General features: G+C 44.9%; 1 protein-coding gene across 1 annotated transcript; it reads left to right on the top strand.

Annotated features, from left to right (window-relative positions):
* The first annotated feature begins 98,376 nt into the window (after positions 1 to 98,376).
* On the top strand, positions 98,377 to 143,108 carry LOC146811375 (uncharacterized). The gene is made up of 4 exons (XM_085614507.1): positions 98,377 to 98,461; positions 123,685 to 123,763; positions 130,900 to 130,998; positions 142,919 to 143,108. Exons 1-4 carry the CDS (start codon positions 98,396 to 98,398, stop codon positions 143,026 to 143,028), a joined length of 354 nt encoding a protein of 117 aa, XP_085470633.1. The 5' UTR covers positions 98,377 to 98,395; the 3' UTR covers positions 143,029 to 143,108.
* Positions 143,109 to 144,179: the final 1,071 nt, after the last annotated feature.

The raw sequence follows: 144,179 nt of genomic DNA, 5'->3' as shown, positions 1-144,179 counted from the left end.
CTCTTTGTTCCTAGCTCCATGGCACAACTAACAGTCACGGATCGTATCGTCTGCATAATGTTGTACCTTTTATGTGTACCATTGCTTACTGTTTATCATTGTTTCTTACTTTATTTTACTTATTTTTATATTTTTTTCTTTTTTTTCTTTCCACAATTGCTGTGTATATTTCATTTTGTCCTCTCTACCAACTTATTGTAAAGCGCTCTGATATCCTGCGGGATCCTGTTCGCGCTATATAAAACTTTATAAAATAAAAATAAAAGTATCTGTTAAAGTTTTTGCAACAAACATCCAGTTGCAAAATATTGAAATTTTACCGACGCCTCAAATGATGTTAGACCCTTTCTCTGTGAATGTTAAAACAAAGTTTGTTGGTGAGTCCACAGGATCACTGCCAACTCTCAAGTAATTAACAAACAAAAAACTTTTCTTTTCAAGTGAAGCTTCCTTTTCTGTAGGAAAAACAGGCTGCATTTTAAAAAAAAGTCCACTTTATTTAAAATTTGATCACATACATGATGGTCTGAAAACTTCAGTAGGCTACCATCCCTGTGATGACATCCAATCATAGTGAGTCACAAATTACGACCTCATGAATATTGATGAGATAGGTCGGAGTTCAATCCACTAGGATTCGGAATTTCATAAACTGACCTATAAGAACAACTTTTGGTGCACTTCAACTTCATCCTCAGAACAGTGAGCCACAATCTGTGGCACCCCAAGTGACTGCACCATTTTACACCATCAAACACTTCCTTCCACTCTGCCTAGTTGCCCCCAATTTTGAAGCAACGGTTCAAGTAATGCATTGCTCTATTCTTGATGGTGCTTGATCAAAATTACCCCCAGTTTGTGTCCACATTTCACTTTTGCGGTACCCTAAAGCAGAGTTTCCCACATGCGACTCGCTAGTGGGTTGTGAGTCAAATTTTGGTGGGTCAGAAAAGTCTGAGCAATGAATAAAGATGGCCAAACTAAAAGGACAGGGAGAAGCGTAGATCCCTTCGCCTTCCCAACCATTGACCGAGATTTCAACAAATAAAATCATGACTTGTGAGAGGGAATCTCAAGCCAATTATAAAATAATCACTTCACTTTGACACATACACAGTCACAAGATTACCCCCAAACAAAACCCAGCTCCGCTGTAATCAGGTGTCGTAGCACACCCTGGAAGCATTCCCAACCAGGGTGGGAACCCAATGATGCAGAATGTCACCTACTAGGTAGGTGAGTGAGGGTTCTTTTAAAACACCTTGTGGGATCCTAGTCACTGAAACGTTTGACAACATGAAAAAAGTGTTTTTTTAGGAACATAGGTATAATAGGTAGGAGACTTCTTCTGTTTTTGTTGAATGCAATAAATACAGATGCCTTCAAAGGATCTGATTTTATTGCCACATTTTCCTGGGCTTCAAAGACAGAGGTCAAATGTCGGACTTTGCCTTCTGACATGTTGCTGCTTATTCTTTTTTCCTGGGCATCAGTGTTTACTTTTCGTTCTCTGACTCCAAAGTAAGAGGATTTATGAGACAATCATGCTGGAGTGTAGAGTGAGTGAAAGGAAAGACTATAGGATGTTGTTTTTTTTTAACACACAACAAAATGTAAATTAACTGCATGCATTCAGCAGTTAGGAAAGCAAAAATGAAGCAATTGTTTTGTATTTCTAATGTGTGCTGGAATCCGAGATGCTAATCGGATCAAAACAAATCAAGACACTTTGGGGCCGATTCCGATCCTGGAAAAAATTTCCCCGTACGAATCGTATCCGGATTTTTTTCCGTACGAATCGTACAAGTACCGTACAAACTGGCAAGTACGATTCGTATGGTAAAAAGTCCATACGAATCGTATTGGGAAAATTCCCCCACACATCCTCGGGTCGGAAAACGTTTCCGACACATTCCCCGGACGATTTTACGTACAAATGTGAAAACTCAAGTCCGAGCGCGCAAGTACGATCCGTACCGGGCGTCCGATGTTACAACTGCATGGAAAAAACACCGTACGGACCGAACTCCCATAGCAACCATGAAGGCATGTGCCCGCATACGTGCCGAACGCCCCCCAGCCCCCGTATGTACGCGCTGGACACCCCCCCAGCCCCCGTATGTACGCGCCGAACACCCCCCCAGCCCCCCATGTAAGTACGGACCATACCCCCACCCGTGTATGTACGGACCGTACCCCCACCCGTGTATGTACGGACTGTACCCCCACACGTGTATGTACGGACCGTACCCCCAGCCCCCCGTGTATGTACGGACCGTACCCCCACCCGTGTATGTACGGAGCGGACCCCCAGTGCTACGACTAGTGGATAGGTGGGAACCTCTAGAATGCCTCAGGAAGGCATTCAAGAGCGCTACACTAGCTGCCAGAATACAATTCTACATCTGGACCTGATATCATTTTAGCAAAATGCAATCTATGGAAGTCTTTGACTTCCACTTTTTCCAATTTGATTTTTTTCCCCAATTATTTTCTGGACGTAGGATCCAGCTAAAGTCTACCAATGATTAATGGTTGATCATTTGCATGAACATTTTTACCAATTCAATTGCCATGAGTGATGGATGAGTGTAATGCGTGACATCTGGTCAATGGCTATAAGGAGCATGTATGTGATTTTTTTTATAACACATTTTATTAGGTTTTTTGTTTTTCTTTAGCAATTGACATCCATTACCAATAAACAAATATCTATTAGGTACAGCAGATTTAGCAGTACAGTCTGGATTGGCAAGGCTGCTAAGGTTGCCATGGTAGCCCTGTGTGTATACAGCAGCATTACATTTCCTTTTGTGTCCGTGCTCGATATACTGTATTGTTTGGATGTAGCGCTAAGTAGTCCATTTCTTGCTGTACTGCAGCACTGCTGCAATGTAGTGAAAAGATTCATGTAATGATTTAATGAAACTAACCTGTCCCTCCCTCCCTTCCCCAACTTCATCTGGCCCATCCCCACATCAACTTTGTGTCAGAGTGCTCCGCTAGCTGCGCCCGCTCTTTCTGCAAACGGAGCATGTATGCGATAATTTTATTTGTATTCACCAAAGTCTGACCAAGAAAGGACTGGTGAGGTTTTTGTTCCCATATCATTTTGTGACTACAGAGGGTGTCTCTTCCTTTACGGCCACGACGACTTGATCTTCCTTTATTAAGGCAAGTGAATGAAAACATTTTCCTTAATTGGGCAATTGTATGCTTGGGTAGGTGTAGGACTTCCATAGAGATCTATCCTAGCCCTGATGAAGACCTCTGACCTGTATGGGCAACATTATAGGCTGCAACGTGTCGGCACATATATAACTGGACGAGTAATAGTACTCATTAGACGTCCTCCTCTTTCTTTTAACATTACTTGGGATACTGTTAATTTAAAGGCGTTTCTTTGGATTTACCTTGGGGTAATTATATAAAATCTGGATCCCTTCTGCTATCCAGCATCTCTTTTTTAAGAAGACCTTCATAGAGGAAGTAGAGTCCATCCTGGCAGTCTTGTCTTACCAGTGCGGGTGAGGTTACTCATGATGAAGCATGCATAACAGAGTGGGTGAGGTTGCCTTATCTAGGAATTTCTGGCCCTATTACTGCTCCAAGATTTGGTTATTACTATAAGTTGTTGCACTCACTCCTGCCACACTGTGACGTCCAATTATACAAGGTGTGACAAAGTCAAACTTGAGATGTAAGAGAGAAAGAAGAGACCTGTAACAGTAAAGTAATATGTACCTGGCAGAAACAGGGCTGGGGGGAGTGGAGAGGGAAGGGTAGAACATCAACCAAGGAAAAGAGTGCTTTCTACTGGAGAGACAGGCAGGAAAACTGAGAGTGTGAGGGTGTAGAAATGGTAAAGCAAAAGGCACATATGAGGGAGATGGTGGGGCTCTCCTTGTATGCTGGTGCATGTAGGAGAGTGGAATCTGACTAATGGTTGCCCCCAACTTTTTGCCTGGTATTTAAGTGGTTTTTGACTAGTCTGGCTGGGATCCTGCTATCCAGGACCCCAGCCTATCTGCTTTCTCCCTAAAACTGTTGTGAGTACTCTAGGTACAAACATAATTGGATGCTGGGCATGCCCTTCCAGTCCCTTGTAGATGGTACCCTAGGTACCCAGGGCATGGGTCCCCCAGTAGGCCTACCAGGGCTGCAGCACTTATTGTGCCACCCTGGGACAGCCACCCAAACTGACACCACCAGGCCACTACTGTAGCCTGGGTAAGGTGGTGCTAGCACCCCTTACAGGGATGTAGGTACCCTATGTCCCATACCATTACAACACATATACTCTCATAGGTTACCCCTATGGCAGGCCCTGGTAATCCTACAGGGCTGGGTGCTGAGGTATGTGTGAGGGGGGACCCCTACGTGAGTAGGACGTCCCTGCAACCTTCGTAAAACTGTTACTGGGTTGTTTGTAGTGTAGCCATACCATATACTCTTACCGCATTATAAGTTATTGCGTCATCGCTGTAACTTGGGACTGGCTACACAGAACCATATCGTGTTTGGTGTCATACATGAAGGAATCATACCCCCAGTCCAGCCATGGGCATGGGGGCACGATTCCCCCTTGCTAGGAGGGTGATATGGGAAAAGCGGTAGATTTTAGACACCAATTTAAAAGTGCACATGTACCACAAAATGGCTACTGTCCGCCACCTACACGACTCTGGCTGGCTGTTGCTGGGGAAAATCCCAGCCTCGCCAGCTGGACAATAGGGCTCCTGTGGCAGGGAGGTGCCAGCACCTCCCCAGACAGGATAATGTGGATTGGAACAGGGTGGGTGCACCAAATGTCCATTCAGAGTTGCACGTAGGCAGCTGCAGAGCCCCAACTCTGCATACACCGCCTGGAACCGGTTCAGGGGCATCCTGCCCCTCGCCCAGGTGGGAAACACACAAAGGGGAGTGGGTGTAGCCACCCTTTCCCGCCTCTACTCTGATTGGTAGGCTCGCTTTGGGACCATCCCCTAATCTTGGGGATATATGGGAATAACTTTGCCCTAGAGCCTTAGATTCGTCCAGAACTTCACAGAACTGACCTTCGACGAGCTGCTGCCCAGCTGACTGAAGAAATCTCCCTTGGGATAAAGGAGTTATCCCCCTGCTTGGCAGGCACCTTAAAGACTACAAGATACCCGGTTGGAACTTCGTTGCTCTCACGACCTTCGACGCCTTCCAGCAACCTCGAGGTGGGTCTCCAGTGCATCCCAGCGTCCTGTGAGTGTGCCCAGCAAGTCTGAGCACCCTGGACCACGTGGGTGTCGAGATCCCCACATACCCCGAGACACCGGCCACCTCTTGTCCAGCACACGACCCCGACCAGTGGGGAAGTTGTGCTTTGGCCCATTTCTGAGCCAACCATCCAGCAGCAATTGTGCCAACTCTCAGCTCCCTGGCCCGCTCCGGTGGCCCGTGGGAGCCCTTTTACGCACTCCATTTTGCTGCCTTCCGCGGTCCCTTGTCTCTCGACTTGTGGGCCCTGACGGAGGACAATCTTCTTTTCCAAGAGTTCCCCTGGTTGCTCCAGGCCTGCTCTACGCTCCCTGCAAAGGAGAGCACCCTCAGACCCCGTGGGTCTGCACCAGCAGCTGCTTTGTTCATCTTGCGTGGGTTGCGGTTGCCAATGCTTAGTGGATCCAATCGGGACACTAACACCGCAGCGACCCTCAGCAAACGTGGGACAGTCGCCCTCCAGAAGCTGGCCTTCCTTGAAGCCTCCCGGAGCCCGTGACTGCAGAGCCCAGCTGTACCTCCTACACCTGAAGCACCCGACTTCCACGAGCTCCTTGCTGTGAGCTCCCTGGTCACTTGCTGTGACCCAGACTCTGTCCCCTCTGCTTTCAGGTTCATCTTTATCTTCTCTTCAACTTCAGTCTTCACGACTTCCACGACACTCGCAGCTAGCAGCAGTTTGGACTACTTTTCCATAGGAAATTAGCCCGCGACCCGACACCAGAATCGACCTATGCACCCGGCTTCCCTGGGGCAGGTAACCGTGGTACTTCGGTACTCCCGTGGTGGTGGGCTCCCCAAAGCCTTAAGTCTCAAGCCTTAACTTTGTACTGTTGCTAGAAGTGTCCTTTAACTTTAAATATTCAACCGCGACATTCTCCATAGGCTATCATTGCGATCCCGATAGCAGCTCTTTGCACTGCACGCGTCTCCCGTGGGTCCCCTTCCTCTTAACTGTGGGTGGATTCTGAAGGGGCAAGCGATCCTGAATGCCCTAGGCATTGCCTGTAGAATTGTCGTGGTTCTTATACCACTATTTTAGTATATGGTTTGGTCCCCCCCTGGGGCCCATTGATTTCTGTGCTATTTATTGTGTTTAGAAATGCTTGTTTGAATTGTAACTTTGCCACTAGCCACATAAAGTGACTGTGGGATTCTGTCTAGAATAAATACATATATTTTATATATATACCTGTGTGGGCTACTCTTTCATTTGGTTATTCAAGAGGTTATTATGGTAAAACAATAAGCTTAACACTCCTTCAAGACTTAGCCTGAAGGCTGCTCTCCACAGCTACCACTAGGATAGCTTTCTTTAAAGGTTGTCTTAAACCTATCATCAATAGGAGTCGAATTGGACTGGTGCAAGGTGTCCCTATAACTAGGAACAGCATATGCCAGGCCAACTTCTCACATTGGTGTGCAGCGGTTGGATTCAAGCTTGCCATTGTTTTACCAGATAACAAATTGAATTTCTAAAGTGAAAGCCACTTGGTACCAAAGGTACATATAAATTCAAGCTAGAATACAATAAGTTCTACTGAACTTAGAGTTGTGTGTAGAGGGTTTAGCACACCTTGACTACAACTCAAGAGAGGGTTCAGTAGGCCACACTTAGTGTAGGTAGATACATCACTACACTAAACATGTCTTCAAGTGGCACTAAGGCTATGGAAGGACCCCAGAGGATCCCAATAGACAAGTATGATAATTTCACCTTTGCAGAGCTCAGGGAAATGTGCACCCTTAGAAGACTGAAGACAGAAAGAGGTGCCAACACAAAACGTCTCAAAGAGATCCTGCTCATAGCAGACTTTATGGAGTCCATAGGATCCAGAGGGACGGACAGAGTGGGTGGGCACCCCTCAGAAGAGGACACTCCCAGAGGGGAATCTGAAGAGGAACAGGAAGAGGATGAAAATCCTGACCTGGAAGAAACAAACCACTCGCAGCATGGAGGTGATGGCCCAAGAGGCACTCCCTCCACCCTTAAAAGGGGAGTGGTGGGTCCAAGAAGGAACAGATCCCCCTCAGTGGGATCCAACCATTCTAAGGGATCCAAAGGGTCCTCTGCCTCTTCTCAGAGAAGAGAAACCTCTCATGAGAGGAAATGCAGACTGATCAAATTTGAGCAGGCTAAGCTTGAGCTTAAAAGAGAACAGTTAGCATTAGACAGGGAAACCCTGGAGCTTCAGAAAGCTTCAAGAAAGTGGGGTCTAGAGATCCCTGGTGGCAGTAATGAAACCCCTAGAGTTAGAGAGAGAGTCCCTGACAATAGGAACCTCCACAAGATTGTGCCCCCCTATCAGAATGGGGATGATATCCACAAATGGATATCTGCTCTTGAAAGGGCCTGTAGAGTACAGAGGGTCCCTGTAGAGCAGTGGGCAGCAATCCTGTGGCTCTCCTTTTCAGATAAAGGAAGAGACAAGCTCCTCTCTGTAAGAGAAGAGGATGCTGATGATTATTATATCCTGAAAGATGCTTTAATAGATGGGTTTGGCTTAACCACTGATCAGTACAGACTTAAGTTCAGAGACACCCAGAAAGCACAAAATCAGGATTGGGTAGACTTTGTGGATTGTGCAACCAAGGCACTGGAAGGTTGGTTAAATGGCAGTAAAGTTAATGATTATCAAGGATTGTATAATCTCATTATGAGAGAGCAGATTCTTAATAATTGTCAGAACCAACTTTTACACCAGCACCTGGTGGACTCTGATCTGACCTCTCCCCAAGAATTGGGAAAGAAGGCAGACAAATGGGTCAGAACCAGGATCAGGCCTAAGAACCAAGTTGGTGACCAGAAGAAGGATTCCACTAAGCCCAAAGAGAAAGGTGGGGATGATAAACAAGAAAAGTCCTCTGAAGGGCCCCAACAAACCAGTGCTGGGGGTGGGTCCCAAAATACTTCCTCTAACACCAAGAAACCCTATTGCCATGTGTGTAAGAAACCTGGCCACTGGAAAACTGACTCCAGCTGTCCAAAGAATGGCAATAAAGAGAATGTTCCTCCAAAACCTGCTCCAACACCTCCTGTTACTACTAGTAGTAATCCCCCAGGTGGTGGGAGTGCACCCAAAAACTTAGTTGGGTTCTCTTGGGGGACACCAGTGGACTCTGGCCTAGCCAGGTCCCCTGCATTAGCAACTATGGTCTGTGATGGTGGCGTGGGGTTTGCCAACTTTACCATGAGCCCCAGTATTCTGGGCAGGTACAGACAAGAACCAATAATCAATGGTCAGAAGGCTGTGGCCTATAAGGACACAGGGGCCAGTGTCACCATGGTGACCAAGAGGCTAGTGCCCCTAGATCAGCTTTTACCTGGGTTTAGCTATCAGGTGACCAACATTGATGGAATCAGGACAGATCATCCCATGGCAGTGATAAATCTCAGCTGGGGAGGAGTCACTGGCCCCAAGAGAGTGGCAGTGTCCCCAAACTTGCATGTAGATTGTCTACTGGGGAATGATCTAGAAATCTCAGCCTGGGCTGAGGTTGACCACAAGGCCCATTTGAAAATGGTAGGAATTCCTGAGAGAGTGGATGAGACCCTGAGGGCCTCACCTCCACCCCAGGAGAAAATAGAAAGAGTGAAGCCTGAAACTATGGATCACTCTACACAAACAGAGAGCATAGGGGAGGAGGAGCAGTCTTCCCCCCACCAGACTACAGGTAAAGGTCCAGTTTCTCAGGGAACTGATCCTGCCCCTTGTGAAGTAACTGCCCCAGAAGTGGACAGGCTTGGCCTGCCCACCTCTCTGATGGCAGGGGACCCTTCCAAGGTGGTACCCAGTCTGGAGCAGGTATCCTGCCCCTCTCTACCCTGCCTCAGTCAGCCCAGGGCTGCAGAGGTCAGGGAGGTCAGTGGACCCTTACTGGGCCCCTGTCCAGAGGAACACCCTCATCAACAGATTAGGGACACCCAGCAGAGTAGTTTCAGCCAGGTGAATATTCCTCTACAAACTGAGGGATCCCCCTTACCCCTAGGTATAGGCACCCCTCAAATGGATGTTGTTGAGCACAGGGAAACCTGGGGCCTAGCTGCCCCAAACCTTCCAGTGCCCTCCACTATTCCAGCCAAAGGGATCCAACCCCCAGCTGTAGGCAGCCAGAGGTTGACCCTTAGGGCCAGATATGACACCGTCCTGGGCAGAAAGGCTTCCATAGTGGCCAGTGATCTGAGGAGGTTGAGACCAACCCAAGTAGGGTCTCACTTCCAGACTCAGACACCCCACCAGCCCACCTCTGACCCAAAAACCAATACCGGTAATTTCCCTAGACTTTGGAGAAACTCTAGAACCCCTTGGGGTAGGATTTCCCAAGTGGACCATGACACAGGGAGCAACCATGTTAGTACAGGTTCTTCCTTATATGGCCACTCAGGAAATAAAGGCTTATCTGGACAAGGTTAGCCTTATCTCCTTTCGTTTGGGGGGGGGGTTATGTAGGAGAGTGGAATCTGACTAATGGTTGCCCCCAACTTTTTGCCTGGTATTTAAGTGGTTTTTGACTAGTCTGGCTGGGATCCTGCTATCCAGGACCCCAGCCTATCTGCTTTCTCCCTAAAACTGTTGTGAGTACTCTAGGTACAAACATAATTGGATGCTGGGCATGCCCTTCCAGTCCCTTGTAGATGGTACCCTAGGTACCCAGGGCATGGGTCCCCCAGTAGGCCTACCAGGGCTGCAGCACTTATTGTGCCACCCTGGGACAGCCACCCAAACTGACACCACCAGGCCACTACTGTAGCCTGGGTAAGGTGGTGCTAGCACCCCTTACAGGGATGTAGGTACCCTATGTCCCATACCATTACAACACATATACTCTCATAGGTCACCCCTATGGCAGGCCCTGGTAATCCTACAGGGCTGGGTGCTGAGGTATGTGTGAGGGGGGACCCCTACGTGAGTAGGACCTCCCTGCAACCTTCGTAAAACTGTTACTGGGTTGTTTGTAGTGTAGCCATACCATATACTCTTACCGCATTATAAGTTATTGCGTCATCGCTGTAACTTGGGACTGGCTACACAGAACCATATCGTGTTTGGTGTCAAACATGAAGGAATCATACCCCCAGTCCAGCCATGGGCATGGGGGCACGATTCCCCCTTGCTAGGAGGGTGATATGGGAAAAGCGGTAGATTTTAGACACCAATTTAAAAGTGCACATGTACCACAAAATGGCTACTGTCCGCCACCTACACGACTCTGGCTGGCTGTTGCTGGGGAAAATCCCAGCCTCGCCAGCTGGACTATAGGGCTCCTGTGGCAGGGAGGTGCCAGCACCTCCCCAGACAGGATAATGTGGATTGGAACAGGGTGGGTGCACCAAATGTCCATTCAGAGTTGCACGTAGGCAGCTGCAGAGCCCCAACTCTGCATACACCGCCTGGAACCGGTTCAGGGGCATCCTGCCCCTCGCCCAGGCGGGAAACACACAAAGGGGAGTGGGTGTAGCCACCCTTTCCCGCCTCTACTCTGATTGGTAGGCTCGCTTTGGGACCATCCCCTAATCTTGGGGATATATGGGAATAACTTTGCCCTAGAGCCTTAGATTCGTCCAGAACTTCACAGAACTGACCTTCGACGAGCTGCTGCCCAGCTGACTGAAGAAATCTCCCTTGGGATAAAGGAGTTATCCCCCTGCTTGGCAGGCACCTTAAAGACTACAAGATACCCGGTTGGAACTTCGTTGCTCTCACGACCTTCGACGCCTTCCAGCAACCTCGAGGTGGGTCTCCAGTGCATCCCAGCGTCCTGTGAGTGTGCCCAGCAAGTCTGAGCACCCTGGACCACGTGGGTGTCGAGATCCCCGCATACCCCGAGACACCGGCCACCTCTTGTCCAGCACACGACCCCGACCAGTGGGGAAGTTGTGCTTTGGCCCATTTCTGAGCCAACCATCCAGCAGCAATTGTGCCAACTCTCAGCTCCCTGGCCCGCTCCGGTGGCCCGTGGGAGCCCTTTTACGCACTCCATTTTGCTGCCTTCCGCGGTCCCTTGTCTCTCGACTTGTGGGCCCTGACGGAGGACAATCTTCTTTTCCAAGAGTTCCCCTGGTTGCTCCAGGCCTGCTCTACGCTCCTTGCAAAGGAGAGCACCCTCAGACCCCGTGGGTCTGCACCAGCAGCTGCTTTGTTTATCTTGCGTGGGTTGCGGTTGCCAATGCTTAGTGGATCCAATCGGGACACTAACACCGCAGCGACCCTCAGCCAACGTGGGACAGTCGCCCTCCAGAAGCTGGCCTTCCTTGAAGCCTCCCGGAGCCCGTGACTGCAGAGCCCAGCTGTACCTCCTACACCTGAAGCACCCGACTTCCACGAGCTCCTTGCTGTGAGCTCCCTGGTCACTTGCTGTGACCCAGACTCTGTCCCCTCTGCTTTCAGGTTCATCTTTATCTTCTCTTCAACTTCAGTCTTCACGACTTCCACGACACTCGCAGCTAGCAGCAGTTTGGACTACTTTTCCATAGGAAATCAGCCCGCGACCCGACACCAGAATCGACCTATGCACCCGGCTTCCCTGGGGCAGGTAACCGTGGTACTTCGGTACTCCCGTGGTGGTGGGCTCCCCAAAGCCTTAAGTCTCAAGCCTTAACTTTGTACTGTTGCTAGAAGTGTCCTTTAACTTTAAATATTCAACCGCGACATTCTCCATAGGCTATCATTGCGATCCCGATAGCAGCTCTTTGCACTGCACGCGTCTCCCGTGGGTCCCCTTCCTCTTAACTGTGGGTGGATTCTGAAGGGGCAAGCGATCCTGAATGCCCTAGGCATTGCCTGTAGAATTGTCGTGGTTCTTATACCACTATTTTAGTATATGGTTTGGTCCCCCCCTGGGGCCCATTGATTTCTGTGCTATTTATTGTGTTTAGAAATGCTTGTTTGAATTGTAACTTTGCCACTAGCCACATAAAGTGACTGTGGGATTCTGTCTAGAATAAATACATATATTTTATATATATACCTGTGTGGGCTACTCTTTCATTTGGTTATTCAAGAGGTTATTATGGTAAAACAATAAGCTTAACACTCCTTCAAGACTTAGCCTGAAGGCTGCTCTCCACAGCTACCACTAGGATAGCTTTCTTTAAAGGTTGTCTTAAACCTATCATCAATAGGAGTCGAATTGGACTGGTGCAAGGTGTCCCTATAACTAGGAACAGCATATGCCAGGCCAACTTCTCACAGTGCATCATTACAATGGATGTAGCATCCATCGTAGGAGAGGCAGACACTGCTCGGGGGCCAACCAGAGGGCCACAAGCACTATTTTTTTTGTGGCAATATTCAACTTATGCCCATTCAAAACACGTGGGCGAAGCCAGAGCCCCTCTATTGTAGTAATACTGAAAGCTCTGTTTTAGGTTGATCACACCAGGCGACAGCTGCACTCTCACACCAGACCTAAAATGTATCCTGTGACTGACACATGCTCGCAGATGAGCCTGACTCAGCCCTAGAGACTTCCCTAAATAAAGATTATGTAGTGAGGTCATGGCTCACTAGAAGAAGTGCTTGTAGCCGATCATAGGGGCATATCAACAAGGGCTTTATCTCTGCAACTAGCGCCCTATCAACAACAAGGTGCTAACACGCAAATTTGCATGTTAGCACCCTTTTACTCTACGCTTCCCCTTGCATCTCTAATGAGATGCAAAGGGGGCGTTCCAGAGTAAAATAATAGGAGAAATGTCGCTAAGCGACATTTCTCATATTATCAAGAATGTCGCTAACCCTGTTAGAGACAAAAAAAGCAGCGCTAACCGCGGTTAACGGTGCTTTTTTACGTCTGCTAATTTTCAGACTTAGCCATGATATCCTATGGAAGGAGGATATCATGGCTAAATTTGCCTGTCCCTATCAACAAGGTAACGTGTGATTATCGCTGGGTTTCCAGCGATAATCTCACGTTAGCCTGTTAGCGTGTAGATTTTTATCGCTATTGAGATAAGCGTTGCTAATAGCGCGCTATCTCAGCGATAAAAATTCACGCTAGCCGGCGATAATTATCCTCACGCTAAGAGCGCTGAGCGATAATTATCGCCGGTTGTTGTTGATATGCCCCATAATCTTTCTGTGTCCCCTCTCCTTTCAATGTGCTTCTCTCCCAGGCTTCCCCTTTCAGCTGGCAGAAGTAAACATATAATAACTAGGCAGCTGGGGAAAGGGTGGGTTTTCCAGAGTTTGTAGTTTGGCCACTTGGCTTTATTAAACAAAGAAAGCTCAAATCCCTTGTCAACCAGTACGGAAGGTAGTAAATATGCAACAGAAAGTGGAACTCACCTAAGCTCTTTGCCTCTCTGCGAAGATGTGGATGAGCGGCTAAGGAATACATGTAAGGCTATGTGTAGATCAAGTGCAACATGGCTATAAACCCTGGAGCATACTTGCAGAGCCGGGTTTCGGGAGGTGTGACCTGTGCGCCCGCACTGGGCGCTGACCTGGATGGGGGCACTGACCCCGGGGGGGGGGGGGAGCGCTGTGTTTAGCAATATCTATACGATTTGATGGCACCTGCTGCTGCAGAGTTCCTTCTGCTTCCAGCTTGCATGCAAAAAGAACGATTGATGGACAGAATGCTGCACAATGTCAAACATTCACCCCAGTACAGAGATCTGGGCCTAAATCCATTGTTTTTTTGCTCCCCATGCCATTCCAGTTCAGATCCAGCCATATGCAAATCAGTCTTGACCCTGATCCCCATGGGAACAGTCCAGCCCGAACTGCCAGACCAGGTCCTCCCTAGACTGGAAATAAGCATCCTGGGACCGGTTTCGGGGCATCACCCCTCATCAGCCAGGCTAGCTTGACTCCAGTGGCATGGAGAGCACAGGACCCACGTCTGGGCATACCCGTCCTACTCGGGGTGACAAATGCAAAAAGAACAGGCAGCAATAAAAATGTCATGATAGCTCTTGTGATTAATGTTCCTACTAGAGATAGAGAGATCGCATTTTTGTGTAGTGGCAGTTTTGACTCGCCATAAAGTAGCGCATAGGGTTAACATGCCTGCTTCAAAGACAGATCAGTATTTAATGTGGAGAGCCGAGTGGAATAGTAAAGCCAGCCTTTTCTAACTTTAAAACAAATGAAATGTATTTGAGAGAGGGGCTATGGAGAGATAAGGGGCAATTTTGCCTCGGTGTTAGTAAGGGAATCCGAGGAGGAGGCAAATAGGGGGCAATGTGCAACAAAAGATTGTCGCACTGGGCGCAACCACCGCTAAAGCTGGCCCTGAATACTTGAGCCACAATAGACCACAAAGGCCTATGAACCCGGCTACCCATTGGAGAGCTGGATCGCAGCAGGCTGCAGGTCAAGGGAGCACTGGGAAAAGGAAGAAGTAACCGTAATTGGTGCAGGAATGGGAGTGCTCACGTGGAGTTAACACCATCTCAGGTCCACTTTCTAGCGGTCTGTCTCTGAAGGAGCTCGCCTTTACCTCTGAAAGGGTGTTTGATGGGCTCAGCGGTTGCTTGTAAACACCCATAATCATCAAGGTTAATTCATCAGCAGCTTCCCTCTGGTTTCATGATCAAGGTCCCTTGGGCTTCTTGGGTCTCCTTTGACTGGTTGGTGGGCTTCCATACAGGGCAAGGCTAGCAGCAGCAGGGAAGGCTAGTAGAACTTCAGTAGGGCCTCCAGGCTTAGTTGCAGCTTGGGAAGAGTGAACCACCTGCAAGCTCCACACTCTCTCAACATGCTAAGCTGCACACTTTGGACACACTAAGGAGCAACAGGCTTCATGCGGGTCCGGGTTCAAAAGATGACTAGTGAGCTACAGGGTTTCTACATGCTGTATTTCCAGAGCTGGGCAGGAGGCAGATGTCTATTGTCAATTTCAAAATGGTATACAATCATGTTGAAGAATACAAAAAAGTGATGGGTGGAATGCTTGAACTAATCTCAGCCACTGGCAATTACTCAGGCCGCATCCCAGTTCATCATTTTTTGTCCATTCTGCACTTCAGATTGGACCCAGCTATATGCAAATCAGGCGGAAGCCTGCTCAAACAGTCCACCCCAAACTGCCAAGGCAAGTCCTTTCTGTATAGTAACACAAGTAACCCAAAACCAGTTTCAGCAACATTTTCCGCCACATTCTGAGATAGCACGCTTCCCAGAATTTTTCACACAGGAACAGAAGGGAAGAAGAATACTGTCCATTGGGGGCAGCATTCATCCTATATATTGCAAACTCCTTTGTTGCTCTAAGGTAAAAGCTGCTCCCATATGTGCCACCGGGCATCCAAAATCTTTATATCATGCTGCTATTTGACAAGGCTTGACCTGCCGGAGTCAACAGGGGCTACTGCTGGGGTATAAGTGTGGGGACACCTTTTGGGAGTCTCCCATATGAGGGACCACAAAAAATGGTTACACAGAGGAATGCCAGTTTGTGAGCCCTAGGCTGTAGGAGGTACTCAAACTGTTGTAGAAAAGGCAACATACAGGGAGAACTTAAGGGATAAAATATAAATGGCAGAATGGCACAGTTGCAAAGTGCATTGCAGACTTTTGTGCTTATAGTTGGTGATTTGATAGTGGTGGTGGTATAAATACCAGCCCTGAATTATAATGAGCTAGTGAGCAGTGTGAGTGAGCCCAACATTCTCCAGGGTTGAAGTGGTAGTTGGGAAGGTTCTCGCCCCATTAAAAAAAAAAAATTTGGGGCCACATTGAACATTTTACATGATTAGTTTCATACAAATTTGCAAACACACGCTCTGAAAGACCACTCGCGAAATATTTGAATAATTTATTTCTTGGAGTGCCAAGCAATGCTGAGCCTCCCAAAGGATGTTTGGGGCAGAACCGTCCCATAGCACACTTGAGAATATTGTGGGTTTTTTCTATCACATTTTACCTAAATAATGTATCACTATAGGTGATGCATGTAGTTAAAAAATGCAATTTTCATGGCTCTTCACACCTCAATTCTACTTTCTTAAATGTATCTGTCCTGCCCCTTCCAAGCAGATTCTCCTACGTAATGATCAAGAATCTCCTTGGAAGAGGGCGGGGGGAAAAATTAAAGAAAAATGCACACATCTCACAATCTAAGGCCACAAGTAGTAGAGGTACTCATTTTACGGGCATATACATCTCTGTTGTTGCGCAGTCTATGGAGACATACAGGTTCAGACAGCAAACAGTCTGACTAACCCCATTTCCCTTCCAACAAGATTCAGGCTCTACTTCGGAGTAGCAGGATGGAAAACTGAGAGAAAGCAAAATGTAGAAGTGGAGGAAGATGGTACAAAAATGATAGGCCATGTCAAACTGCAATTTCTGAAGTGTCTTTGTCACGTACTGCTTAGTAGACATTTTTGTCAGGGACATTGTGCTGGAAATGTAAAAGGTTTTCCACTATTTTCGCATTTTTTTATTGGAGTGTTTGAACCCCCAGCAACCAATAGGTGAAGGTCTTTGAAAGACTGCATCTATGTCTGCAGGGATTGCATCGGTGTCTTGTGTCAATTTGCCTGCATCTATACAGTGCCCTCTGCGTCCCTGCAGTGCTTAGGTTTCACCTGCACAGTGTTTGCCCTGTTCTTGAGAAATCTATTGTTTTTAATATAAGCTTAAAAAAGACTTGCATCCTGCCTTCTCTCTTTCCTGGCTTTTCATTGGCTACTGTGCGTGCCAATTATCTTTCCTCCATTTCTATTGGCTTTATCATATTTTCCTGCATTTGCGAATGCTTGTTCCTTGTCTGCTTCTCTTGTCAGTTTCCCGCCTCTGAAACTGTTAACATCTGCTTTGGTGGAACTATATTTTCATAAAGTTTTGCCTTTTACTCTTGCAGCATATTTATATAACAATTTATCATCCGGAGAGATTAAATGATTTGCACGGAATCTCAGGATATTGTGCTGCGCCGCCGAGACTCGAACCGAGATCCCCCGGTCTCGAGTCAGCAGCTCTGGCCGCTGCGCCACACCCTCTCCACTTCCATGTGATTCATCAGGGAGCTCTTTCCTTCTCCCAGACGATGATTGATGAAAACAGCTCTTTATTCATTACATAGGTGAAATCGATGCATAACCAATGCTTGTTTTGTTATGTCTCTACAGTGACTGTATCTGTGGCTCTGCTATGATTGTATCTATCTCTACCTCGAATGCATCTGTACTTGTGCAGTGATTACATCCATGCTTATGCACTGATTGCGTCAATATCTTTGCAGTGAATGCATCTGCCTCTCTTCCGTGATTTATACTGCATCTCTATAGTGATTGTGTCTGTACCTCTGCAGTTATTTAGACTGTGTCGCTATAGTGACTGTTTCTACGTCCCTGCAGTGACTGCGTCTGCATCTTTACAGTGAGTGCATCTGCCTCTCTGCGGTGATTTAGTCTGTGTCCCTGCAGTGATTTAGACTGTGTCTCTATAGTGATTTAGTCTGTGTCTCTATAGTGATTTAGTCTGTGTCTCTGCAGTGACTGTAATTGACCTGTACAGTAGTTGCATCTGCATCTCTGCGGTGATTTAGTCTATGTCTGCAGTGATTGTGTCTGCATCTGTACAGTGGTTGAATCGGCATCTCTGAGGTGATTCAGTCTGTGTCTCTGCAGTGACTGTGTCTGTGTCTCTGCAGTGATTGTGTTTGCATCTGTACAGAGGTTGCATCTGCAGTTATTTAGTCTGCTTGTCTGCAGTGACTGTGACTCTGCAATGATTGTGTCTGGATCTGTACAGTGGATCCATCGGCATCTCTGCAGTGATTTAGACTGTTTCTCTAAAGGAATTGCGTCTGTGTCTCTGCAGTGTCTGTGTCTCTGCAGTAATTGCGTTTGCATCTGTACATTGGTTGCATCTGCATCTCTACAGTGATTTAGTCTGTGTGTCTGCAGTGACTGTGTCTCTGCAGGGATTGTGTCTGCATCTGTACAGTGGTTGCTCTGCATCTCTGCAATGATTTAGTCTGTGTGCCTGCGGTGACGGTGTCTGTGGTGTCTCTGCAGTGGTTGCATTTATATCTAGACAGTGGTTGCATCTGCATCTCTACAGTGATTTAGTCTGTGTGTCTGCAGTAATTGTGTCTGTGTCCCTGCAGTGATTGTGCCTGCATCTGTACAGTGGTTGCATCTTCCTCTCTGCAGTTATTTAGACCTGATGTAGATGTTGGTGGACTTCCCGACAGCACGCCATGGCGGTAGGTCCGAGTACTCCGTCAAGTCGACGGCATACTGCCTGCAGTATTGAGTAGGGGTGGGCGGAATTTGCGAAAGTGACTTTCGCAAATTATCGCGAAAATGTTAAAAATCTCCGCAAACACGCGGAAATCTCCCGAAGATGCGGAAGTTTTTTTTCCGCCCGTTCGCGGTATTTTCTGCGTGGTCGCGGCTCGCCAACTTACCCATGCGGTTGCTCGCGGGTGCGGCCATCTTGTTTTCACTCTTCTCGCGGTGCATGATCGCGAGAAGAAAGACGTGATCGCGCGACCAATGACATTACTGCGGGCGCGAACTGTCGCGAGACAGCGCAAATGGCTACCAACAATCCAACATCTCGTGGAGAACGCGACCGGATCGGGAAAACTTGTCGGCGAATGCGGGGATTCAGGTAAGGCGATCGCGCGCACGCGAGAATGTATTATTTTACAGCGTGAGCAAGAAAAAAATGATCGCTAAGCTGCGGAATGCGGAAATTTTGACATTGTCGCGCTCTCCGCGGAACGCGAAAATGTCAAATTATCGCAATTTCCGCGAGCGGAACGGAAATTTAGCCCAGGCCTAGTATTGAGATGTGTCTGCGATGCCCAGAAGACCTCCAAGCCGGCGGTCTTCTGTGCTGTCTCCATTGCCGTCATGAGGGCGGGTTCCCGCCGAGCCGATTTAGATGTTTCCATTGGGCTGGTGGTGTCCTGTTGGCAGAGTCCGGACGGGGGGCGACCGCGGTGGTGGGAAGACAGGTAAGTCGCATTTCTTTGTTCACGTAAAACATATATATGTGGTGTATGTGTACATATCTGTGTGTAGGATATGTGTAGTGATGTGAAAATGTACATACTGCTGTGCACACAATCAACATACACACACCTTGCAATGTATACCAACACACACCACGAACACCTACCTTCGATTCCGTTAACACGGGGTGCCGGTCCGTCGCGGTCAGGGTGCAGCAGGACAGGGGGGACCAGGACAACAGCAAAGGAGAGGAAACCTCAACCCATACCTCAGAAAAGGTGAGTGCTCACCTTTTTTCTTACCTCTCTGCCGACTCAAAGTAGGAGTGATTCCCGCCGGAATTCCTGTAGAAACAACCCAGATCCAAATCTGGAGGGCGGGAATCATAGCTGGAGCTCATTAGCCACCTGCTGCAGCCCATCCCGCTGTATGGGCCGGAAACTAATTCCTGGCGGAATCTATGGGACTGTGGTGGTCTTCTCTCCCATTGCCAGCCAACATCTAAATAGGGCGGGTGGACCGCGGAGGGAGGACCGCCAAAAAAAGCCACTCCGTCACGGTCCTGCCAACATCTAAATCAGGCCCTTAGTATGTGTCTCTGCATTGACTGCATCTGTGTCCCTCTACTGATGGTGTCTGTGCATCTGCAGTGATTGCATCTGCGTCTGTACAGTACATCTGCCTCTCTGCAGTGACTGTGTCTGTGTCTCTGCAGTGATCGTGTCTGTGTCTCTGCAGTGATTGTGTCTGAGTCTCTGCAGTTATCACTACAATATTTGTACCTTTATTCCCTTGTAGGAGACCCATCTCCACCTGCCCTCTCATGAGCAACAGATTTTTTTTCCTTTTACTTGCAGACTCAACCAGCATTTCGACATGGTCAGTTTTTTGCGCCAGTTGTACTACTCGGGCGTACACTCAAACATACATCGACAACTTCATCAATGGTGAAGAGCTGGGATCCCAATACCACAAAAAAGGGGCACTGCGTACTAGACAACAGGGTTCAGAAAACTGCTCCCCAAACAAGCTGCCTGACCCCCTTTGATTCTTGTAGCTTCACCAAGCATAGAGGCTACCTTTCCACCTTGCAAGTGTTACACGCCTGCCCGGCATTGGCGGAAAGTATTCAATGCTGTACAATGGCTTGAGGGGTGGTAAATTGTTTTAAAATACCCTTGTGAGTGTTAAGAGTGCAGGGACATTCTTTTGATGCCTCTTTCCCCTATATCCCGGAAGCGTTACTAATATGTTTTGAAATCTGGAGTGCAAATTGTGAATTGCTTCACACTGACATGCATTGCAACCTCTTGCTTTAAATGTGGATAGGAAGCTGCACTGCGCAGCGCTGCCTTTGGGAATGCAAAGCAAGTTGACAGGCCTGGCCGGAGAACGACCTTCACAATGCGGTCGTTACACTGCGATATGTTTACAATGCAGGCATTACAACGCAAGTCATTACAACGACTTGCACTGGATGGCGCTCTAAGCTAAGGAATAGTATGATTTACTATTCCAACACCTTCCCTACTGTAACGTAGGCTGGAGTTGTAATAGTAAATCATACTATTCCTAAGTCCAGGGCCCTCCAGCGCAAGTCATTTTAACGACTTGCGTTGTAAAGAACGCGATGTAAAATACCGCGTTGTGAATGTATGCGTTGTAACGTCATATATTCAGCATGGCCATATCTGTTTTATTGCAAACCACAGCCCCTAAGGTAAGGATGCTCTGCACTCCTTATGAGTGAGCAGCTTGTAAATACAATAAGAGAATTTGAACTTGTCCAGTTCATCTTTCAATGTACTGCAAAGTTACATGTGGATTTTTCCAACATTCAAAACCTGCCACTGTTCTGGCTAATCACTTCTTATCACCTCAACTGATGTTGGTATAAACACTTAATTTTCATAAAGTGTAATCATATGTGTGCTGTAGAATACATACTTGAATTTGTTTTTTTTGTTGTTGTGTATAACCACAATAAATTCACTCTTGTGTGCTTCTTCACATTGGGACACTCTGCACAATGGTTGTCTTGTTTGTGATTATTTATGTATATGTCATGTTTAATGATCTGTTGATAATTTCTACATGTTGAGGCTTAATTCATATTAAATCATCATTGGGTGTGGTTGTCCTGTTTGTATTGGTTGCTTGCCATTAATTCATGTTGACCTACTTTTATAATGACATAAATGAATTCCAATTAAACCATTGTTTTGATTATATGTCGTAAGTCCAGGTTCCTGCTGGTATGAGGGCAGCTCTTGTTACATGTGTCAGCTAATCACCAGCACAAGACTTAAACAAGAACCTAACAGGCTGGGTAAAAAAGACACTCACCACAATAAAACGTGCAGTTTTCTAAGAAGAGTGTCAGCTGTAGATCTGCTTCAAAATGTTATATTTGCCCAAGTTCTTCCCTCAGCAATCAGTCTTTTCCTGGATCACCATCGATCCAAGCTTCGTGTGGGGAAGCCGGCTTGGTTCTTCCCAGAGAGTGCCGTCAAACCATTCTACGACTGAGAAACCCGCGGCCATATTATCAAGGAACTGCGATAACATTATCGCCGCTTTAGCGGCAGGAAACTGCTGCTAAAGCTGCGATAATGGGCTTGATAATATGATGCAGAGAATTGCCATAGAAGCCCAGGTTCGGAACCTGGTCTTCTATGGGAATTTACAAGGGCATATTATCAAGCCCATTATCGCCGCTTTAGCGGCAGTTTCCTGCCGCTAAAGCGGCGATAATGTTATCGCAGTTCCTTGATAATATGGCCCCCGGTTCGGTTCTTCCCAGTGAGCATCGCCGACCACTCTACAACTGAGAAACACTGTTTGATTTTTCCAGAGGTCACCTTCGATTGTGTCTTGTCCTTGCCTGCCTAAAATGATGCTTCCTGTCCTGATCCTCCTGGTCCTAGGAAGTCATCAGACTCTGACTAGAATTCTACTGGTACCAGTTGGGATCTGTCAGAATCCACCAGGGAGCTGAGCATGAAACATCAAGAGCCTGGTGGGGCACCGGTCTTATGTACTTACATGTCTACTTCCTGGGTTGGTCTTCCCAGAGATCACCATTGACTACTCTATAAGTCACATCGAATAACAGCATGGGTGTTGATCTTGAGTTGTTTATCTCCTCAGTGTACTACATTGGGCTTTTTTGGTTCCGGAATCCCTTAGCATCTCTTCCATAGTGAAGCTTTTAATATTAGCTGAGAGAGCATGATGGCTCTCCTTGTTTTGAATAGATGGATTTGATGCTTGGAACACCCAGTTAGAGTGTGTTAACAATTCCACTTCACCTCCACTCTTACCCTGCAGTGAAACTAGGCTTCATTTAGACCCTGACAGGCTGCCCATCTGCCTGCCAGGTCAGCAGAGGCCCTGACCTGTGCTCACCTGGCAGAAGGTATCCTGCTGTAGCTAGAGAGCCGCACCTGTCTGGAGGTGATCACTGTGACCCAAGCTCACTGCCAAATGGGTGCTATGTTTGTTTGGTCCACTCACCAATCATTTTTTGTTTTTCTGAAGCAAACTACCACAGCAGAAGATGGTTTATAAAAAATAAAAAACACTGTTGCCCTGGCCGCAGGGTGTTTTTCCCTGTACATCAGAGCCATTGTTTATTCCTCTGCTTTGGTACATCACTCTTGTTGATCCAGGAATGGAAAATCAGTGATGGTAGCCCCGCCCTAAATAGAACAGGGCTCTTACCACTGTTTCCTGGAGACCTGTTAGCACAGGTCACTGTGTCAAGGGTTCCTGACAAAAGAGCCAACTTAGGCTCAACCGGTGTAAACTAAGCGGTTCCCCTACTCTAAGTAAAGGGAAAGAGCTTCAAGTTTGGTGGAACAGGAGCGCCATCATTTTATGACAGAGCCCCTCATCTGCCATTCTCTAAATTAGGTCCTATGACTCTCTATCTGCAGTGATTGTATTAGTATCTCTGAAATTACCATGTGTAGTACTCTTTAGTGGTTGTCTCTCAAACCCTCTCTTGGCCTGCAGCGATTGCTTGAATTCTGCCCTCCTGTACATGGAACACTCCGTGATGTCACGGCTGAGGCTGCTCTGTCCTGCAGGTATATACGAAAGATCTAAGGCTGTGTTCCATTACAGAAGAATCAGTGCCTGAGGTTGCCTCTGTGACATCACTTCCTTCAAGCTCAAGCATGTCTAAGAGGGCTAGGCCAGGCCAGCCAGAGAGCACAGGCGCCTGTCTTTACCACCAGCCGTAAGGCCCCTTGCCCTCAGTTCAATTGCTTCTTCGGTATCCACAACCTCCCTGCGGGATGAAGATAGCTACCCTGGTACTTCTCCTGCTGTGGCACCTGCAGCTTTGTGAGTAGCTCACACTTTACCTTCAGTACCTCACCTAGATACTGACCGAGCATACCCTAAATCTGTCTCTCATAGCCCAAAAATACACTATGGCAAAAAAAGGATGTATCCATCTTGCCTTTATGGACTTAACATGTGCCTTCGACGCAGTGGATCGCTCCAGATTATGGTCAATAATGTTAGAATTAGGCATAGACAGCACAGTAATCTCCTTGCTGCACAGGCTTCACACACATACCACAGCCAGAGTGCGCTATAGTACAAATGGGGACCTCACCGAAGATTTTCATCAGTAACAGGAGTTAGGCAAGGCTGTGTCCTGGCCCCATTCCTAATTTTAATCTATATAAACGCACTTGGAGACAACATAGTAAAGGTCAGAAAAGATATCCCTAAAATGAATTCATGAGAAATCCCTGTCTTACTTTATGCAGATGATGCTGTCCTTATTGCCCAAACAGCTAATGGCATTCATTCCTTGTTAGATGCTTTAAATCATTTTATGGACAACCTAGGATTAAAAACTAACCGAACGAAATCATTTATAATGAAAATCAGCCTTAAATTGTAGGAGCCCAGAAAGTTTTTACTTGGTGGTAAAGAAGTGGAAAAAATCCCCCACTTCACATACCTCGGTGTCCCGATTGATATTGATTTAACCTGGAAGTTTTTATTGAATGTAAGAGTCTGCAATGTCAAAGGGCAATTGATGCAGTTTTTAGATTAGCAAAAAGTCTGGGAAATAAACCCACAAGTGAACTGCTATGTATATTTAAAAGTAAATGCTTATGTGTTGCAACATTTGGGGCAGGCATTTGGGGACATGCAAACTCTAAAGCTCTCGAGATTGTACAGAATAAGTTTATAAGAAGTGTTAGACCTGGCACCATTGGCATGAGTCTCCCTTCCATTTTTTGCTGTGTCTCCTCTGTTTTTGCTAGTAATAGATGCTCTGGGCGCTGTGCCACTGCCATTCAGTGCCACAGCACGAATGCTCCCTGTGTAAAGATGACATGTGAATTGGTATATCCATGATTGGCTTATTTGGTTTGCCTGTTAGTTCCTAGTAGCGTGGCCTGTGTGTGCCCAGGGCGGGTAAACCAAATGCTGCTGGTCGGCCTGCAGCGCTGGTTTGCGCCACCCACAGAAGCAGCTTGTAAAGTGTGTTTCAGACCTACCACTGCAGTGTCTGTGTGCAGTCCAGAACTGCCATCTTGGCTGTGAAGTGCACCCACTTCCCAGCTCCTGAACCTTCCCTTGGCATCATGTAAGCCACCCCTATGGTAGGGTGCATTGTATGTGTAAGGTAGGACATGCTCTGATGTGTGTAGCATGTCCTGGTAGTGAATTACACCCAATTTCGTTTTTCACTACTGTAAGGCTACCTGTTCTCCATAGGTCAGAATGGGAGGTTTGGCTATTACATTCTATAGTCCTAACTGACTCAAAGAACATGGTAGAAAAACGAATGTAGTATGCCTGATCTCAGAATATTAAATTACATCTTTTAGTGAAGTTTATTTTTATATTCTGTGTTTGAAAATACCACTTTTAGAAAGTAGGTATTTTCTTGCCTAAGCCTTCCAGTGTGCTCTGCTGTTATGTGTATTGGCTGTCTGGTTTTGGAGGGACAGGGCAGGCTGAGTCAGACCTGGGTTGAATAGAGAGATCTGCATTGGAGTATGGGGAGGGGTAGCTCCTGGACCTGAATAGGGCTGTGCCTGGCAAGGTGAATGCTGGCTCCACCTCCCACTGTGCATCTGATGGCAAACCCCCTCTTTCTGAAAGGAAGGATGCAGCCTGGTAAACAAAGTGCTCCAGGGCTGGGCAGAACTGGTTCTGGCTGGGTTCAGTGACTTGTGACTCTTTAGAACAAAGACTTTTGGGGTATAAATATCTGTGCTGAAACCCCTACAATTTGTATTGCTCCTGGACAACAAGAAGAACCTCTGTCCGTGTAACTGAAGGAATCTGCAAGAGAAGGACTGTCTTGTGCCTGTGTGCTGTTTCTTGGACTGGCCTGCAGTGGTTGCTACTGGACTTGGAAGAAGAGGGAAAGGACTTTGAAGGAACTTTTATTTTTGCTACAGCAATCACCCAAGGGCTAGAAGAGAGCTAGCCTCCTGCAGGAGTCTCAGGTACATCAGACTCCACCACCAGCCTCCTGTTTCCTCCCAGCGAGGATTTCTATCTGCAGGTGAGGCTCCTGTGAGTTCCAGGGCCTCTAGTTCTACTGTGGAGAAGAGAGTGCTGAAAATCGTTGCTAACGCCCGTTAGCGAGCCGCTGCAGCTGAAGAGCATAAGGAAAATCGTGGCGCTGCTGCCCCAGAGTGCTCGCTACCGGAAATCATCGCATCACCTGTCTGCGGGCTGCCAAACGCTTGCTAACCCGAAGATTATCGCATTGCATGTGTGAGGGCCTCAAAACGCTCGCTAACCAAAGATCACCGCATCGAGTTCATCGCTTCACGACATTGCAGAGCGGACGCCGAGCGTTCGCCATTTTCATCGCATCGCATCAGGATCGTCGCTCCCTCGCGGAGCGCCATTTTCTTTCATTGCAACAAGCTCGCACACGCAACAGGCTCGGCGCATCATCCTCCCTTCGTGGCAAGGATTTTATCACATCGCCGGCTTAGCGTGCAGAAGTTTGTCGCTTTGTAATGCACACAAATCAGCGCATCATCCTCCCTTGCGGCAAGGATTCAAAGCATCTCTGGTTAGCATGAGGAAAATCATCGCTACAACTCCTTAGCGACATTTTTGCTGCTTTGCTACAGAATCCAGGTATCTTGTAAGTAAAAGGGTCGCAGAGAACACTGCCTTGAACTGAACTCCTCTTTGCACACATTGAACTATTTTTGCAGCCTTTTAAGAGTAACCCTATTTTCTAGTATTGTGGCTTTTTACTGTTATTAGTCTTGTGTTAAGTCTATATATAAAGATACTTATTTTTTATAACTACTTGTGTGGTGTCCCTTTGTAGTGTTCTTCACTGTGTTACTGTGTATGGTCATAAATGCTTCACACACTGCCTTTGAGATAAGCCTAGCTGCTCGTGCTACGTTGCCACAGGGTTGAGCAGGGGTTATCAAAGGGTGTAGTCTGCTTACTCTGACTTAGGAAGAAGGGTCCCTACTTGGACAGTGGCCAGCCATTGCCAACTGGAGACCCCCATTTCTAACATTGGTGGTCAGCGGTGAGGATCTGGACTTGCATTTATGATTGCATACTGTAATTATAGTGTACACTACTAGTGAGTGCAGACCATAACATAACCACATACGTTTTTTGAGGTTTTTGATTCTTTTTTTGATTGTTATTGCCAGTTACTGCTACAATGGGCAAGCCTAGATCCAATGCCTCTGAGCATCTCTCCTGGGAAGAAGAGAAATTAGAAACCTACAATGCCAAGCAGCTCAAATATTTTTGCAAACGCTTCACAGTCCCTATCACAGGTCTCACTAGAAGGGAAGAGTATTACAAGGTGCTGAAGGCCTGGTTAGAAGCCAGGGATGCCCCTAGGAATATGGAAGAGCCTGTGGTGGGGGGAGAGAATGCAGGAGAGCAGCAGGATGAAGTGCTAGATTTGGTAGGAGATGAAGCAGTTTCCAGCCCGGGCACTAGTGTGTCCTCAAGGGGCCTGATTCCAGAAGAGATGGAGGACAGGGAGAGAGATAGGCAGCATAATATGGAGATGGCTAAGCTTAAATTGGATGGTCAGAGGGGCCTAGAGAACAAAAAGCTAGAATTTGAGATGATGAAAGTGACACTTGAACATGAGAGAATTTTGAGGGAGTTGGAGATTAAAGCAAAGAGTATAGAGATCTCCCCCTTTGGTGGCAGCATACCAGGAGTGCATACTGAGAGTAGAGTGTATATACCCAAAGAGGTTATTAAGGATTTCCATAAAAGTGAAGATATTGGGCAATGGTTTGCCGCTTATGAATTAGCTATGGTGTCCCACCGGGTCCCTGAGAAGGATTGCGGAGCGGGGTTGTGAGGACGCTTTGTGAGTGAGGGGAGGGATACTTTGTTGGACCTGCCCCCAGAAAGTAGGATGGTTTATGCCCACATGAAGGAAGCTTTGATTACCCGCTATGGTTTGACCCCTGAAATGTACAGGCAGAGATTTAGAACCTGCAAGAAGCTAGAGCGTACCACGTGGGTTGAATATGTGTCTTTTTTTTGCAGAGCAATGGAGCGCTGGGTAAACGGTAGCAAAGTAGAAACTTTTGAGCAACTGTATGATTTGATTGCATGGGAACATTTATCTAGTAATTGTTTTCCTGAGCTACGCAAGCACCTGATAGATTGCAAGCTAACTAACCCTAGGAAGCTTGCTGAGGAGGTGGACCGCTGGGTGACCACCCGGGTCCGCAAGGGTCCAGTGGGAGACTTCACCAAAGGTGGGCAGGGTCCCCAGCAGAGAGGTGGGGGGGTACAGGGGTAAACCAAGGGAGTTCCACGAATGGTCCCAAAATAATTCCCAAGGGAACCAAGCAGTGGTGACCCAGCCTCCCCAGGATAAGAAGCCCGTGCCCCCAACAGGTAGGCCTGTTCAGAATGGGCCCCTTACTTGTTTTAAGTGTGGCCAAGTGGGCCACAGGTACTTTGATCCACAGTGTCCCCAAAGGAATGCTCCTGCACCACCCCGTGCACCACCCCGCCAGCTTGCTAGTGTAGCCCTGGGAGGGGAGGAGATGGGCGCCCAAGGTGGGTGGGATCCCGTAGAATTGACCCTTGTCTCACTAGGAGACTTTGAGATGGTCCCTAAGCCTGCACTGCCTGATAACACTAAAAAGTACAGGCATTGGGTGACCATCAATGGCCATAGAGTGGAGGCTCTAAGGGACACAGGAGCCAGTGTAACTGATGTCAGCTCCCGGTTGGTGTCCAAAGAGCAGGTTGTTCCCCATGCATTCTACCCAGTAGTGTCTGCAGACAACTCAGAGATCCAATGTGAGGTGGCTCAGGTTCCCTTTGAGTGGGGGGGGTCTCAGGAACTCTTCAGGTGGCTGTGAGGCCCGCCATGCCTGTAGACTGTTTGGCAATGATTTAGAGAACTCCCCATGGGCTACGGTGGAGAGGAGATCTCACTTGGAAATGTTGGGTCTGCCTGAGTGAGCGTGTGCTACCACTCGGTCCATGGCAGCCAAGGAGGGTGTTGAGAAAGACCTGGAGCCTGAGAGTATGGCCCAGGTCCCTGCCTTAGAGAGAAGGGGCAGGGGGCGTGGGAAGCCGGCCCCCTTGGTTCCCACGTCCCAGGGGGGAGCAGACCCTGAGGGGAATGCCCTGGAGCCTACCGGGGAGCAGAGTGCCAACCTGGGGGACCTGCCTGAGCTGACCCATTGGGAGCAGGAAGGAGGGCACACAAGGGAGGAGTTTTGTGAGCAGCAAAGAGTTTGCCCTTCTTCTGAGGGTATGCGGCAACAGGCTGCAGCCCAGGCAGCAAGTGACACGTCTGGTTCACATCTGATTTATTGGGTGAACAGTCTCCTGTATAGCGAGCATAAGGCTGCTGAGCCGGGGTCATCCAGTGTGCTGGTGGTACCCGAGTGCTTCAGAGCCTTTCTACTGGGGTTGGCTCATGACATTCCATTGGCAGGACATCTGGGGCAGACCAAGACCTTTGAGAGGCTGGTCACCCAGTTTTATTGGCCCCAGATGCGGAAGAGCTCAGATAAGTATTGCAGAACCTGTGAGACTTGCCAGGCAAGAGGGAATAGTGGGGGGAAGATCAAAGCCCCACTCCAGCCCTTTCCAGTTGTGAGTACCCCATTCGAGCGAGTGGGCATTGACATTGTGGGGTCTCTGGACCCTAAGACAGCCATGGGCAACAGGTACATTCTGGTCTTGGTGGACCATGCCACCCGGTACCCTGAAGCCATCCCGCTCAGGACACTGACGGCCCCCGTGGTGGGACGTGCACTTATGGGGATCTTCTCCCGTGTGGGGTTCCCCAGAGAGGTGGTGAGTGACAGGGGGACCAACTTCATCTCCCAGTATATGAAGTCTCTGTGGAAGGAGTGTGGGGTAACTTATAAGTTCACCACTCCTTACCACCCCCAAGGTAATGGTCTGGTTGAAAGGTTCAACCGGACCTTGAAGGGCATGATCGTGGGCCTAGAAAAGCCCCTGAGGCGTAAGTGGGACGTCCTCTTGCCATGCCTGTTGTTTGCATACCGTGAGGTGCCACAGAAGTCCTTAGGGTTCAGTCCCTTTGAACTGCTCTATGGCCATCCGGTAAGAGGGCCTCTGAGTCTGGTCAAGGAAGGCTGGGAGCAATCTCCCAGGAAACCTCCCCAAGATGTATTTAGCTACATATTGGCCTTCAGCAACCAGACTCGGCGTTTCAGAAAAATTGCTGAGGCAAATCTGGAAGCCAGCCAGGAGGAGATGAAACATTGGCACGACCAGAATGCCACTCTGGTCGAATTTCAACCTGGTCAGAAGGTTTGGGTCCTGGCCCCAGTGGAGCCTTGTGTGCTCCAAGATAAGTGGACCGGTCCATTTGAGGTGGTGGAGTGCAAAAGTCCAGTTACCAACTTTGTGGACTTTAAGTCTCCCAGGAACCCCTTACGGGTCCTGCATGTGAACCGCCTGAAGCCCCACTTTGAGAGGTCTGAAGTGGGCATGCTGCTTGCCACAGATGCTGGAATGGAGGAGGAGAGTGAGCCTCTTCCTGACCTCCTGTGTGCAGGAGAGGAGGATGGGTCAGTGGAGGGTGTGGTCCTCTCCACCACACTGACCCCTGAGCAGCAGAGAGATTGCCTCCAGCTGTTGGGGCAATTTTCTGATTTATTTTCCCTGGTGTCACTGATTGGTGCGCCCATGAGGTAGACACCGGGGACAGTCCTCCTGTCAAGCACAAGGCTTACAGAGTGACTGACAGGGTAAGGGCCTACATTAAGGAGGAGGTCTCCAAAATGTTTGCCCTAGGGGTGATTGAGTCCTCTAGCAGCCCTTGGTCCAGCCCCGTGGTCTTGGTACCAAAAGCTGCAGCGCCTGGTGACACTCCAGAACTTAGATTCTGTGTGGACTACCGAGGTCTCAATTCGGTCACGAGGAACGACGCGCACCCCATCCCCAGAGCTGATGAGCTCATAGATCGGTTAGGGGCTGCCCGGTACCTCAGCAAGTTTGATCTAACGTCTGGGTACTGGCAGATCGCCTTAACTGATGGGGCAAAGGAGAGGTCAGCATTATCCACACCAGATGGGCACTACCAGTTCCGGGTGATGCCCTTTGGGATGAAGAATGCCCCTGCCACCTTTCAGAGGTCGGTCAACCAGGTGTTGGCTGGGCTGGAGGATTTCAGTGCCGCCTACCTGGATGACATTGCAGTGTTCAGTTCCTCCTGGGAGGACCACTTGCACCACCTCTGGAAAGTGTTGATGGCGCTGCACAGAGCAAGCCTCACAATCAAGGCCAGTAAGTGCCAGATTGGGCAGGGTTCTGTGGTGTACTTGGGACACCAGGTAGGGAGTGGCCAGGTGGCACCCCTGCAGCCCAAGATTGAAACCATCCTGGCTTGGGAGCCCCCAAGGACCCAGACCCAGGTGAGGGCCTTCTTAGGACTCACGGGTTACTACAGGAGGTTTGTCAAGGGGTATGGCAGCATTGTTGCACCCTTGACTGAGCTGACTTCCAAGAAGCAGCCAAAGATTGTGAACTGGACTGATACCTGCCAAAAAGCTTTTGATGCCCTCAAAACTGCCATGTGTACAGCACCCGTACTCCAGGCGCCCAACTTTGCTAAGGAATTTATTGTCCAGACAGACGCTTCAGAACATGGGGTGGGGGCTGTTCTGTCACAGATGAATGAGGAGGGACTAGACCAACCTGTAGCCTTCATCAGTAGGAGTTTACTTCCACGGGAACAGAGGTGGAGTGCAATTGAGCGTGAGGCATTTGCTGTGGTCTGGGCACTGAAGAAGCTGAGACCATACCTGTTTGGGACTCACTTCCAGGTTCAGACAGACCACAGGCCCCTCAGATGGTTGATGCAGATGAGGGGTGAGAATCCCAAGTTGTTAAGGTGGTCCATTTCCCTACAGGGTATGGACTTCATGGTGGAACATCGCCCTGGTACAGAACACGCCAATGCTGATGGTCTGTCCAGATTTTTCCACCTTAGTGATAAGAACTTCCAAGGGGATGGGTAGTTCTCCCCACATTTCAGCTGTAGGGGACGCGTGTTAGACCTGGCACCATTGGCGTGAGTCTCCCTTCCATTTTTCGCTGTGTCTCCTCTGTTTCTGCTGGTAATAGATGCTCTGGGCGCTGTGCCACTGCCATCAGTGCCACAGCGCGAATGCTCCCTGTGTAAAGATGACATGTGAATTGGTATATCCATGATTGGCTTATTTGGTTTGCCTGTTAGTCCCTAGTAGTGTGGCCTGTGTGTGCCCAGGGTTGGTAAACCAAATGCTGCTGGTGGGCCTGCAACGCTGGTTTGCGCCACCCACAGAAGCAGCTTGTAAAGTGTGTCTCAGACCTGCCACTGCAGTGTCTGTGTGCAGTCCAGAACTGCCATCTTGGCTGTGAAGTGCACCCACTTCCCAGCCCCTGACCCTTCCCTTGGCATCATGTAAGCCACCCCTATGGTAGGGTGCATTGTATGTGTAAGGTAGGACATGCTCTGATGTGTGTAGCATGTCCTGGTAGTGAATTACACCCAATTTCGTTTTTCACTACTGTAAGGCTACCTGTTGTCCATGGGCCAGAATGGGAGGTTTGGCTATTACATTCTATAGTCCTAACTGACTCAAAGAACATGGTAGAAAAACTAATTTAGTATGCCTGAGCTCAGAATATTAAAATACATCTTTTAGTGAAGTTTATTTTTATATTCTGTGTTTGAAAATACCACTTTTAGAAAGTAGGTATTTTCTTGCCTAAGCCTTCCAGTGTGCTCTGCTGTTATGTTTATTGGCTGTCTGGTTTTGGAGGGACAGGGCAGGCTGAGTCAGACCTGGGTTGAATAGAGAGATCTGCATTGGAGTATGGGGAGGGGTAGCTCCTGGACCTGAATAGGGCTGTGCCTGGCAAGGTGAATGCTGGCTCCACCTCCCACTGTGCGTCTGATGGCAGACCCCCTCTTTCTGAAAGGAAGGATGCAGCCTGGTAAACAAAGTGCTACAGGGTTGGGCAGAACTGGTTCTGGCTGGGTTCAGTGACTTGTGACTGTTTAGAACAAAGACGTTTGGGGTATAAATATATGTGCTGAAACCCCTACAATTTGTATTGCTCCTGGACAACAACAAGAACCTCTGTCCGTGTATCTGGAGGAATCTGCAGGAGAAGGACTGTCCTTGTGCTTGTGGGCTGGTTCTTGGACTGGCCTGCAGGTTGCTACCGGACTTGGAAGAAGAGGGAAAGGACTTTGAAGGAACTTTTATTTTTGCTACAGCAATCACCCAAGGGCTAGAAGAGAGCTAGACTCCTGCAGGAGTCTCAGACACATCAGACTCCACCACCAGCCTGCTTTTTCCTCCCAGCGAGGATTTCTATCTGTAGGTAAGGCTCCTGTGAGTTCCAGGGCCTCTAGTTCTACTGTGGAGAAGAGAGTGCTGAAAATCGTCGCTAACGCTGAAGAGCGTAAGGAAAATCGTTGCACTGCTGTCGCCGAGTGCTTGCTACCGGAGATCATCGCATCACCTGTCTGCGGGCTGTCAAACGCTTGCTAACCCGAAGCTTATCGCATTGCATGTGTGAGGGCCTCATAACGCTCGCTAACCAAAGATCATCGCATCGAGTTCATCGCTTCACGACATCGCAGAGCGGACGCCGAGCGTTCGCCATTTTCATCGCATCGCATCAGGATTGTCGCTCCCTCGCGGAGCGCCATTTTCTTTCATCGCAACAAGATCGCACACGCAACAGGCTCGGCGGATCATCCTCCCTTCGTGGCAAGGATTTTATCGCATCGCCGGCTTAGCGTGCAGAAGTTTGTCACTTTGTCCTGCACACAAATCAGCGCATCATCCTCCCTTGCGGCAAGGATTCAACGCATCGCTGGTTAGCGTGAGGAAAATCATCGCTACAACTCCTTAATGATATTTTTGTTGCTTTGCTACAGAATCCAGGTATCTTGTGAGTAAAAGGGTCGCAGAGACCACTGCCTTGAACTGAACTCCTCTTTGCACACTTTGAACTATTTTTGCAGCCTTTTAAGAGTAACCCTATTTTCTAGTACTGTGGCTTTTTACTGTTATTGGTCTTGTGTTAAGTCTATATATAAAGATACTTATTTTTTTTAACTACTTGTGTGGTGTCCCTTTGTAGTGTTCTTCACTGTGTTACTGTATATGGTCATAAATACTTCGCACACTGCCTCTGAGATAAGCCTAGCTGCTCGTGCTACGTTACCACAGGGTTGAGCAGGGGTTATCAAAGGGTGTAGTCTGCTTGCTCTGACTTAGGAAGAAGGGTCCCTACTTGGACAGTGGCCAGCCATTGCCAACTGGAGACCCCCATTTCTAACAAGAAGACTTCTGGTTGCACCACACTCCACCATAATTTTGCCACAATGAGGTAGGGCTAAACTATCTTGAGGATCACATTAAATTACAACCCCTCTTGTTGTGGCAGCGAATTTGGAAAAACCCAGAAGCTCAACTGTGTAGATTGCATGAACCTGGATAATTACCTAGGTATCCCCTAACTCAAATTTGTCAAAAAGAGCTTTGAAAGTCTGGGCACTCCAGTTTTTGTAATCACAATCCAGCTGTTCTATTCAACACCCCCAACGCATATACTAGATATTTTTTATCAACAAGTGCAAAAAGCACGGCATGGGGATAGCTAGGAAGAGAGGGGAGTCATTTCCGGGGTTCCACTATCACGCCCAACACTTTACTTACAGCTTATAGCAGATGAAAGACAGAAGTTCTTACTCATAAGGGTCAGACTTCAAACTGTATACGTTTTGGTAGCCTTTCCTACCAAAGGCACCTGGTTTCCATCACTGCCCCCTTGTCATTGTGAAAACCCAGCCGAAAAAAGCACTCTGCACTTTACTTTATTCTGCAAATTTTACTTAGCCCAAAGAAGGCAGTCTCTACACCCCATGGTGCATGCTCTGGATTTTAAATCCCACACAGCTACGTTTTCTTATCTGCAGTGCCTGGGGAAATAAACTGTTATTGTTGCTCTCTTGAACTACATCATAAACTCTTTGAGATTAAAATCAAAATACTGAAATTATTCATTATGTTTTGCAACTATTACACTATTTGATGGATTTTTGTGATTTTATTGAAGGTTTTATAACCTACTTTTATAATGTATTTTTCTTGCCTTTTAATCCTGTAACAATCATTATGTATTACTTTTATGATGCGACTTTTAAGGCTCGGTAGAGCCGAATAAAGAATTTTGACTGACTGCTACATACCCTTCCAATCTATGGGATTTGAGGCCCTGTGAAGTGCATTGGTGGTAGTAGCAATGGATGCTTGGACATATACAGGAACACATAGACATTGTGGTAGACAATCATGTACATATGACAGATGCCCCACCAAGATCTTGATGTTATATGCTGAGATCCGTGGTACCAATAGAATTCTAGTTCCAATCTGATGACTTCATAGACCCATGAGGAGCAGACCAGAAGGCGTCATTTTAGGCCGGCAAAGGCAAGACACAATACATATAAACATTACCCTCCAGCTCCACATCTAGATGTACTATTAAAACTGGTCGCTCCCCACCCTCTCTATATTTGGAAATGGGGGATTGGTGGAAGGTGCGAGTTATCTGCGATAGAACCTTCTCTTTTGTGGCATTTCTTCTCTCTGTGACTATGGTAATCCATTGTCCTAGGGTGTCAGAGCCATTGCAGAGAACCGCTACAGGAATGGTCTCGCTCTCTCTCTCTCGCTCTCCCTCTCTCTGTGTTGCAGATAGCTTTGATTTCCTCTGGCTGTCCAGATCGAAGCAGAAATATCTAGTGGAAAGTTCTTTAGAGATCACTAGTTGATCTTTGCTCTTCAGTTGCCATTGGATTACTTGGAGCATTTCCTTTTGGAAGGCCTCACCTCTCTGCCTGAAGGTCTCTGCCATCATAGCAACATCCCTCCTGCCTAGGTAGGCCTATTATCCGCTAATATGTGACCTGTTACCCAGCTGCTATGAGGGAAATGACGTGGTGTGCCCATGACGCAGAATTAAAGCTAACAAATGTAAGTGAATATGGACTCTTAATTCACAACAAAGAGCAGTCTGCAGCACAGTGTAATGCACATCATGGTGTGGTTGGAAGAACAGGAGCTGGCCATGCGGAATGTTACGTTAAATACAATAGGGCAGCCGGATGCAGAGCATCAGTCCAGTGATTGCCCTTTTCCACTGACTCCCTCCAGATCCCAGAGGCCCTGGAATTCCAATCCTCCCACATTCTCATATGCATAGTCCCATCCATACCTCTGTCATGCACCCAACAAGGGCATGCTCTGCTGTCAGTATTTATTTATTTTCTGTATGGTGCAGATCAGTATTAGATAGTTCTGGGTCCATTCAATCAGCATATCAAGGCCAGAGGCTTCACAGCCTCTGCCGCCTTTGATATGTGAGCCTGGCTACCCCCAGACCGTTAGGATGCTACCCCTGCCCTTAGGCCCATTTAGCACCAAGACAGGCGGGAAATTAGCTATGCAGGAGGTGTGTTGTACGTCCAGGCTGGACACACCTCTAGGGTGGCCAGCTTGAAGTGAACACAAAAGGGAGAACTCCACCATCTTGTGTATGGTGAAATTAGGAACCTTGGAACAGAGTGATGCCCACTCACCACAGGAAGGGGTCATCTAGGGGGTGTGGTGACCCCAGGGGTAGGTAGCCCATTGGCTGCTACCCTTCACTCCCCTTAACACCCCTGAATTGAGTATTTAGGGGGCCCCCTGACACCAGGCAATCAAATTCAACTGCTGGGAACTGAGGAAGAAATAATAAGGACCAAAGAGAGCGAGAACTGAAGACCTGCACCAAAGATTGATGCAAAACCGTGCCAGGTTGTTTGCACTTCGACCATCGCTGGGAGCGACTTCATCAAGAGCTGGACATATTCCCCACAACCCTTGGAGGATTGCCCAGCACCTCAACAACCAGGAAATATCTCACTTGGAGTAGAGGAGTTGCTCTCCTGCATCTGCAGGCAGCACGAAGCATCTGCCAGTCCACCGTGTTGCTAGATATCGGGCTCACCAAAGGAGCAGCACAACAGGAGAAGGTCTTTATGCTCCATGAGGTCAGATACATCTCCTTGCAAAGTTTGGAGATACCCGGACCCCTAGGAGCCGCCCAGCATCAATACACTGTGTACCAGTGCAGTTGCCGCAACCAAGGCTTGTTGGTGTTCCAAACCGTACTAGAACAGCGCAAAGGTAGACCTCCCGCCGAGGGACATCAGAATCCACCAGGTCGGCACAGAGAGTGGCCCTACTGCCCTGTTACCCCTCTGCAACAGGTCATCAAGACACAGAGTGAGTCTCAGACCGCTGCAACCCAATGGTGCCAACGGGGTCTGGAGACCCCCAAGACCTGAGCCCACCTATTGAGTTGGGCCAGATGGGTCCCCCAGTCGCTGCCTGCAGTCTCTTTCTGCAGGGACCAAGAACTGCAAGAGTCTTCAACAGCGTGACCCCTGCCTGACAAAGCACCACTGCACACAAGCCCCGCCGGCCCGAGTTTGAGCGGACCCTTCTGTTGCTCTCTGGGCGCTCGCTGCACACTACCACAGCTCTCAGTGGCTTTTAGGTGGTCTCCACCCCCCAATCCTCCTAGCCATTCTTTCCTTCCGCAATGCCCCTCTCAATCACCATGGCGGCTGCTGCAATCGTTTCTGCCAATGCTGGATGCTTTTACAATACGATGGAATTGGCAAATCCAGTAGCGATGACGGCCCTTACTAAAAGTATAGAAAATGTTGTCAATACTTTCAGTATGGCTGCCTTGTCCTTGATGTACGTCAATAGATTTGTATCATCATTTTTTAAACTGTATTTGCTCTGTAATTCTCATGTGTCTTTTTATTGAAACAAAAGCATATTATTTTTGTTTGAATTCATGAAGCCTATTACTGACTTTTTGAATGTTTTTTAAAAAAATGACCCTAACATAAGATGTAGCGATGGGAGTGATGTCTGTTGGAACGTATATATGTTTTGCAGTTTCCAAAGAGCAAACTGAGCTGGCTAGCAACAGTGCCCTTTACAGGGGGCAAGTCACAGTGGGGGGGGGGGGGGGGAGGTGGAGCTAGTATAAGGGGTGAGAAGTCAGGCTGTCAGAGGCAGTGTTCCTTGAAGATATGAGTTTTCAGTTTCTTCCTGTATTGTAGGAGGGTTAGTGCTGTTCTGAGGTCAGGGGGATTCTGTTCCAATTCCTGGGAGTGTTGGCGGACAATGCCTCTGTTCTTGCTTTCTCCTTCCTGTGGAGTTTAGTCTCTAATCTGCTGATGCCGGAGTTACCGCTCTGGTGCTGACCTCTAGATTTTGTTAGTTTAGTAGCGAGGTAAAAGCGTTCTTGGTGTGGAAGGCCATGTAAGTGATGCCACTGATCTTGAAGATGGTCCAGTCTGGCAAGGGGAGCCAGTGTAGATCCTTTAATGCAGTGAGATGTGGTTGGTTTCTTCACCCCCTGGCTGAGCCGTGCTGCAGTTTGTGAAGGGTGGTCTGTGGGATGTCATTGAGCAGGACATTACCTCCATCTATGTGGGAGAGCACTAGGGCTTGAACTGCCATTACGAAGTCTTCTCTTGGTAGAAAAGGTTCCACTTTTTTCAGGGGAGAGAGCTGTTTTAGAGAGAGAGTGTTTTTGCTATCCAGGTTTGGATGCATTTGAGGCAGGCTTTGAGTCTCTGTATGTCATTAGTTGAGGAGATTTTGCCGATGGAGTAGGGTGTTGTCAGCCTACTGGGGGATCTTGATGTTGCTCTATGTATGAAAAGGTCCCAAAGTCTACATATAAAGGTTCAAAATGCTGGCCAATTTGCTGGAGCCCTGTGGGACTTCAAGATCTGGTAGTTTGTATCTGAATGAGTTGCTCTTGGTTGGTGAGGTAGGATATGAATCATTATAGGACTGTGCCAGTGAAACCCATGTGGATTTTCAGGGAGTGGATCAATGCTAGATGGTCAACAGTGTTGAAAGCAGCTGAGAGATTGACCGGGCCGGAAGGCAAGAGTCGTTCTGCCATTGAGAAAGACTGTGCCTTCCACTACTTGAAATGTTTGACTGTTTCAATACACAGCATGGTCTGAACCTCGATTGGGAACTATTATGGGTTGCCAGAGAGTCTGCAGGATGCAGTGTGGCAGTATTTTGGTGGCTTTGTGGTAGGACTGTTGGATGTTACTGGCTATGTAAAGGTATGTTGAGTTGAGTGTGTGTCTTGCCTACTATGTAAAGGTTTTTTGTGGGTTGCTTAAGAGTATTTTTGTAAACTCACCAATGGAGTTTGGGGGCTAAATGAGGATCTGAGCTCTGTGAAACACCCTAAAGGGATCTGTGCGAAGTAATGCTGGGAGCTATGTGTTGCCTGCTGGACTTACACGTTGATCTTTTGTGTCTTTGTGTGGGTAATCTGTGAGCAATCTGAGTGTGTTTTAGGGGTGGGTTTGGTATGTCCCACTGGAGCATTCCCAATCGTTGCTTCACTCTCTTTGAGGCGTCATCTTATAGGGGTGTTCTTGCTTGAGAATTTTAAGAGCCATGAGTCACATTCTCGTGCATACATTTGCAAGGATAATAAAATAGCGGAAGGTCTCAAACTGGCAGCCGCTGTGAAGAGGTTTCAAACTGTTATGCAACAGGTGCAGGAGAAAAAGTGTGGTATGCGATGGAAATCCATACATAGCAACATGAGTATTTGAGGCATGGTCAAATCAACTATAGGTAAACATTTGGAAGAATTTGTTGAAGCTCTCCTCAACATCTGATTTATTAGATATATATTCTTGGGACACTTGGTGACAGAGGAGGTTTGTTACAGATGACCTGCCCTATAGAAACCTTTGTACCATATATGCCAACTTCGAGGCATCCTGTCTTTGAGAGAATATTCCACTTGCTTGCAAATGTTTAATTGTTATGTCATTTCCATGTGGGACACAATTTTATTGCAAGCCATCCCATTATTTGCTGCGTGTAAAACGATATAAAAGGATTTTTGTGAATGGTTTTAGGAAATGTGAACAATCAGGTAATTTTAATAACTTTAACACAAACAAAGTGGTAACAGAGGTTAAACTCTGCTGTACTAGGGAAGCAATTTCACTAATTAATATAAATAATAATTCATTTAATTCAACTAAAAGTAAAATAGATATTACTGTAATGACAAACTAATTTTAAAAATTGAGTTGGCACCAATGTACTAAAAGTTAATTTAAGATACTTAGATACCATTTAAATTAATATGAGAACTACTTAATTAAAAAATATCAAATTAAAAAATAATGAAAACATATCATCCAGTTACAATAAATGAATAATAATTACATAGATCTATGGGTAAGATCGAGGGGGGTCATTTCATCTTGGTCAGTCCGCCTACCAGCCCTTCGAGGGCAACGGAGGCAATGACCGCCCTTTGGCTGGTGGATTTTTGCCACCCAATTTAGAGCTCCACATCTGCCTGACAGGGCTCTTTGAAATCTTCTGTGCAGCCACATGTGCTATACTTGCACTGGAGGTACAGAACTTTACTGAGCGGGCACCATGTTTATTTTGCCCACTCGACAAAGTTTTTTGTTTTTAAAAATAAACACCCAAAGTAGGACTTTTTTACAGGAAAACAAAAATCAATGTCCCTTTCAAATAGAGAGTTTGTTCCTGTTGTGGAGCACTTTTTGTCAGTCAAAATATCTTTATTCAGCTAACTTCCTACCATAAAAGAATGCATCATAAAAAACATTTAAAACATGAGCTTAAAAAGTGATACAGACAATGAATGATATGTTTCACAGCAGTGATAATTCATAATCAGAATGTCATAGTAATAATCAATAAATTTAAATTTCCACAAAATAGCAGCATAAACAACGGACAGGGTATGATGAGTTCATAACAAACCCCTGTCCCGTGGGCAATTAGATCCAAAGAAGAATCGTTGAAAACAAATAAAATCATTTCCCAACAATATCACACAAGCGAACAGCTGAAGAGATGTATCTATAAATCATTAGACACACAATTGATGGACGGAATGCAGAACAAATCAAAACATTCACCCCCAGTCAGGAGATCTGGGTTAAATCCATCATTATTTTGCTCACCATGCCACCCCAGTTTAGACCTGGCCATATGCAAATCAGTCTTGACCCTGTGCCTCATGGGAACAGTCCAGCCCGAACTGCCAAGCCAGGTCCTCCCTGGAACGGAAACAAGCATACTAGGACCGGTTTCGGGGTTTCACCCCTCTTCAGCCAGGATAGCTTGATTCCAGTGGCACAGTGAGCCCGGGACCCACGTCTGGGCATACCCGGCGCACTTAGGGCGAGAAAGCAAAAGACACACAATTGATGGACGGAATGCAGAACAAATCAAAACATTCACCCCCAGTCAAGAGCTCTAGGATGCTTGTTCCAGTCCAGGGAGGACCTGGCTTGGCAGTTCGGGCTGGACTGTTCCCATGAGGCACAGGGTCAAGACTGATTTGCATATGGCTGGGTTCAAACTGGAATGGCATGGTGAGCAAAAAACACAATGGATTTAGGCCCAGATCTCTGTACTGGGGTGAATGTATGACATTGTTCTGCATTCGGTCCAAAAACTGTTGTTTTTGCATTTGTCACCCTGAGTGGGACGGGTATGCTCAGACGTGAGTTCCGTGCTCTCCATGCCACTGGAATCAAGCTATCCTGGCTGAAGAGGGGTGAAACCCCGAAACCGGTCCTAGGATGCTTGGTTCCAGTCCAGTGATGACCTGGCTTTGCAGTTCGGGCTGGACAGTTCCCATGAGGCACAGGGTCAAGACTGATTTGCATATGGCTGGGTTCAAACTGGAATGGCATGGTGAGCAAAAAAACGATGGATTTAGGCCCAGATCTCTGTACTGGGGTGAATGTATGACATTGTTCTGCATTAGGTCCATCAACTGTTATTTTTGCATCTATAAATCATTAGACAGGTGAATTCATCATTTAAAAGCTGAAGATGATATAAAGCTGGCCAACGCTTCCTAATGTTTAAAAACTTTATGAGAGGGATGATAAAATCATGTCTTGGCTTAAGGTGAAGTTGACAAAAGAAAAAGAAATGTAGCGTGCTCTGAGTGGACTTAGAATCGCATGGGCACAGATCCAGTTTGGTGTCACAATAAGCTTTGCGGAGATAAGAGACCAAAAGATGCGAAATACCAAACCTGAATCTAATGAGATAAAACAATTTGGTATGACTTAATAAAAATAGAGATACAGCTCAACACCTGAAGAGCGTACTAAGAACGAGTGTTCTGAGACGCTCTTTTTTACCAGCTCTAAGTTATCTCTAGTTGAATTTAGACAGATTAGGAGATCCTTTTTCAGTTTTGCTTTTGGTATCTTGCCAATATTAGTTGGATTATAAAAACAGTCCACCAACCCCAGTGACTCTTAACTGTGTTTTTTATATAGCTGAGCCAAGGTGTCTTCGACATGTAGTCCATGATTAAGGGCTGGTTCTTCCTTCGCCCAGATGGAGTGCCAGAGTAAAGTCGGTGCTATTTGTATACGGAAGGACAAAGGAATCAAGCCAAGTTCGCTGTGACAAACAGTTGCAGGAAGACTATTGGGGACTGTCAGCAAGCGTCTCATGAAGGTGTTCTCAGCTCTTTGTAGTCCCGCCGGGTTACAGAAACCCCGTACTCCAGCCCTGTGCAAAGTGACAGAACACGAGCGAGCCTTATAGATGTTAATTATTGTATTAATCGGTCTTGAGCCTAGGTTTTTCGTAAATCTGAATACCGACTCCAGGTTTTGATTGAAACTAATAATCCTTGTTCCAACTAGGTGGTGCCAGGTGCTTTTCTGGTCAAACGGGATTCCCAAATAAGAAAAAGTCGGGACATAGGGCAGCTTTTCATTTTTAATAAAACATGATTTTAAAATGGTGGGGGATGTACCCACCACCATGGTGTAAGATTTTCCTATATTGGTCTTTAAACCCGGTCTGTTCATAAAATCATTAAACTTGGTCACAAGTTTCTGCAAACTCACACTAGTTCTAGACATTAAGACAAAATCATCTGCGTAAAGTAAAGCCAGGAAATTTCTGGTGCCTATCTTGGGGGCATCCACGTTCTCATGGTTAATGTAACTTTCTAAAGCATTGATGTATAAACAAGATAAGAAGGGGGCAAGGACGCAGCCTTGTCGAACCCCGCGATTCATTTTTATGGGAGCAGAGAGTTCCCTGACCACGCCATATCTGACCCTCCCAGTAACATCTTTTTTTTGAGTTTAGAAAGCTTTATTTAATATCATAAGCCAAGTAAAACATCATTACAGAGAGAATCAAAGGCAGTGTAACAAAACAATAGAATAAAATTGAATTCTTACAATATTAACAAGTGCCAAAAGGGAAGTAGGGAATATACTTAGGGGAAAAGCTTTTAAAGGATTTTTTAATTAATGGGCAGGGAAGGGCAGAGGAGAGAAAAGAAAAAAGGAAGGGGAAGGAAGGAAGGGAGAAAGGCAATCAATATACAAAGTAAATATCTTGTAATTAACATGAACTAATAAATGTATATATAAAAAAAAAGCTGTATATTAGTCATGAATAAAAAAGGATATAAAATCAAGATATTCAAGGGACAATTTGAGAGAGAAAGTTAGTTAACGGCAACCGTAACAAATCTTTTTTGATCAGAAGAGGTACAGTGGTGGCAAAAGACGATCCAGCCGATGGTGGTGGTATAATAGGTTCCACCATGCATTGTATGAAATCTTTGAAGTGTCTTTCCAATTGGTTGTAATTATCTGTAGAGAAATGGCTATATACAAATCTATAAATGTACGCACATTACAATGAACATTCCATATAGGTGCAGCACCACCCAGAAAGATATGAACAATCTCAAAGGGATGATCAGTAGCTAATATTTCATTTAATTTAGACCAAATACGGGACCAAAGGGATTTAACTAACGGGCAGTGAAAGAACATATGAAGAAAATCACTATTGGCATAAGAGCATGACCATCATTTTTCAATTAATTTAAAACTATATAAATCAGAAGGGGTAAAAAAAAGTCTATTGTAAAAGAAGTACAAAGTCTGTGTGGTGCTAGCGGAACGTGAAGTAGTGTGCAACTTAGACCACAAGGAATTCCAAACTTGAAGGGGAAACTCTTGGGCTAGATGCTTTTCCCAGGAAAGTTCAAGTTTAGATTTGATTCTTTCAACAGGAGGACGGGAAAGTAATTTGTAAATAGCAGCAGCTTTAAGAGGAATAGAGAAATCAGGCAATGGGAAAAGGGTTGTGTCAGTAGTAGACAGAGAAGCACTCTGAGAAATAAAGAAGGCTAACGAGTTTTTAAGCAAGGGATACTGAGAGGAGTGTGCATTGGAAAGATGAAAGGAGGCACGAATGTCAAAGAAGTCACGCAAGGTATTATTGCTAAGTAAGCAATCGTAAGTAATAATGCCTTTATCAATCATTTTTTTCCAAAAAAGTGCTCTATGATTAATCTTTAAGGATTTGTTATACCAAATTGCAATTGAGGAATGAAACTCCGACTGCGAGAGGGAAGAGCGAAAAACTGAGAGAGCAAGTGCTTTAGAATGCTTGAAGGTAGGGTTAAGAAAACGTTGCGGGGGCTGAGATAAGCGAGTAGCCGTAACAAATGAGAAGGGTGAACGTTGCGCAAGTTCTATAGAGCTCCAAGCTGTTAGGGGAGGGTCAGACAAATCAGATAGAAAAGGCCAGATTTGTTTTAAAGTAAAAGCCAAGTGAAATCGAGTGAGGTTAGGGAAGTTAACTCCACCCAAATCTTTGGGTTGTTGGAGACGGGAGAGAGAGATCCTCGCTTTGCGTTTATTCCATAAGAATGTTGTAAAAATACGGTTTATTGTTTTAAAAAAATAGAGTGGAAGGGAAATTGGGAGCATTGAAAGGTAGAAATTTACAATAGGAAGAAGCATCATTTTAATAGTTGCTAGCCTCCCCCACCAGGATAAGAAGAGGGGGGACCAGCTATCTATAAGGGAAGAGAGCTTTTTAACTATATCTTTCTGATTAAGCTTAACAGTTTCTCTAATGGTGTTAGCATAAAGAATACCTAAGCATTTAATATGACCAGAATTCCATTCAAAGCCAGATCCCTGAAACATATGAGGAAGGCAAAATTTGTTAAGTGGTAGAACCTCAGATTTATCTATGTTGAGTTTATATCCAGAAACCAAAGAATATTCTTGTAACAAGGAAAAGAGTGAAGGTACAGAGGTGGACGGGTTAGAAATATAAAGTAAAATATCATCTGCATAGGCCGTAAACTTAATATCAATGTTCTGAAATATGAAGCCAGTATATGATGATGAACGTCGGATTTTTTCTAGAAAGGGTTCTAACGCAAGAATAAAAAGAAGAGGAGAGAGATGACAACCTTGTCTGGTGCCTCTATGCAGAGAGAAATAAGGAGATTGAGAACCATTAACCCAGATAGAAGTAGAGGGAGCAGAGTATAATAATTGAACATATTGAATAATGGGAGGGCTAAAGCCATGCCACCTCAACGCACCAAACATAAAATCCCAGCACACTCTATCGAATGCTTTCTCAGCATCTAATGTAATAGCAGCGACTGGGGAATCCATCTTTGAGGCCAAGTGAATAATGTTAAGGAAAGTTCTCGAATTATCAGTAATGGACCTGCCTTTAACGAACCCAGACTGATAAATGTTGGTGAGGTCGGGAATAATTTTATTAATACGAGAGGCCAAAACTTTAGCATAAATTTTACAGTCGGTGTTAATTAAACAGATAGGTTGATAATTTTTTACAGAGAGAGGGATCTTTATCCTTTTTAGGGATTAAACATAACATTGCCTGTGTGAAAGAGCCTTTGGACTCTCCTTGTGCAATAAAGTAAGTAATCAAAGAAAATAAATGTGATAACAGGATATCCTTAAAGTGAAGATAGAAACGAACCGTAAAACCATCTGGGCCAGGAGTTTTATCTTTGGGAAGAAGAGTAATAGCATTAAGTAGTTCTTTTTCTGAGAGGGGGGCGTCCAGGGAAGAGAGATCCGTAGAACTATCCGAGGACCTGGGAAAAGACTGAAAGAAGGAATCAATTTGAGTGGGAGAGGGAACGGATTCTGGAGTATAAAGTGAAGAATAATATTGAACAAAACAATCGAGAATTTTATCGTCAGTGTACTGATGATTCCCATATGAATCAATAATGGTTATTATTTTAGACTTTTGTTTTTTAATTTTAAGGTAAGTAGAGAGAGATTTGCCAACCTTGTTGCGTCCCCCATACATTTTGGCATGAAAATTGAGAAGATTATTACACGCAGAGTCCCAAGAGTATTTGTTGTATTGCCTTTTTGCTTTAATGAGAGAAGAGAGTGTTTCTGAGGAATTATTGGTAAAGTAAAGATGCTCTAGGTCTTTGATTTGCTTAAGAAATTGGGCCAACTTAGATAAGGCTGTTTTCTTTTTCCGGGATACAAAATCAATAATAAAACCTCTAGCAGCAGCCTTGAAGGCATCCCAAATAAAATGAAAATGAGAAGTAGAATGAAGATTGTTTATAAAGAAATCCTCTGCAAAGAGTGTAAATTGCTCAGTAAAATGTAGATCTAGGAGGAGCGAGTTATTGAAGCGCCAGCGCCTAGAGGTGGGAGTAGGTGAGGGAAAATCCATGTCAATTATGACGGGGGCATGGTCAGATATAAGAATAGAGCCTATTTCTGAGTTAGTCATAAATTGAAGGGCATGTTGTGTGAGAAAAATATAGTCAATACGGGAGTGTGATGAGTGTACTGGAGAAAAAAATGAAAATTCTAAGGTGCCGGGATGAGAAAGTCTCCATGAGTCTATAAGGCCTCTAGAAGAGATGGCCTTAAAAAAGGACTTTTGCATCTTATTAGGGACATATCTGGTGAGTGATTTACGATCAAGAAAGGGGTCCATGAGTTGATTACAGTCACCGTCCACAATCAAATCATCACTTGCATGAGAGGAAAGAAGCGTCGAAAAGTCCCTCGAGAAGGATAAATCTATACCGTTAGGACCATAAACATTACAGAAGGAAAATTGTGTATTATTAACAGTAACATCTAAAAGTAACCACCTGCCACAAGTGTCATGGAGCTCACTATGTAACTGAACAGACAATGACTTATGAAACAAAATAAGAACACTGTTTTTACTGTTTACTGCCGGAGAACAAAACGCCTCCCCAACCCATTGTCTACGTAGTGAAGACAAATCTTGTGAATTAAGGTGAGTTTCTTGTAACAGTGCAACATGACATTTCAATCTTGCTAAATAAGATAAAACACGTTGTTTTTTAACAGGGTTTTGAATACCTTTAACATTCCAGGAAATAACACGAAGACCGTTCATTTCTGGAGGAAAAGTAAGGATAAGCAGAAAGAGGTATGGAATTTAAAACAGAGTAGAGAATGAGAAGAAAACTGAAAATAGATGTTGAATGAATGTGACACAGAAGGGATAGCCAGAAACGAAGAAACTGAAGCAGGTGACCACCACGGATAAGGTGACAGAAATATAGAAAGAAAACACTGAAGTACCATAAGCCGAAATAGAAAAGAATAAAATGTGGAGTGGGTTAGATAGTGTGAATGTTGCCAAAAAATTAGAGATGATAGGGATAAAAAGGAATGAGGAAAGGAGCAAAAGGTAGGGGAAGCGGGAAGAAAGGGAGAGGAAAAAGGAAAGAATAAAGAGGAGGATAAGGTGGGGCAGAGACCCCCAGAAGGCATCCAGAGGAGGATGGCAAAAAGCCAATGGGCTTTAGCCACAAGGAACAGTTGAACAAAAAACATTGATGTGAGAGGGGGGCGACGAAGAACAAGACAGCCGCACTAAGAAGAGACACCTAAGAGAACAAATTGCCACAAAGAAGAAAAATGAAAAACGAAAAACTATAAATTACAAGACTAGAACTTATGGCAATCAAATAGAACAAATGAAGGAACTTACCAAACATCTAGGGAAAGAAAACAGCAACGGAATGGGATAAACACTGTATACAGCAGGACGGAACAAAGGGTGACCTTGACAATAACACCACATGGGGGAATTCTGTAAGACAAGAGGAAAAAAAAAAGGAGTGAGCAAAAGAAGCACAAGAACTATACAACATATACTAGAATAAATTTAGAACAAGACTCAATAGTCAGACATTAAAAAAAACCACACAGTTAGGGTTTGCTCAATTCCATGAGTTCTCTTTTCTGAGTGTGAATGAACTTCCGCAGATCAGCAGAATCTTCAAAACTAAAAGTTCTGTCCTTATAGGTCACTTTGAAAAAACAAGGGTGAATTAGACCGTAGCGTGCATTCATGGATCTCAATGCAGGTCTAAGATCCAAAAATTCCTTTCGACGAGAAGCAGTAGGTTTAGAGATATCTTGAGTAAAAAAGACCTTGTGACCAGACCAAATCATTTGCTTATGTTGCTTAGCAGCCTGGAGAATCGACATAAGATCTGAGTATAGAAGGAAATATGCAATGCTTCCTCGAGGTTTAGCCGCAGAAGATGTATTCTTAGGCCCCAAACGATGAGCACGTTGTATGTTAAAGTCTGAAGATTTTGGGAGGCCAACAATTTGAAGAACTTGAGATTTCAAGAATTGGATCATATCCGACCCTTCCGAACCTTCCGGAATACCATAAATGCGCAGGTTGTTGCGCCTATTACGATTTTCCAAATCTTCCGCGACCCTCTTGAGCTGGCCAACTTCTTTAGAGAGAGTGTCAACTTTAGCAACAACATCTTGAGCATCACTGATCTTCTGCTCCACATCAGAAAGTCTTGTATCCAAACTAGACCACTTGTCATCTAACCTCTGAAGTGTGGTAACAGTGTCTGTCATAAAAGGACGGATAAGACGTAGCTCTTCCTTGATGTCCTCAAGAGTAAGAGGCAGCGGAGACTTAGTTGGGGAAGGCGGGTCTTTTTTGGTACGTTTGACAGAAGAAATATTTTTATCTTTCCTTCCTCCTGAGGAGCCTCCATGAGATTTATTTGAGTGTGCGACGTCCATATTGATGGTGTCACAGCTAATAATGACAGATGATGACAAATGGAGGAATGCAGGCAGAACAGCAATAATGTTAATGAAGCAGTAGTAAGAGGAAGTGTAGCACAAAAAGAGGAACAGGAAATGACAATTTCAAAGTACAACACAGCGATGGATAGCGGCGAAAAATGGGATGCCGGAGACACGCCTTAGGAGAAGAGCGAATTGTCAATGAGAGTGGGAAAAAAAGGAACCAGCAACACCAGCAGCACCAGATTGACCCTATAATAGGGGATTAGAACATATTGTTGAAGCAAACTGGGGACGTCACTTGAGGAATGCACACAATAGTCTCCTTTCAATAATTGTTGGAAGATTTGATGTTAGGATACCATAAAGGCATTAAAATAGTCCAACAGCGAACAAAAGCCATTATAAAAAGATGGCATAGTGTGAAACAAAAGCAGCCTCTACATTAATGGCGTTGAAATACATCAAGGAGCAGGCTAAGGGACTCAATTGCAGCAAAAATAGAAAAAAAAAACGCTGCATAAAAAACAAAATGGCGGCCGCCGTCTGAGGGGAGCAGAATTGAGCAAATAAAGTGTCAAAAAAGACCGCATTTCGGTTTAACAACTTGCCAAGTTAATCTCTGCCATCTCCCATGTCGAAATCCATCCTGGAAACGAAGCTCCGTCGCGTTAACTAGCATCCTTCACGCTCGAATCGGCTCGATCTGTCGGAGCTCTTCACCTGGCGGCCATCTTGAATCGCCGCACCGTGCGCTCTCCCCCCCAGTAACATCTTGATTAATTTTGGCTAAAAAGTGGACTATGGATGGTTCAATGCCCAAGTTCAACATCTTTTCCCATAGTCTCCCTCTCTCCACCCAGTCAAAAGCTGACGTAAGGTCCGTAAACCCAAGGTAGAGAGATCCTGGCTTGGCTGTTGTGTACTTGCTTATGACCAGGTGCAGATTGAGACATTGTTCAACATTGTTCGATGGTTCCCAGACCCCTCCTGAAACCGTATTGTACATCCCAAAATTTTCCGCTGTCGGTTTCCCAGGCATCCAACCGTTCTAATATGACCCTGCCCATCAGTTTGCAGGTGCAATCAATTAATGAGATGGGCCGATAACATTTTGGGTCCGATCTATCCCTTTTTTTAAAAATGGGGACTATTATTACGGATCCCCATGATTTAGGTGGACCCTGGGATGCTATACAACTTAAAATGTTGGTCAGCAGAGGGAGCCATAGAGCGGAGTTAGCCAACAAACAAACCGGCTGGGATGCCGTCAGGGCCAGGTGCCTTGTTCTTGACTGTTTGGTTTAATGCCCTTTCGACTTCGTCAAGCATTAGGTGAGCCAACTCTGACGCCCCGTAGTTTAAGTTGGAATAGTGCTCACCATTGGCACTGTATAAACAGGAAAAAATTTCTACTCAAACATCGGGCATGATTGTAACATCAATACTGCTATTGTGGGAGCTCTGGAAGAAATCCTAGTTAACGGGTTTCCAAAATAGTCTGGGATCTTTACTTTGACAGGCTACGTGCAGTTGTTCCCAAGCTGTTTATATCCATTTCGAAGATGTTTTATCACCAAGTTATCCTGGTTTTATTTTCAGCGCCTTAACAAGTTTGCTGTGAGATTGTGAACAATCACTATTGAACCACTTACGTTGCTTCCGGGGTCTTAATCTGCTGTCACGTTGTAGAGCAGTATTGATAGTCTCAGTTATTGCAGCTAAGGCTTTTAACATGGATGGTGGGTTTACACTATCTTCCAAACATTCTAAGACTTGGCTCAAATTGGTGCTTAAAATCTGTTGATTGGTTATAAATAGACGCTAGTTAGGTGGGAGATTTGAGAAGCCGTTTATAGACATGAGGGTACTAGCATTCATGGCAACTGGAGAATGCACAGAGGAGGTGACAAGGTTACTGACCGTGGCTTTAAAGGTAATTTGGTCTGGTTTACATTGTGGTTTAAGGTATGGGTTGTTAGATATCAGGCGGGAGGTTGGGAAAAGGGATGCGGTTTTGGTTTCTTTTGAGTCCTGAGTGAGTCAGTTTTTAAGTTTGGTATTATTGAGCACTAATTGTAATGGACTTTTTAAACTGAGTATTTGTTGGATTACGTTCTGTGCAATTCAGCATTCACTTTAGGTTGAGTTTCTGTTTGCAGACAAGGGGGATTACGATCATGATTAGTTGAGCATGTTATCATTAAAAGAGGTAGGATGGGATTTAGTAAAGGTTAATTACAGGCGGAGGCAGCAGCATGTGCACGAAGATGTAAAAGTCAATTTGTTTTGAACAGTTGGTTTAGATATCTTTCTGATGACCATTTTAGTTACCCCTGACGAAGGACTAGGAAAGTCCAAAATGCATGGGGTGGAATTGCGAGAAGCCAATCAGCATGAATTGTTCATTCTAACATGTCAATGTTGAAGCCCGGATGGGCACGCAGAAGACAGATGACAATTAAATAAAGAACTACTGCGGAACCTCGCTGTCTTAGTGGTGATTATGATACAAAGGGTTAAGTTGGAATAAACTTTGATGAAACATTTGTTAACATTTGGATTCAACCTGGAGTACTACATAGATACATGTTTACCGTGAGGATCAAATCCTACTCTTCGCAGTGCGACTGTTTGGCGCGAAAACATTCGTGCCTTTTGTATTGCTCAGCCACACATCGGGCATAATTGTAACATCAAAACTGCTATTGTGGGAGCTCTGGAAGAAATCTGAGTTAACGGTTTTCCAAAAGAGTCTGGGATCTTTACTTTGACAGGCTACGTGCAGTTGTTTCCAAGCTTATTTTCTTATATCTAGTTTGCATCTCCCTAACGCCTGTTTATATTCATTTTGAAGATGTTTCATCACCAAGTTATCCCGTTTTTTTTTTCAGCGCCTTAACACGTTTGTTGTGAGATTGTGAGCAATCACTATTGAACCACTTACGTTGCTTCCGGGGTCTTAATCTGCTGCCACGTCGTAGAGCAGCATTGATAGTCTCAGTTATTGCAGCTAAGGCTTTAACCCCTTGTGTGCCACGCCCTTTCCCCGCCCTGTGCCGGCCGTTGCATTAGCGGGCGGGGTTTATGACGAGCTGGACTCGTCATGGGCACAGCGCAACCGCGGCCCATGACGAGTCCAGCTCGTCATGGGCATAGAAGGGGTTAAACATGGATGGTGGGTTTACACTATCTTCCAAACATTTTAAGACTTGGCTCATATTGGTGCTTGAAGAATGGAGACTGAATTAATGGTAGACCACTTGCACAATAGTCCCTTGTTTTATTGTAAGTTATGGGACATAATTTAATTTTCTCAGGGGGGTCACCAGTTTGAGTCTGTAAATGGATGGACAATGGGTAATGATCACTAAAACAGACCATAAGAAAAGAAAAGGCCACAGATTGAGGTTTAAAATATTCAGAAAGGGCAATAAAATCAGTTCAAGTGCCTTGGCCTCTGCCCATAAACGAAACAAGGTCCGTACCTTCTCGTTGAATAAGATCAACTGTAAGAAAAAGAGAACATTTTGAAAGCAATGAATTAAAAATATTCCCACATGGATTGTGATAAAAGTGGCAACCACCGTCCCTAGCCCCATCGACCAAACAACATGTAGACTGCTTTGATAAGGGGCATACTTTACAATTAAAGCCACCCCCCCAGAGAACAATACAATCTGTATTTATCTCCTGTATGTGTCTGCTTAGTGAATTCTCTAGATCTTCAGCAATGGCGGTATTATTGGGAACAAAATTAGTATGATAGAAATTAACAATGACCAGGGTCACAGTCTGTCTAAAAAGGATGTTAATGATTTGAAAGTGTAGTGAGTAGAGCTGGGTCTTACCTACTCTGTCTGATAGTGTTGTCGCTACCAAGGTTAATAGGCCACCCTTGGAATGCCCGCCCAAAGCTATATTGGCTGGGGTGTGTATGGAGGCATAACCATTAATATAAGCTTTCTCTCTCATCTAAGTTTCTTGAAGGCATACAATACTATAACCTTTTGTAAAATCGAGCCATTGCTTAGATTTCAGCTTGTTTGACAAGCCAGCAATATTCCAAAAAGGCTGCCATAGACAGTTGTGCTATTGTGACTGTGCGGTGCTTCCTCATTGCTTGTAAGAGCAGTTATCTCCCAGTCACTGTGGTATTTCATGGCCAGATTGGGAGGCGACAAGAGTTGGAGCACTTTAAATAATTTCACCACCCCGGATTACAATGCGAAGGTTGTCCCACCCTAAACAGGGAGGGTCTACTGTCACGGTGAACTGAAGGCCCCTTCAGTGGCCGCCCTCAGGTTCGCGTCTTCTGAAGGCAGGGCAAACATTCTCCCACCTCTGTATGTGGCAAGGAACCACAAATTTGGATACAAGGCATCTGACACATTTTGGCAGTTGAATGACTCCCATAGGGCTAGAGTTAGCTTTAGGGACCACACAGCAATAAGATAAATACAAAAAAAAATACGAGGTGAATTTGTACTAACAAGGCAAGCCACGCCGTGCTCCTCCTACTCCCTTCCCATTGTGTGGGGTTTACTATTGCTTATTTGTTGGCACTCATGGCACAGAATTACAGAGTAGTGGAATCATTTACACCAGTTAGGTGTCCTTACATCAACAGCTGTCATAAATGGAGCTGTTTACTTTCATAACCGGCCACAAATTTGCTTGTGAATCAGGCCTCCATAATATAATCTGGCTGGCAACCTCATTTCAGATTTAAAAACCTATGTGGGACAGACCTTGTACAAGTTATTTATGACAGGCTGTACTAAAAGGGGAAAAGGTTGTGTACCCACTTGACTTGTATTTCTTCAACTTAGCAACCATGAGCTGTTGGTTCTGTTCCAATTATAGTGAGCTGTTTACATATTTAAGGCTTTACATAAGATCATATTTATTATATTCTTTACATGTCTTTTTCAAAATATCTCATATTTCATAAGAGTTCATTTATAAGCAGTATAGTTATTTTACAGTCTACAAATATATTTAAAAAATTCCTTCTATGTATTGTGACATCACTGTTCTATCAGAGATCATAAATGTTTTCTATAAAAACTGAATATCACCATTGAAAAAATGGAAAAAAAAACAACTTCCCTCATAACTCATCCTCTGATTCTACCATACACTCTGACTCAAACATTAACATACTAGACACTCATACTAACATCCCAGCATACTATAAATGCATGAAGGCAAGCCTCAACAGAGGTACACAGTAAGTTATTATCCGCTGTGGTGTTGTGGGCTGGTATTTTTTTTCCAAAGAAAGGTCGGCGTACGTTTTGGTGTGGGCATGAAATGCCACCTATCACCTTCTTCAGGACCACACAAGTTTAATAAAGTCACCTCCAGGGGTGCGTATGAAGGGAAGTATCTATTGGGAACAGATAATACAAGGAATCAGAGCCAACAAAAATACTCCAGAGACCTATTTCTGTTACCACACATTGCAAGAGGACAGGAAAGCCATCTCATGGTATGTACTGGGCACTGGTCAAAACGAGTTTCCCAGCTAGATAATGGCTTCACTTAAACCTATGGTGTTTGGTATCAAACACCTCGTGTTAATAAACACACACTGATTCTAGTGATGGATTTAATAATACATGCACCCAGGGAATACCTTAGAGGTACCCTCTGAGCCCTACCAGTCCTCTAGTGTGCTGGTTGACTGATCTTGTCCAGCCTGCCACCATGAAGAGTTTCTGACCCCCTAGGAGGTGAGAGCCCCGCTCTCAGAAGTCAGGAACAACGCTTGCTCTGGCAGGAGATGTTCACACCTCCTCCAGCAGGAAGGCTAGTTAATCAGCATATCAAGGCCAGAGGCTTCACAGCCTCTGCACCCTTTGATATGTAAGCCTGGCTTCCCCCAGACCTGGAGGATGCCACCCCCTCCCCTAAGACCCATTTAGCACCAAGACAGGTGGGAAATTAGCTATGCAGGAGGAGTGTTGGATGTCCAGGCTGGACACACGTCTAGGGTGGCCAGCTGGAAGTGAACGCAAAAGGGGAGAATTCCACCATCTTGTGTATGGTGGAATTAGGAACCCAGGACAGAGTGATGCCCACTCACCACAGGAAGTGGTCATCTAGGGGGTGTGGTGAACCCAGGGGTAGGTAGCACATTGGCTACTACCGTTAACTCCCCTTAACACCCCTGCATTGAGTATTTAGGGGGCCCCCTGACACCAGGCAATCAGATGCGACTGCTAGGAACTGAGGAAGAAAGAAGAAGGACCAAAGAGAGCGAGAACTGAAGACCTGCACCAAAGATTGTTGCAAAACCTTGCCAGGCTGTTTGCACTTCGACCATCGCTGGGACCGACTTTGCCAAGAGCTGGACATATTTCCCAAAACCCTTGGAGGATTGCCCAGCACCTCAACAACAAAGAAAGATCTCACTTGGAGTAGAGGAGCTGCTCCCCTGCATCTGCATCTGCAGGCAGCACAAAGCATCTGCCAGTCCACCGTGTTGCTAGCTATCGGGCTCACTGAAGGAGCAGCACAACAGGAGAAGGTCTTTGTGCTCCATGTGGTCAGATACATCTCCTTGCAAAGTTTGGAGATACCAGGACCCCTAGGAGCCGCCCAGCACCAATACACTGTGTACCAGTGCACTTGCTGCAACCAAGGCTTGTTGGTTTTCCAAACTATACTCCAACAGCACAAAAGTAGACCTCCCGCCGAGGGACATCAGGATCCACCAGGTCAGCACCAAGAGTGGCCCTACTGCCCTGTTACCCCTCTGCAACAGGTCACCAGGACACAGAGTGAGTCTCTGACCGCTGCAACCTAATGCCTCAAAGCACCTCTGCACCCGCGCTCCACAGCCCAAGTCCAAGGGAGCTGATGGTGCCAACGGGGTCCGAAGACCCCCAAGACCTGAGCCCACCTTTTGAGTTAGGCCAGATGGGTCCCCCATTCGCTGCCTGCAGTCTCTTTCTGCAGGGACCAAGAACTGCAAGAGTCTTCAACATCGTGACCGCGCCTGACAAAGCACTACTGCACACAAGCCCCCCAGCCCGGGGTTGAGTGGACTGATGGTGCCCCTGTGCACCCAAGACCCTCAAGATCTGAGCCCCCCTGTGGGTTTAACCTGACTGGCCCCGTCCCTGGGTGCAGCCTCTTTACAACAGGACTGCTTCCCATTGACTGTAACGGGGCAGCCAATGCGGAAAGGCCCCTCTGCACCTTGATGCCCCAGAACCGACCGAGGTTACGATGATATTGGTGTCTAAATTCACATAAAAATCGGTGTTATTTTTATAAATTGGTGTTGGATGTCTTTATTGAGTGTGTGTCTCGCTTACTGACTGTGTGCGCAATAAATGCTTAGCACTATCCTCTGAGAAGCCTAAACTGCTCGCCCACACTACCACAAAAGTGAGGATTTTCGGATTATTATTTTAACCCCTGTAAACCAGTATGGGTCACCTGGACTCTCGGCACAGTGTACCTCATTTTGGTGCACTATATAGAGAGCCAGCTTCCTACATGAGCAGGATGCCATTTTAGTTGCCACCCTTGCTAGGTCCACCAGGAAACAAAATGATGTGCTCCAATGCCCTTCTAGTTGTGTTAAGAAAACAGCCAGAAGAACAAAAAACGAGAAGGTTACTGCAAACACCAGTGACTCAACATTAGGATCTTCATTACATTCCGAAATGCTTAGGGACTTATTTATGAGCCACTTGCAACACTTTTGCGCCGCTGTTGGGGCACTTTTCGTGACACAGCGGCACCGTAAACAATGTGCCATATTTACAAAGTAATGCATCTAGGTAGCTGCGTCCCCTTGTAAACCTCTGCGCCACATGATACCAGCTTCAGGTATAATGTATGCAAGGTGGGTGTTCACCCACAAGAAAGCCTCGTAGAAGTGGCGCAGTGAAATCTATCAGATTTCACTGCGCAACTTCTAGGATGTCACTGTGTCAAAACCTTACGCCTGACTCATATCAGGCGTAAGGTTGATGCAGTGCAATGTATATAGGCCTCCCCCATGCATTGTTGGAGATGCGTCATGCTTACGACACAACTCCAGTAATGCGTGAGTTTTGCGCCAACAGATACTTCAGGATTCCTGATGCATCTGTCACTCCTTGCGACATGGAGTGCCGTACAGTAAATATGGTGCATCCATGGTGTTGGAAGGAGGGCGCAGTGAAAAGTGTGGCATCACAGTTTTATCGCAGCGATGCAACACTTCTTATAAATGAGGCACTCTTTCTTAACAGAGAGAATCAAAACTGTCTCTTCATAATTTGTCTAAGAAATCCCACTCAAAATAGGAAAATGTGTTTAAATGCATAAGGAGGAGGACTGCGGGGCAAACTCTACTTTATTTTCCCACTTTTTCGAGGAAAAACAATACTGCCGCTGGCTTGTTTTTGTTAAATATATGTTTCTTTTTAAAAAACATAGTAAAATGGAAGGAAATGTTGCCTTTGATAAAAGCTTTCTTTTATGAGTATGGAGTATCATTTCTCTCTACAAAAAAATGTGCTTGTGATCTCACAAATGCGCAGGGATATATTCAGACAGTGTGAATATTAATGAAGATCACGCGATGAAGAACAGTGTAAAGGGGGACACATATCGGGGATACAAGAATATTGCTGCTGTCGCCTCATTCTTTGTTGATTAGCCATGCCTTCTTTCTCTACCTCTGTTTCCCTGCCTTTGAATTTCTCCTATTTGCGCCTTTCTCCTCCCTACTAATGTATCTTCCTTCCTCTGCTGGCTCTTGCAGATGAGGCACTGATGTGTTATGAATGTGACGGAGATTTCTGCGTCCCCAACCACTGCTCCACCGAGGAGAACCGCTGCATGACCTTCAGAGACGTGGGAGGTAATGATGCAGATCAGGGGCGTAATAAGGGCCGGATTGGTAACGCACACTGGACCTGGCAATTGAGTCCGACCGGACGCGGGGGTGGGAGGGGTGGTTGCGGCAGTGCATGGAAAACACTGCAGCTGCTTTTGTTACAAGGTGCTGGTATTGCAGGCCCGTGGTAACAAAATTGGCCCTCCGGGGGCCAAACCCGGCCCCAACCCTGGCAGCCCCCCAGGGAAACGCCCAGTGCCTGCTACGGCCAGTCAGCCCCGGGCGTAATACAGGCCCCAGCGGTTGGGAAGCAGGTTGGGGGCATTGGGGCAAACCTTCAGGGCCCCCTAAATTTTCAGAGGGTCACCCATTTAGCTCGTCAATGAATATCTGTGAGATATGGGAGACTCATGGGCCCCTCTTCGCATTTTACGGGGGGGGGGGCATTATTTAAGGTGCCTCCACTGATGCAAATGCTGCTTCCCCTCACCTTTCAGCCTACCCTTCCTGAGCCTTTCAGGAGCCAGCAGTGCAAGGGCCAAATGTCAATCTATAAGTGATGTGCTAAAGTTAGAAGTTAAGCCCTTTCACTTATCTGCACAGCAAATACCAGTCTAATGAAGCAATACAAACCTTCATCATAAACTGGAGAGTTTCAGCCCATGCAGGGGCAGAGCCAGTGCCTGTCACTGAGACAAAATGGATGTACAGGGGCGTAGATTGGTCATTAAGATTGGGGGCGGGGGGGGTGGGGGGGGCTCTGGATTTCCCAACAATCACGCTGGGATATTTTGTAAAAAATACTTTATAGAAGAATCAGAACATGATGGGGGCTTAAGGGGCAGTGGAGAGAGAGAGGAGGGCAGCCTGGTATTTAAAACACAACAAATCAATATTTTGAAGGCCTGCAGAACAGAGACAGGAGAGATTGTGTTTGCGTGAGTTTTGTCAGTGCGGGCATGCAAAACTTGTAAGCGAAATCCAACATACACTTCACCAGATCTGACTGAAAGCACTTGTACCAAACTATTTACTACAGAATACATTTTTTTGGAGGGTGGGGCGTAACACCCCAAACACCCCCCCCTGAAGCTAAGCCCCTGTGAATATAGCATAGATATAGGGCACCCCTCACAGAGCCATTCGTTTCCAAAAACAGTTCTATTTACAGCTGTCAGGTTCACAAGAGAATACCTTGACAGGTCTGAATGGATTTACTGCACCTTAATTTCAATGCCACAACTGGAAAGAATTGGTTCGCCACCAACTCCATGCTTTGCCCATTTAGGTCCCAAATGCAACAAGCATTTGCAATGCATTAGGTCTCGCATTTACGCGAGTTTGTGCTATTGACATTGCAAATAACAATGCCTATTGGCATTGTCATTTACAATGCCAATAGATTTAACTCGTGTAACTGCGAGACCTATTGCATTGCAAATGCTTGTTTACTGAGACACAAGGGAGCTCCTGTCGCTCATAGACCAGAACTGCGCGGAAGCAAATTAGTATCCGAAAGTGCTGTGGGTCCTAAGCATGTCATAAGCACCTGCGCTTTCCATCCTTTATTAACATTATCAATTACTGGCCAAATTAATTTGGTAAAGTTTATATAACACATGCATAAGTAAACTATTCCATACAAAAGTTTTCAGCGAGTTATCGAAAGGACCGCTGCTCAAATAGAAACGGCACGACTGCTGAGAAAGTCAAAGACGACAAGGCAAAACGCCGCAAAGCGCCTTAAGGCACCAAAGATTACACATCTGAAGGGATGAAACAAATGTCTTCTGTCTAAAGTAAAACGTGTGATGATATTAAGATCTGCCAAGCGTAACTTCCAAAGACAGCTTCTGGACCGGTTGCATCCGTCAGATTTGAATAAAATATGAAAAATACGGCGCATCGCGAATAGATTACTGAAAATTAACCTTTTTTTAATAATTATTTCCCATTTTTCTTTGCCTTCACAATACATCTAATGAAAAGAATGTCACATGATGCGATATAGACTTCGTTTTCCTGCCTAATTAAGTGTGAAGCGCTCTGCTGTTGCCAGTTACTTTTGAACACTGGGGAACTATCGTCCTAGCAGTTGATAGCACATAGTCTAACGACGAGTAATAATGTGGATTATTTGATAGTGATCTCATAGCCTCATCGATCATTTTTTAATCGCTATCAATAACATGTTACTGTTTCCCAACTGAACGCACTCATCTTATTAACATCTAAAGAATGCAATGCGTAGGGTTCTTGTTAGGATTCCAATTTGTGACTTACACAGAAGCATAACAATCAGTGTGCAGCAGGTGCAGGGGCACCGGGCCCAGGGACCCGCGCGGCCGGTTGCACTTCACTATTGCTTTATTGTATTACCTAACCAGCGGTTGAGGCGGAGTGGGGGCCTCGATGCGTGCACTGGGGCCCATGCCACCCTTGCAACGCCACCGGCCAAGCATGTCTCATTCTCTCTGCCCCCCCTCCCCCCCTTCAAACCCTTAACTCGTTGAGTGCAGATGTGTCCTGCACAGAGGCGCAACTAGAGCCAAATTTCGGGGGGGGGGCTGAGCAAATATTTCAGGGGGGGGCTGAACTTTAAGCAATAGGCAGAGCGGAGCTGCAGGGGCTCTTGGAAGGGGTGAAACAATAGCGAGGCCTCATTAACATGCAAATGGTCTTTAAAAGACCTGTGAAGTGCTCGGGTGCGGCTGCTTTTTTGCCGGGGAAGCTGTCTCATCCCGGGCTGCCACACACGACGGGGGGGGGGGGTGGGGGGGGGCTGAAGCCCTGCGAGTCCAATGGGTGTTGCGCGCCTGGTCCTGCAATGTGTGTTTGTTTTGATTAAAGCATCGGCACACTCCCACTGTTGTTGGTAAGAAGCACAGCACGCCTACCACGGGTTGTTTTCATCGTGAAACACTAAAGTACAAGGGTTTTTCAGATAGTGCAGGAGAGGGTCAATCATGGAGGGAGGAAGGGAGGCGGCCGCGAATGTGAAAGTGATCGCGATCGCGATCTAACATCAAAGCGCCCGTGCGTGAAACACTAAAGTACAAGGGTTTTTCAGATAGTGCAGGAGAGGGTCAATCATGGAGGGAGGAAGGGAGGCGGCCGCGAATGTGAAAGTGATCGCGATCTAACATCAAAGCGCCCACAAGCACTTATTTGTTACAAATTGAGCACTAGGTGGGCGGCTGTAGCTACGTGTTTACAGCTACACACAACAAGTAACATGATACCTACAACAAGTTAGGACTATTGGCTTTGTCAATCGTTGTTAGTTGCATAAGATAAATTAGCAGTAACTGTGGCTTGTATATAATATTGAAAAAGCATCCACTTGAAGCCCTAGTGACACCACGACAATGTTACTGCTCCTGAGTTACAAAAAGAGGCACAAGAATCCAGAGCAGACATGGCGAGTAAGTTGGCTGAAGAGGTGGGGGTAGCAAATGGTGTTCACGGGCGCTTTGATGTCCTCAGTGGCCGCGCGGCTCACTGAAAACATCAAAGCGCCCTCGAAATGTAAGTGATCGGCTGTGTGACAGGCGAAAGTGAAAGACGAGTGCTTTCAGGCTGCCAAATGGTGCGCGCGCCCGGCACACATGCACAGTAGTTGGCGGCCTGAAAGCACTCGTTTGCACTTCCAAAAGTGCTTACTATAAGTCTCGCCAGAGCAGCGCTAAAGCGCTGTCTCAGGCGAGACCTAAAAACAGTCCCTTGATCACCTCAACCACAGGAGCGTACCCCTGCTCAGAAACTAACCAATGGAGGTCATAAGAGTATGGGACGTTCTGTGTGGGAAGATAAGGAAATGACTGTCCCCTGTAGTGAGCAAGAGAGTAAGATGATAAGGTTTTACAGGGGGATAAGTTGCTGGTGGGTGTGAGGTAGTGAGAGCCCACATTACAAGTAAACTTCAACAATAGGATTGTGGGCCATGAGCAGTGATCTGTCACGTGGGGGTAAAAGAAAAAAGGTGGGGAGGGGGCCCAAAATGCATTTACCTAATGTAATTTTCGAAGGAAAATTAGATACAGCTACAGCTAAAGCGGCTAAACAGAACTACACCAAATTTAGCAGAAAGCTAGATCTTGCTCCAGAAAGTGTGCATTTGTGGTTTGGTGTATATCCATTCAGTAGTTGTTGAGAAATTAAAGTTAAAAATGTATGCATATTTTATGCTGCGTAGGATCCTTAGAGCTAAAGATGAGATCTGATTATCTGTTTTCACGTCAACAAAGATGTGGCGGCACCCATTTTAGAACTCGGGGACTCATTACCCTGTCCTTGAAAACGTTTTTTAAAAGCATAGGAGCGCAGGGTAGAATTATCATGGCCCTATAGGCCTGGTGGGGGGATCCAGAAGGACCCCCATCCCCCTGGACCAAAAACAAAATAAAAAAATATTACATGGCTAATTTGCAGACACTCTGTGGAAATAAAAAAAGCTTTAAAAAAAACACCCTGGGGTGGGAAATGGCCTGGATCAATGGCGTGATATATTTTAGAAAGAGGAGGGGGAGTGAAGCCCCCTCCCTGGATCATTTCTAGTACCCGGGAACCCCATCACTGGGGCCGATTCATGAAAAAGGGAAGGGGGCACACAGCCCCCTCCCCGGACCATTGCCAGGCCTCAGGGACCCTATACCCTGGGCTGTGGTTATAGTTATGAGAAGGGGTCATGCATCTCCCTTGGCTGGCTCTGTGATGGTTCCATTCCCTCGGACTCCATCTTTTTCCTGCCCCTGAGAGTGTGGACTGGGAAGTCTTCTGTGCTCCCACCCGGCGGGAGCAGAAAGATATGTATATGTGGAGTTAAGCACAGTAAATGTACACTTACCTATGTATATTTGCCATGACTATATAGTAGTAATAGACATTCCACACTCAATATTATTGCTGGTCAATATTTCATCACTCAATATTATGACATACAGCTGAGTTCTCTTCCTTGTGCCCACACGCATCCAGTGCCTTTAGCTAGTGGTTCCACGTATCTGATAGAGGCGCTGCAGGAAACGAGATAGAGTAGCCCATGTAGCCAATCTAGATAAATAACATTGGTGGGGGAGGTGCTCCTACTTCTCTATACCGGTTTCAGCCAAAAGGGGCATGAGAGAGTGTTGTTTTTTTTACAAGTATTTATGTGATCCAAGATATTTGACAAGAAATATCTAGTTGGGCCTAGTTATCTGATAAGGTTCAGGTGAGACTACAGCCCACGCCCAAAAACTGTAACTACCCCTCCCAAAAACAAAATTATTGGTACACATGTTCCTGTGGGCTTTACGGAAGCATAAAGATGTGCTGCTATCTTGCTCCTGTACATCCAAAAGCACTGTCTGAGGGTTCATTGTAGGTTTGGTTAGAGGAATGTGACTGCACTTGGTTGCTGCCATTCACAGGCCCACACCTACTCTCAAGAACAAAAGCCTACGTCTCTTATAGAAACACAGGCTGCTCCACTCGCAGGCCAGTCCATTTATTAAGAGGGTCCTGCACCATGCCCTGGGGCCCTCATTCCGCTTAGGAGGCCCCGGAATTATCAGAGACTGCACTGTCATTTATGAGATTGTGTTATGCGAGAGCATGGTGTGTGTGACTGTTGTTCTTGAAGGTACAGTGTGTGAGACTGCGATGCATGACACTACATTGAGTCAATGGCTCCACAGGCAGCTGAGAAACCTCAGCTCATGCAAGTGTTAGGGCTCCAGTCGGAGTCTGTTGTGTGGTGTCAGCCTCAGACTTAGGCTTCACATGCGACAGACTCTCTTCTAGTCACCCCTAAATCACTGGTTCCTTAAAAAGTAGTGTTCTGAATGTAAAAGTTCAACTCAGTCATTTAGTTGCGTATTTTAAGGCCAGCCATCATGGAATCCTCCTTTTGTGTCTTTTACTGCAGGCAAGCCCACAGGAGGATGCACGACTGAGGCTCACTGCACGTTCATCCAAGAAAAGTATGAGCACCAGAGTCAATGCTGCCAAACGGATTTCTGCAACGAAAGAGAATGATTCACATCCCCTCTAAGGCCGCATTGAAGGCACCCTAAGCTTGGACTTTAAAGAGGCCTTCCTACAAACTTCTTACCTCTTCAGTGTTTCAAACCAGATCAAATCATTATGTACATTTAGTGAGTGCTTGTATCAACTTGAATCATTCACTTACTATACACTCAACTGCAGAGTTGTTGTTTCTGAAATCTCCTTGGTTCAGAACAGGGACAAAACAGAAACCAAAAGCATCCTCAGCAAATTTGTGCAAACCAGCTCCAGAATGCTGAAGAACATGACCAGAATGAGGCTGTGGGTCTATCATGGCTGGTAACAGTAGCCCATTCATCTCTAAAAGAAGCTCCTTAGCCCACAAGGAAAAATTGAAGAGTGGAAGAATAGCCAGTTGGAACTGGTTGAGTTTGAGTGATGAATGTTTATTATTGTGGAAAGTGATTGAGGAAATGTGCAATGTATATGTAAGTACAATCTTAAATAGAACAGCGGATGCTAGTAAACGTTATAAGCCTACAGCTTAGTTCATGTTTTTAATTCGCTATTCGGGGCATTAAAGATATATTTTAAACATTGAGAGCTTTGGAAAGTGCAAGTGACTGGAGTTCTAGTCCTATTCATATTTTCCAGTCAATTCACAATTAAGAATTTTGGGTAAACAACCCGAAACTATTTGTGGTCTGCAAATTGGACCACAATTTCACATGAACTTGGTTTAGTATACTTGCGTGGACGTTGGAGCCATTCTTATAAATCCACCAACCCCTTCTGCCACCACATTCCAATGACTGATGAAAAAGATGCTACTTCTGCTCAGAGAACCTAATCTAACTACATGCAAAATCTAATTCAAACACATAAATTGATCAGAAGGTATTCTGAAAGCTCTGTAGAGGACCTCTTTTGCATTTCAAAATTACTCCACTGTCTTGGTATTTCATGTTTAATCTTAGTCAATTCACTATTATATGTCAGAATATTGGGGTCAAAGCTATCAGCCTGCAAGAATAGATACTGAAGAATATCGACTACAACTGAATTGTCAAATGAAGTTGATGTGGAGTTTGGAATCACCATTTCCCTTAATATGCTTTACAATATAGTAGTTGTCAACATTTTGGAGGAACATTGTCGTAGGCTGTTGTGTTAGAACACCTCATGGACACAAGGGGTAGCTGAAGAATAATGGTCAATGTATGACATTGCCATTACTTCTTTCACAACAGACTTGACAAAAATCCATTAGGAAATCTCTGACCCATGACATATGTTTCCCATTGTATGTCTTTTAAATAATTCTAGTTTGTAACCCAGAGAGAATTTTGTTTTGAAATGTGTTCAACAGCACATAGAGCACTTGTATTCATGAATGTATATTATAAATTATTTTATATTCATGATTTTATATTCATGATTTTATATTCTTTTTATTGTGCTCTCCTGACTGGAAACGGCTTGCAGACAAAGGGACAGACCCATGAGTAGGTCATGTGACGGATGTATGGTTCTTGATTGGTAGCAGGGGGATTGAAGCGGGTGGTGCTGTTGTGAGAATGTCTCAATGAAAATGGTGGGGTTGGGATCATTTCAGGACTTTTGATGGTTTAGCTTAAGTTGTACTTTGAGTGGCTGGAAATAAATATTTATGAGTCAGGTTTCTACAGTTGGCAATCAACGGGTTAGACCAGATCCATGTTCTAGGACCAGAGGTTCCTCCTGGGTGTGCAGTGAAGGAAGATGTGTCCCATTGGTATTAAAGAGAGGTTTGAACACAATCCGTTTCTTTGATAGCCAGTTCACGTCTTTCAGGGAAAGCTAGACGCACTCAGTTTTCCTCAGGCCCCACAGTGTGGATTATGCTGGTAGCACTGGCCTTTGCGGCCAATGCTACAGGAAGGGCAAGTGCCCAGTGGGTTTCATTGTCAAGTTGATGCTAGTTGACTTGGAGAGAGCTTGTAGGGGTGGTTTGACAGGGTGGTGGGAAGCTCACCAACAGTTTTGGAATGCATGGTGTCCGATATGGCAGAGGTATGCTCTTCCTCGTATAGACATACCCTTTCTTCATGTGCCTTCTTTCCAGAGTCAGTGAGCAGGCAGTCATGACAAAGGGGTGAGGTAATGGAAATCTTACTCCAGAGACTAATAAATATATAAAGGGTTAGTGTGTAGTCTTTGGGGCAAACTCAAAAAAGATACTATTCCTGAAGGCGACTTTTAAGACTGACCAACAAAAGAAGATACCACAGCACTCAGAATTTAAAAGAAGTTAGTGTCCATGAAGTAAGGATTCGCATAAAGTAGTTGTAATTAAATGGTTTTATTGAGACGTGAAGAGTTCAATAATCTTCAGTGCATACGTCATCACAACAACAGTCGACACGTGTTTCGTCATGATGGTGACTTTTTCAAGGCTAATGCTGGAACGGATTAGGTTTGAACCAGATGTCAGAAGGACTCCAAAGGAAAAGAAACCGGCAGTATAGAAAAGATTTGTTATTATTGAAGAAGTATATTCAATATGTGTGGCACGCTATGTAACATTGGGCCTGATTTTGATTTCGGTGGACCAGGTGCTACATTTCATTGGCGACGGAGTACCCTGTCCCCAAACTCTCGGTCAGCCTGGTCAATTTCATGTCAGACGGATGACTAGGTTTACGTAGACAGAGCAAAATGTACTTTGTCAGCGTAAACCTTTCTCTGATGGCCCGGGGGTGTGGAGTGTAGGCCGTTGTAGTTAGGCCATCCAACCATCCGTCATTGGTCGTCAGGTAGCTTTTTTTTACAGTCCATCACTGCCAGGAATGTCCTGGTGGTGAGGGACAGTAAAAATAAAAACAATCACCCCATGGTGGTGCAATTATTTTTTACTTTTTCAAAAAACGGTTTTGGAGTTTGCTTTTGGAAAAGAAAAAACTTTAAAAGTTTGGTGTAGCATTCCCCACCAATGACAGACACACACCTAACTTTTAAATGCCTTTGTTTATACAAACCTATTGAGTTTACTGCAAGGCCAAAGCTGAACTCTAAATCGGGACCGTTATTATCTAAATATGTCAGGATTTTAACGTTCTATGGTATTAATACAAAACAAATTCAGATGCTTTAGACATAAATTTTTAAATTTGGCTTGACAGTAAAGCAGTCACCTGAAGTGATCAATAAAAATGAGCTTTCAGGGGTACTACTGAGCAATGGGCTTAGGCATCGCGAACATGATCTTCCTCTCTGCGAACATTTGATTGGATCTTTCTCTCTGCAAAAATTTGATTGGATCATACTTGTGTGATTTCGCTTAGTAGAGGTTTCCATTGATGCACCTAAAGTGTCCCCGAACTGCAATGGAGTTCAAACGTTATAAAGGTATACTGATTGCAATAAAAATTAAAACAATTACTGTTGGGGGTATAGTAAAAAGAGCATTCGTCCCATGTGACCTAGCAGCAGTGTGGGCGGCTAGCCATGGCATGGTTCATTGGAGAAGCACTGGACTAAAGGTGGTTGTCAGAAGTCATGACTTGATTAGAGTGGGCATTATCTAGAGTGATCTTTTTTGGGCTGTCCAGATAATCCTTATTCAACATGAGACGAATCTCATAATTCAAGATGGCAGTAGAGTCAACCTTCTGATGCAGTGGTCTTCTCAATCGGGAAGATTCCCCTCACAATCCGGGTATGATTTGTGGTGGTGTTGCAAGAGGCAGTGGCAGTGCATACTTTCTTCACCTGCCCTCTCTTGTCTCATACATATTTAAAGCAAGGGATGGGTTTGTGGAGCAGGTCGAGGTAAGCGGCTACAGGAGCTTTTGGGGTAAATGGGACTGATGCACCCTAGTGCTGATGTTGCTCATGGGTGCTTCTACCTCTGCCTCCTCTCATACTGGTTACTGGCTCGTTTCTTACGTCTGGTTGGACAGCACAGCTGTCAGCAAAACATTGTGGGCCTCATTTATGAAAAGTGTTGAATCGCTGCTGTGAAACAGCAATGCAACACTTTTAAGTGTGCCCTCCTTGCGACACCATAGATGCGCTGTATTTAGTGTACGCTGCTTCATGTCGCAAGGATTGACAGATATGTCAGTGTTCCTGATGTATCTGAATGCGCAAAATTGTTGCATTGCTGGAGTGTGTCTGAAAACAGATGCGACTCCAGCAATGTGTCTTTTTGCCCATGTTTAAAGCCCTGCGTCACTCCTTATGCCTGTTTGAAGCAGGATTTGAAGTAGTGACGCCCTAGTAGTAGCACAGTGAAATCTCATAGATTTCACTGCACAACTTCTACATGGCTTTCCTGCATTAGAACACCCACCCTGCATACATTACACCTAAAGCAGGTATAATGTAAGGCCGGGGTTTACAATGCGATGCATATGGCTAGATGCGTCACTTTGTAAATATGGCGCAGAGTGGGGCATTTTTTATGCCACCGCAGCATCACAAAAAGTGACGCAACGGCGGCGTAAGGGTCTCATAAATAAGGCCCTGTGTTACCAATTCTTTGACATAGATATAAAGTAGGCTTTGACTCCGGCATGAGAAATATTTCTCTCACTTTATGCTACAGGTTGTCTTATGTATCATTCTACTTCCTATAGGTTGTTGTCATTGAAATGAATGTGGGACTGGTTTACAACTCAAAAGTAAATTGAATAATCAAAAATGAATTATTTATTCCGTACATGTATTGTGTACAAATAGGAATCCTTTTGTTTTGTTTTTTCACTGTAGCAGGCTTTTTAAAAATTTTAGTCATTAATTCTCTCTTTCTCTCTCTCTCTTTGATGAGGGCACACAATCCAGCTGCTTAAAATAAAGAAATCACTGGCAAACCCAGGATAGAAACACAGATATGCACAAATGCAGTTTGCATGCATTCACAAATTAAAGCCAGCCCTATTGGCTTTGCCAATGCTTGCTATCACTTAATACTGCTGCTGTGTGTGTCTAGAATGGCGAATAGACAGGACCGTGCTGAGGAGACAGCCACCGGTCCAACTGCGACCACTCAGTAAAATGACCCCTTTCACTGCAGGCCTTGCAACAGAGCGCCAGGGAGCACTTGCATCACACTGTCCAACTAGAGCAGCGGTCGTCAAACTTTTTTATGCCGTGCGCTCCCCCCAATGATTTTCTTTTTTTTACTGGGGCTTCCTTTCAAAAAGTTTCACAATTTTCTATTAAACTGCCAATGTTTAAATATGTCTAGACCTAATTAAACATTATGGTCAAGTTCTGTTAATTAAAAAAAAGAAAATGCAATCAAAAACATGATTGCCAAACACACTGTTCTGGTCAGGCAGGCCTTACTAAAGTGTAAAAGTCTCCACAGTATTGTTGTTAGAAATGTGGTGGGGTTTGAAGAATATTTGGAGTCCCTTCCCTTTTGACACCTTCTCCCAGCAAGGATATAAAGAACAACAAATGCTAGTGATGGCCCATTACCGAGCGGTTTACTGCTGCTCATTTTTTTCTGCTGAAAACAAAGCACTGTTATAAGGATAATGTTTCTTTTGGCCAGAGCCTGGAGCCCCCATGGGATCACTTGAGGCCCCCCTAGTTGGTCCTGCCCCCCAGTTTAAAGACCCAAGAACTAGAGAAACTCGGGGCATGTGCTGTGGTGTAATGCGCACACTTTGCTTTCTCTTATGCTAGATGGAGGCTGGGGGAGGGGAAGAATTGTGGCCAGGTAAATGGTGAGAAGGTGTCTGGTGGGGGCGCGGTAGAGAGCACAATTAGGAGCTTATGCACCCTCTAGGGTCACTTTCTTTGGCAGGTTCCCAGCCATGGAGATAGGCTACCCTGCCACAGCCAGCCCCATGTAAACAAACTTTCAGGATCTGATTGAGTGCCATGTAGAAGACGAACCACTTCAAGGTATGCACATGCAGCAGGGTGTAGTTTCTTAGGCAGCCACCTGAACTCGAGCCCTCCTTGATGAAGTACAAGGTATGCAATTGTACCATTTCCTGCCATGTGCATTGTGTCTTGTATTGTGCTACAGTATTTGTATAGCACATACTACCCTTCTGTGGGGCATTGAAGCACTTGCCCACAAGGGCACCAATGTACATCTTGTGGTTATGTGGTTGGAAGAGTGTTGTCTTTGCTTTGAGCCTTTGCATGAGGGTTCTAGTGTCATGCATGATGATGACTGATCTACAGTTATCTCGTTACTGAGGTGCAGCTATCTCGGTATGGAATGCAACACTAAGCAGTGTAATGGAAGTTTGAGAGACAGATGCACATGTTTATGTGTTGTGCTGGTAGCTCTGCTGTGCATGTCACTTTATTCTGTTTGTAGTTTATCCTATGTATTCTGGATCCAATGTCTGATGGTGGCTATGGCAGGAGGTTGTCCAGTTTGTGGTCCTATGGATAGGGAAAAGGTAACAGCTGTTGATAAAGAGTGAAAGGGGGATCAGAGATATGCCCATATAGCCTCTGTTACAGTCCCACTTTATATGATTGCCATTATGAAATGTATTGTTAAGAGATTTGCCAAGATGGACTGCATTATTAGAATATTTTCGTCATTATAAGATGTCAGTGCTTACAGTATATTCCTATTTTGGAGATGCAGGGTGGAAAATGTGGTGTAGCATTTATCTCATCTGACTTTACGTGCACCGGTGGCCTATTATTGTGGTTACAAGAACAACTTATTGCATGGGTCGACACTCATTCCAAATTGGAAGAAACAAAGGGCCTGATTACGAGTTTGGCAGTCTTGCGACCGCCAGACTTGCGCAGGCAGTCCACCGTATTATGACTGTCAAAGTCGTAGGGGTGAAGGAGTGCCACAATGCAATATGCTGAATGGGGACTGGCCCAGTCCCGCTCAGCATATTATGAGTTCCTGGACAGTCAGCCTTTTTATGGTGGAGCCATGCCAAGAAAAGCCTGGCGGTGCAGGAACAAAGGAGGATACATTCTGAGGGGCACAACATGTGCCCCCGTCTGTATTCCCACCAAGTTCCAGCACGGCATGGACGTCACCGTCCATGCCATGCTGGAACTTTTTCTCCTTACCCATTGCGGTGCCTGTTTTCCAGGCACCACTATGGGAAAGGCAAAGGACCGCCGACCGTATCATTAGTTGAACTCGTGAAACGCGAGTTCACCTCATGATATGGTCGGTGGTCCTTGCATAGGAGGCAGATTAGCACAACACCTTTTTTTTATATATGGTTTATCTTTTCTCTTTTGTACAGCGTTTTATATAGCACGAACTTGACCCGAGGGTATTGGGTATCAGAGCGCTTTACACGAGCACCAGTTGCGTTACATGAGGACACATTAATTTTTTTGTTAGGCACGGGGAGATAAAGTGATTTGCCCAGAATCACAGGATGTTGCGTGTTCTTGCCGAGACTTGAACCCGGTTCCCCAGCTTCGAGGTTGACCGCTCTAGCTGTTAGGCCAACTCCTCTCCCCAGCTTTGGAAACAGCCTCTCGGAATACTGAGTACGAGATAATTCACTTGGTCTCAGCATCTCTTAGTGTGATTTGTGGCCACAAACATGCCGTCTGAAGACCTTTGAGGTTTGAACATTTCTTCTTGAGGGACTGGGGTACCCCATCTCAGTCATGTTATACCACTAACTGTATGTGGCTGGCAATAGAAGCAGAGATTCGGTTGAGAGGAGCCAATTAATGTATTTGTCCTGAAGAAGGTTGTATATTCTAATTTAGACCACCGAAACACGTGGACGGAGCACATAACACAACACACAGTGCTTGGACAGTCATAATATGTCACTGAACATACCCATCCATACCCAGTGACATGAATAGTGGGAGTGCATCTTCTTTTGAAAAAAGAATTTGTTTTCTAAAAATTCTTTCTCCTTTTTCAATTGTTATGTTGTGTATTGTTTTATTGTGTCATTTATATCATGATGTATTAAGGTACATTGATTGTACTTTTGATGACAATTTTTATTGGCTATTTTATTAAAAATAAGATTAAATTCTTTATGTGTGTTTTCGTAAAATCCTGTTTTACTACATTTGTTTGACTGTGGAGAATGAATGTGAGTAGATTGATTTTCTGAAATATTGCGTGATGGGAGCCTTTCAATATTCTTTGGTTGTTCAAACCCTGTCCTCTTGCGTTTGATGGGTTTCCCTCTTTGTTTGAGGCATAGCATTTATCCCTGCCATTTAGTTGCCAGCATGGGTTCACTGGACCTTTCATACATTATATCCGTATCCCTTTGGCAATGAGGGATCAGGTAATTAACTGGTATCTGAAATGGTAACATGGATTATATCAAATTGATGATAATGGGAGGACAGTCATAAAGACTAGAGGAACTGTCTTTCATCTCGTGGTTAGTGGTAAATGTAGAGTTGATGTAGTTTACAATGTCTTTAAGGTTGTTGTAGCGGGGAGTTACCGTTAGAATCGCATACGTCTGTCGGCAGGTTGCAGGTCTTCGGATGCAGACTGGCAGCAAATACTTCCAGTGTTGATTAGAGAGGTGTAGTTATTATAGTCAGTTTGTATTTCAGGGTCAATGTGAGTTTATGTTGAGTAGAGCTCCACAATTTGGGTTAAATACTTCTGGTGGAAATTATCCCATCCAACTGGCATGAGACTAAAGAATTGTTTAATTCAGCCAGAAATGCTTCATTTAATTCCCTTAATAAACAGAGGGAAACCCAAGGCAGAAACTTTGTTTAAGAAATTGCTTGGTGAAGAGCGTGCACAGATGTGAAACAAACTGCAGAGAAGTTGATTGGTAAACACAAGAAGATGATGGACGGAGCGCGAAACTGTTCAGCCACTCACCCCCAGTCACCGTCAATAGCCTGGCTGTTGATGGTAAACATTGCAAATGTTCCACAGAACGCCACTTATTAATGCCTCTTTATCTTTGTAATCAATAACTACTTTATTACTTGTCAGTTAGGAAGGGATCCATTTACAGAGATTTGACACATGGCTCTATGTCATTTAGGCTTCTACCAGTCACGAGAAACAAGGGTTACTGACCTCATGCCTATTTTAGCTGCTGTCACTTTCATTGAATGCCATCTCAAAAACAGTTGCCACATCACTGGTCTTTGACTCTCGAGGGGAAACGTGGGGTGCATTATATCTTGAGCAAGAACAGAAGTCTTCTCAGTAGACTTTGCCAGTGCAAAGTTAATATTCAAGGCACTCTGCTGCTGGAGCCTGAAAGAGACATTTTTCCAGGACTGCTGTTGGAGAAAAGGAGTCACATGAGTGAAATTCCAACATTTTATTGAATTTGTATTGTGTACAGTGAACCCTCCACATTCGTGTACTTGTTCAGATAGTCTCACAGGCACATCTACAGAAGAATTAATACAGCTGAATTTTTGGATATCACCTGGGAGAGGGCAGCTGGTGGAAAGGGGGTTTCTCATGTTTCCCAATGCATCTTTCAAAGTGCTTTGAACATTGAATTTCTGGCTACAGATAGCTAGTGAAGTGTTTGCAGGACTAGCGTCATATGCTCTCTTGTGCGAAGGATAAAGGGGAGTCGTGCTGCAGGGTTTTGGATTAATTGAACTTTGTGTATCATGAAGCAGGTGGCACCAAGTGTTGATGTCTACTGAACCCTACATTGGTAGAATGATTTACATATCATCTGCATAGTTGTAACATGGAAAGTTGAATGATCTGATCACGTCTGGTGAGGGGGTTAGATAGATGTTGAATAGAAGAGATGAGATGATTGACCCCTAATGGACGCTGTTAGACCTGGCACATTGGCGTGAGTCTCCCTTCCATTTTTCGCTGTGCCTCATGTATTTTTTGCTGGTGTTAGTTGCTCAGGGCACTGTGCCACTGCTGTCCAGTGCCACAGTGCAAGTGCTCCCTTTTGTAAATTAATGTATGATTTGTAATTCTATAATTGGTTGGTTTGGTTTACCTATCAGACCCTAGTACAGTACACCAGGAGTGTCCAGGGCTTGTAATCCAAATACTGCTGGTGGGCTTGCAGCACTAGTTGTGCCACCCACAGAAGCAGCCTGTAAACATGTGTCTAAGGTCTGCCATTGCAGAACCTGCGTGCAGTCTGGTACTGTCATGCTGACTCGGCAAGTGCACCCACTTGCCAGTCCCTAAACCTTCCCTTTTCTTCATATCAGACACCCCTTTGGTAGGCCCATGGGCAGGGTGCATTATAAGGATAAGGTAGGACATGCCCTGGTGTGTGTGGCATTTTCTAATAGTGAATTACAGCCATTTTCGTTTTTCACTATTGCAAGGCTACCTGTTCTCCATAGGCCAGAATGGGCAGTTTGGTTATTACATTTTATAATCCTAACTGACTCAGAGAACATGGTAGCAATTTGAATTTAGTATGCCTGAACTCAGGATGATAAAATACATCTTTTAGTAAAGTTGGTTTTAACATTCTGTGTTTGAAAATGCCACTTTTAGAAAGTAGGCATTTTCTTGCCTAACCATTCAAACCTGCCTCTGCTAGGCTGTGTGTATTCCTTTGTCTGGAGTTTGAGTGACAGGGCTGGGGAATTCCAGGAGACAGGGTGAGGTGTCCCAGTGGTGAATAGAGTGATCTGCATCCCGATGGGTGGGAGGAGTTGCACCTGGGACCTGACTAGGGCTGTGCCTGCTTTCCACAATGCTGGCTCCACCTCCTGGGGAGCGGCTGATGTCTCTGCCCTGCACAGCAAATGGAGAGAAGGAATCCTGTCAACAAAGTGCTCCAGTGCTGTACTTGCCTTCCACAATGCTGGCTCCACCTCCTGTGGGGCGTCTAATGTTTCTGCCCTGCACTGTGAAAGGAAAGGAGAGGGCTGGTAAACGGAGTGCTCAGGAACTGGTTTGGACTGGGCAAGGGCCCCTCTGCCTCCAGAGGACAAAGGATTTCTGGATATAAATATTGGGACCCTGATCCCAAGAATTTAGATCACTTTGGGAAAACAAGAAGAACCTCTGCTGAGGGAGGAACCAGAAGAAGCTGAGGAGGAAACTATCCCTGAACCTGGGGGATTGGCCTGCAGTGGTTGCCTTACTGCCAAAGAGAAGAGAACGGAACTTTGTGTGTACTTTTGCTCAACTTGTGAAGGATTTCCAAGGGCTTGGAATAGGGATGTATGTCGTTACAACGCACACTTTTACAACGCATGCACTTACAACGCATTTTTTACAACGCAACATCCACTACGACGCATTCCATTACATCGCAGGACACTACAACGTATTTTTAAAAACTACCTTTACAACGCATTCCATTACATCGCATACTACCTTTACAACTCATACCATTACAACGCATAATATTACATTGCATTTAAGGTAAGTATTGGATAGTATAGGGGTAAAAATTACTAATCTTACTCCAGGGGGTGCAACAGTAGAGTAATTGTTGGATAATATAGGGGTAAAAATTACTATTCTTACTCCAGGGGGTGCAACAGTAGGGTAAGTGTTGGATAGTATAGGGGTAAAAATTACTATTCTTACTCCAGGGGGTGCAACAGTAGGGTAAGTGTTGGATAGTATAGGGGTAAAAATTACTATTCTAACTCCAGGGGGTGCAACAGTAGGGTAGGTGTTGGATAGTATAGGGGTAAAAATTACTATTCTAACTCCAGGGGGTGCAACAGTAGGGTAAGTGTTGGATAGTATAGGGGTAAAAATTACTATTCTAACTCCAGGGGGTGCAACAGTAGGGTAAGTGTTGGATAGTGTAGGGGTTTTAATGTAATATTATGCGTTGTAATGGTATGCGTTGTAAAGGTAGTATGCGATGTAATGGAATGCGTTGTAAAGGTAGTTTTTAAAAATGCGTTGTAGTGTCCTGCGATGTAATGGAATGCGTTGTAGTGGATGTTGCGTTGTAAAAAATGCGTTGTAAGTGTAGTGCGTTGTAAAAGTTGCGTTGTAAAGGTTGTATACCTTGGAATAGAGCTTGCCTCGTGCTGAAGTCTCAAGAACAACAGACTTTACCCCCCAGCTCCCCCAAAGTTCTTTGGAAGTGCCCGCTGCTGTTGTTGGGCCTTCTGAGGGACTGCGTGTCGCAAGGAGCTGGAAGCGCGACTCAAGAAGGAGAAGCGTGCCGCCGTCGGAGCTGTTGTGGTCGCATCTCGTAAAGTGTGTCGCCGCGGCAGCATCGCATCGAGCGGAAGCGTCTCGCATCATCCAGGAAAGTGTCTCGCAACGCCGAAGAAGCGTGTCGCCATCGCAGCCATCGTAGCTAATGCATTGCACCGCATCAAGAGAAGAGTCTCGCATCGAGGAAGAAGCGTGTCGCCATCGCAGCCATCGTAGTTGTCGCATCGCACCGCATCAAGAAAAGCGCCTCGCATCCACGCAGAAGCGTGCCGTCGTCGGAGCTGCTGTCATCGCATCGTGTAAAGGGGTGTCGCCGCTGCAACATCGCATCGAGCGGAAGCGTCTCGCAAACGTCGGAGAATAGTGTCGCTGCCAAGGCCGCTGTCGTCGCATCGCGTAAAGTGTGTCGCCGCTGCAGCTGAAGCATCGAGTCGAGTCTTCTCGCAACATCGGAGAAGCGTATCGCATCTGGAAGATCTTCACGTCTTTATTTCTTTGCACCAGAACTTTGCCGCATTTCCATCGCTGTGACATTGCTTGTCGTGGAAGCACAACGCATCGTAAGGTACATTGACGCAAAGTGTCGCATTTAAGAACTTAAGAGAACTAAGCAAACTTCTACCATCTAAAGTAACAGTATTGTGTGTTTTTGTTGTTTAATGGTCTTGTGGTAAATCTATATAAAGAATACTTATTTTTCATATACAACCTGTGTGGTGTCCATTTGTAGTGTTGTCACTTGGTTACTGTATGTGTTCACAAATGCTTTACACACTGCCTCTGAGATAAGCCTGTCTGCTCGTGCCAAGCTACCAAGGGGGTGAGCAGGGGTTATTTTAGGAGTGTACCCGCTTACCCTGACTAGAGGAGAGGGTCCCTATTTGTCACAAGTGCATACCTGTGCCAACTAGGGACCCCCAAGTCTAACATTGGTAGTCAGCGGTGAGGATTCTGGACTTGCATTTGTGACTCATGTACAGTGATTGGTGAACACTACTTAGTGAGTGCAGACCATAACGCAACCAATACTTGTTGGTAGATTTCTTTTTGGGACTTTCTATTTTTGAATACTGCCACGTTTAACCACCATGGAGAAAGCAGCATCCATAGTCTCTGTTGATAATGAATGGGAATGGGAAGAAGAGAAACTGTACAGCTACCCAGTTAAACAGCTAAAGTTCTTCTGCAGGAAATTCCATGTTTGCACTACTGGATGCAAAAATAAGCCAGAGTTCTACAAGGCGCTGAGGGCCTGGGTAGAAGCAAGGAATGCAGAGGAGCAGCTGGATGGGCCAGTGGGTCCAAGAGGAAGGAGAACCCCTTCCCCTGCCGGTAGCAGTGTTTCTGGTAAAAGTCTATCTCCAGAGGAGTTGGCAGATAGAAAAGAGTGTAGGATGCATGAGATTGAGCTGACCAAGCTCAAGTTAAGTGGGCAGTTAGAATTTGAAATGCAAAGTAGAAAGTTAGCCCTAGAAGAGAAAAAGCTACAGTATGAACATGAAAAGGTTTTGAGGCAGTTGTAGTTGAAAGCCCAGAGTTTAGAAATTGCTCCCTCTGGTGGCAGCACACTGTCAATGCCTGTGGAATCTAGAGTATATATCCCTAAAGATGTAGTGAAGGAGTTTTTTTAAAATGATGATATTGGGCAGTGGTTCAAGGCCTATGAGGTAGCCATGTCTTACCACCGGATCCCTGAGAAGGATTGATGAGCGGGTGGTGGGGACGGTTCCTTAGTGAGGGGCGGGACACACTGCTAGACTTGCCTTCTGATGTCTATAATTCCTATCCCCACATGAAAGATGCATTGATGTCTAGATATGGTTTGACCCCTGAGATGTATAGACCAGGGTTCAAGGGTTGCACAAAGATAGCAAACAGTACCTATGTTGAATATGTTACTTTTTTCTGCAGAGCATTGGATGGTTGGGTGAAGGGTAGCAAAGTCAATGATTTTCAGGGATTGCTTGATTTGATTGCATGGGAGCACTTGTCACGTAACTGTTTTCCTGAGCTACGCCAGCACCTGATTGATAGTAGGCTGACTAATCCTAGGAAGCTTGCTGAGGAGGCGGACCGCTGGGTCAGTACCAGGGTCCACAAGGGTCACGTGGGAGACTCAGCCAAGAGTGGGCAGGGTCCCCAGCAGAAGAGTGGGGGGACAAGGGTAAACAGAGGGAGTTCCATAAGAGGCTCCAAAGTAATCCCCAAGGGAACCAAGGGAAAGGTTCTCAGCCTCCCCCCCAGAAACCGTCAGGGGCCCCGACAGGTCCACCTGTTCAAAGAGGGCCCCCGAGATGCTACAAATGTGGAGAACTGGGTCATTTTGCCAATAATACCAAGTGTCGCCTTTTTGGAAAACCAGCACCCACTGGTGCAGCCCCCCGGCAGATAGGTAGTGTAGCCCTGGGTGAGGAGAGGGGTGCCCAAGGTGGGTGGGGTCCCGCAGAGATGTCCCTTGTCTCATTAGGAGACTGTGAGGTGGTCCCTAGGACCCAGCTACCTGATAACACTAAAAAATACAGGCAGTGGGTGACCATCAATGGCCATAGAGTGGAGGCTCTGAGAGACAAAGGGGCCAGTGTGACAGCTGTCAAGTGTCACCTGGTGTCTCAAGAGCAGGTTGTCCCTGGAGCATTCTACCCAGTTGTTGCCGCTGACAACACAGAGAGTCACTGCAAGGTGGCTCAGGTTCCCTTTGAGTGGGGGGGTGGGTCTCCAGTACTCTTCAGGTAGCTGTGAGGCCCGCCATGCCTGTGGACTGTTTGTTAGGGAATGACTTGGAGAGCTCACCTTGGGCGAAGGTGGAGCGGAATGCACATTTAGAAATGTTGGGTATGCCTGACTGGGCGTGTGTGACCACCCGGTCAATGGCAGCGAGTAAAGGTGCTCAAGAGGACCTGGAGCCTGAGAGGGAGGCCCAGGTACCTGCCAGCAAGAGGAGAGGCAGGGGGCGCGGGAAACTGGCCCCCGAAGTTCCCACGGTCCAGGAGGGAGCAGACCCTGAGGGGGATGCCCTGGAGCCTACAGGGGAACTGGTAGCCGAACTGGGGGACCTGCCTGAGCTGACCCATTGGCAGCAAGAAGGAGGACCCTCCAGGGAGGAATTCTGCAAGGAGCAGAAAGAATGCCCTTCTCTTGTGGGTCGGCGGCAACAGGCTGCAGACCAGGCAGCAGGTGATCAGTCTGGATCACATTGGATCTACTGGGAGAATGACCTCCTGTATACAGAGCCTAAGGTTGCTGAGCCTGGGTCAGCCCATGTGCTGGTGGTACCCCAGCGCTTCAGAGCCTTCCTACTGGGGCTGGCTCATGATGTTCCATTGGCAGGACATTTGGGGCAGGACAAGACCTTTGAAAGGCTTGTCACCCATTTTTATTGGCCCCAAATGCGCAGGAGTTCAGACACTCACTGCAGGACATGTCAGACTTGCCAGGCAAGTGGTAAGAGTGGGAGGAAGCGCAAGGCTCCTCTCCAGCCCTTCCCTGTAGTCAGCACCCCCTTTGAACGGGTGGGTATTGACATTGTGGGGCCACTGGACCCCAAGATAGTCATGGGCAACAGGTTCATCCTGGTCTTGGTGGACCATGCTACCCGGTACCCGGAAGCCATACCTCTGAGGACAGTGACGGCCCCCGTGGTGGGACGAGCACTAATGGGAATTTCTCCCGAGTGGGATTCCCTCGTGAGGTAGTGTCTGACCGGGGGACCAACTTCATTTCCAAGTATATGAAGTCCCTGTGGCAAGAGTGTGGTGTAACCTACAAGTTTACCACACCTTACCATCCCCAAGGAAACGGGTTGGTTGAGAGATTCAACCGAACCCTTAAAGGCATGATAATGGGTCTTAAGGAACCTATGAGGCGTAAATGGGACGTCCTCTTACCATGCCTGCTCTTTGCTTACCGTGAGGTGCCACAGAAATCTCTAGGGTTCAGTCTCTTTGAGCTTTTCTATGGACACCCCGTAAGAGGACCTCTAAGTCTGGTCAAGGAAGGCTGGGAGCAATCTCCCAGGAAACCTCCCCAGGATGTATATAGCTACATGCTGGCCTTCAGGAACCAGACAAGGCATTTCAGACAACTCGCTGAGGCGAATCTGGAAACCAGCCAGGAGGAGATGAAGCGGTGGTACGACCAGAATGCCACTCTGGTTGAGCTTCAGCCTGGACAGAAGGTGTGGGTCATGGCCCCAGTGGAGCCCTGTGCGCTCCAGGATAAGTGGACCGGCCCCTTTGAGGTTGTGGAGCGCAAGAGTCCGGTTACCTACTTGGTGGACTTGCGGTCTCCCAGGAACTCTTTGAGGGTCCTGCATGTCAACCGCCTGAAGCCCCACTTAGAGAGGTCTCAAGTGGGCATGCTCTTGGCAACACATGCTGGGATGGAAGAGGAGACCGAGCCTCTTCTTGACCTCCTGTCAGCCAGAGAGCAAGATGGGTCAGTGGATGGTGTAAACCTCTCTTCCACCCTGATCCCTGAGCAACAGAATGACTGCCACCAGTTGCTGGGACAGTTTTCTGATCTGTTCTCCCTGGTTCCTGGTGTCACGGATTGGTGCGTCCATGAGGTGGACACTGGGGACAGTACACCTGTGCGGCCCAAGGCCTACAGAGTGACTGACAGGGTAAGGGCTTGCATCAAAGAGGAGGTCTCAAAGATGCTTGCACTAGGGGTAATTTAGTCCTCTAGCAGTCCTTGGGCCAGCTCAGTGGTCTTGGTCCCAAAGGCTGCCGCGCCGGGTGCCACACCTGAACTCCGGTTCTGTGTGGACTACCGAGGGCTCAATGCAGTCACCAGGACTGATGCACACCCCATCCCCAGAGCTGATGAGCTCATAGATCGGCTAGGGGCTGCACGGTACCTCAGCACGTTTGACTTAACGTCTGGGTACTGGCAGATCTCCTTGACCGATGGGGCAAAGGAGAGGTCAGCATTCTCCACACCAGATGGGCACTACCAATTCTGGGTTATGCCCTTTGGGATGAAGAATGCCCCTGCCACCTTTCAGAGGTTAGTCAACCAGGTGTTGGCTGGGCTGGATTCGTTCAGTGCTGCCTACCTGGATGACATTGCAGTGTTCAGCGCCAGTTGGGAAGAACACCTGCGCCACCTCTGGGAAGTGTTGATGGCGCTGCGGAGGGCAGGCCTCACGATCAAGGCGAGTAAGTGCCAGATCGGGCAGGGTTCCGTGGTGTACTTGGGACACCAGGTAGGGAGCGGCCAGGTGGCGCCCCTACAGCCCAAGATTGAAACCATTCTGGGAGCCGCCCAAAACCCAGACAGAGGTGAGAGCCTTCCTAGGACTCACGGGTTACTACAGGAGGTTTGTCAAGGGGTATGGCAACATTGTTGCACCCTTGACAGCGCTGACTTCCAGGAAGCAGCCAAGGAAAGTGATTTGGACTGACACCTGTCAGGAAGCTTTTGAGGCCTTAAAAACTGTTATGTGCACAGCGCCCGTGCTCTTGGCACCCAACTTCTCCAAGGAGTTCAAAGTACAAACAGACACTTCAGAGCATGGTGTGGGGGCTGTTCTAGTACAGATGAATGTGGAGGGCCTAGATCAACCTGTGATCTTCATCAGTAGGAGGTTACTTCCACGGGAACAGAGGTGGAGTGCTATTGAGCGTGAGGCTTTTGCTGTGGTCTGGGAATCACTTCCGGGTTCAGACAGACCACAGGCCCCTCAGATGGTTGATGCAGATGAGGGGTGAGAATCCAAAGCTGTTAAGGTGGTCCATTTCTTCACGGTGGAACATCGTCTCGGTACAGAACACGCCAATGCTGATGGTCTGTCCAGATTTTTCCGCCTTAGTGATGAGAACTCCCAGGAGGTAGGGTAGTTCTCCCCACATTTCAGCTGGAGGGTACAAGTGTTAGACCTGGCACATTGGCGTGAGTCTCCCTTCCATTTTTCGCTGTGCCTCATGTATTTTTTGCTGGTGTTAGTTGCTCAGGGCACTGTGCCACTGTTGTCCAGTGCCACAGTGCAAGTGCTCCCTTTTGTAAATTAATGTATGATTTGTGATTCCATGATTGGTTGGTTTGGTTTACCTGTCAGACACTAAAACAGGAGTGCCCAGGGCTTGTAATCCAAATACTGCTGGTGGGCTTGCAGCACTGGTTGTGCCACCCACAGAAGCAGCCTGTAAACATGTGTCTAAGGTCTGCCATTGCAGAGTATGTATGCAGTCTGGTACTGTCATGCTGACTGGGCAAGTGCACCCACTTGCCAGTCCCTAAACCTTCCCTTTTCTTCATATCAGACACCCCTATGGTAGGCCCATGGGCAGGGTGCATTGTAAGGATAAGGTAGGACATGCCCTGCTGTGTGTGGCATGTTCTAAAAGTGAATTACAGCCATTTTCGTTTTTTACTATTGCAAGGCTACCTGTTCTCCATAGGCCAGAATGGGCAGTTTGGTTATTACATTTTATAATCCTAACTGACTCAGAGAACGTGGTAGAAATTCGAATTTAGTATGCCTGAACTCAGGATGATAAAATACATCTTTTAGTAAAGTTGGTTTTAACATTCTGTGTTTGAAAATGCCACTTTTAGAAAGTAGGCATTTTCTTGCCTAACCATTCAAACCTGCCTCTGCTAGGCTGTGTGTATTCCTTTGTCTGGAGTTTGAGTGACAGGGCTGGGGAATTCCAGGAGACAGGGTGAGGTGTCCCAGTGGTGAATAGAGAGATCTGCATCCAGATGGGTGGGAGGAGTTGCACCTGGGACCTGAATAGGGCTGTGCCTGCCTTCCACAGTGCTGGCTCCACCTCCTGGGGAGCGGCTGATGTCTCTGCCCTGCACAGTAAATGGGGAGAAGGAATCCTGTCAGCAAAGTGCTCCAGTGCTGTACTTGCCTTCCACAATGCTGGCTCCACCTCCTGTGGGGCGACTAATGTTTCTGCCCTGCACTGTGAAAGGAAAGGGCTGGTAAACAGAGTGCTCAGGAACTGGTTTGGACTGGGCAAAGGCCCCTCTGCCTTCAGAGGACAAAGGATTTCTGGGTATAAATATTGGGACCCTGATCCCAAGAATTTAGATCACTTCGGGAAAACAAGAAGAACCTCTGCTGAGGGAGGAACCAGAAGAAGCTGTCCCTGAACCTGGGGGATTGGCCTGCAGTGGTTGCCTTACTGCCAAAGAGATGAGAAAGGAACTTTGTGTGTACTTTTGCTCAACTTGTGAAGGATCTCCAAGGGCTTGGAATAGAGCTTGCCTCCTGCTGAAGTCTCAGGAACAACAGACTTCACCCCCCAGCTCCCCCAAAGTTCTTTGGAAGTGCCTGCTGCTGTTGTTGGGCCTTCTGAGGGACTGCGTGTCGCAAGGAGCTGGAAGCGCGACTCAAGAAGGAGAAGCGTGCCGCCATCGGAGCTGTTGTGGTCGCATCTCGTAAAGTGTGTCGTCGCTGCAGCATCGCATCGAGCGGAAGCGTCTAGCATCATCCAGGAAAGAGTCTCGCAACGCCGAAGACGCGTGTCACCATCGCAGCCATCGTAGTTGTCGCATCGCACCGCATCAAGAAAAGCGCCTCGTATCACGGAGAAGCGTGCTGCCGTCGGAGCTGCTGTCGTCACATCGCGTAAAGGGGTGTCGCCGCTGCAACATCGCATCGAGCGGAAGCGTCTCGCAAACGTCGGAGAAGAGTGTCGCTGCCAAGGCCGCTGTCGTCGCATCGCGTAAAGTGTGTTGCCGCTGCAGCTGAAGCGTCAAGTCTTCTCGCAACATCGGAGAAGCGTATCGCATCTGGAAGATCTTCACGTCTTTATTTCTTTGCACCAGAACTTTGCCGCATTTCCATCGCTGCAACATTGCTTGTCATGGAAGCGCAACGCATCATAAGGTACATTGACGCAAAGTGTCGCATTTAAGAACTTAAGAGAACTAAGCAAACTTCTACCATCTAAAGTAACAGTATTGTGTGTTTTTGTCGTTTAATGGTCTTGTGGTAAATCTATATAAAGAATACTTATTTTTAATATAAAACCTGTGTGGTGTCCATTTGTAGTGTTGTCACTTGGTTACTGTATGTGTTCACAAATTCTTTACACACTGCCTCTGAGATAAGCCTGTCTGCTCGTGCCAAGCTACCAAGGGGGTGAGCAGGGGTTATTTTAGGAGTGTACCCCCTTACCCTGATTAGAGGAGAGGGTCCCTATTTGTCACAAGTGCATACATGTGCCAACTAGGGACCCCCAAGTCTAACAGACGCCATGATGTTGGATATGAAGTGGTCGGAAAACCAGTCTCTGTCTTTCTTTGAGGTAAGAGCTATCCATTTTAAAGCATTTTTGTGTATTCTGAGATGAGGCAGTCTGTATAAGGATGTCTGGTGGTGAACAATGTTAAATCCTGCTGAAAAGTCCAGGAAGCAGTAAGACTGTCACTCAACTGTGAGTTTTAGGTCGTCCCATATCGATACCAGGGCTGACTCTTCGCCTCTACCTGGTCAGAATACATATTGTTCTCTCATCATGTTATTTCCATCACTAAAATTGGAGAGTTGAGAAAAAGCTGTGCTTTTGAATGGTTTTCTAGGGACGGGCCCTTGGAGATTGGCCTGCAGTTTGCTGGATGGAATAAGCTAGAGTTTTCCTCTTGAGGAGTAGACTGATGTAACTTGTTTTCAGCTTAGTTTGGAAAGATCTGAGTTCCAGTAGCTAGATTCATATACTTCTAGCTCCTTCCCCTGCTCAGGTTGTATGAAGGATATCTTTGAAGATTTTTTAGGTGAGCTGGGTTGGAAGGTGATCCCGATGGTTTGCTTGTGTTGATAATATTGTAGGATTGTTTTTCCAGGGAGGGGGTTGAAGGTGGTGAGAGATGGGAGATTAATGCTGTCCATCATCATGGTGGTATTGTTATTTGTAGGAGGAGCATTAGCTCTTTTGTTTTCAATTTTTGAGAGTTGTTATTGAAAAAGGCTTGCGATCACGGTGCTAGAATCTTGTGGAGTTTCTTTGTTGGGCAGTCAGCTTCAATCAAGCATGAGTGGTGTTGTCTTTTTCTGGTTCTAATGGCTAGTTTGTAGGTGCAATTATAGTCAGGACTACTGGAATTATGCAGCAAAGAAGGACCAAATTATGTGGCAAAGTTGACTGAATTATGCGGAAAGAAAAGGCAAATTATGCGACATAATATAGTACATTTGGTGATAGTAGTACTTCAATATTTTGCATTCTCACACCTGTTAACAGTGTCTGATAAAAGAGTTTACCTTAATTAGTACCAATTTAACACCCAAATGCATCAATTAGCAACTGGAAGATGACCAGCCAACCTTGGAAAAAAGGCCTACTGGTGTGCAAAAACCCAAGTTGCCATATTGTTGATAACTTTTGATTCGTTAGAGCTAAAAACAAAATATTTTTTTGTTAAACTCTGCATATTGTGTGACAGAGGATGGATTATCTGGCAAGTGCGGGAGATCCATAATTATGCAAAAATCACCACGGCTGCAGAATCTCATAATTCCAGTGGCCTTGATTATAGAGTTGCAGTATGAGTATATCATTGTGATCCCCTGTTTTCCTCTACTTGAGTTGTTGGATGCTGATTTGCATTTTTATTATTCTGATTTTGTTATCAAGCCATGTGGTCTTCTTCTTGGGGTTAACCATGGTAGTGGTTTTTAGTAATATCTGTTTGTCCAGTGCAGAGGAGACTCTGTTGTAGAAGGTATCTCCTGAGGTTGCATTTTGATTGGTGTGCAATGCCACATGTGTGATTTCAGAGTAGGGCACTGAAGAGTGCCCCAGTGTAGCTGGAGGGGTGTGTTCCGTTTGAGCATACCATTGGGTTATGCTTTTTCGAATGTACACTGAGCAGTGTGCCTGTGTGAGCGCAGAGTAAGTTTTGCCTGTGTGGGTTCCGGATTTACCTTTGTGAGTGAATGATGTGCCGTTTGTGCAGGATCAGTGTGCCGGTGAGAGTGCAGGGTGAGTGGCCTGTCTATGTTAGTGCAGGGTGTGCCAGTCTGATTTAAGAACGAGTAGGGTGTATCTCTGACTGCAAGGTGGGAGGTGTGCCTGCTTGAATGCAGGGTAAGCAGAGTGCCCGCGTGAGTGTAGAGAGCATTGGTGGGTGGTGTCACTGTGTGAGTGCATGGTGAGTGTTGTGGTGGTGGGCCCGTGAAAGACAGACCCATTGGCATAGCCAATGCTTGTTTCAGCAGACAGCATATACATTGTTATCTACCTAAAATGTCCACACTTTTTGCAAGAAAAAGTATGTTTCCATTACCCTGACTGTGCCTGACAAAGTTTAGAATGTATCGCCGGGAGCAGAGTGTGTGGTTTTAGGATCTGCTGGAAGCCTCCCTTTTAGGAGTAAATGCTGTGCAGAACACTATGCAAGTTCAACGTTATGCACTGCACTTTAAAAACTAAAGACTCCCGACCACGAAAAACAGATCCCTCCAGGCCTGACTGACATCTTGAAAAACATGCTGATTAGAGAGCATTGAGACGCCAAGAGTTTGTTTCAAGATCAGTTAAATGATCCGAAATTTCGCTGCATACTTTGGCTATTTTGCGAACTGAGCCTTGGACTTTTCGAATAGTCGCTTGGGAGCGCCTATTATCTTGTCTGGATTCCTCCCGATGGGCCATGACCGATTGCAAAATTGCATCCAAAGTTGCTGTGGACACCGATTCCATATTGAGGGGAGATTTAGTTGTGTCCCCCACTAGCAGGCTAGAGGGGAGTAATCCCAGTTGAGATCTTGCTCTCCCATCTTAGTTCGGGCTGAGAGAGCCGCTGTTTTCTTCGACCTCCGTAGCGTTGCAGCGGAATCCCTTCCACTAGTATCATGGGGGCTTTCCCTTTCTTCTTCTACTTCTCTACCAGTTGTCGAGGATACCGATCCAACCACTGATTCTGTGTCATCTGACACTGAATAGAAATAGTCCGTTGCTTCTATATCCGTTTCTTTCCCCTGATGGATCTTTTGTGCAAAGTGTTTGGACCGCACGTGAGAAAAACCGTCAGCCATAACACCTGTTGTCTGTGCTTTTTACTTCTGCATGGAGCTTTCAGAGCTTTTCCTCTTGCAGATGGTTTGACCTAACGATGAATCAGAGTATTTACTCGGCTTAGCTTCTGCCAGAGTTGCCTGGGCTATGTTATCATTACGCTGGGCTCGCATGTCCCTTGCGTGCTGTGGATGATCTCCTCCGTCCTGCCCCCCCTCAACGATAACAGTAGCATCTACCATGCTCTTCTCCACCCGATCCTCCTAGGTCTCATCAGCCTCCATTAAACCTAGTTTTGCAGAGTTAGTTAGAGCAGGCACACTTGGGGCACCAGGTGTATCGGGTACCTCGGGTATGGTGAGCACGATCGGGGCATCTCCCCCCACCTCCTCCATTACCGGCTCAGATTCTCCGGTTGTTAAGGGTCCAGAATCATGTTTGGTAAGTCACCTTTCCCTGCCCCCGTCTCGACCTCCATCGGCACTCCTGTCGCTTCATCTTCGTCAGCGTTAGCCTGCATCTGCCTTTTCTGTTTCTCGAGGCTCTTCGATCCGGAAAACAGTTCCACAATTGTTGGACCGGCCGGACGTTGCTGGGGCAGCGTTTTCTCCGGAGGATCCTTTCGGGCCAGATTTTGGCTTCGTTGTCCTGGCAATCGCGTCGTTCCTGCTTCCAAACCAGTCACGGCCACGCTATCCGCCAGTGTTCGGGGTTTCACCGGTGATGCAGTTGCGACCCCGGAGGTGGATTATCCATGGTCGAATTCTTTCCAGCTTTTGCCCGTGTCGTCGGAGGACCTTTCAGCTTCATTATCTCTATATCCCGACAGCATTGCTCTCCCAGCAGAGCAGGCGCTGAACCTTGCTGCCCACAGCCAAAACCGCAGCTAAAGCTCAACGACTGCCAGATCCACCAGCAGGTAAGAGCCAGATCTTGTTGTAGAGCCGCTGTTTCTAAGAAATTTGCTCCGTGATTGATCTTATCTTCTACAATTTTGAGAAGCAGGTTCAGCATGGATAGGGTCATCCTCCAAAGAACATCAGGGGCAGATATTTATATTCACAGGAAGGGGCTCACAGGATCACACCATCGAGCTGCTGCAGCAGCCTAGCCTGCTGCCATTTAGCTGGTATTATTGAGTCCGAAATGGTGTCAACTCAGCTGCAGACTACATCACATGAGGCTAGACTCATATAAGTGCAGCGGAAGCTCTAAGATCAAGAGAACCGCAAACGAAGAAACAATTTGCGGTTCCTGGATATTCCTGAGGACAAAGGGGGTACGGATATCCGTCACTACATGGTCGATCTTTTAGCCAAGGCATTTTCCAAGGTTGAAGGTTGGAACTGAGCCCAGGAAATCCAACGAGCACACCGGGTCCCCTTGGTGATGAAACAGCAGGCAGGTGCTGACGCCAGACCTCGAGCAGTGCTTGTGTTTTTTGGAAACTATCTCCTTCGACAGATCATTTTTGAAAAGGCCAGACCAGATCGCAAACGCCAGCTGGATGATGTCGAGTTCTTTACAAGACCAGATTTCTGTCATGTGACTGTTGAAAGACGATGGAGGTTACGGCAGATGATATACCCTTTTCAAGCAAAGGGAGCGCAGGCCTACCTCTTGAACCCGACAAAATTAAAAGTTGTAATTGGGGAAAGTGTCCGCTATTTCACATCAGAAATTAAAGCAAAAGAATTTCTGGATGAATTAAATAGGAAAGGCTAGGGAGGCTGGTCATGCATAGGTATCAAGAAACTGAATATGAGATGGCAAAGAGACCTCTCTTTCTTTCTTTCTTTCTTTTCTTGTGTATGGTTTTTGGGCATGGTTTTTTGTGTGTAATTCAGCTGCTTTACCAACGATGAGTTCTTTTTTTTTTTTGTCACTTGAATAGTAATGGGTGGTGGTAAGCAGGACGGTGGGTGTTTTATGATATAGGGGTGTGGTTTAAGCTATATTTGATGTAAGAAGTGGGAATGTATTGATGTTTTTGATTTATTGATGAAAAAGGGGAGGAGACCATCGGTCTAGTAGCTTTCATGGGAGGGGTGAAGGGTGGGAGAGGCAGGAGGGAGATCAGGGTGGGTGGGGGGAAGGAGGAGTGGGGCAGGACGGGGAGCAAGGGGAAGAAAAGCCAGCTTAGGTGCATCAAATTGAGGTGATTCAGAAATAAAGAAAAGGAAAGAATAGATAAAAAATGGAGTGGTAGGCAAAACAGATGGTTCATTTTGGGAGTAGGGTATGGATAAAGTACAGATTTGTTCAGTCAATGTGACAGGCCTGAATGACAGAGCAAAACGAGCTAAGAGATTCGAGATCCTGCGTTTCATTAACCCCGAAATTATTTGCTTACAGGAGACCCATATCCCACAGAACAATAGGGGCGTCCTCCAGATAATTGGGTATGATCTGGCAGTTTGCTCCACACAGACCTCCATGATTAGGGGAGTAGCGATATTTATCAAATGGCAAGCAGGTATTAACAAAAGTACTCTGGCGGATAAATGGGGCCGATGGGCTATTGTTACTTTAAATACGGGGCTGACTGTTGGGGTATTTTCTGCTTCAAACCAGGACGATCCCGAGATCTGGGAAGAATTAGAGCTGGAGCTTGCTGCTTGGCCAACCCCACTAATATTATGTGGAGATTTTAATATCCACTTCGGGATTTCAAATGAGACGGGGCTGAAGTATAACGGGAGAAAATCCCAGGTCAACCGGGCCATAAATAGCCTCAAATCCAGTCATGGTTTGGTAGATGTATGGGCAGCTAAGAACAATGTAGATCCAGGCTATACATACTTCTCATGCCCCCATCAATAGACTACTTTCTGGCTTCAGCTAGTATCCTGGGGGAGGTTGAGATCACAAAGCTGCCGCAAATCTTTTCAGATCACAACCCACTTTTGCTGGAAATAACGCTTCAGGGGTTGGAAAGGGAATTCCGCTCCTGGTCTTTTGATAGGAAATTGTTAGTAGATGAGGATTTTATAAAAATATATAAAAATTGGTCTAAAGAATTTTTTTAAATTAATCGATATAGTGCCTCCCATACGATTGTGTGGGATACGTATAGAGGGTGTTTTAGGGGGGGAAATAATAAGCTATGTAGGCCAGCAGCAGAAACTACGGTGGAATCAGATTACCTCCCTCATGACCCGGCTGGCGCAGATAGAGTCAGAACACACCAAATTGCTATATCAGGGGGAATCAGCCAGATTAACTGTGGTTAAGAACCAGATAATCATTGTTAAAATAGAGCTAAATAGTTTTTTTTCAGATTCAAGTTGCTCAGGCATATCAAATACATCGCAGAGAGCTATATGAATATGGGAAATCGACGGGTAGACTCTTGGTCCTTAGGAGTAGACAAAAGGTCTCCCGCAATAATATAACGGAAATTAAGAACTCCGAGGGGCAGATGGAAACTACTTCTGCCAAGATAATGGGGGTTTTTGAACAGTTCTATAAGAGGTTGTATCAATTGGATCCCAGTGATATTCAACCAGTTACTGTAGGGGAGTATCCAGAGCTTAGCGGACTTGATCCTGCCATATGCTCGGAGCTGGAATAAAAGTTTACACTGGAAGAAACTGTGTCGGCCCTAAACTCCCTTTCTTCTGGGAAAGCAGCAGGCCCAGATAAAATTCTAGTGGAGATATACAAAGTACTCCAAGCCGATTTGGCTGTACTACTCCATGATCTTTCTTTAGATGTCCAATATCGAGGAATTCCTCCCAAGTCTTGGCAGGAAACAGACATAATAATGTTTCATAAGAAGGGGAAACCATCGACACTGCCTGGCTCATATCGCCCCATTTCATTGATAAATTCGGATGCGAAGGTGTACTCCAAAATCTTAGCGACTCGGCTTCAGAGGGTCATAGCCAGATTGGTTTTGCCATGGCAACATGGCTTTGTATCCTCCTGGGGAACCACGGACCATATACGATGGGTAATTTTTCTGTTGTATATAGCCGGGGCTAGGGGGGATGGATTAACTGTGATCCTCTTGGAAGCCGAGAAGGCTTTTGATATGGCAGTATTTGTGGGGAGCCTTAGTGGAGATGTACCACAAACCATATGCCAGGCTACAGGTGATGGGGAATACATCAGACCCAATAGTGGTGGCAAGGGGTACTAGGCAGGAATGCCCGTGCTCCCCAATTCTCTTTGCCATATATCTAGATCCGTTCATTAACCAGATAATACAGAACTCTGCGATCTAACCCTTCAAAACAAATGGTAATGAGACAAAGGTACTTGCCTACGCGGACGATATCGCTGTGGTTACGTCGAATCCAGCAACGGCAATATTAGAAATTGAGAGTATGGCGGAGAAATTTGGGAGCAGGTCAGGTTACTGTCTGAACAAAGGAAAGACGCAGCTAATCTGTACAAGATAGTGCAATCTACAAGATCAGCGACAGACGGAATCAGCAACATATTTAGGGTTAAGGATAGGACCTGATTTAGATATACTGTGGGCAAACAATCTTGATCTAGTGTTGGAGGAGGTTACTTCCGAGCTCCGACGGCTGGATAAGCTGCACCTAACGATAGTAGGTAGAGTAAATGTTATAAAAATGAGGATCTTTCCCAGAATATTATACCAATTCCGCTCTATCCCCTTAGAACTGTCTGTTAATACATTCCAGAAAATGAACTCTATCTTTTCGAATTTTATTTTGAACTATCTAAAAACAAGACGCGCTTTGAGAACATTAACCCTTTCGCGGGAGAGAGGTGGTTGGGCTGCTCCAAACGTACTTTTTTATTATTGGGCACCTTTTCTGCAACAAATGGGCGCCCTGCTGGGAGCAGATAAGTCTGCGCAGGAGGATGGTTTACCATCTATATATCATCTAGCTATTGGGGAGGAAGAAACAGGACTTTTTCTTAGACAGCTCGAGCCCAGCTATTATAAAAAGGTCCACTTCAAGTGCTTGACTGCAGCCAGAATGATATGGATAAAAGTAAGTAAGATTATTAAAATCTCTAAGTGCAATAGATATACCCCCTTATGGGGATCCTCCCTTTTCCAGCTGAGCTATCGGATGGTATGTCCAGAGAGTGGGCACAGGCTGGTATCTATCGGGTCGCGAGTTTACTTAGTGCTAAATTAGAAATACTACCCTTCCCGGAATTAGTTCTGAAATTTGGGATTAATAGCAGATCATATTTTAAATGTATTCAATTAAGGGGGTGTTTAAAAAACTTCAGCTGTTAGATTTGATAACCTTCGAGCAATACCCCTAATGGACAAGCTATACCGGGGGGATGGGCGGATCAGGGACTTTTATAATATACTGATGGTAACAATACCCGACGATTAGGTAAAACTGAGACAAGGTGGGCGTCAAAAATAGGGGGTGATGACATCGATTTGGATATGTCATAGAATTGGGGGGAAATATATTTTTGGCGGAAAACTTTAAAGCGCAACACTATAAAACCTTGTTTAACTTATATTATACTCCAGCATAACTTTTCGATTGGGGAAAACAAGAGACTGATCAATGCCCTAGATGTCAGCACAACCCTGCCGATACTATACATATGTTTTACGCATGTAAATCCTTGATTCCGTTAAAAAAGGGTATAGAGAACTTCTGGCAAGAATCAATTAATTGTGTGATTGCTATTAGCGCGCCGCTGATGCGATTTGGATATGATAGCCGAATTGGGTTAGCATCAGCACATTGGGACTTTGTGTTCGTAACAATAGCGGTAGCAAGATTATTGACAGCTACAGCATGGAAGGATTCGGAACCCCCTGTATATACTGCCTGGCTACATCGCTTATTGAGTGTACATGTTCTGGAAATGGCTCTCTATAAGAACAAGGGCCACCGAGCTGGAGTGAAAGGGGGTAAGATCTGGGTACCCATGACAAACTGGCTTAAAAGAAGCCACGGGGAGCCGGCAAGTAGGACAGGAATCAATAATCTGTGTTTGTACCCGTAAAAAAAGGGAAAATAACCTAATTTGATGTTTTCGCTTATCTGTCATTCGTGAACCTAAAGAGTATACTGTTTGAATCTAGATGTGTAAATACCTTTTCTTTGTGCTTTATGATGTACCTGACGGGATAAAATAAAAATTTAAAAAATGTTTAAAAAGAAACGCAGAGAGTTTGACAGTAATTGATTCAACGATTAAATGAGATTTCAAGGAGTCAATCGGAACACAATATACGCAAAAATGAGTGTAACATGAATCCAATACTTGGAGTATTTAACAGAAAATGTGTTTAAAAAAAATATATAACTGACATTTTTTTTTTACTTTTGTCACTTGTTTAACATACAAATATAAAACGCTAGCCTAAACCCTCTTACCAAAATGAATCATTCCTTTTAACCTAATTGAAATATATTGAAGTAGATTTGTGTTCACGTGATATACAAAGCAGGAACATATTTCTGCCCATTTTATCATAAGTTACATTGGGCTACTAGGCCACCTGGACAGATAGCCTCCCCTCTTCAAAGTCTGAATGAAGCAATTAGCAAGCAAGTGGGGAAACAGCTGCATTTCATGTCACAAGCAGTAATCTTTTAAAACTGTGTGAGAACAACTTTGTTGTGTTATGTTGTCAATAACTGCAGAAGATGATGCACGGTATGGCAATGCTATGGCAAATGATCCAAAAACCCTGATTAGGCAGATGTTGCCATAAAACGTAGTACTATTTGGAGTGCATGAATTGGGTATTTACATCATGCTGGTACCTATAGGAGTTGGTATGTTGCAGGGAGTGCTCTGGGGAGAATCTGTATACAAGAGAAAACAGTGATCCCCAGGACTTGTTGATGTGTTCACAATGAAATGAAGTTAAGAAAAAGATTTTTCCTTTGAATAACGGGCAGATTCAATTTCTCACACTCTCATTTAATCATTCATACACACAATCTTTAAGTTGGACACAAGTGAAGCACTTATAGATAATAAAATCATATAGATTTATTTTTCTGTTTGTTCAATCAAATGACCTTAAGCAATTTCACAAATACATTTATAGTACACAATTGTTGTATGAAATTTAAAAACAATGTAAAAACATACATATAAAAATAAAAAGGAGACAATATAAAGACAATACACTATGTCATTCCTGTGTTAATCAAGCGTGATTTGTAACCAGCATATAGCACGAATTTGATTTTTCCTGTCTATAATTTGCTACTGGCTCTTGCCTAATTTAACAACATTTAATTATGCGTCGACGCGTTTCGGTGGTATATTTTATTGGAACCACCTTCTTCAGGACATTGAGTTTATTCTCCTTATTTCATATAGTTAAAACCATCTGTTACATGTCAGACCGGTGCAAGCCTGCACTCGGAAATTAGGTATTGTGACTTCTCCCACTGGTCATCAAGAATATTAGGATAGTTTTCCTTAATTTTTCTTTCCAGTCTCTATGGGGAATTCTTTATCGATATAGTGTTTTTCTTAATCCATCTATATCCCCATTCAATGCGCTGTATCAATTCCGCAGTGTCTCAAATTAACCACTCTTTTCTGGTTGCAACAACGATTTTACTGGTGACTCTCAATTTTGTCTCCCAGTCAGAAACCTCGTTCGTGGCTCTTATTCCGACGACACAAGCGTTCCATTGGGGTTCATCATAGTCCATGAAATGAAGACGGGCTGAACATGGCACCTGGGCCATATGTCCTTTCAAAGAAAACAAATGTTCTGTTAGTACATATAGTTACAGATACTTTGAATAATTGCCATTCGTCTATGTGTGGGAGGAAAAAGATTTATGAACATAACTAGGTTCCATTATTTGATACAGATGGGGTGTAGATAGCACCTGTAACCTTTCTGTTTATGTGCAGTCATCGCAGTGATTCCAACATGGTGCTCAGTGGAGAATAACAAATCTAATCATGGTTTAATGCCTTTGTTCACTTGTTTCATCAAGCCCCTTCCAAGTAGATTCTCAGTTATATCTTATGGGACTCTACAATGAAGAGGCTTTGTGAACATGTGAAAGGCTAGACAAATATCAGAGTCAAAGGTCCTAGACTGCAGAGCTAAATATGTCTTACAGTGTCATCTAGCAATGTTACTGCTTACTTATTTAATATTCCATAGGACCACAGAAGACAGGTCACACAAATCTTGCAGGCTCATCCAGCATTGTTACAGCTTAATTACATATATTCCACAGGATCAGAAAAAAAACAGGTCACACAAATCTTGCAGGCTCATCCAGCATTGTTACAGCTTAATTACATATATTCCACAGGATCAGAAAAAAAACAGGTCACACAAATCTTACAGGCTCATCCAGCATTGTTACAGCTTAATTACATATATTCGACAGGATCAGACAGAAAAACAGGTCACACAAATCTTACAGGCTCATCCAGCAATGTTACCGATTAATTAATTAATATTCCACAGGATCAGACAGAAAACAGGTCACACAAATCGTATAGGCTCATCCAGCAATGTTACTGATTAATTACTTAATATTCCACAGGATCAGAAAGAAGACAGATCACACAAATCTTAAAGGCTCACCCAGCAATGTTACTGCTCAATTACTGTATATTCACATGATCAGACAGAAAACAGGTCACACAAATCTTACAGGCTCATCCAGCAATGTTACTGCTTTATTACATATATTCCACAGGATCAGAAAGAAGACAGATCACACAAATCTTACAAGCTCATCCAGCAATGTTACTGCTCAATTACTGTATATTCACATGATCAGACAGAAAACAGGTCACACAAATCTTACATGCTCATCCAGTAATGTTACTTCGCTATTACTTAATATTCCACAGGATCAGAAAAAAGACAGGTCACACAAATCTTACAGGCTCATCCAGTAATGTTACTTCCTAATTTCTTAGTATTCCACAGGATCAGACAGAAAACAGGTCACACAAATCTTACAGGCTAATCCAGCAATGTTACTGATTAATTACACATATTCCACAGGATCATACAGAAGACAGGTTGCACAAATCTTACATCCTCATTCAGAAAAGTTACTGCCCAATTACTTAATATTCCACACGATCATACAGAAGACAGGTTGCCCAAATCTTACAACCTCATTTAGCAATGTTACTGCTCAATTACTTAATATTCCACAGGATCAGACAGAAAACAGGTCACATAAATCTTATAGGCTCATCCAGAAATGTTACTGCTTAATTACATATATTCCAAAGGATCAGAAAGAAGACAGATCACACAAATCTTACAGGCTCATCCAGCAATTCTACTGCTCGATTATTGTATATTCACAGGATCAGACAGAAAACAGGTCACACAAATCTTACAGGCTCATCCAGTAATGTTACTTCCTAATTTTTTAGTATTCCACAGGATCAGACAGAAAACAGGTCACACAAATCTTACAGGCTAATCCAGCAATGTTACTGATTAATTACACATATTCCACAGGATCATACAGAAGACAGGTTGCACAAATCTTACATCCTCATTCAGAAATGTTACTGCCCAATTACTTAATATTCCACACGATCATACAGAAGACAGGTTGCCCAAATCTTACAACCTCATTTAGCAATGTTACTGCTCAATTACTGAATATTCCACAGGATCAGATAGAATACAGGCCGCACAAATCTTGCAGGCTCATTCAGCAATGTTATTGCTCAATTACCTAATATTCCACAGGATCAGACAGAGGACTGGTCGCACAAATCTTACAGGCTCATCCAGCAATGTTACTACTCAATTATTGAATATTGCACAGGATGAGAACAGAATACAGGCAGCACAAATCTCACAGGCTCATTCAGCAATGTTACAGCTTAATTGCTTAAAATTCTACGGGGTCAGACGGAAGACAGGTCACACAAAACTTACATCCTCATTTATCACTGTTACTGCTCAATTACTTAATATGCTACAGGATCAGACAGAAGACAGGTCACACAAATCTTACAGGCTCATCCAGCAATGTTACTGCTCAATTACTTAATATTCTACAGAATCAGACAGAAGACAAGTAGCACAAATCGTACAGGCTCATCCAGAAATGTTACTGCTCGATTACTTAACATTCCACAGGACCAGACAGAAGACAGGTCACGCAAATCTTACAGGCTCAGGGCTCAGACATCAGTATCACTCCACATAAAGGTGAAAGGAAGACAGGAAGTCTCCTTTCTTGTTTACACAGTCAGTAACTTAAATGACAGCGCACATCTCTTTAGGGGGAGACCAAGCAGCTCATTTTTAGCTTGGGTTGATTAATGATTAAAAATGTTAATTTGTTGTTGGTTAATTTGCTACTTTCTGGAAGTAAATAAAGTCCTGGAAGCCTTGTTTTGCTAAATAATAGGTAGTGGAGACCTACTCTAGGCTTAAGATTTCACCCACTCGTATCTGATTTATTTGCCAATTTCTTTTTCTTTGGAGTTTTATATAGCGTAAACTAGACTCAAAGGCATCAGAGGGCTTTACATGAGCACCAGTTGCGTTACAGATGGACATATTCCTTTTTTGTTAGATTAAGTGATTTGCCCAGAATCACAGGATGTTGAGTGTCCCTGCTAAGAATCGAACCTGGTTCCCCAGCTTCGAGGTTGACCGCTCTAGCCGTTAGGACACATCCTCGCCCCTAACCACCCCAGTACCCCCTATAGAACATCATCAGGGAAATAATCAAATAGAGTCAGGTCACTATTGCCCATGGGCATCTACGGTCAGTGTGCAGACGGGTGTCCTGCTTTCTCAACACCTAGTAGTATGTGCTAGATTAGTAAAAACGTCTTGTAAAAATTTAGAAAAATGAAAAAGGCAATCTAGTGTATGAACTATTGGGCTACCAGAGAAAGCAGAAATACAAAAAAAATAAAAAAATAATGTACCATATAGAATTCAAAGCTAAATCCATCTATGTCGGCAATGCGAAAGGACTCAGGCACTGGAACCCAAGGAGTAGCTTGAGCTTTTGTGGCCAGAATAGAGTAGACAGCCAGAAGCGCATTGGGGAAACGGAGAACTAGAGGAACAAACAGAACATTGGACAGGTACCTTCATGCTTCGGGGAGAGACTCAAGGCATTCTTAATGAGAGGGACGAGCTGTAGTAACCAGTGGAAGTGCAACGATTGTGGATGGCATTGTCCCATTTGGGTGCTCTCCCTGCCCTAATAGCACGCTCACTTGTTCCAATTTGCTGCACTATTGTGAAGTAGCTCCCCACAGTTGTCATAATGTCCTACAGCATTGTTTCTACTACCTGAAGCAAACTGACAGTAGTGTCAGGCATTTTTCTGGTTTACTTTTATCCCATTTAATATTATATTAAACATGACTGACAATCAGATGGCATAATCAGCAGCACAAAACAGATTTGCCCAGATACCTTGCTCCAGTCATTTTGCCTGTTTTTTTCTGCAGATATGAGGTGTGTGTCAGGGCAGTAAGTGCGTCAGAGCGGCTGCAGGGATTCCTGCCTGTGTCTTTACAATGATTTGCTCAACATCTCTGCGGATTTGTTACTCTACAGCCGTTGTGGCGTGGTATCCGTCGTGAATGCACCCTCAGCCCTACAGTAATTGTGTTTGTATGTCTGCTGTGCATCGCTGCAGTGATCTTGGGGGCATTCCTGTCATGTCTGGGTTTCAACAACCCATGCTGTCTCTTTCCCAAAGGCCTGTGGTGATTGGCTGAAGCCTGTCCTCCGGCGCAGGAAACAGGCAATGACGTCACGGCTCGGAAGGCTGCGCCCCTCGCTCTCACAATGCCTGACTGTGACATCACTGCTGTGTCGCCGGCATCAGGCGCTCACTCTGAGAGGAATGCCCAGGTGAGTCGCATACATCCGGAAATCTCAATTTTAGAACGTGTCTATAAGCCCACAGCCTGGCCTCCTTCCTCTTCTACCTTTCACGCGGTCTTTTCTTTCTCCTTTTCTCTGGCTTCACTCACCTGCCTAATTTCTCTCAGACATGGTCTTACCTGCACGTCTCACTCTCCCATCTCTCTGATTTCTTCATCTCCCCACCTCCTTCCTACGTTCTCACATCCTCTTTCCCACTTCACTTCGGTCATTTTCTCCCTTAATTTGAGTTTTTCTCTCTCGACCAAGTTCAAAACTACATTGCATCTATTTCCCTCACTCCTATCTGTTTTATACCCCATTCCTTGCTTTGCCATTTCTCAACCTGCCTCCCATATCATTCCCACTCTCTCACCTCTTTCACTCACTCCTACCTTTACCCCATATCTCTGTCACTTACCCACCCCTCTCCGGTGAAGGGTGGTGAATTTTGAAAGTGGTGGTGTGTAAACAGCTGCCACAAACAGCACCAAACTAGTGTGCAAGCCTCACTTTCCCCGGGGGCGGGCATGGTGTGGAGGTAGGAGGGAGGCTTGAGTTCAGAAAATTTTAAAGAAACGGGGTCACATTGTGCATTTTGCCACCCAGTTTTCAAGTAATTTGGCTGGAAATTCCTGGTTTTACAAGCGTTTCTTGATGCACACTTAAAAAAATATCTAAATACTTTCATAGTGTGGCAAACAACCAAGACCCTCGCGTGCTGGGAGGTTCACCTCCAAAACACTTTGACAATATGGTAGTAAAATGGTGCATTTTTCAACACAATTTCCATATATATAGCACATCTTACCCATATTTATTACAATCAATAATAATTAATGCTGGTGCTTAAGTCTGTATCTTGCTTCATTTTGAAGACAGCCTAAATAAATTCTTTTCACTACCAACAGGTGTTTTGTCCCTTGTCGGTGCTACTAGTGCACAATTTTCGGGGCCCTTTACTATCCAACCTTGCAACGGAACTTTCTAGGTTCCTGGCATCATCAACAATTTTAAAATGTCAGTGCAACCCCTTTGGCCACACAATGAGAACGCCAAGTCGGTAGATGCGATTTAGTATAGGTTTATTACAAACTCCGAGCCAGGCTGATATACACTAATCGTAAAAATACAGTGTAGAAGTACAATATCACGACAGGCAGACCAAATCGTCTGACAGAGTTTAGTATCAACAACATGGAACAAACAAGAAATTCAGTTATAGCAGTGCAGAAAATCAAAAATAGTATGTGATAGCCAGAATAAGCTTTATGTTTTATGAATGAGTAGAGTCAGATTATTTTACTAAGCCTATCCAATTAATTAGACTTGGGACACCCTCAGTTGATCCAGTAAGGCAGAAAGGTGTCAGCATTGTTGAGCACTTCTGTAGAAGTTTTCCCAAACCAATAGTATTGTATAGCTTAAAGCCACACAATTAGAAATAGCATAGAAGTCTTTACGCCTCGGAGTCAGGAAAATAATCTGAGAAACCCAAAGTGTGATCACCAATTAAACCCACAGAGAACATTTGAGAATCCCATATCACATGTCCACTTTCTCATAGTAAACCCTGGCAACTACACTTAAACTCCTTTCTTCTAATCCACGCATTGAGGCGTCATTTCATTCCTTCCGTCTCCAGATACAGCATAGACCGTGGTCCTCCCTTAGGCCGTTAAGGCTTCTCGTCCTTGCCAAGGATACTCCTTTCGAGCCTCACTATCTCTCTTGCACAATGGGCCTTTCTCTGACCATGAGATCATGTGAATGCACCTGCAGAGGAAAGAAAAACATCACAACCCAAGCAAGCTTTTCATTGAAAGTTAAATATTAAAAATCCAAATGCTTAAGGCCTTTGGTCAAGTTAATGTGGCAAACAGTTCTGTACACATTTAAATGCATGATTATGGATACATATACGGTTATAATATAAATGCAGAATACTATTCAAATGAATATATGATTATATAAGAGTTCAGATAAATATATATATATCTATATATATGCTTCACACTCCATTGGGATAGCCCGCTGCCTCCAAATCAAAGGGCGCGTCGATGAAATAGACCTCCCAGTCACGGTCCAAATTAATTCGCCACACTTTCAAAACAGAAAAGGTCGACGCAGTGCCTGTGCGCAGAATAATTTTAATGCCAGCTGGTAATGCTAGACACTAGTGAACAAGCCTGCAGGACAGGCGAAACGCATCTAGCATTACCAGCTGGCATTAAAATTATTCTGCGCACAGACACGGCGTCGACCTGATCTGTTTTGAAAGTGTGGCATATATATATGAGGCCCCCGCATCGCAAAGCTGGCCTTGGCATTGCTGGTATCTGCAACGGCGGAATTCGTGTATTTCCAGGGGTCTGGAAGGTCCAAAGCCCACCCCCGGGCTCGGGAAGAGATGAGGCGGTGTTGGGGACATTGACTCCACGTCGGGCGATTTGAATTGTCAAACTTGCCCCGCAAATTGGACTCTTGAACTTTGGGGTTAGATGCGGTTGGGGGACTCGAGGAGGCACCCTAATTCTAGTGAACAACAGGAAACGAGCACCAGCATCATCGTGGTGTCCTTTTACCCGCTATGAATTGTCATCACCCCCGTGTCACTTACCGGAATAAACACAGCATTCTGGGACTTGCAGTTCCGTCGCATCAGATGATTGTCAGCAGGTGCATGAGGGGACTGCCTGAAGGGTGGAGCGGACTACAACCAATCGGTATGTGGCAGGACATTTAAATCCACGATGGGGCCGGCTTCCCTGTCATATTTCCTGGCGCTGAAGAAGGCTAAACAAGCCGAAATGCATTCGCCATCATATTGAATAAAGATGCCTCCAGAAGTTCCCCTGTTTTGGCCTCTGCTCTTTGTGTGAAAGAGTTTCCTGTGGTATTTCAGCGCGCAAGCCAGAAACGCGCTTCAGAGGCCCCCGCATCGCAAAGCTGGCCTTGGCATTGCTGGTATCTGCAACGGCGGAATTCGTGTATTTCCAGGGGTCTGGAAGGTCCAAAGCCCACCCCCGGGCTCGGGAAGAGATGAGGCGGTGTTGGGGCCAATGACTCCACGTCGGGCGATTTGAATTGTCAAACTTGCCCCCGCAAATTGGACTCTTGAACTTTGGGGGTAGATGCGGTTGGGGGACTCGAGGAGGCACCCTAATTCTAGTGAACAACAGGAAACGAGCACCAGCATCATCATGGTGTCCTTTTACCCGCTATGAATTGTCATCACCCCCGTGTCACTTACCGGAATAAAGACAGCATTCTGGGACTTGCAGTTCCGTCGCATCAGATGATTGTCAGCAGGTGCATGAGGGGACTGCCTGAAGGGTGGAGCGGACTACAACCAATCGGTATGTGGCAGGACATTTAAATCCACGATGGGGCCGGCTTCCCTGTCATATTTCCTGGCGCTGAAGAAGGCTAAACAAGCCGAAATGCATTCGCCATCATATTGAATAAAGATGCCTCCAGAAGTTCCCCTGTTTTGGCCTCTGCTCTTTGTGTGAAAGAGTTTCCTGTGGTATTTCAGCGCGCAAGCCAGAAACGCGCTTCAGAGGCCCCCGCATCGCAAAGCTGGCCTTGGCATTGCTGGTATCTGCAACGGCGGAATTCGTGTATTTCCAGGGGTCTGGAAGGTCAAAAGCCACCCCCGGGCTCGGGAAGAGATGAGGCGGTGTTGGGGACATTGACTCCACGTCGGGCGATTTGAATTGTCAAACTTGCCCCCGCAAATTGGACTCTTGAACTTTGGGGGTAGGTGCGGTTGGGGGACTCGAGGAGGCACCCTAATTCTAGTGAACAACAGGAAACGAGCACCAGCATCATCGTGGTGTCCTTTTACCCGCTATGAATTGTCATCACCCCCGTGTCACTTACCGGAATAAACACAGCATTCTGGAATTGCAGTTCCGTCGCATCAGATGATTGTCAGCAGGTGCATGAGGGGACTGCCTGAAGGGTGGAGCGGACTACAACCAATCGGTATGTGGCAGGACATTTAAATCCACGATGGGGCCGGCTTCCCTGTCATATTCCCTGGCGCTGAAGAAGGCTAAACAAGCCGAAATGCATTCGCCATCATATTGAATAAAGATGCCTCCAGAAGTTCCCCTGTTTTGGCCTCTGCTCTTTGTGTGAAAGAGTTTCCTGTGGTATTTCAGCGCGCAAGCCAGAAACGCGCTTCAGAGGCCCCCGCATCGCAAAGCTGGCCTTGGCATTGCTGGTATCTGCAACGGCGGAAAACGTGTATTTCCAGGGGTCTGGAAGGTCCAAAGCCCACCCCCGGGCTCGGGAAGAGATGAGGCGGTGTTGGGGACATTGACTCCACGTCGGGCGATTTGAATTGTCAAACTTGCCCCCGCAAATTGGACTCTTGAACTTTGGGGGTAGATGCGGTTGGGGGACTCGAGGAGGCACCCTAATTCTAGTGAACAACAGGAAACGAGCACCAGCATCATCGTGGTGTCCTTTTACCCGCTATGAATTGTCATCACCCCCGTGTCACTTACCGGAATAAACACAGCATTCTGGGACTTGCAGTTCCGTCGCATCAGATGATTGTCAGCAGGTGCATGAGGGGACTGCCTGAAGGGTGGAGCGGACTACAACCAATCGGTATGTGGCAGGACATTTAAATCCACGATGGGGCCGGCTTCCCTGTCATATTTCCTGGCGCTGAAGAAGGCTAAACAAGCCGAAATGCATTCGCCATCATATTGAATAAAGATGCCTCCAGAAGTTCCCCTGTTTTGGCCTCTGCTCTTTGTGTGAAAGAGTTTCCTGTGGTATTTCAGCGTGCAAGCCAGAAACACGCTTCAGAGGCCCCCGCATCGCAAAGCTGGCCTTGGCATTGCTGGTATCTGCAACGGCGGAATTCGTGTATTTCCAGGGGTCTGGAAGGTCAAAAGCCACCCCCGGGCTCGGGAAGAGATGAGGCGGTGTTGGGGACATTGACTCCACGTCGGGCGATTTGAATTGTCAAACTTGCCCCCGCAAATTGGACTCTTGAACTTTGGGGGTAGATGCGGTTGGGGGACTCGAGGAGGCACCCTAATTCTAGTGAACAACAGGAAACGAGCACCAGCATCATCGTGGTGTCCTTTTACCCGCTATGAATTGTCATCACCCCCGTGTCACTTACCGGAATAAACACAGCATTCTGGGACTTGCAGTTCCGTCGCATCAGATGATTGTCAGCAGGTGCATGAGGGGACTGCCTGAAGGGTGGAGCGGACTACAACCAATCGGTATGTGGCAGGACATTTAAATCCACGATGGGGCCGGCTTCCCTGTCATATTTCCTGGCGCTGAAGAAGGCTAAACAAGCCGAAATGCATTCGCCATCATATTGAATAAAGATGCCTCCAGAAGTTCCCCTGTTTTGGCCTCTGCTCTTTGTGTGAAAGAGTTTCCTGTGATATATATATATATATATATATATATATATATATATATATATATATATATATATATATATATATATATATATATATATATATATATATATATATATAAACTGCAATTTGATGAACATCAGAATGCACACTTCCATAAATATCGAGATTACACAGTAAATTCACTTTCTGTAGCTGTTCACCACATCACGTTAATATTAATACAAGGGTCTTCAAACTCGTGGGCAGGCCCCCCTCGTGGGGCCTCAAGTGATCCCAGGGAGGCACCAGGTGTAGTGAATCAGCCACTTTTGTGGTCTGACACCCTATGATGACCCTTAACCACCACCATTCTGTACTGGCTTAAGTGTGTTCTGTCTTTTAGTGGAATAGTCTTTCCAAGAATAGAAGGTATGGGATGTTGAGGTGCAGTCTTGTGGGTGGTGGTGCGCACATGTGCTCAATGTTGTATACTGAGGGATTAAGTGTATAATGTTATTTGGGTTAGGTGAATTATGACTTTGACCTATTGGCTTTGACGTGGTCTAATGTCATTCTGCCTTCTGACTTTACCTTGCCTCAAACTTTTCTGTGTGCACAGTGGTGCTTGTAAGTTGTGTGGATGAGAATTATAGGTGCTCCTTGCTTTTTTGATTCCATCTTGCTTTGGGCCTTTGTGTGCATGGCTTAACTAACTCTGTAGCCATTTTCTGTGAAGAAGAGGGCATGTTTTGCTTTCCTGCTGTTTTTCGCATTTTACTGACTAGAGAGAACTGGTTCTTATCAGAGGAATGTACATGGTTTGACTTTTAGTCATAACAGGAGCCTGATCAACCCTTGCTCTGACCTTGAAGCAGGCTGGTACGGGCTCCCATGAGAACTAGTGGGCGTGGCTTGCTAGAAGCTTCGCTGTGTTTTGAATGTGTATTAAAAAGGGGAGTCTACACTGGCTCGGTGGAAGTTCATCCGTGGAGCAGACGTGTTGTCACGGAAAAGTGGTGTCACCTCTGAGCTTTCGCCCGGTTCAAGCAATGGACTCCCCTTGAACAAAGTGGGGTGCAATGATGGAGCATTAGGTGAGGTGTCTCTGCTACTAACTGTCTCTTGATTCTTTACTGATTCTCTCCTTATGTTCTGATTCTTATATCCATACATATATATTTCTTATATATATATTTGCCTTGATTGTATGTTCAATCATATTATTGATATGTTAGAGTCTGCTATGTTAGGTGCATTTGGCTTACTGTGTGGTGCTATTTACTAATAAATCACAGATATACCAATTCGTCTTTTCCTTGTAGCAGGAGGTGTGGACTCTTCTTGGCCAAGTATTCTGTTGTAGAAGGATGGGTGAATTCCCTTCTAGCAGGTAATTGTGTTATAGGAAGTTGTTATACTCCTGGCAAGTGATGTGCAAAGTATATTTCGCTCTAGAGAAGTGCTGTGTATATATTGTTTTCTTGCCTTGCCTTTGGGGGAGTGTTGAAAGTTTGCCCACCTTAGGAAGTGCTGTGTATAGTTATATTCCATAAGTTTGGAACTGATATTCTCTCCCTGGGAAAGTGACGGTACATTCCTTGGTCCAGGGGAGATCTAAGGTTTGTCATTACACCAGGCTCTGGTTAAAAGAAACATTATGCTGATAACAGTGCTTTGTTTTCAGCAGAAAAAAATGAGCTTCAGTAATCCGCTCTGTAATGGGCCATCACTAGCATCTTTTGTCATCTACATCCTGGCTGGCAGAAGGTGTCAAAAGGGAAGGGACTCCAAATATTCTTCAAAACCCCCTGCCCCATGTCTAATAATCACACTTTTGACACTTTTACATGTTAGTAAGGCCTCCCTGACCAGAACAGAAGGTTTGTCAATCATGTGTTTAATTGCATTTTTAAAACGGTGCAGAACTTTACTGCATTGTTTAAATACATCTAGACATATTTAGACATTCCCAGTTTAATAGAATCATTCTGAAAATTTTTGAGGGGGGCTCCCAGTGATTTTTTTTTTCCTCATGGGGGAGCGCGGAATAAAAAAGTTTGAAACCAATGCATTAATGATATTAAGTCACACGAATACATGAGGCCATGTGTAAATATTTGTGGCCTGGTCAGAAATAAATGGTTGGAGCCAAAATTACGCTGCTGCAGTGGCCATCCCTGGGGCGTTTATAAGGCTGAGATATGTAACGGTGCTCTGTCATAAATTTTGTTTCACATCTCTGGGTTAAGCTGTGGTCTTGCCTTTATTAGATTATCGTCCCGACAATGCTCAGAAATACCTTTGCCTTGCCATCTTTAAAACTGAAACTTGGCTCAGCGTCCATTCTTACTAATGCCACCTCACACACCCATTTATTCACCGGTTCATCTGTTTGCCTACCGAATTGTTGAGTTTAAGTTTGCAATCCACTTGAACATTACCTTTACCAGAAACAGACTTGATCTTAAATAAGAGTGATAGCACTCTGGGCTCTAGTCTGGACAACCTTGCGGCCAATGTCTTTCCACCCTGTTGTATAAAACATTTACAAAGGGTTTAAGGTCCATCCAGACAATTCATTTCATTCCTCATAAAACATTTTGAAAAAGTTCCATCTTTATGCCAAATGCTCTTCCTCCATCACTGAGTAGTTCCTCTCACTTGCTATCTTCGGGGGTAATTAGGATGGATTGTTGCAGGGAGCGGGACCTCCCGCCATGCATGCGGCAGTCCCGCACTCCAAATTAGGATGTGACCGCCAACATGGCGGTCGCGGTTTGCAATTTAACATTACGGGGGGTGCTGCTTACTGCAGCACCCGCAGCAATGTTAAAAAAGCATGCTGTGCATTTCACTGCACTACGTGGTAGGAACTACACGGTGCTTGCCATTCAGTGCAATGAAATGTAGGGGGTACCATGGGTACCCCCCCAGTGCACAAACACCTCCCCCAACACAAGGGAGGCCCGCAACGGGCCCCCGAAACCAATGCCCGCCAGCTTTTCCATGACAGTTTCACCGCCATGGAAAGGCTGGCTGAAGCCAGCATCTTAATTTGGTGGACGGTGCCTCCTATGTTAGGGATGCAGACCGCTCCGCCAGGCAATCGGTACGATTGCCTGTGGCGGTTCCGTGGCAGACGGTATTTGCGTCCGCCACGATCGCAGTCTGGATCCTGATAAGGCTGGGTTCCACTACAGAAATTTTAACAAGGAACCCTAGGTCAATGGCTCTTTTTACCTGCTGAGAAGTGTAAAGGGGAAAAACAATGCATCTCAACAATTACATTTCCTGTACTACCCAGGGCTCAAAGATCACAGACACCGACTTTAGTTTAGGGGGTTTATTACAAAGCCAAAAACAACTGACTATACAAGCACCTCAAGACAAGGTTGTAAAAATACATAGGAACTAATACAAAGCAAAACCTACGAATGAGTCTGCTCCGATGGATCATGAAGAGAATAAACAACTCTAAAAATAAAACACAAGCAAGGACTGCTCCAACATTTAAGTCAGACTTCATCTGTGGCTGAAAAGTGAAAAGCATTAGACTGTCCCTACACTATCTCTAAGGTGACATCCCTACTTAGCATTTCTCTGACAAAATCAGTCAAAAGGTGTCAGCTTGTGAAATCTTCCTAAGAAGCACATTCACAATGTAAGTCAGATGACTAAAGCAACAGAGCTCGTTCTAAGATACTCTTCCCAGATCAATCTTCTAACCCCTTCTCCTAACTCATCCTGTCTCCTTCTGCCTCTCTTCCCTCAGGGCACTTTCCCTAATACAAAACACAAAAATGTAGAACAAACGCCACAGATCACCTCATACTAACGGACACCTCTCCTAGGTAGTTTTCCACCATCTTCTCCATGTGTATTCCGTTGACCTTGGTTCCCAGGCCTCCTCAGCGAGAAAGAACACCGGCTCCCAATTATCGATCTTCTGTTTACAAAGTAACACTTCTCCTCCAACAAAAGGCGTTAGTTCTAACTAACAAGGGCAGCTTCTTCCACCTGCAACTGAAACGTGAGTACAGAACATTTCTGCGTGCACATGAAATTCGCTGACTACTTCTAAATGTGAGAGCTTTCTAGGGAAATTACATTTCCAGGCCTACACAATTCAGCTAGCATAAGAACAAAATGAATAGGCCTTTCATAGCACAATCTGAACATTCATTTAGGCCTTTACACATCAGGGTTTACACTTGTTAATAATGCTGCTTGCTGCAAACATCTACAATCATTACATGTTAAGCATGTCTCATTATTTCTTCGTGCAGTCTCCATCCTGGTGCACGTTTAAATCAGAAATGCATTTCACTACACATAAGCTTTTTGTTAGGCAACTGCAATATACCAAGGGTTACAATTTCAATATAAACAGCATTTCATTTCTCTTGGCGTAACACAAAATACTTTTCTATTACTCCACTTGCACATTTTGTTATTACAATTTGATTCTACCAATCAAGATTAATACAACACAAGAATATATGCGGGTGCGGACTATCCGTGATTATGATGCAACCTTACAATTTTAGAGCACCATCGCGCTCCATCAATCCGCCCGCCATCCTAATCTGGCGGACTGGGAATCATCGTTCGATGGCAGAGGGATCGCCACCGTACGGCTGGCGCTGGCGGTCCTTCCGCCATCGTAATGACCCCCTTAGTTCTTGATCCAAACACAAATGTCAATTAACATCATTAACCTCTCTGTGGCTATACTGCCTCAAACCATAACTACTCACATCTACTGCTGAATATTCAGAACTGATTCTAAGTTAGTGTTGTGTTAATTTTCATCTCTTCTATAAACTAGTATATAATCTTGAAGTGCTAACGGTCTTTTTTTTTTTTCAGTTTGAAATGCTTTATTGAGATAACTTGAAAGAATACAGAAATACTGACCAATACATATGATCTTAACGATAATGAATGAAAGGGACAATAGGCCAATACTATCTAATAAGTAAACAAAAAGCATTTTATAAGGTTTTATGGATGAGACGGGAGGGAAAGAAGAAAGAAAGAAAGAAAGAAAAGAAACAGAGAAGAGGAAGAAGGAGAACAGAAGAAAAGAAGAAAGAAAGGGAAACAATATGAAGATGGTAGGAAGCAAACATGGCAAATAGAACAAGCAGATAAAGAAGTCAAAAAGCGATTGTCAGTTGAGTAAAGGAGAAAATAAACAATATGGGAGATATGATAAGGAGGACAGAGCAGAAACAATCAATCATTCATGGAGGTTTAAAATTCTCAGAAGAGCAGTGTGAAATGCGCCTCGACGCCATGCGATCAAGGTATGTTGTGAGGGGCAACCAAAACAAGTCCCTATTAAGAGAGGGAGTGGAGGAGGCAGCAAAGCGTACATCAAGCCTATGATGATGACAAAGAGAGTTCCACCAGCATTTTATGGATAGATTAGTGAGAGATTTCCAGTTAAAGGCTATGTGTTGGAATGCCAGGGCAAGCATAAGGTCTAATAGACCAGAGCAGTCTGATGGGATATCTAAGGAATCAGAAAGGGTGCCTAAGAAAAGAAGAGGAATAGAGTAGGGGAGAGAGATGGAAAATAGTCGAGAAACATAAGACCAAACCTCACTCCACAAAGTAGCAACAGAAGGGCAAAGAAAGAGAAGGTGAAGAAGATCAGCATCAGAGGAACCACAGGTCCAACAATTAGAACCATGAGTAGGGGAGAAACGAGAAATCGAAACCGGGGAGAGATATAGTCTGTGATAAAGAAAAAATAAAGACTGAGTCAGGGAAGCAGAGCGAGACGTTTTCAATGATCTGGACCAGATTTTATCCCAAAGAGCAATCGACCAGTCACAACCTAGATCTAACTCCCAAGCGCACTCCAGCTTAGATTTAGAACGGTTCAGAGGAGGGGACGAGAAAGATTTATAAATAAGAGAGGCTTTGGGTAGATTGAGCAAGATTTGGAGGAGAGGAGGCTGGGAGATAGGAGTTGATGAAGGAGGAAGGGAATAGTAAACATCGAGAAGGAGAGTCATGAGAACAGTGAATTTGCGCAAGAAAGACTGAGGACAGTGAAATAAAAGCCGAAAGTTAGGAAAGGAGCATGGGATAAGTCCATCAAAGAGCTGTTTAACCCATACGAGACCCTTTGACCTCCAAGAAGACCAATAAATAGGCCTATTATTTAAGAGGATAAGTGAATTATACCAAATAGGGGATTCTAAAAAGGATTCACGAGTAATAGGAGTAGAGCAGACTAGAGAATGTAGAAGGGAGGAGGTATATCTGAATAAGGGAAGAGAAGAGAATGGATTTTTAACAGAGAAATGTATGGTTTCAAGAGGAGAAAACAGAGAGAGTAGTGAGCGCTCAATAGAAAGCCAAAGAGGGTCAAAAGGAGAGGGTTGTGAGATAAGCCATCTAGAGGCCTGACACAGAGAGAAAGCCTTATGATAGAGACGGAAATCTGGAAAGTTGACTCCACCGTTCGGTTTAGGTTTACGAAGGGTGGCTAAAGCAATCCTGGACCTCTTATTCCTCCACAGAAACTTAGAAAGACAGGAATCAATGCGTTTAAAATGGACATCCGGAATGTGCACAGGGAGCATGGATAAAGTATATATGAGAATGGGAGATACCATCATCTTAATCGAGTCAAGCCGACCCCACCATGAAAGATAAAGAGGGTTCCAGGATGATAATAATTTATCAATACGGGAAAGAACTATAGACATATTCAATTGGATGGACGCGGCGATGGAATTTGAGAACCATATTCCAAGATATTTAATTTTAGAGGAGTTCCATGCAAAACCAGTAGAAAAAAACTGATGGGGAAGGCAATATTTTGTAAGGGGAAGAATCTCAGTTTTATCAGAGTTGATCTTATATCCAGAGACTTGTGAGAAGGAGGTAAACTCAGATAGTAGAGCTGGAATAGATTGTTCAGGGGTAGAGATAAATCAAAGAATGTCATCAGCATATGCGGAGAGTTTCAGATGCGTCTTGCCATACAGAAAGCCAGAGATAGAAACATTATTCCGAATAGACGTCAAAAATGGTTCGAGGGCAAGAACAAAAAGAAGCGGGGATAAAGGACAACCTTGACGGACACCACGTTGGAGAGGGAAATACGAAGAGAGATGGCCGTTGACAAGAACAGATGCCTTAGGGGCCGAGTAAAGCAAGGAGATAAGGGAAATAAATGCATTTCTCTGACCTTTTGCTTCCTAAACTTCTATCACTTTTTCAATCATTTTTTCTCTCCGGTTCTGCAGCTGGCTCTTTCCATGAGGCCACGATATGCCTTATCCCCAAGGAAGGTCGTGATCCTCAACTATGTAAAAATTACCGTCCAATATCTTTAGTCAACGTAGACTATAAATTATTTGCCAAACTCCTTGCCCTACGTCTGGATCCTCTTATGCCCCATCTCATTGGGAAGGAACAGTGTGGTTTTGTCAAAGGTAGACTCACTTCGGACAATTCTCGCCTTTTCCTTAACGTTTTAAATAAAGTCACGTCTCTTTCCATTCCTCTTGCTGCTATCTCTGTTGATGCTGAGAAAGCTTTCGATAGGGTGGATTGGTCCTTTTTGTTTGCTGCTTTGCGTTGGCATGGCTTTGGTGCTAACGGTCTTTTTTGATCTTTGAAAAGCCTACACATGATGATTCTTTGAAATGGAGGCTGCACTTTTCAGACCAAGTGGCATTAGTTTGTACCGAAGAATCTTTTAGGTGTTATGAACACCATATATGGCCTGCTCACGAGTTTAGGTATTCTTTATCACACCTAATAAATAATGATACCACAGGGCACGTTATTTATCGGGTGCGATAAATAACACCTATTACGAGTTCATGGGGATTAACGTGCAGATTTAAGTGTTTAATGCACTAAAAGCCGCATGATAGAGTAAATACAGTATGCTTTTTCTCCCATCAAATTTCAGCAGATTTTGCCTGCCGACATTTAAAGAAGGTTGACGTATTTAACGCATCCGATAATGATCAGAATTGTTAAATACCTACCAACTCGTAATTCCAGCCGGTGTATAAACAGGATTTTACGGACGGGTCGGAATATAACAACCAAATCATAATCGGGCCGAAGTGTTTAGAATCCTGGTCCAACTGTACCTAGGCTAAGCATTAGCTACATTAGGCATAGAAATACTGTTGCCCGAGCTAATGAAGAGGCCAATTTGTGTATATTGGGCACAGGATAGCTATCAACCGACAGGGAATGATTTAAACTCCTCTTATTTTTCCATAGTAACATGTGGGGATAACCAGACAACTCAATTAGTTCAATAAGATTTTTCAGACACAGATCCTCCAACAACTCTTCCAATGTGACTATGTATGCTATAGATGCATTCCTTCCACAATGCCTCACCAGTATCACATTTTAGTTCAAAGTGAATTTATTTTTGAATGTCAATATTATCCCCAAGATTCAAGTGAAGAAGTTCTTGAACTTCACTTCTAAAGCATGAATTTTGTTTGACACCACATGCACAGCATCTTCAAAGATATTCTGTGCTCTCCTCACTCACACTATCAACTGGAGAATATCTCACGGGATCCATTTTAATACCCAACTCCTCCTGATGTGGCCATCCCAACACAACATCTCCTTTCTTTAAAACACCCATTTTCCATCCTGTTCTTCTTTCTTTGAAGGAAATGTCTGCTCACAATATCCTGTCACATCCAATCTATGTCAGTATAAGTGCCTTGGCTTATACCTACTGGCTGTAACCAGCTTTATCCCCATACCTGAATACTAACTCCTCTACTAGACTGGTGTACCATGCTTCAGCTACCAGGACTACAGTTCTATATATCAATCAATTTCTATTTCTCAATGAGCTAACCTTTTCCCATTCTTTTTATTTCCACCAAATCACATTTCCACATTACCACTCTGCATTACAATTACAGTAACCGTAATCTGATGAGTTGCCATTAACACAATTCACACCAGTTTTTTTCATAATCATGCAGGCCCTGCCAGAATGCTGTTTGCAGCCACATCTGTTACGTGTATCATCAATGGCAGAGCAGAATGTGTAAGAAGCAAAGTGCAACTGACTACCACAGTGCTGGCATGGCTCTGTTTTTATAGTCGTAATTTACTGTCCATTTCCTATATCAACTTTTTCTTGAACTGCTGTCCTTACTTTTTGCATACTACTGACAAATCAGTATTGTTTTTAGCTTGGACTTCCTCTCTATTTCTCTCTGGTTGATCAATACCTCTAGCTATATTTATTGTCACCCAAAGTATTACATGTGTTGCACCCCAAAGTACTTTTTTAATAAGGTTTTCACAAGTGTTTGATTATTGCTGGTTCATACATGATATTTATAAACGATGCTGCCGAATCCCTTGATACTGCCTAAAACCACATCAGTACCTTCTCCTTGCTCCTGTACACTGGATGGGACTTGCAACATTCCAAAACTGCATTGGTTTTCTTACCAAACATTGCATCTGTTGAACTGCGTTGAACTGCATACTTACATACATCCAATTCAATTCAAATCAATCTTTTCGGTCACAATCGCAACCATAAAAGATAAAATCCCAGAGCAAATACATTAAATACAGTATCATAGATACATACCAATTGAAAATAGAATAAAATCACATTTGAAACAATGTACCATAAACGTATATTCACATAATATCAGTTGAGTCTCGATACTTATATACATCCAAACCTCTGTGTGATTCAGGAAACAAACTTTGAGACCAGTAGAGTGTGAATGTAGCTCCAGCAACAAATATTTCCTCTGTTGTTCACAATCTGCTCCTCCTAGAACCCCAACAAATACCTCAGAGAAGTTGAACCACATTGACCACTCCATTCCTGGTTGACTTGGGTGTTGTGAAAATGGAGCTGGTGTCTGCTCATCTGACATGCTATAACCCAGACATTCACCAAGATCTTATGTCATTGACGTGCCTCAGAGTAGCGTTGATCACCTTGGCGATCACCCTGAACGTACATTACATGTCATGGTAACGATAGATATTCTGCAAGCATCAGGAGCTCCTGGTGGCTTCTTCATGCCCTGCTCACCGCAAGTATTACAAAGATGATGGGTGTTCTAATCGTTTATTATAGTAATATAAGAACATTACACAGTTAAGGCCTGATTCACAAGGGTAAGCTTCCAATTTTGTGTGAGTTCACAATTTTTTTTGGTATTCACAAACTCCGATTTAATCGTAAGTTTACAACTGCGTAGATTGCACAGTTGAGGCAGAGAACGCCACGCATAAAAAGATAGAACAAGCGCATCTTTTTAATGGGTGGAGTTCTCTGCCTCGGCTGCTGAATCTCCTCAGTCAAAAACTTACTATTAAATCGGAGTTTGTGAATAGAAAAAAAATAGTAAACTTACTCAAAAGTGTGCATTTACATTTGTGAAACAGACTCTCAATGTGCGAGAACACCCTGAGGCTCCTACAACTGCACACCGTGCTCCTTTAACTGCCTTTCTTCCACTCCAACCTAAATATTCTATCCTCATGCTCCAAGCTGATATCACCACTTATGCACCATCCATGTGCTTGAACTCCTAGGCCATAGCTACCTCTACTAGCCCTAACTAAACCACACAGTGGTGTCTAACAGTATTCAGTTTTATCAGTATTCAGGAGGTATAGCATCTTTCTTTACTTATACATTAAACTTAGGTTTATTTTCCAACCCGCGCCATCGAAGTTTATTCTCAATTGGGTGAAAAATGTAAAAGTTTCATAGATATTAAAATCATAGCCCACACACCGCAGAGCTATCCCTCAAGTTGAACATATCTCGCAGGCTAAGAAATACTAGCTTTTTGCTTATGTTAAATCAACTAACATTCATCTAGAACCAGATTGATATATTCTAAAAAAAAAAAACAGTTTCAATGTAATAGAATTTGGTTTTGGATAGGTAAGTTCAATTTGCACAAACACAAGTTGTGAGCATTTTTTTGTCCCCGTTTTTGTCACCAAAAAGAAAATACGCAAGTTAAATATTTAAATATCAACGTGTCAATTTCTTCAACTGCTCATATGTGCAGATGCACTACATGGACTTATGCATGTCATCATCACATAACAGCAATGCCCACAATAAGCCGTGCACAACTGGTAGCTATCAGGAATACCCATGGAAATTCATACCCCGGACTAACAAGGTGCCTCACTAAAGGCAGAGATCTAAAAGAGTTAATTAACATGAATAGTAATAACAATCTGGAGTCTTCAGAACGTAAGCATGAACTTCATATGAGAGAGACATGATTATGCCATGGGGAGATACCAGTATGCCAAGGACATCCACCTCGCACCAGGGCAATCATTTTGGTCAAGATGGCCTCCTTTGTTATGTTATGTTATGTTATGTTACCCATATTTATATAGCGCACAGCTGCCCCAGCAATGGGGCGTCCCGGCGCTTCAACAGACAGGTATCAGATCAAACATAGCCAACATTGAATCACTGGCAGTTCTGGGGAAAGAGGAAGGTTTTGACAGCCTTCCTGAAAACCAGAAGGTCGTCAATAGCACGGATGTGGGCAGCGAGAGAATTCCAAAGTCTGGCCGCTAATACTTTGAAAGAGCGACCACCAGCCCTAGCCCTCTTAAAACGTGGGACTACAGCAAAGTGAAGTCCTGAAGATCTTAAAGTGCGCGAGGGAAAAAAAGGCTGAATAAGATGCTTCAGGATATGAAGAGAAGAATGCTTAAGGATTTTGAATGTCAAGCAAAGACACTTAAACCTAATCCTCTGTAGAACAGGGAGCCAATGAAGTTTGCCAATAGTTTTTTTGGCCGAACAAAACCTTGGTAGGCCAACCAGAGCTCTGGCGGCAGCGTTTTGAACGCATTGAAGTCTAGTAAGTTCAGCCATGTTGGCTCCTAACAAGAGAGAGCTCGCGTAATCCAGACGCGACAGGATCGTAGCTTGTACAATAAGCTGTCGGGTAGGAGCATCAAAATATTTAAAGGTGGGTCTAAGCTTGCAAAGTGTCCCAAAGCAAGTGGCAGCAGTTTTCTTTGTATGAGAGACAAAGCTGAGGTTGGAATCTAGGCAAAGCCCGAGGTTTTTTTTTTTTTTTTTTTTTTTTTTTTAAAACCTTTATTTTGGTAAATGCACAATACACAGCGTCTGCCTACAACCCCTCGGGCCGGCCGCTATGACATATCAGAAAAGGATAAAAGAAAAAGAAAAAAAACAAAAAAAAAACCAATTGGGCAGAGCGCCGTTAAAGCAATCTCTAAGTGAAAAATACCGTGTAGAACATAGAACAATAATGTCAGGATAAGAAAAGGTTTAATTTTATGATTTTGTCGAGTACAATGTAGTGAACTACGAGAAGAGTCGAAGCTGATCACTGACCAGGAGAGACATCACCGTTCACGGAGCACCCAGAAGGAGGCGTTATATAGGAAGGCATTTGTAAGGAAACAGGTGGCCACCATCCAGGAACTAAGAGCAAACGCTATACCACAGAATGATAGAACACAATAAACTCCCTACTAACACTGAACCCCGACCCCGAAGAAACAAAGAAACATAGAAGAGAAAGAAACCGAAGAAGAAGAGAGAAAGAATGAGAAAGAGGGCCATAGAGACAAAGAAAAGACATAGAACACATCCCATCCCCCCACCCTGCATACCAGCGGAAGGCCACGGCCCACCCCCCCCCCCAATAGGCATGCCTGTCGCCCCAAAAGAACCCCAAGTGGGAAAGAGAGTCTGGAGAGTGGGAAAGAACATCCCAGTCTCCGACTCCCAGAGAAGGCAGGAGGAGGAAATTTTACATACTCCCGGTCACCACCAGCCCCATAAGCATCCCCCACCCTGAATATCATCAGCACAACTGAAGTAGCAAGCAAAGCAGCAGGTGGGGAGACTCCATTCCAAATGTGCGAATAAATCAGATAATTAGCAGTCCCATCCTAGTCCCCGCCCGCCAATACGTACAGCAAACTAAAGGAAATCGCCCAGCCCTGGCCCGATCCTAAGTGGCCCCACAGATCCACCCCCGCAATCAACAATAGCAAATTACACGCATGCGGCACATCAGATACATAGACAAATATTCTAGTCCGGGTCATGCCAGGCGGTCAGGCAGGATCATCAAGGGAGGCAACATCAGCCCTGGCCAGAACGCTGAAACCCCACCAAGCATGGCCACCGCTGGGAGTGTACCTCAGGCAGAACAAAGGAGCAAGATGGCCGCTCCCGGCATAGAAGACGCAGAGGAAGAGGAAGCGAGAGTTCCCAATCATAGACCATCACCACATCGATAGTGACCAACACAGTTTTCCCCACAGAACGGCACACACTCCGGCGATGTTGAGGAAGCCGTGGCAACACTTGCAGAGGCAGAGTCTCAGCTTGTAGAGTGGAAGGGAGCTTTGTATCTGCAACTTTGTCATTAAAAGAACACTCGACACTGTAGCCAGGGAGAGGACGTTCCACAGTATCCCCCTGTCGCCACATTGTATCCGCCTCGAAGGGAATGAGAGGCATTGGGGGGTCAGACAACCGCAGTAGTTCCCTGGATGGCATAGCGACATCGATCTTCCGCTCCAGTTCTCGAGTGTTTTGCCACAGTGTCGCCCTCAAGTCTTCCAGGGCTAGAAGGATATCACCATAGGTCAGGTCTGCTCCCCGCTTCAGCATGTCGGCAGTATGCAAAGGCGCCACCGGGACACCCTCCAGCTCGACAGTAGGCAGGGCAGCTTGCGTCAGGGATATGGAGGCTTCCGTCTTTCCGGCGAGGTAGACCGGCACCGCCACCATTTTTGCAGTCAGCCCACATCGGAGGGGTGAGGGTGACTCCATTGGACGGAGGAATAGCATTTAAGGCAAGAAGAGATACTGCTCGCTATACGGGGCTCACACGATGTGAGAGCCCTCGGCTGTATAGCAATGCGGGTGGTGGGCGCTCTAAAACGGATACCGCTCTGACCGCTGGTAGCATGACAAAGGAAGGTTCGCCAGCCCGGACCCAATCATACAGGAATGCTCTCCGTCGCGAAGAAGGCTCCGCCAAGCCGCCCACTCCACAGCCGGTCACATTTCCCCAGGCGCCGGTCCGGCCCCAGGTCGTCTCACCGTACGTGATAAGCGGTGTCCGGTGGCGGTGGTCGGGCCAGAGTGCGTGGGCAAAGTCCAAAGTCGGCAAACTCTATGAATCCTCGACCAAAAAAGCCGGCGGGGACATCGGAGGAATGCGGAAAGTGTCAGCGCATTCGTGGTTACATTTGCGCGCGCTGTAGGCAGGATTAAAGATCAGGATGTCATGTAAACAGCAGACGGGCTGCGGAGCCGGGAGCTCAGACGTCCTGTCCGTCCGCCATCTTGGCTCCTCCTAAGCCCGAGGTTTTTAACCTCCAAAACAGGAAGGAGAGTAGGGCCAAGCTCAGATGGCCACCAACAGTCCCCCCAAAGGTGGCTCTGCTTGCCTACCAAGAGCACCTCGGTTTTCTTAGCATTCAATTGAAGGCAATTGTCGGTCATCCAACGTGCTATTGAGCTAATACCCTCCCGGAATTTAGCCGCTTCCAGGTCAGACGCCCCACTTAATGCAACCACCAGCTGGGTATCGTCAGCGTAGGACACCATAGACAGGTTACATCGCTTGGCTACCACAGCCAGCGGCTGAACATAAAGATTGAACAGTGTGGGGCTAAGAGCCGAACCCTGCGGAACGCCCTGGGCGATAGGATATGGATTTGATTGAAAAGGGGGTGTGACTACCCTAAACGTGCGATCCGATAGGAATGATCGAAACCATTCCAGTGCTGTGTTACCGACACCAGCCTCACCCAGACGTTGTAATAAAATAGCATGTGAGACGGTGTCAAACGCGGCACTGAGGTCGAGAAGTACCAGTGCCGCCGTTTGACCAGAGTCGACCAAAGTTCGTAAGTGGTCGACCATAAAAAGCAATGCCGTCTCTGTGCTATGGCCGGGTCGGAAGCCGTTCTGAGTAGGGTCCAGAATGTCAGCGCGGTGGAGATGATCCGATAGAATGGCATTGACATGAACCTCAGTCAATTTAGCTGCCAACCGAAGAAGCGATATGGGGCGATAGTTTTCCAGTTTGGATGGATCCAAAGCTGGTTTTTTCAAGATAGGCATCACCTGGGCCTCTTTCCAGCTTGCAGGAACAGAACCAGTTGTTAAAGATAAATTAACAAGGTCACGCAGTGGAGAGAGACAAAGAGACGCAGATTCTCTAAACTGAGCAGGACGAAGAGGATCCCTAGGTGAGCCAGACTTGACCTTCGCCACAATTTTTGTAAACTCCTCCCGGGAGACCTCAGGGAGAGAACAAAGAGCCGGCGTAGTCATCAGAAGAGATTCACCCTTATCCAAAGGGGTAAGTGGGTCTGGGAAGGAACGATAAATAGCTGCCACCTTTTCCATGAAAAAAGCGGCGAGATTTTCACAATGCGATGTAGAACGGATCTCATCAAGTGAAGCTCTGCTAGTCGTAAGATCCTTAAGAACCCTGAAGATTAATTTAATAGGGTTAGTGCTAAGATTAAATTCACAAGAAAAATAGGCGGCCCGAGTTTTACAGAACGCTCTATGATAAAGCCTAATCTTAGCACGGTACTCCAATTTCTTATCAAGTAAGTAGGATTTGCGCCAAGCTCTTTCGGCTTGTTTGCAAGATTTCTTTAAGAGCCGAAGCGCATCGTCGTACCAGGGGCTGGGCTCACCACGGCGACATTTGATCTCCGCAGTTGGAATCAGATAGTCCAACGCATCAGTCAGCCAGTTACAGAAAAGATCGTAGCCTGAATCTACGTCAGAGAAAGGACCGAGAGTTTGTTGGCCAAGGATCCGATGGAACTCGGCTAAGTTCAACTTGCTCCATGGGCGTCTCAATAACACAGGCACCAATATTTTATTCGGAGAGTCCTTAATTGCAAGGTGAAACTCAACAAGATGGTGGTCGGTCCACGCCATAGGCTTGGGAGGAAGCACTTTGGCTGACATAAGGTTAGTGAAAATAGGGTCCAATATGTGGCCACCATCATGAGTGCTGTGATCGACAAGCTGATGCAGCTGGAGAGCTTCCAAATCTGCAAGAGTGCTGCTAACGGCAGGACAAAGGGGAGAGTCAAAATGGAGATTTAAATCCCCAATAATGCTAAAATTAGATGCATTCAAAGCCAATGTACTAACGACCTCTGGTAGAGCTAGCCTGAAGGCAGCGTCCGGACCCGGGGGTCGGTAGATAAGTAGCCCGGAGAAAGTAAAGTGAGGGCTGACCGTGATACAAAAGTGAGCACTTTCGCAGCCAGCTATGTCCAGCGGCTTCCAAACACATGGAAAGCGTGATTTAATAGCGGCCGCAATGCCACCTCCTCTAGAATTGCGATTGAGAGTAAAGATCGTGTACTCCGAAGGAAGAGCTAAGTTAATCGCAACCGCGGCATCCTCATGTAGCCAGGTCTCGGACATGAATAACATATCAGGGGCAGCATCGATAAGTAAATTATGCACATCCCCGTAATGTCTAACCAGCGATCTTACATTAAGATGGCAGATCTTAAGATTAAGGGGAGGCTGAGAAATGTCCGAAGATGATAATGAGCAACCTAAACGCCTCAAGGAGGGTTTCCTATAAGCAGCAATAGGGGAGTGTGATAACAATTGAAAAGCACAATCAGAGCAATTCGCAGGACCAGAAAGAGGGTGTAATAAACAGGGCCTACAAAGTGCCCGATTGCGCAGGTTAAGCAGAGTAGTCCGTGAATACCTGATCTGTAACGGTGTACGGGACATCATGCAATAGCACCCTGCGGCGGCGCGAATCCCGACCCGGCCTGGTCCGGCCTCGACGCGGACGAGCGCAGACGGGCAAGACTCTGGCACGACTCAGGCGCAGGGAGGGCACCCACCGCTGCGCGTAACCTCTGCGCGCTAGGGAGGCTGGCTGAAATAGACTGCCCGCGAGTATGCAGCGCGCCTAGGACCTTGAATATGGCGTCAAAGCTATGTCACCAGCAATGCCCCACTCAACATGGCGCCCAGACTTCCCACACTATCCCCACCCGAGGACCAGACCCGCCAAACAGCGGTGCGGGACACAGTTTGAGAGGCAAGTGAGAGGGGAGGCCCCAAGAACTAAAAACGAGGTAAAAGGAAAAATATAACGTAACCCAAATAGAAAAACGGGAATATATTTAAAACAGTAATCAAGCAGCGCGCGCCTCGAAGTAGCGCTATGCTATGCGTGTGAATTTCAAAGCTATGCTATGCGAGTAATTTCAAAGCGAAAGAGCATAGATACCTTGTCCGACTGTCCCGCTAGGCAGACCGCCTTAAATAGACTGCCCGCGAGTATGCAGCGCGCCTAGGACCTTGAATATGGCGTCAAAGCTATGTCACCAGCAATGCCCCACTCAACATGGCGCCCAGACTTCCCACACTATCCCCACCCGAGGACCAGACCCGCCAAACAGCGGTGCAGGACACAGTTTGAGATGCAAGTGAGAGGGGAGGCCCCAAAAACTAAAAACGAGGTAAAAGGAAAATTATAACGTAACCCAAATAGAAAAACGGGAATATATTTAAAACAGTAATCAAGCAGCGCGCACCTCGAAGTAGCGTTATGCTATGCGTGTGAATTTCAAAGCTATGCTATGCGAGTGATTTCAAAGCGAAAGAGCATAGATACCTTGTCCTTTAAGTTAGGAAATGTGTTTTAACTTAATGCATCCTCCCCACTGTTCCAAGTCCCTGCTGCTCAGCCAGTATGAATGTGGTGTAGTGGAATGCTGGGGTGCTTGGTGAGGTGGAGGGTGTCAGCTTGAGTGTGTGGGCTGAGCAGCATGGAGGCTGCTCCTGGTGGGGCTTACTTAACAGTTTAACTAGCTGCTTACTTACTTCTAACTAAGATCTAATTAACCTTCTTTTTCTACAACCTACACTATGGCTACTGGACCCAATCTCCCTTGCAACAAAAGGCCATACTGTTATGTTATGTTATGTTGTGTTATATGTTATGTGATTTCTTTAGCACACACAGGCAAATGCTTCTTGTAGCTATCGTTTTTGCCTTGTCCACCACATTAGCATAACAAAGGCTTAAGAAACTTTCCAAACTTAGCCAGGCAGGGTTCAAGTTAAAGGTACAAGTCTTCCAGCTGCGTCAACCGTGAATGCATAATTGACCTTCTCCCGATTTTCAACAGGTATTGACAGTGTTTGTGTTTCTTGGTTGTCATGTTTTCTTCTTGCCTAACCATTTGTAAAGTGCTCTGATACCTTACTAGGATCACATTCATGCTATATAAATCTTTATAAATAAAATTAAATAAATTCAATTTCCACATGTCCCTCTAAGAGCTTTAAGTACAATAAGAAGGAATTAGTGGGCTTTACCTAAAACTGCCCCTGGCCTATTCCATTTGTATTTTGTGGCCATATATTCAGGAGCTTTGAGGTGAATTGGTCTGTGAAGGGTGCCGCCATTTCTCTGGGGACGCCAGGAAGGAATTGCTGTGATCAGGTCTGGGCTGGATTAGGGCATTGATCACAGGCACCTGGTGGTGACTCTCTATGCAACAAGCAAAACTTTTAAAGATATTAAATTGCAAAATAGACTAGGGCCTTCATTATCACATGGGCGGACCACTTTAACATCCAAGAACACGACCATAAGCAGCCCCCCCACTTATGTCAGGGGAGAATACCATTGTGTAACATAGAGACACACTGTGCCAGGTTCACAACGATTCAAGAGCAGGGCCGGATGAAACCATGTGGAGACCCCTAGAAAGTTGAAATTTCGGGGCACCCCCCTCGCAAATGATCTCCTAATACGTTTTTAATTTTACCAACCAACATTTTAATAAACCATTTTTATTACACAAAACTAAAGCTTAACAATTGTTAAGGCTATTAAACAAAAAGTTTTTTGTTAAAAAAAAATAATTTTAATAAACCAACAAAACTCAAAAAATTCATTTTCCTTAATTTGTTTGTGGTGAAATCTTTCAGGATATCTTGGAAGTCTACCTTTTGCAAGACGTTGTATTCAGTGGCCAGCCTGGGCCCCTAAAAGAAGTGGGGCCCGTAGGCCGGTGCCTAATTTGCCTATTTGGTAATCCAGCATTGGTGAGCACCATTATATCATGGAGTTCTACAAAATGCCAGTGTCACCATTACGGCAATGTGGGCCACCAGCATGTCAAGGAGGGCCACACACATGCAAGGGCCACAGATGCCATTATGCCTGAGAATGGGCTACCTTTCTTTACACTGCTTTGCTACACTCCTGTTGCCAGACTGGGCAGTGGCACTGCAGCATAGGGTTCTGCTAAACCCTTGTTCCCCCCTCTGTTTTCGATTGGGGTCAGCTGCCATAAAGACCCACATCTCCTTCCCACTTGACTCCTTCTTTCATTAATAAGGCGACGTCTCCCTCCTAGGCATTTATTACAGTATTCTTTTACCCCTGTCGCCCTCAATTTTATCTTTCTCGCTCCTCTCTCCTCTCTATGTTCTGCATAAATGAGTCAGGTGCACCTCAAGCGTAACCCTCACACATTGTGGTCTCTTTGTGTCTTTTTGTCACTAATACCCTTCACCTCATTTTTTACTCACCCAGCTCCCTTTCACCCTCTCACCTAATGCCCTTGCTTTTAACTCTTTCTCTCTCACGCTCATTCACAATCACCTATTTCCTCAACTTCTCTATTCCATCTCTCTCTCTTTCTCTCACGCCTCCTCCTCGCTCGCTGTCTCTCACCTATTTACCTCACTCTTAGATTACCTCACTTTCTCCCCTGCAGCTCCATGGACCTCACCTGGCTCACTCCAGGATGAAGATGGCCACAGTGGTGCTTCTGCAGTTACTGTCCCTGCCCTGGGGTGAGTTTGCCATACTCAGTTATCTGTAATTACTTTGTTTAATGTATGCAGAGAGATTGCATAAACTATAGATTGGTGCAAAGCTGTAACACATATTTTTTTTACATCGTTTTCTGATTGTTTAATGGGGAATGAAGCAAACATATCTACTTTTGTCCTTATGGAATAACTTCTTTTCCACCAGGGCAAAAATGTAGAAACCAGATCTTGAAAGATATTAAAAAGCTTGATGATTCTTAGGAGCTTATTATGAGTCTGGCAGGCCACGGACCGCCAGACTCGCAAGGACGTGGCGGTATTCCGACTGCCCTAGTAAAGCCAGGGCGGTCAGGCAGTCCATGTCTTGCAGGAATTGTCTTTAACACTTACATTTCGGTGCCTTTTTAAAAGGCACCACAGTGGGACGGCCCAAAAACCGTCTGCCAGAGTAAAAATAAGTTGTACTCTGGAGGGTGGTCTTTAATTGCTTTGGCGGTCTTGGAGCAGAGAGGCAGCATGGTGGCCCTACTCTGAGACCGCAAAAGTCATAATAAGGCCCTAAGGGCCAGATGTACTAAAGTTTTTGCGGGCGCAAATCGGTTTTAGACCTGTTTGTGACTGCAAAAAACATGTGGCCCATGTACTAATCCCTTTTTGCGAGTCGCAAATCAATTTGCGACTTGCAAAATAGGATTAGCGAGTCACTATTAGTAAGGGGCATTCCAAGGGCGTCCCTTCCTAATAACGACTCCTGAAGCTATGTATGACTGTTTTGCGACGGCAATTGCGGCTGCAAAAAAGTCGCTGTTTACCACCCTTCACAGATGGATGGTAAACCACTCGCAAACGGGAAGGGGTCCCCAGGGGAATGGCTCGAAACATGTTGACTACCTATTACTGAGACAATCAGACTCATTATGGTCCCAGTTTTTAATAATAGCCCCTGATTTTAACCTTACCAACTAGGGGCGGGAATAAAATAGTGGCCATGCTAGTTAGGTATTTTTAACGTCACATTTTCTACTCCCCCTTATTTCTTTTCTAGTAAATACCAGTAAGTGCTCCTGTGTAATCGTTAAGTTGCAGCAGGCCTCAATCCGTAGAGGATTGGAATGAACCCCAATGAAGAAGCATGCCACCTAGGGGCAAACTTGGTGGGTGAGGGGTCTCCAGCAAAAAAGGTTTTTTCCTGCTAAGTGATCACAGGGGACTCTCACTGTGTCCTATCCACCTTTACCTTGGGCAGGTTTTCTTCGAAGTATTCGATTTTTGTGTGCCACATGTCTAATCATTGGCAGGAATCGCCATCACGCCATTTCCTGGTAATGTATTGAAAATGTGAAGTGTGTTGTATGGCTCTGTCAACATGATGGTACCATCCATCGCACTTTCAATCGTTTTTTTAATTTTCAAAAACAAAACCCCTAAGCAGGATTTTGTTTTTAAATAAAAAAAAACTATTGACTTGCTCACCATGGAAGTTTTTGCCCATGACATGAGAGTAACTTAAATGTTTTACTTTCACTTACCGCCACATTTTTTATGGCAATATGTGAAAATAAAAATTAACCATTTGACCGCCTACTCTGAATCAGGCAGGCTGTCAACTGGCCAAGCCTCCTAAATCCATTGGGCCATCAGAGGAGTTTTTCAGCAACGGAGATGGGGTAGTCTCTGTCGCTTACATGCTCAAGGTCTGCCCAACTCTAGATGAGGTTGAGAGGATACCCCTTTGCCATGGCAACCGAGTATCCTCTCCGCCAAACTCTAAATCAGACTGTGCCTTGAACTTTTTTCTTTCCTGCAGAGGGAACAAATAGAGATATTTCAGAGAAGGGCTGGCACGATCGTCGCATTTGAGATTGTAGATCAGTCTGGCAGCAAAATTGTGCACTCTTTGGAGTTTATTAAGGCAAATAATGAGGAGACTTGTGTAGAGTCCATTGCAGGAATCAAGGGGAGACATGACCACTGCAAGGATCAGTGCAAGGTTCTGCCAGCAGTGAAGCAGAGGGAAGATCCCCTTCAACTGATTAAGGTTCAAGAATGCATTAACCACATTTATCTGTGGGGCGAATGTGAGGTCACTATCAAAGATCACACTGACAGTGCATGCTTAGTTTTTTGGGTTAGAGGACAAGCCCAAATCATCAGGCCAGGCAAAAGGTATCAAAGTGCTGATTAACCCAAAGAGCAGAGTTTGGGTTTTATCCCCAGTAAAGAAAAATGGAATTCTTTTGCATCCACCAGTGAATGTGAAAATTACACTGGGCCGTGAGAATGCCCACTCAAACCTTGTAAATATACCGCAAGTGAACTAATATGGCCAGATCTAAATTGAGTTAATAGGGATATCACATTAGGATTCTCCAACAATTCCAAATTTTTAGTCCTCCTCCCACCCTGTAAGCAGCCCAGAATTGTTGATATTTCGCTTTCATATACTGGCAACGGAAGACTGCATTCCTAGAAAAATGTGCAATCAGTTACTTGAATATACTTTTAAAGATCTGGACAGTCACCCCTGCTTCAAAAATCAGATACTCAAGCTTTAAAATATCAAATCCGGAGCGTGCAAAAACACCATAATTACATTAATCAAAGGTGCATTTGCTCGACACTTCCCTAAATAGCTAGACTTTTAATGTTTGTGGAGAAGAACTTGCATGGCTTGACACCCAAACTACAAATAGCCAAACGTTCTAGTCCAGCAAGACGTCTACTGAGGTTAAGGCAGACCCTCAAAAACTACCTCCACACCTCCTCACAATACCAAAAGTATCAATAGAATGTAGTCATCTGGGGAAGCCGCACAGGAGCATCATCATGAGATAGGGAAAATTAAATAGGGGTCATGTGACTTATGAAATTCTAACATCCTTCATTTATGCCTCTTTTTCTGCCTTCCTTGTCAATTTGTTGTCAACCAAATCTGTAGATAGTTATAGGTCTTGGTATGTGTCAATCATATCTCTTGTATAGACCTCCTTCTTTTATAAAGTGAGGAGACAAAAACCATAGTTTAGGTCTTGTTCAAACTATTAAACAGCAGCTGCAAAAGTTGCTAACACAGCACTTACGCCAGCATAGTAAGGTGTAATTACTGCACTATTTTGAACTTTGAAAGGGACATGTAGGCTTTCTCTGTCTCTTAGTAAAGGTCACACACATATACCAAGTGAAGCAGAATTGGACGAGAGTTCAGCCTATTTCGCTGGCATAATAATAAGAATCCACATTTGTAAAGCACAAACAATCACCCGTAAGGGTCTCTAGGCATTGGGGGCCGTCAGGAAGATTAAGCAAGCTATTGCCAAGAGTCACATGGTGCTGAGCTAATCTGCCGCCGTCACCGGGGATCGAACCGTGATCCCCAGATTCCGGAATCAGTCACCCTGGCCGCGGCACCACACATCTTCCTGTTTGAGCAGTAACTCATTACCTCTGTATCTTGATTTACTTCATTGAACAGGACCACAAGATGCCTGGGGATCCTCATTTTAGCAGTTTTCACCATAGAATAGAACAATCTAGTTTATCAAACGCTGTACATTTACATATTGTTATTTCACATGTTATTGCATATTTGTGGAAAGTATAGCCAGGTATCGAGAAGCGTGGAAAAAATATATTGATCCTAACAGAGATCAGATGCCTTATTGTTTGATAAGGTTTCAGTGGGCAACTCCGCAGCCATATTCCCACCAAAATTGTGTAGCATTTCGATTCCATTCTTACAATATGAGAATAACATAATTGTATTTGACCTCACGGCTAGTGGGATTCATAGGGCCACGAATTCCCTCAAAAGGTTAGCCGTGCTGTTGGACTTGGCCCTCTCTGCAAGGTCACCCCTAAATGTTTTGCCTTCATCCCTACTGTTTTCTGAATTAGTTTTTGTTGGCATTAGGACTGTGTGCTTTTTACCACTGCTAACCAGTGTTAAAGTGCTTTTGCTCTATTCCTAAAACAAGGTTAAATTGGTCTACAATTGGTTGGCACATTTAATTTATTTGTAAGTCCCTACTATATGGTACTACATGTGCCCAGGGCCTGAACACTGATTGTGCAACTCCCTAAAGTAACACGTTTAGCCATGTCTCAGACCCCCATTACAGCATGTAGTGCAGTTTTTGTAATTGTCAATTCGACCTGGCAAACTGAACTTTTTGCCTGACCTGAACTTTCCTTTTTAATACATATAAATCACCCCTAAAGTAAGCCCTAAACAGCTCATAGGGCAGGATACATTATATTTATAAAGTAGGACTTGTGATTTATAGTTTTACATGTCCTGGTAGTGGAAAACGCTTTAATGAGCTTTTCCCTATTGTAAGGACTCTCTCCCATTGGATGACATTGGATTACCTTATTACATTTAATACACGCAAACATTTGCTTAGGAAAAGATTGAGATATCAAGTTTGGACTCATATGAATTGTAATTTAAAATCCGTTTTAATGGTAAAGTTGGATTTTAAATCACAATTCTGAAAGCTGTCATTTTCTTGTCCTAACCATTTGGTACCTGCTATCAGTGTCCTGAGTCGCATGACTGTAAATAGTTTAGATGTTAGAGCTTTGTGTTTCCTCCCCAGACAGTGATGCAAAAGATGACTAAGTGTTGGCAGGACGGGTCATCCTGCCAGGGAGGCTAGAGCCATAGCTGTTTCCTGCCGCACTTACCCTTCAAAAGGCTGCCTCCAGCACACACAAAAATACCTGATAATAGCCTTTTGTCACCCAGGACATCTTGGAGACAAGAAAGGAAAATTCAAGAACCAGCCAGGGTGGTAGCCTAGAGGTTTCCCCCACTTCTAAGGGTGGCACTGGGTATAAATATTGGACCCTCGTAACACATCTTCAGTACACTACTGGACCTGTGGAAGACCTCAGAAGGACTTCTAGGACCACCATATGACTACCCTGGTGCTTGAGGCCTGTCTTGTACCTCAGAGGACTGCCCTCCCTCTACCAGAAGAATGTCCTACTGCTTGAGGCCTGCTTTGCTGATTGAACCCAGGACTACTAGAGTGACTCGAAGGACTAGTTGGCTAGCCTTAGCGGAGGAGCTGCTGCTGGATAGACACCAATGCAATGAAGGGTAAACAAGGACACACAGTATGTTATCACTTCACAAATAGGTACGTGAAACTGCGATTTGAAGGCAAGCTTTTGACTTTGCTTAATCCCTATATCTAAGAGATATGCATGCAATGTAAGAATGTCGGATGTATTGGTCTGCATGAGTAAATACACAATGACAATTTAAATAGCACTTAATATTTTTTGAATTTAATTCCTTTAAATTGCTGCTCAACCCAATGGGTGTCACAGCACTGTACATCACATGCACGCATTATACATTGACAATAAATCATACACAGGCTCAATTCAATGTACAGAATCTTCCATAAGATAATGGGGGTTCCAAGGAGTCACATATCGTCCGTACTGGTAGGAATTATTAGAATTATTATTTTATTATTGTTATTATAGAATAATAATTATTAGAATTATTATTATTAGAAACACAAAATCAGGAGGATTTAAAACGTAAAACTGTGCTTGGGGGTGACTGTACTATTAAGACTTAATAACTACCCAATAAACCCTTTTTAACAGCCTTATAACAACAACAGACAGAGAAAGAAAACTTTAAGGTTCTAAGCTCATGACTTGCAGTTTACATGCAGGTCATTGATGCTGATTCAGTGCTGACTGTGTTATAGTAGAAGGAAAGCACTTTATGAGCTGCAAGTAATAAGAGGATCTCTGTCAAAAGTAGTAACTTATCTATCTAATTAAAATAAAATCTGTCATCTGCATGTTACACAATGTGCCTTGAAGGAGACAAATTAATCCTCTATGCTACTTTATGCCTTAAAACTGTGACTGGACAACACACAAATCTCTCCGACTAGTGCATTATCCGCAAGGTTATCTCTAACTGTTATTATTATTCTCTGAGATTTACTGGGCACACAAAGCTCTTATATATTTTAAAATGCAGACTTTGCAACCAATTATGCCAAAAACAAATTTCCTGCCACGTTTCTCCGTGTTGCCAATGTCTTTGCAGCAGAGATTAAAAAAAATATAAATGTATAAGTTGACTGTCAGACTGCTTTTAATGACTCCTCCCCTCTGGACTCCACGCCTTTTTGTTGCCACAGTTGACGTCTAATTTATGTGTTCCTGAAGGTGATCCATGCTCCTCCAAAGATGGCAGGCCAGAAAATTAGTCACACTAGTGCGTCAACCTATCTTAGAGAATAGGGTGCCAGTGCGCGACCCGATCGACATCAGTTGGACGGATCACAAATAAAGAGAAGGGCACAGGCAGAGTGGAGAAGAATCAAAACAATTAAATGTTGGCAGAGAAAGATTGTTCAAGAGAAATAAAACAGAGACAATATAACAGTGACAAGGATGGAAGTCTGGCACATTCTAATAGGACAAATATAGAACCACCATGTTAACATGTACAGCAAATTAAGTGTTTCTATACCAATATACATATACATATACATACATGATTAGTGAAAAACGGGAGCAGTCATTAGCTGAACAAGTCACAACGATTAACAAGGTACATATTTATTTGTAACAAAGGCAGTGTCATTTTATGGATTTTGGGATCCCCAGGCAAGAACTGTTTTGGGGGTCCCTGTTTGGAACAACTTTGAATTTTATTACCTATTATTTGCTAATTCAAGCCCTATATTGCCTAACAACATAGAGTTATATTTAGATTTCAAAGCTTAATATGCAAAGATACACAGAAGTGATTTAGGGGTGAAGTTAACTTTCACAGGGGGCCCCTTGGATGGTGGGGGCCCACTTTGCCCATGCTTTAAAATGCGCTTGTAAAGGTGCATTATGTACTTCAAAGATTGTACCCCCACTCCCCCTCTCTTCACCCCTTCCTCCTCTCTTCCTCTTTCTCTCTCTTCTCCCTCTTTTTCTTGTGATCTCTCTCGCTGTCTCTCCTTCCTTCCCCTCCTACTATCTCCCCCTCACCTCCCTCGTCTATTACCTTATCATCTTTGCTTTCCCTTCCCGCCGCTCTTCCATCCTACCCGTCCCACATGCTTGCTGCCCTCTGACACCTCATGTCTGTCACTCCTCCATCGCCCTTCTTTTTCTTCTTCTAGTTGGTGCCTTAAAGTGTTACGAATGCGACGGCGACACCTGCAAACCCAACAAGTGCGACAAGAACGAGGACCGCTGCCTGACCTTCAGAGAGTCCATAGGTGAGTGGCCACAGCTGAGGAAGCCTCATGTTCTCCTGGTGTTGATCCTGATTCAGTTGAGTGTACTGACGAAGATGCTTATGAATTGAGGACATATTTTGTGGTGATTACTGAGTATGATTGATTTCAGGTTTGACAGTGCCTTTAATAGTTTTTAAAAGAGGCTTTGTGACAGGGTTTGGCATTGTAAACATGGTTTTGATGGAAACAATCTGCCTTGAGGTATGTCAGTTAAATGTATTTTTTTGGCAAGCTCAAGTGGGAGTGGGATGTGGAGGATTTTTGTATCCCAATTGGTGCTTTATTTTGCTTAAGTTGTGCCCTGCTTGGTTAAGATCAGCGACTCGTGATCTCTGGTCCGCTGACCTCTGGGGTCTGGGTCGGCAGGGCTCAAGGCGGGGTACCACGTGGGTGGATGGCGTCCCCCCACTTATTTTACTGGGTGGACGCCGTCCCCCCTGCCCAAAAGCTGGACTTTCAATGATGGCGTTACATGCCCGCACGGCCGCCCCGTCGATCTCCCAAGTACAGGGCTGGCTGTCAATCTTGTGTAGCGCGCGAATGCGCTACCTATCAAAATTCTGCTTTGCCCTTTGAACCTGCCCCCATTGCCTTGTAACCTTGTTATGTTGAACCTGGGCAGGAGCGCGTTGACACCTGATCTGTCAGCCGCTCTTATGCAACAGAGGTCGACAAAAGAGGCCACAAAAGTATGGGGGAGGGTTGCAGCAAGGGATGGAACACGCAAGGTGTTCTGTTAAGAAGAAACTCTCATACACGGCCCTGCCATGCAATTTAATACATTCACTGCCTGTTCGATTGTTAGCAAGGACAGGGGAAAAGGAACTTTCTTTCTCAGGATGGTAAAAAAGCACGGGCATTTCAGCACCTCAAGGTCTTTAAAAATGTTAAAATCAGCTTGCAACCATAAGAAACTTTTCAGAAATAAAATTACATTTACATTCCTACATAAAATGTACATCCCCAGTAAAAGGAAACATGTTTAATTTTAAGGCCCCAAACAGTTATTTAAAAATAACGTTATTTGCATTAAAGAGGTGGTAAGAAACAGAGAATGACGCTACATTCCACAGTGGGTTAACATGGCCCCCCTAGTGAAGCGGGACTCCCTGTAATAAGAGGGGACTACCTTTTGTGACGTCACTTCCTGTCGTGATGTCACTTCCGGTGACACCACGTAACTTGGAGCGTCCCCACACATCTTTGTTTAGGACTTGTGCCCTGCGGGTCGGCAACACCTTGGCTGTTTAGAACATTAAATAATAGTAGTACATACATTAAAAAAGCTAACTCGAAAACTGAACACTTTGAAACTCTCTCGAAGGAGCTAAAAGACAGGCAGGTATGGGTTGACAAAAAGAGAGTATGCATTAGGGGAAAACAAGACAAAGTGATATGCTAGAGTCTAGCATATTATATTGCTTCACCTTTAATAAATAAATCCTACATTTTGAAAGGCTCAAACCCTTCCATTAAAATTCAAATATAGATTTGTTTTTTGTGTGAATTAATTAAACTGTTTAACAATTTGTGTATTTGTTTGGTGTATACTTGTTTCTAAATGTGTTGTGTATTGTTTCAAGTTTCAAATGTAGTAAATTGTACAGGTGGGTGTCTCCATCTTCCACTAGTGATGCAGTAGTGTTCCTGAGAAATCAAAAGGTTAAGAACCGCTGGTTTAGATCATCTGTGAGGGGGGCCACGAGGGGGGACTGGGGTAAGAGGGTGAGGGGTGTCGCGCCGGAGGGGGGGGAATAATAAAAATAATTCAACTTACCTTGAGGCCAGGTCCCGCGTCTTCTCTGGTCCTGCTCTCCTGCCTCAGACAGGAACAGGAAGCAGGCAGCCAGGCTCCTTCCCCTAAGCCAATCACAACGCAATGCAGCGTTGTGATTGGTCTGAGCGACCTGACACGGCTCTCAGCCAGGGGCTAGAGGGTTGGGCACGTTCTCCATGCAGGCTGTATTGCAGGGAAGGGCCCGAGAGGGCCGACCAAACAGTCATTGCGCACTTAGGAGTGAGCAAACCACTCCTCCCCTGCTCCCAGAGCAGCACCACCTTCCCACCTGCCTGCAACGCAGCGGGCACGAACCATAAAATGATAATAACTAAGTTATTATCATTTTATGTTTCTAAAGTTGGCATGCTGTGAAGCAGTGGGGCAACACCAAAGCTTCAATCTTGTTTCTCTCTGACCTCATCAATAATTGTATACATTTAAAACACCATAACTTCATCTGGCACCAGGCGCAATTGGCTACTTAAATAAATGTCCCTTTAAATACTGAAAGAAACTTTTCAAGAACTGCGGTCACATGTGACAGATAAAAGAAACGGCAGCCTTTTGATGAGTTGTCAGTATTTCACTTTATTTATCCAAAGATGCATAATGGAAACTGACGCTTGATGCAAACAAAAATCTCCTGAGAATAGTGTGGTAGAACAGAACCAGCTAGGCTTGTGGTCAGTGGCGGCTGGCATATATGGGGAGTAGTGAGGCGGGTAAATGGGTGGTGTTTAAAAATAAAAAACACTTACTTGCGACATGTCCGACCCCCTCTTTGCTGCATGACTTCCTCCTGCAGCACTAACCCTTGAGAAGTGCCTTAACCAATACTGCCATTGCTCTCATGCTGTGAGAGCAGCGCCCTGATTGGAGGGAGAGGCCTCACCCACTGCTCCCAAGCAGACTGGAGCCCTGCACTTAAGAGGTTTCAAAGTGTGCATGTCTGGCTGGCCATAGCAAGACGGCTGGCCAAAAAGACATGCGTACTTTGAAAAATGCAGAGGCAGCCCACCCTCCTCCCTGCTACTCCAAGTCAGCAGCGGTCCACATCTGCCCTGACACTCGTGACAGGACAGGGTTATATTGAAAAATAAAGTGGTAATAAACCAACTGTATTACCATTTTCCTTTTCAATTCTGGGGCATGGAGGGGCATGCTAACCAGTGGGGCGATGCTCCTTTGCTCAAATGGAGGAGCTGCCCCTGCTTGTGGTGCACAAGTGTAGTTACGTGCATGCATTAAATCCATGGGCTGAGGTGCGGTCGCTGCAAGGCTATAGATAGAAAACTTGCAAACATTGGGCTCCTATTCTGTCTTCAAAACCAAGGAATGGTACAGAGTAATTAACATATGGGCTGGAAATAAACACTGTCAAAACCAAGTTCATGGCGTTGAATGAACACAGATCTTTTAGAGGCAATATAGTCATGGACAAATGTCCACTAGAACAGGTGGACGCTTTCACTTACCTAGGGGTGATTTTGCAGAGAGACATGCGTTGGAATAACCATATTAATTTGGCTGTCCTTAAACATCAGCAACAAGCAGGTTGGCTCCTACAAAAATTCAAAACTTCACAGACTAAACCTATCCGCCCAGCTCTTGAGATCTATGAGATGAAGGTGTTAAGTTCAGCCCTATATGGAGCTGAATTATGGGGCTTTGAAAACGTATCCCGCTTAATTAAGGTGGAAAATGAGTGTTTTCGCAAATTGACTGGTGTACCACAAAGTACCCCTTTAAACCCTCTACAATGGGATCTAGGGAGAAAAGGGATTAAAGATTTAGTAATTTTGCGCCCATTGTTATATTGGTGTTGAATATGGAGTACAGAGGAGTTAACGCATTACGCTCAAGGCCTTATGGATATTATTAATAATTATCCTTTTCATAAAATAAAATGGCTGAGTGAGATTAGATCCCTATTAGGGAAGATGGGAATGGTAGTTCTCTGGGATAATCCTCAAAATGCAACCTTCCCATGTAAAAAACTTTTAAAAGCAAGATATTGGCAAATGGTCCACCATTCAATAATGTTGGAGAAGTTACCAACAAATCTCACGGGTCGTTTTCTCGAATTTAAGGCCAGGCCTATGCTTGAAGAATATTGGGATGTTATTGAAAGGCCATATGATCGTAAACTGTATTTTCAATTTAGGGCTGGTACCCTCCCAACTAGGCAGTTTATGATGAAATGGGTGGGGTCTTCAAGTGACAGATGCCCCTGGTGTCCGGACCAACAAGAATCTGTCAGTCACATTTTGTTTGGCCGTCCTTAATATCTTGCACCTCGCCGAATGTGGATAAAACCCATTTGTCGGCTTATGGGTACTCGGAGGTATGTGGATGCCCTGAGAATTTTAAGTACAGATTCTAACCCTACAATTGCGATAGCAGTTGCGAAATTCCTCAAATGTACATGGTCAATTCGCTCTAAAAGCTGTTTTTAAATGTCTTCTTAATTTGAGGATATGGATATTTACTATTGATTTAAATGTGTTAGAAATGTTGAATATGTTATAGACTTTTGTAAACTGGGAATATTTTAAAGATATTGTAGTTTTATATTATCTTTGAGAGTTGTGTCATGGAATTTAATGTTAATTTGAACTATTTAATATTTTTTGGGAAATTTGTCGTATTTTGAATTTTGAATAACTGATGTATTTTTATATGTTGTACTTTGATGACTCAACCGTCGATAAAGTTATGATGATGGATGGTAATTAACATTTATTAATCAATGTTTTCAGATCTGGTTAAGAAATACGCTCAATTACGACTCAACTTTCTCCAATTAAATTTCACTAGTGTTCTGCTGTTGCACACCATTGTAATTCAGCCAGTGCAACAAATGTGAATTTGCAGTAAGAAAGTGAGCTCCCAGCAAAGAGTCATCCAAGCACAAAACATGAAGACCATCACTTTAATGTAGTAATATCAGTTGTCACCGGCATGTTTCTCACTACTACATAAAACATTTATTTGCTGTCATCTAGTGTTATATCTAGGTAAAACATCATGAAGTGAACCGAGGCTTTCTGTGGTAGTGTTGCAGCACATATTTTTCGTAGCTTTAGAAAATGTTTTTGTTATAGATGAACTTCGGTTAAAATGCACTGGAAATTATCTTTGCAGCATAGATCTTGCCTTAGGGTGTACACTTTAAAAAGTTGTCACCAATCGGCCTGGCACTTTCAAGTTTCGTCACCAATGTTGGACCAGCACTCTTTCTTCATTAGAGGAACTGCTTATGATATGTGCACTGCAGAATTTACTGTCCTAAAGATGGAGCAATGAAGCACTCTACTTATGACTACCTCGAATTATCACAATATGCGGCGTGTTTTGTTTGGATCGTTTACTTGTAAAGGGACAGTGCTTGAGGCATTTTGCTTTAATATCAAATGTAAAGGTGCTTAATTTGTAAATAAATAAATCACTAAATAAATAGAAGTGCTGCATGGCTAAATACTTAGGGGCAGATTTACAATAACTGGCGCATCCCTGCATATCAGCAGGGATGCGCCAGCTATTGTGCCTTCACGGCTCCGCCACCATGAATGCGCCACATTTACAATGCAGCGCACCATGGGGCAAAAATGGACAGATGTGTGACGCATCTGCTGCCGTAAAGGCGGCACATTGCTGGAGTTGCGTCGCAAGCGGGCGCAGGGTTTTGACGCAGCATGGCCTTAAAAGTGGCTGAGTGAAATCTTGTTGATTTCACTCAGCCACTTTTAGGAGGCGTTCCTGCACCGGAACGCCCCCCCGCGCCGGAATGCCTACATGTGGTGCAGGGCTTTACAACGTGACGCATCTCCCAGATGCGTCACGTTGTAAGTACCCCGCACCATGGCGCTGGCTTTGCGCCACCGCTGTATCACAAAAGTGACGCAACGGTGGCGTAAAAGAGGCGCAAGGGGCTTGTAAATCTGCCCCTTATAGTTTATAGCTATACTTATAGTTGCTTCTCTGGTCTCATTCTAAGTCCTCTAGGCAGGGCTGCAGCTGCATTTTTGGTCCGGTCAGTAATCCATTATTCTAAGTCCTCTAGACAGTGCTGCTAGCTGCTTCACTGGTCCAGTCGGTAATTCCTCAGTCTGAGACCTCTAGGCAGTGCTGCAGCTGTGTCTCTGTTCATACATCCTCTACACTCCAAACCAAAACACATAGGTAAAATACATTGAGGGGCATATGTACAAGCCCCTATCGCCACCACAACGTCACTTTTACAGATGTTGTGGTGGCGATAGGGGCTTAGCCTTATTTACAAGGCAGCGTTAAGCCACTTAACATGGCTTAACACTGCCTTGTAAATAAGGCCCCCTTTCACGCTAAAGTTAGCGTGAAAAAGGTGGGCAGTGGGTGTTGCGGTGGGCGTTTCACCGCAACACCCATTGATTTTGAAGCTGCCCCTATGTACAAGGGTGGCGTACATAGGAGGCAGCGCCAACATTAAGACAAGGGAAAACCTGGTCTTAAGTTGACGAAACAAGGAGAAATGCATTATTTCTCCTTGTTTTTGCTTTTTCCATGTGCTGCCTTGTGCAGCACACAAGGAAAAAGCAAAATGCCATGGATTGTTTTTGTACAGGAAGGTGTCCCTTCCTGTACATAAACAATCCTTTAAAGAAAATGCTTTTTCGTGACTTTCATATGTGCCGCACGAAGCAGCACACATGACAGTGACAAAATGGCATTTTAGGATTGTTTATGTGCAGGAAGGGACACCTTCCTACACATAAACAGTCCTTCCCTGCACGCAGACACTCTTGCACTATGGTGTAAGGGTGCTTGCGTTGGCGCTGTCACTAAACTTTGCGCCATCGCAAGGGGAAACAGAAGGCTGCACCACATTCTTGTAAATATGGTGCAGCCTTGCGTTTCAGAAGTGGCAGAGAGAGGCGTTAAGCCAGGAAGGCTGACGCCTCTCTCTGCCACTTCCTTGTACATATACCCCATTGTCATTTACAACGCCAATAGCTCTAACTCTAAAAAATGCGAGGCCTATTGCTACTACATGGGCTATATTGAAACCCATAAACATAACATAAGATAAATGTTTTACATTAAACAAGAGTTTCACTATGTGCTAATAGGTCTACTAGTAAAATCCTAATTCACAGTGGTCGTAATCCAACCTATCTCACTGAATTTTAGTAAACAAATTGTCACTCACTCCAATGGTAGCTATCATAGGAGCATAGTTGTCAGTATTTCCTTGGACTTGGACTCGCCAACAAGCATTCCATTTTAATTCACAAAGGGAAAGGGATTCCAAAGGGACTCCTTCCCTTTTGCGAAAAGATTACAACCCCAACTCAGGAGCCAGTAACAATTAAATGTGCAACAACCAAATTTTGGTCGCAAATCATTGATGCATCTCATACTGATTCAGTACTTGAATGGGACGCCCTAAACACGCCACTCCTAAATACTAAATTGGTATGAAATCGCAATTTATTTTAGAGAGAGTTTACAGACTCCTATAAAGGGTATGATACCTTACCAGGTCAGTTCTTCCCTGGACCAGAAACAAGCATCCTGGGTCCAGGGAGGACCTGGCCTGGTTGTTCGGGCTGGACTGTTTCCCATGAGGCACAGGGTCAAGTTATTGCTTGGTCCAAACTAGAATGGCATATTGAGCAAACAAATGATGGATTTAGGTTCAGATCTCTGCACTGGGGTGAATTTTTGACAATTTTCAGCATTCCATCCATCATCTTTTTGTGTTATATTCACCCCCAAAAATGAGTGCCTGTGAGTCCCATCTGCAACCACTCGCACAAATGAAGCATTGTGACCATTCTTGAAATGCATTTTTTGTTGTCATCTAAGATATATTTTGAACGGAGTAGGAACTATTTTACCCTCTGAGTGTTAGGAAAATAAGTTAAATAATGTTCCACCTCTAACCATAGAGGATAGTATGATTCCACGGTTCTGAACCATCTGATGCCTTAATTGAATGGGAAGGTCATTTGGTAGTTTTTGAAGCTCGCTTTGTTAACACCTCCTAAATCTTTTGGTAATCTTAATTTTTTCTGGGAAATTCTAGGACTTTTTTTGTCACAGGAATTGGTTTAATATTGTGTCCAATTTGTGAAGGAGACAGTACCTAATAGATAGTTTACCTCTGGTGTTATCATCATTGTTATTGTTTCTACACCCAACAGAATAAACATTTCGGTGACCAGCCCTCTAGAAATTCAAAGAACGTATTGATTGTTACTGCTTCGTTGTGTCTAATGGAGTCAAAGAGGCTATCAGTGAATTTGTTACCTATGTATTTTAGGTATTTAGGTTACCTGGTTGGGCTAGATTTGCCTAATAAGTCTTTAGGTTCCTACATTATTTAGAGGTTTTACTCCATATTTATCTGTCTTGAAAGTGTAGCCAGCGTTAGAAGAATACATGTCTATCGTTTCCACTAGTGCTTGGATAGAGGGGGCTGCATTCTCAGGCACTATTAGGATATCATCCACATATAATGCTCTTTTCCCTGAGATGTCAGCGAATTTATTAACTCAAAACTTTTTGTTATTTGAAATGTTATGTATTACAGGTTTCAAAACGAGGAGAAATAGGGCTAGTGATAGTGGGTGATTTTGCCTCCTACCTTGATCTAAACTGAAGTGTTTGATATAATTCGTCCAACTCTAACCCTTGCATTTGGCTGAGCATAGAGATCTATCACCATTTTAATAAAGTTGTTATCAAATTTACATTTCTGCAGGGTTGCCTTTAGGACAGACCAGGCTATATAATCAAAATCCTTCTCTGCATCGACTTTAATAGCCACTGTTGGGGAGGAAATGAATTTAGCTTTATTAGTTACGTGCCAGAGAAGTCTGGTATTGTTGCTAGAGAGGTGGTGCTTTAAAAAACCTACCTGGGATGGGTTTATCAGATAAGGAATTATTTGTTCTAGCCTGTTGGCCAGGATCTTTGCATAACTTTTGCAGTCAATGTTTGTTAGCGATATTGATCAATAGTTCATGGTGTGTGATAAGCCCTTACCTTCCTTTGGAAGAACTGGAATTATCACTTCGGCAGGGTTACCATCACTACCCCCTGTACAGGTGAAGCGGTTGAAGAATGTTTTTCTTATTTTTTTTACCCATAGTTTTATATAACGTGAACGTGACCCAAAAGCATGAGAGCGCTTTACCTGAGCACCAGTTGCGTTACACAAGGACACGTAGGCACAGGGAGAATAAGTGATTTGTCCAGAATCACAGGCTATTGAGCGTCATTGCAGAGACTTGAACCCGGTTCCCCAGATTATAGATCGACCACCCTAGCCGTTAGGATGAAATGGATCTGATGACGAGGATCCTAAAGTTTTGTAAAATTGGGCTGAAAACACACTCTGACCTAGTGCTTTCCTTACTTTTCATTTTCTAAGGACCTTTGATATCTCTTCCTGCACAATTGGTTTGTTGATTGACACCCTTTCATAATGCGTTAAAGAAGGGAGATGTTGTTTGCCAAATAGTGATCACAATCTTCTGTATCAATATTTCTATTAGCTGAGTAAAGTTTGTAATAGAAATCCCTAAAATATTGCCTATTTTTTAAGGTTTATGTGGGAAGGCCAATTATTGTCTTTGATGGAGGAATAGCATATTTAGATTGATTAAACTTCAAGTAAGAGGTGAGTAATTTGCCTGCTTTATTAGTTTCTCAGAGTCTAATGCATTTGTGTTTATTGACCTTGATTCCACCCCCTGAACTTAATATTATGTTGTACTCATATTTCTTGTTTGTGAGAGCATTTAGTAGTGAGTTGTCCCTAGAAAATATATTTTGAGATTCAAAGATTATGATTTTTTTTAAGGATTAGGCGCTTGGTGTATATATGCCCTATTCGTTTTGGATCTGATACTAATTAGAACTCTTTTGATTGTGTCATTGGAAGCCTCACACCTAAGTAAAGGTAAAAACCCAGAATTGGAATTGCAATTAAGGTTTTAATAATCTGATGTTTTCAGGAAGAAATAGGATTTAATCATTTAGTCCCTGTAATTTGTTCTCTGTATTTGAAATGATTTCCAATAAGGATAGGGTTATGCGAAAGTAATCCGCGACCAGTCTACATTCGATTGATGTTTGATCTATGGACTGCAAGTAGTTACCTGAGATCATACTGGAAAAGGTATGGAGTTCTGAGAAGAAGGTGTTGTTCGTAGTCTCCAGATCTTGTAATCTTCAAGGCCTCTTTTAAATGATATTTTCTGCAGATGTTTTTCATTGCTTTTTGCCCTTTCGTGGGACAATATTTAGAATTGAAGGCTCTATCCGTGGTGCAATCCATATGTAGTTTAAGGACACCTTCTAACATGAGCCAAACGTGTTCAGGAAAGGATTTAATTTAGTTAGATAGGTTCAACCAGAACAGGGGCTCATCGCCATTCTGTGCATATATATTAACAATATAGATGTCTTTCCCATCTTTGTTTAGTTTGGAAATAATCCATCTTCCCTCATCACCGGACATGTTTGATAATAGACTAACGTGTCTTTTTAGGAAAAAAGATTTTTGGCAGAAGAGAACACGCTTCCTACCAAGCTATTTTTACATGGAGGAACTTCTTGCATCTTAATTTTGCATTCTTGGAGCATAGCAATACCTCTCCTTTTAATTTATAGAGATATTCTGTAATTCGGTGTTTGTATTTTTTGCACTAGTTTTTTTTGCGCCAAATGTACACCTCCTTCTCCTAAATTGTGATGCCTAACTGCCTATTTGATGTTCTATTTTTACCACACCTTCATCCACATCATTGATATTTGAGTTGTCTTTCCTCTCCCTACCTCTACACACCATCTTGACACCTATCGACGCCGCCCATGCCAGCATTGACGATCGCTTATGGGATCCTGTCTCTCTCTCTCTTCTACTTCTTATGTATCTATACCAATGTTTTTATGCATGTATGGTTATGTACATCACTTTTCCTTTGTATAACTACCTTTTGTTATAATTGTAAAGTTTTTTGCCACCCGTAAGGGTCTTGTTTGCAGTGTATAAAACCCTGCCCTACTGCCACATAATTTGAGGATTCCTGTTTATTAGATCCTAGTGAAGCACACATCAGACTTTGCTGGTTGAGCTGGCATGTCCAAAGCTGTATTAAGCAATTATCCACTATGGATCCTCTCATCTACACACCTTTTGTTCATGTTTTAATGCACAATTCAATAATTTTATTGGGAAATGTCAAAGAATGAACCCAACCCAATGGGGCACAAAATGTAATCTAGGCATAGCTTTCTCCCAGATTTAAGAAAGTCTTTCGCCGCAATCCTTAAGAGACTAACAGCTTGCACTGTCCAATACGTATTCACACTTAATTTTAACATTCATCAGTTCACTAGTAATCCAAAGTGTTTTTTCTATGTGTGCATAACCCATTTATTTGAATCATTTTTAACAAATAAACTATCTGGCAATTATCCGAATTCCCAATAATATTCTCTGTCATTCCAAGCATGTCCATGACATTCGTGCACCTCACCTTGTCCCCATTTTGTGCCTGATATTGACACTACTTGAAAGGGAGAGTTCTAAATATTCCATTCTGAAATACTAACAAGCAAGTTTCATGCAGTGGTGTAGCAGGGTGGGGAGCACCCTTTTGGGGGGCGGCCGAGGTGAGCAAGTCGTCTGCCGACTACTACCCCACCTCCCTGAGAACAAGTCATCTGTCGACCGACACTCTCCGCTCTTCCCTGCACCAGGCGGCAAACTTAGGGATCGCCCTGGGCGGCAGTAGGTCTAGCTACCCCACTGGTTTCAGGCACTCATAAATATTTTTACAGTCATGCCAATATCTAAGCATCAATGATTATAAAACCATGCACAGATATGACCATCATATATTGTGTGAAAAAATAAGTCAAAGATGGGCAGAACTTATATGTAAGGCCTTGTTCAACTGAGAGCAGTGGGTCGCTATAAGATACAGTCTCAACATCCTGATTACGTCGAAGCGTATGCCTCATAGTTTTCAGAAGCTAACTCTAAATATGTGACTTGCAATAGAACGTCTTCATTCAGGTGCATCCTCCACAACTTTCTGATTCTCCTTTCTGTGCCACACACAGGTCTGCCCACAGGAGGGTGCACCACAGAGCAGCACTGCCAGTTCATGCAGAAGAAGTATGGGGAGCAGTGTAACTGCTGTGACACAGATTTCTGCAACCAACGAGAGTAATGTACTCATTCTGGACCTGGAACGGTGACCTCAAGGGTACCGACTGTGTGATCAGCAGCACCAAGCCAGAATTTATCTGTTTGCCCTCCATGATACAGAGAACCACCCCAGATACCTGTACATGTTTAATCTGAATTTATATTTCATGAACATTTGTATAAATCTATTTTATTACTATGCCTACGTCCCTGTGTTTTTATGTTTTCTATCTCAAGTGGTCCCCCCCCCCCCCCAATAACCCTTGAACAACAAATTTCCAAAATCACAAACAGAATTTTGGCAATAGGACACATATGAGATGGTGCATCTGGCATAGCTATGGCTGCTCTCAAATTGTACCTTGGGGCATAGTTGAGTTTTCTAAAGAACAAGAGGAATTCACCTATATGTGCATACACCAGAATATTTTGGATAGATAAACCAGGGAATCTTGCACTAGACCAGTAGTTCTTAACCTTTTGACTTCTGTGGACACCTGCTTAATCATTACTGGAATCTGGGGAAGGGGGGGCACTGAGTCATTACTGGAATGGCAAAAACAATACACAAAAAATAAAAGAAACAAGCATTCATCAACCACATATACAAATGATGAAATATTGTTTTAATTCACGAACAAATATAAAAAAATCTAAATTTTATTAGGGAGGTTAGAGCTTTTCTATATTCAATTGAGGACACTCATTGTCCATAATATCTTCTGTTTCATGCACTTTCACTGCTTCCACAAATTAATCTGAGGATGCTAAGTTAATTTTTAGTCTCCAGTTTCAAATTCCTTCACATTTACAGAACGTTTTAAAATGTTCAATTATACCCTTTGCTTCTTTATTTAAATTCACTTTACTAATCTGTTAATAGTATTGAATTTTTTAAGCAGTCATGGACACCTTAAGTGGCTTTGCAGACCACCAGGGGTCCCTGGACCATAGTTTAGGTAACACTGCACCAGACAATAGATGACAACTTCCAAAGATCCACTGGATTAGCCTGTATGGAGTGCCTTACCATTACAGCTACTCCCAACTGCTGATCATTTAACACAAGGGTCTCCAACCTTTCCTCTGATAAGAGCTACTTGTGCTCAATGAAAATCCTACCAATAATATTAGAGCTGTAGTAGTAACCACAACAGACAAGATTGCATAGGT

Source organism: Triturus cristatus, chromosome 7 (assembly GCF_964204655.1).
Source record: "Triturus cristatus chromosome 7, aTriCri1.1, whole genome shotgun sequence".
NCBI classification, from domain to species: Eukaryota; Metazoa; Chordata; class Amphibia; order Caudata; family Salamandridae; genus Triturus; species Triturus cristatus.
This window is presented reverse-complemented; position numbering and strand designations above follow the sequence as displayed.

Bases quoted from the DNA above. Each gene is read 5' to 3' on its own strand.
- LOC146811375 (XM_085614507.1), top strand. From the start codon at position 98,396: ATGCCTGACTGTGACATCACTGCTGTGTCGCCGGCATCAGGCGCTCAC. The intron at 123,764-130,899 runs GTGAGTTTGCCA...TTCTTCTTCTAG, and splicing joins GTTACTGTCCCTGCCCTGGG to TTGGTGCCTTAAAGTGTTAC. The intron at 130,999-142,918 runs GTGAGTGGCCAC...TGCCACACACAG, and splicing joins GACCTTCAGAGAGTCCATAG to GTCTGCCCACAGGAGGGTGC.